This window comes from Dermacentor andersoni, chromosome 11, assembly GCF_023375885.2.
Source record: "Dermacentor andersoni chromosome 11, qqDerAnde1_hic_scaffold, whole genome shotgun sequence".
NCBI classification, from domain to species: domain Eukaryota; kingdom Metazoa; phylum Arthropoda; class Arachnida; order Ixodida; family Ixodidae; genus Dermacentor; species Dermacentor andersoni.
In genome coordinates this window covers 53,360,896-53,505,074 of record NC_092824.1, presented here as the reverse complement: position 1 = coordinate 53,505,074, position 144,179 = coordinate 53,360,896, and the positions used below count along the sequence as shown (strand labels likewise).

The window sequence follows — 144,179 nt, the reverse complement described above, 5'->3', positions numbered from 1 at the left end:
GAATTGGGAAAACAATGAGGTCATTACGAAAGAGATGCGAGCAAAAAAAATCATAACACGACACTGCAGCGTGAAAATGAATAATTGAAAAAGCAGTCTACGTAAGTAAGACACCAAGCACCGATAAGTAAAACTACACAACGGACGCGACTGAAGAAGAGATAATGGTTCACAGCGAAGCAGGTGGGCGGTAAAATAAAAAGTAAAACAAACTGAAACGAGTTCAAAATGTGGATGAAGAAGCCGTCCATATAACCGCTCCGTCAAACAAACGATAAGTGGGCTTTCGCCCAGTGCCGAAAGCAGGAAATTGGGGAAAAGAAGAAGCAGAAGAAACAAAACCACTGCTCACGCGGAGTGTTCAGGTGTTACCCGTTAGTAGAGCGTACCCTTAGGGTCAAAAAACTGCCGCGTTGAAGTTCCTCCCTGACCCAGCGCGCGAGGGTGTCCCTGGCGACGTTGTGCTATGTGGAAAGAGTTATCGGAAAAGGGGGTTTGCCGAGGCCAACCCTGATCGCGGAGCTCAGCGGGAGCTCCAGACTCCACTCTGAGAAATCGAACGTGCGTCAATATTTAAAGCGTGCGTTGCTACCTAACGGCACACACGCGAGCGATCGGCAGTATTTCTTTTCTTTCTCTTTCTTTTTTTTTTGTTCTCATTCTTCGAACGAACTATAAACGAATGTTCCCCCCTCTGTTTCTACCAAATGTACTCCCTGAGCTGGCTCTTCTACCTCTACGGTGCTTTGAAACAATACCGCTTCGCGAAGTTTATATAGAGTTTTAACCTTCTATAAAGAACGGGCTGATCTCGACAGCATTGTGGGCCTTTCGACCACAAACTAGAGTACTTAGAATCCTACGTGGCCGACAGCCAGACAAGATCTTGACGAGTGGAGTTTTCCTCGCAATTCCAAGTTGTTGTTGTTGTCGTTGTTGTTGGTGGTGGTGGTGGTGGTGTTCTTTTTTCTTTTGCTTTGCTTTTTTTATTCATTTAGCCCATGCACGCACTATAGTTAAGAATACTGTCTGCCGGTGGCAAACGGTTAGAGAAAGAATGTTGTTTATAAAGGGCGAAAGGTTAACCGGGTTGGCTAGCCTGCACGCGACGAAGGAGGTATGGGGATAACAGAAAAGGATAAAGAAAGGGTAAGGGGAGAGCAAGGGACACGACAACAACCTAAGCAAACCACCTTACTGCAGAGCGGTTGCAAGCAGCGTTCTTGACGTTTGTCTTCAAGGCTCGCTTACCTCAGGAATTTAGGAGCAGCTGTAAGGTAGAAGTTTCGGCTTGGTAAAACCTAACGCATCACGCTGCGTCCTGGTTTCAAAACCAGACGTACGAAAGCCGAGTGGCCTTAGACGTTACACGATGGTGCTACTTGCGCAAAAGGAAGTGTATGGCACCACGAACATTGTCGTAGTTTCCCGCAGTGAGTGTGTAGAGAGAGAAAGAGATAGAAAGAAAGAAACAGAGCACAAGCAAGAAGGTCAACAAGAAGAAATAAATATGGTTTACTAACCTATCACGTGATTGCGCATGCCTTGTGGAGCTAGACAACGCTCACGAGAATGCAGTGCGAGTTTTCGTTACACTATGCGATCGTTAAAGGTATTGATTATTTCTATTTTTTGTTTACCTCAATTGTTCCTGGTTAATGTGTTTTAAGCTCTAATTTTGGGATAGCAGGCTCTTCCTTAGGCGAACTTCGTATATGGTGAAAAATTGACCAACGTTAAAAGGTCGCGGACAGTCATAAGAACTACACAGGGCGTTAACTTCTAACTGTACATTTCGACAGGCGTACACACATTTTATGGACCTTATTGCGCAATGCAAATAGGCCACGACATCGTGTCAGAAAGTGTCATCGTGTCATCCTGTTTCACAACTGTACAGTCATGGGCAAAGCGAGAAAGAAACTACCACGTGTGTCATGCGAAGCGGCAAATATTCACTATTTAACCGACAAGTGTCTCAGCACTGCTTACTTTTCAATATATCTGTAAAGCAACTCGTTTTTTTTAACAGTCATGCCACGCGTCATTTTTCACGTGATGACGTGCTCTGCGTGGTTGCCATGCCCAGTGAGGTACACGTAAAAAATGCGTACGTCTCTCGAGGTAAGCGATATGTCTCCGTCATACTACAGCACCGTGAGCGACCAACTTCATTACTGCCTTAGTCAATTTCCCACACTGTCGCAGTTAATAAACAACTGCAAGGAAAAAAATGAACAGTCGCAAGTACGTGAACCGGGACCTTTCCAAACAACAAAGCCGCCATAAAGGGAGCTCTGAAGGTCAACTTTATATTAAATTGGGCGCGCGCTCCTTACGAGAGCAGATCCCTCGCGCATCGTTTCCAAGCGAGAGCGAAGAGCGCAAGTAATGGCGGCATTTACGTCAGACGCGACCCGCGCGAATCCTCCGCAGCCCACGCTCGTCTTCTGGTGGCGTCCGGCTCGGGAGGAAAAAGAAACAAGTCTTGCGAAATTTCCCTTGACGGAGCGAGCGTCCCACCGCGTAACGACGCCTGTCGCGCCTACGCGAGTGAGTCCGGGTCGTCGCACCGGGGACGCCGCCGACGCCCGCCACCGTTCCCGAAACCCGAGTACCGAACACGCGATGAACACGAACCGTACTCATCGAGCATACAAAAACAACGTGTAAGGGCGTAAGAGTATGAAACGTTCTAAAATTATGATAGATAGATAGATAGATAGATAGATAGATAGATAGATAGATAGATAGATAGATAGATAGATAGATAGATAGATAGATAGATAGATAGATAGATAGATAGATAGATAGATAGATAGATAGATAGATAGATAGATAGATAGATAGATAGATAGATAGATAGATAGATAGATAGATAGATAGATAGATAGATAGATAGATAGATAGATAGATAGATAGATAGATAGATAGATAGATAGATAGATAGATAGATAGATAGATAGATAGATAGATAGATAGATAGATAGATAGATAGATAGATAGATAGATAGATAGATAGATAGATAGATAGATAGATAGATAGATAGATAGATAGATAGATAGATAGATAGATAGATAGATAGATAGATAGATAGATAGATAGATAGATAGATAGATAGATAGATAGATAGATAGATAGATAGATAGATAGATAGATAGATAGATAGATAGATAGATAGATAGATAGATAGATAGATAGATAGATAGATAGATAGATAGATAGATAGATAGATAGATAGATAGATAGATAGATAGATAGATAGATAGATAGATAGATAGATAGATAGATAGATAGATAGATAGATAGATAGATAGATAGATAGATAGATAGATAGATAGATAGATAGATAGATAGATAGATAGATAGATAGATAGATAGATAGATAGATAGATAGATAGATAGATAGATAGATAGATAGATAGATAGATAGATAGATAGATAGATAGATAGATAGATAGATAGATAGATAGATAGATAGATAGATAGATAGATAGATAGATAGATAGATAGATAGATAGATAGATAGCAGGTACTACAACATGGAAAGGGGAAATGGAAAAAGTAAAGGCAGTAAAAACGCTGCTGATTACTTAAACTTCGCCACCAGCCCATCGTTCAACTCATGCACGTTGCAAAGTTCTGGTCGAGGCTCTCATCATTTAGAAATAAAGAGGGAAGCATGACAATTTACCCGCGAATGAGCGAAAGGTCAATGTGGGAGCCTAAGTGGAATTTCTCCAGCGATAGGAAAGACACAAATACCCCAAATGATACTTCAGTATCCACGACGTCGAGCAATGATGCCATTGGCTGCACCATTTGGCTGCGAAAGTGGAAACATTCAAGATTTGCACTTATCATATCTTGCGAGCAAGCAGAGCAAATGCACAGTAACTCCGACACCAGGATCTACCATCCCCTCGGTTAATGTCGCCTGCTAGAGCGTGTGCCCCCTCCTTTCTCCTTCGTTTCTCCCTCGTTTCCGCGTCCTCCCACCTCACACCCTCTCCCCTTTAGAAGAACCCCACCTATATATACTGTGGCGAGGAAAGCATATGTCGCCTTGAAGAAGACAAGTCCACTTGTCGAAACATTGGCTCCTGCATTCACCTTGTTCACGTTTTGCTCATCGTCTCCTTTCTCCTTGTTGTTCTAGGTGCTTGCCAGGCACGTCTTCTACGCGTAGACGTAGCCTACGCGCCTCACTCCACGTGTCGCATCAAAAAAACAACATGCCCACATTGTAGTTCCGGCGACAACTCCGACGCTTCAGTGGAGCGTGTTATCACAGAACGTCCTCAATATTACCGACAGCGGCTTCTTCTGCGTGATCGTTTGAACAGCCTTGACGGACGTTCTTCCGCACTGAGCAAAGGCTCCTGGACCATGTTCGTGCACTTATAAGCAGACGCTAGCCGTGAGTGCCCTTTCCTGATTTTTTTAGTAAACGCTTATATTATAGAGTACCTATAATTGACATTAGGTGCTTTGTCTTCTCTACATTATGCGTCTTTTTAATGGGCTTATATCGCGGGCACGTTGTCCTTATATCCGTATGTATTGAAAGGCTTGTGCGGACTCTCTCACTATTGCGTGATGGGTGACCGTACTATGGCTACTGGGATGTGCTTTCGGTGCTCGTGCCCGTGATGACACTATTTAATTGCTCGTGTTCGTGTGCGTATAGTCTTCGTAGATATCTTCTTCTTCTCTTCCCTTTTGATTTGCTGGAGTAACGACTTTGGGGTTTTTGGTTATCCGGCGCCGACGTCGCCTGCCTACTCATGTTTACATCTAAAATTAAAAAAAAATAATAAGTATTAGAAGCTTAGCCATTAAAGGCCCACCTATCACGAATATATATATACATATATATATATATATATATATATATTATTACGTGAAATTTTCGACTTCACATTTCTTATATTAAAGGAGTTGCGAGCTCTCTAAACCCCATAACTATAATGCTTGTCGCTGCGAATTAGTTTCGTATCCAGAAGGTGCATGCGTGATGACGTCACGACACACTACCTCGCTCCGTTTCCTGCATAGTCACCGCGGCTGTCACACGCGACCGCAGCGAGAAGAAGCACGCGGTATCGCTGTGCGTTTTTCTACGGGCAACGTCATCACACCTTGCCTTACTTCTGGACGAAGTCGGGAAATCTTGCTCCTTGTCGTGACGTCACGTCAGTGTCGGTGACGCAAGATCCGCAGCGGGAACCACCTCAAGTATAAAATGAAAACACTGTTACGGAACTATAAGAAATCACAGCTATGGACACTGCCCAGTCGTCTTCCGGTGTGTGGTCTAAGACTATACTGTTTTTTGGGAGGGGGGGGGGGGGATACTTTGCTAACATTTTAAGAAGTGCCGGGACGGTGCTTCAGCTGCCCCGGGGGGTGAGGGGTGGGGGGAGGGGTGAGGGTTAAGAGGACGCCCGCGCACGGAGGAGTGAGGGAGTTTAAATGTGCAATTTGCAGCAGGCAGCTTTCGTGCCCTATCCTGGGTATCTGCCGTTTGTATCAGTGTGCCTACGTGTAAATATTTTATACATTTCGGTCAGATTGTTCTTTCCCATAAATTTATATAAAGTGCTTTCCAACGTTCATGCATACTAAATGATATCCTTTCTGCGTGCAAAAAAGCGCGCGGCAGGGATTTTGCAACTTAGTGAATATTTTTCCGTACCCCTTTAACAGCAAATCAAAGAGGGAAAAAAGAACATGAAAGAAGGAACAGGAGATGGAAGGAAAATGGCAGATCACTCGTAAAGCGAGTCTGTACACAAAAGAATAAAGAACCTGAAAGGTGAGAATGCGATTGCTGGCTTAGACGTGCATGATGCAAGCAGAAATAACATGTTACAGATATACAAGTAAAATGAAGGTAACGCGATTGTGCTGAAAGGATGAAGGCATCACAAGAGCAGCGTCAACGTCCAGAACTTAGAGAGCGAAAAGTGAGAGGGAGGTACAGAGAACGACAGAAGTACTATTGTAAGAAAGCTATTCAAGAGTACAAAACGGAGAACTAAAACGCCGTTGAACGTATTCACTTGCTATCCACTGAAAGATCATTCAAGTCAATGCGCACAAAAAAATATCGTATAAAGCTTTTACAGGTAATCTGTTTCACTGGGACATGACTAGTGTCCAAGTTCTTTATTCACAGATGTATAAAACATCAATGAAAATCACTGAGTCCAGCGTTGCTAAAACAGCGAGCAAATGGATCAATTTCGCGAGCTTTCAGTCACCTATAGCTTAACGACAACTGTGCCTTTTTTTGGAGTCGCAGTGTGATTTAGTGTGTGACAGTGCCTTTTTTGTTGTTGTTGATAATTTCCACCTTTCTGACGTTTCTTTTTGGCCCGATCCTGTCGTGTGATCGACCGTTTCAAACGGCAGTGGCTTCATCATCATCATCACCATCATCATCATCGTCGTCGTCGTCGTCGTCGTCGTCGTCGTCGTCGTCATCATAGCCACTTTTTCGATGGCGTAAATAGCCGGTAGATTGCCCTGGCGGAATTTCTCAAGAAAGGTTGGCTGTTCAATTACCATTTATGTGCCTCCATTTGTAGGTACTTCGAACTACACAACCAAGAGCTTATTAGTGAGCCATCTAGGTGCATCAAACCTTCTTTTTCAGCAACGCGCATTCTTGAAAAGTGATATACATTTAGCAAATGAAGGGTTGTTTGCCCTTTTCACTTTCCAACAGCTAGAACCCCGCAGTGGAAGGCAATGCAAATCGATATAGTTCAAGAAAATCAAAAGTAAGAGGTCTAGGAAGATTTAAATATACATACAAAATGCCGACCAAGTCACCATCGTCATTATCTGTTTGTGACTTTTCCGTAAAATGGAGTGCTTTAGGCTACGAGTTGGCGGCATTGTTACAAAAAAAAGTTTGCCAACACTCCCTAAGAGAAGGGTCTTTACTGTCGTCAATACCTGCTGGCATCTCTGCATATAAGCTGAACGAGCCGCTAATTTTCTTGACTTTATCCGCGCATCACACACTTAATTCTGCAGCCCATAATCAGTCGACGGCAAAGGTGGCAAGAAAGTGCAGCGCTAAGCTGGTGAAATAACTCTTACGTCATTGCCGGTTTCGAGCAACGGAACTAGCACTCCTTATTGTGCTCAGAATTGCCTTTCGTAGCATGTTACAACATTCTACAATAGCGTTACCGTTCTGTCGTGACCGACACCACCTGCAGTGCCCTGCGCGTACGCAGTTACGCTGAGGCGGTTATACGGTAACGGTGTAGAACGATTGCGCTGTGGTGAAGTATGCGATCGAGCAATGCGCGTAAGTTCACTTCAAGATTTGGCATGGAACGTACATATCTGCCGAGACCGCCCATTTGTGCGTTATTGAACTCTATGCGTTCGGTTCGCAGTAAATGCGTACATATGGCATTTATATCTCCACTAATTTTACGTTAATTCATTACATTCTAGATCAGTTACACTCTAGATCAACAAACTTCTTCTGTGTGCGTGTATTAAGTTATTTTAAATTATGGGGTCTCACATGCCAAAACCACGGTCTGATTATGAGGCACGTCGTAGTGGGGGAACCCCCGAATAATCTCGACTACCTGGGGTTCTTTAGCGTGCACTTAATCTAAGTACACGTGTGTTTTTCTTCGCATTTCGCTCCCCATCGAAATGCGGCCGCCGTGGCCGGGATGCGATCCCGCGACCTCGTGCTTAGCAGCCCAACACCATAGCCACTAAGCAACCATGGCGTGTTGTGCGTTTATCTGCGTGTGTGTGTGTGTGTGGTATCGCGTAGTATTCGCGCTCCGTACTGATTTATATTTCCATTACTGCTGTCCAGCTCCCCGCCTCTCGGACCAGATCGTGTTGGTTGAGAGGGTGGTCGCAGCCAAGACGGAGCATGGATCCTCGTGAAGAAGGAACCACTTCTGCAAATCAAGGCATCTTTAGGCTCATTAAAGATGCTCTCTCTCTCTATCTCTCCATTGCCTCTTGGCCACTCGGGGAGCGCTCTAGTTAGTTATGTAGTAACCAAATGCCAGTCAACGCCTCATATAAAGGTCTGTCATCTGTTCAAGTCCTGGCCTGTTCCACTGGCGTGTTCACTTTGCTAACCTGGCAAAGAACCCCGAAGGACGGAGACCAGAGTAGCTGCCAACATCTCAACAGAATGACGAACCCACATAAACGTTATTTTACTCGCTTATTCTCGTAACTCAGATTTAGAAAGAAAAAAAAATTGTAAAGCCAAGTTAATATGCATTGGTAAGTTACCTTTCTGCAACGAACAAGTCACTCATACTGTGGAGGGACGCTCTCGAGCCAAAAAAGAAAGCCCAAGACAAACTAAAGGCTAGAGGCGACGGCCCCATTGAATTGAAATGCGAATACACTAGGCACGTAAGAATTAGACTCGCAAGGTCGAAGGCGCGAAACTCGTGTGCGCATTTGCTTGCAGTGTCTTTTTCCGTTTATTTAGAGGGACACTAAATGGAAATAATGTTTGGGATGCGCAAGTAAATTATTCATCCAGAACGCTGATAAAGCCTACCTTAACGTGAGAAGAGACTTAGGAAGCCATAAAAGACGCACGATCGAAGAGGAAAAAAAAAAGACGAAATAACTGTGGCGACGTCGCCTTGAAGCTCCCGCACCAGACAGCGGTGACGTCATAAAATTTGACAGCGCCTTTTCGGACCTAGTTAACTTTGTTTTCCTTATGGGTAAAGATTGTGTGTATTGTGTTTCAATACAGCCAAATATTGAACTAAGAAAGTTTGGAGATTATCTACTGAGCCACTACTATCCAAAATACTAAAGTACGCCTTGAAATCCGTGACGTCACAAAGATGCACCAGCGCTGAGGATTTTGACGCGAAATTCGAGAAGTGAGACTGTGACCTTCACTTACTTATTTCTCAGTAATCGACATATTACCGTGCAATTAACAAAAATGGTATTTTGAAGAATACCTTACCAACCTAATCTATTTAGGAGTTTATCTTTAGTGCCCTTCTGTGATATTTTTATTCTCGCGCATTGGCAACAAATCTCGTGGCTTCGCGCGATGCGCGCGCATAATTATTATTTTTTTGTTTAGGTCTATAGCATGCAAAGCGGAGAAGCGTCGAAATAACGCTTCGCAGCCGATAATTGATTGCGGTCGGCCCTTCGTTGTCGGTTTAACGCTAATTGCTCTCTCGGTTGCGTCCTAATCAGTGCGTCAAAGACTGCGGTAATGAGAGGCACACACAAAAAAAGCAACGAATAGAGGGGAGCAACAGAGAAGCGTCGAAAGTGAGCAAAATCTTATCGCGAAGTTAAAAAAACACAGAAGCACAAAGCACGTATCGGTCAGATCGTGTTCGACAAGCTCGTAAGGCCGGGTCGACATTATTCTTCTCTCCGCAACACCCTCCTCCCCCGCCCCCCCGGGCCAGCCCCTCCCTTCCCCACATCATCTCTCTCTTTTTACCTCTTCCTTATTTCATCCGCGCTCTGTCAACGCGAAAAGCGTGCGTTCAATGCTCGCCGTGCCGGTTCCGAGACACGCTTGGAAAGCCAAACGAAAGGGGCGTCGTACCTCACAGTTCTCGGACGATTTCTCGCGCCCACACAGTAAGGACTCGATATACTGGGCCGGTACGTAGTATAAGCGACGCTCCGAAAACCAGCTATCCACTATAGTTTTTTTTTTTTTTTCAGAGCACATGAAGGTATAAGCGCCACAGAGAGGGAGAAGGGTATGTAATCGAATGCAAATAATTCTGCCCGCATGTATGTGCTCTCCTACATGCGGCTACTCAGCGTGGGGAAAGGGATCGGGGACGGAGAGGACCGAGGAGGAGCGGGCGGGGGCAGGAATACGAAAATAAGGCGAGAGAAAATGTGTTATCACGGCATGTACAATTACGCGAGCAAAAGTCTGTGTATACCGCGGATGCGGCGAAATTTTCTTTCCGTTTATTTACTCGAGGCCTATAGGCATGCAGGCTGAAATCGAAGTCGTGGCCGCCTACGTGCGCCTCTCGAAGCAACGTGACTTACTGAAACAGTTTCACGTCACATGGCTGTGCTAGAACTTTATATTTCTTGCTGTTGCTGTTATCCGCAAGCTTTTTTTTTTTCTTGCGACCTTACGCAAGGGACAACGGCGATGGCGCTGAAATAAATACGCTAAAGCTTATAAATGAAGCCGATGTGTCCAAAGAATGCGAAAAGCAAGCTCAAAGGCCGACGCTGATTTCAAGAAAAAAGAATAGAGACTATAGTTGCAGTAGCTCTCAAGATGCAGACCCCATTTTCCTTGAAGTGGCGAGTCATTTCGTCTCTCCAAGCAGGACGTTCCGACGATGCGCGTTCGTCAGTTTCTGAAGCGTTGCGGTTATCACACTTAAGGAAAGCGCGGGAAAAATATGCGGAGCGATACCCTCAAGCATGCCGTAGGAGTTATAACGCTCGACGTTATACTGCTTGATAACGCCCACTCTCCGAAAGCGCTCCGTCCATCTTGCTGACCGCAGCACCGACGCAGCCTGCTCTGGATGGTGTGCCGTCGATTCGGACCAGCGTCGAGGCCCGAAGAAGCACGTAGGCACTCGGGCGGCTAGCCGTACAGAACCGGGAGGAAAAAGGTGCGCGCCAAAAAAAAAAAAAAAAAAAGGCGGGTACTCGAAAGCGCGCGCTCGCGCGCGCACGGCCCCTCCTATCGCGCGGTTTCGGGGTAGGCAGCATCCCAGGCCTTTCGGTAATCCACGCCTTTCCTGGCGAAGCGCACGAACGCACGCGCGCGTAGCGGAAACCCGCCCCCCTCCTGGTATCCCCGTCAAACCTGGGGCCCGGCACTTCGAACAAACCCTCTTCTCTCGCGCAGTGCCTGCCTTATTCCTTCCTATTTGGTTCTTTTTTCTCTTTTCCTTTCTTTCCTTCTCTCCCAGCTAGACTCTTGCGTGCCGTCGCAGGCGACGTCGAAACCGTCGTTTCAAGGGAGCCACGATATCCACCGCACTAATGGCTCGCCGGGTAGGAGAGGAAAAAAAGGAGCCTTTGCCCGCTTGCTTATTTTTTTTCTTCCCGATTCTCCCGCTGAACCGGCGCACGCAAGTTCGAAGAAGAGGGACCTACCTTGTTCCCGGTTCGGTGAAGGCGCACTCCCAGCCCAGCCCCATCGTCCGGTGTGGCTCCAAGCGCCGGGAACGCGCGAAAAATCCGCCGCGGTCCAGAGCGTCTAGCGTCTCGACGCCATGGCTGCCGGAACGGCCTTCCGCCTTCCGCGGAGCGCCAGGGCGCGTTCCCTTTGCGTCCCGCTTCTTCCCTACGGCTCGCCGGCTCCGCGCGGGGGCGCGGGTGAGGCACGCCGCGGTAGTGACGTCACGGGCGTTCAATCGCGCTCTTGAGCGACGCTGCGTCGTCTGCTCGGGAAGCGGGATACGCAGAAGCCCAATGACGTCACGAGCGTTCGATTGTTCCTTTCAACGGCGTCGCGTCGTCTGCTCGTCACTGGCCCGCGACGTCGTAGGTCAACAGGAACGCGTCTGTCGAAACTACTGCGTCGTCTGCTGGTGAGAGCGGAATTGCTTTGCGCGTTGGAGTTCTTCGACCAAACTATTAAAGGAACAAGGCCTCATTTTAAGAAGTTATGCTACGATGTAGCAAAATCTTTTTTTTTTTCGCCGCTCGTGTTACATGATTGAGGTAAGACGGTTCTTTAAATGGCAACGTTTATGCTGCAAATGTTCGTGTTGCTTGCTCACAAGGGGGCGTGAACGGCTGCGGTTTCTGCCGGTTTCCAAAAAAATGGTCTGGAATGATGCTCGGATTTCGAAGCGGAGCTTCGCTTTGCGACTTAATGCAGCTATCGTCAGGTGGATGGCAACTTCTCCTTTTATGGTAATGTTAAGAAATCCTGCGAGCTGACACATGGGTTATTCAGACGCACTGCCCACAGCCGTTGGGTCTCGGCATGCTGGGGCTATTTACTTCACTTCGGCTTACTTAAACCCACCTGTTCCCGTGAACGCATTCAACGTGTTGTCCTTTGATCGACTCGAGCAGTCCGTCGTACAGTAAGCCAGTTTTATTGGTTTATGTAAAATATAGTTACAGCCCCAAGAACTTTCGGCCAGTTGCAGTAGATTAAATTACCAAGGGGTTGCCGTACCACATCAAAGATGAAATTGAAGTGCAAATAACAAGCGTAGCCTACGCAACTCATCGAAAGGCAACGCCGCGAGAAACGCAGGCGTTAAAGTACCACGTCCACAAAGCTTTTCATTCGCGTAAGCTTTCTCGGCCGACCGCTTTCGTTATTAACATCCCAAGTGGCTGGCAGTTTCTCTTACGAGAAGTTCTGGCATAAGAACTTTTTCGTGAGTACGGACTTAAAAGTCAGTATTGACGAGGTCTCTACTAAACAGACTACACTCTCTTACTTTAAACTTTTCTTTTGTTCTTTTCTTTTGCGGTCACACTGCATATTTACACCAAAAAGATTATTTCTTCAAATAGGCCAAACCGAAATGTCATTCGAGTTCAGTGCATTTCATGCCAAAATTGAAACATGGTAGCCCGTGGAATATAAGAAGGATGACATGAGAAGAATCTGGTATTAAGAGCTTCACAGCGCATGTTTATGAAATGAGAAAGAAATTACATGCAAAATAATTTGTAATAATTGCTTAATCTATTTAAGTATATACCTTTACGGAGCAATCCAACATTACTGAACCTTCAAAAAGAAGTCCAGCTTTGCCACACAAAGACCCCTTATGTGGCAAAGCCAGCTTGCCGATCCTAAAACACGCGTTTCAGCGCGCAAGCCTCACACACTCAGTCACACACTTGCATTGGTATTATCGTATTTCTGCATACGGGGCACGTGTGTGTGTCTGTGTGAGTGCGCGTGTGTGCGCGCGTGTGTCTGTCTGTCTGCCTCTCTGTCTGTGCGTGCGTGCATGCGTATGCGTGTGTGCGTGCGTGCGTGCGTGTGTGCGCGTGTGTGCGTGCCCGCGTGCGTGCGCGCGCGCGCGCACGATCCCACGCCGATAGCATCTACAGCTTCAATTTTTAGCCCCAAGGCCGTCTTGTGCGGCATTCACGAAGCGTGCCACCGCTTTCGTACTACACATGCATCTGCTGCAATGAACGCATAACCGAAGGGCTGCGGTATAACCTTGACCACATGGGGTCGTCTTTTAAAACGATTTTTTTTTTCATCAATTCTATTCGCTTTAGAAGCGAAGCTTTCTTTGCAAACCTGTGGCGGCGCTGCTGCTGCCACCACTACTTGCTTTTTGTTCACTTCGATTAATTTCATAATTTTAGTATTTCATTTACTAATTAGTCAGCTTTACTATAACAGCCGAGTTGCAAAACTGTCCTTGCACGAATGTGTGCAAATGAAACTGGTGACTATGGCTCAAAGCAGGCTTCTCTGCAATAAGAGCTTTATTGAGGAGAAGCCGACTTCTTTAATTTCCTTTGTCTCGTAGGTAAAAAGCTACAGTTAACCGGTTACTTATAATCAGCTAGATTTAAAGCAAACCATTATTGATGACGCTTGCCCTGTCACAGTTTGCTGTCCACGGTCACTTCATATAGAGAAAGGCGAGGGTTTTGTGAGAGAAAAGACAGAGGGCCCGAAGAGCGTGTTGCTGGCATGCTATTGGTGCACTGGGGTTAAGTGGAAGAGGAAAAGAGGTATAGTGATGACAAATCTACAAAACGCTTCGTTCCTGAGAGCTGTTTGCCGTCGGTCGGCCGCCTTCTTTAGTAAGAATTCGGGCCGAACTGATCTGCAACGACTATCCAAGTATACGAACAGCCGGGATGCGTCATGTATGAGGCTTGTACTGCCGACGGGCTCCTCTCTCGCGCTTCCCTGTAGACATGTCGCGCCATCTAGTGGCACTCCTGCGAAGTCCGGAGGAGGCCTCCAAGATCCGTGGCTCGCCGGTGCGTGCGGCCGCTGAGAATAAATCTCTCCCTCACCGCAAGCATTTGTTATATGTACGTCACCGTCAAATGCATGTCACTGACGTTTGCAACACGTTGAGACACCGGTAACAAAGAAGAAAAAAGTATTCGTTGCGCAGCACTCGAGAGCGTCGGAATTCCGTGCTCGGGGAACCCGCGTGACGTAAGTTCGATTACGCCCACTATCAGATAAATATGGAATGATTTTTTTTTCAATGTAGAACGTCATGCACAAGGTTAGTCACGTATTTTTCACACTGCACTACATTTGGGATTGGGTCACATATTTAGAGTGCACTGTCTTATGGCGAATTCGGCAAGTCACGCCAGGGCGTCCCAATGCGCTCCGTTTCATCCAATCGTCGTCGCCCCAGGGCTGCGCGGTGCGATTTTCCGAATTCGCCATTAGTAATCGGCCCGTATATCTATATTTTTTTGTAGGATAGTTCACGTCACAATCGCCATGTTCCCTAGCACATGCTAATGAGAACAGTTCGAGCGTAAGAACTTTCTTTCTGAATACAGACCTACAAGTCTCTCTCACCCCCGTATTCAGAAACGCATCTCAACTTGAAGCCCATGCTCGAGTGAATCTAAATGACGCCTGTCGTGAACGCGCCGAAAAGAAACGCAACGAGGGTCTTTGACGCGTTCGCGCCAGGCGTCATTTAAATGAAGTCAGGCATGGGCTTCAAGTTAAGATGAATTTCTGAATACGGGCGTTAGCGAGGAGTGTACTAACCAAGCTGCCATTTATTTATTTATTTATTTATTTATTTATTTATTTATTTATTTCGTGTCACAACAAGTAGGCGCACGTAGGTGAACATTCAAAAGTAAGAACAGTGAGGATATGCACAAAGCAGGGCACACACACAGCGTAAGCCGGAGGAAAGTCACCATGGGACACCGTCGTGAACTTATTGATCACGCTATCTGCAAGTGTACTGAATGTCGTGTTTTTATTTGCATACATTTGTTGAAACACACTCAGGTGTGCTTTATGGTAGGAAAAGTAGGTCGAGAAAGACATGCATCGGGCCTATATGGGTACTTTGATGTTTGCAAATACAAATTCTAAACAAGAACCGGTCCGCGAAGAACTGTATTGTGTATTTGACACAAATTCCATGCCGAGGTCTTCTTGCACACACTGTACGAACCAGGCGTTGCGGGGATCCTTCGTATGTATGTCGAAATCGCCCGTAAAAGTTAGGGACACATCGTGTCGAGGAAGGAAGGTATGTGCCAAGAAGTCCGCAATGTATCCCCATGTTGAGCACCTGGTGACAGACACATTGAGGCAACCGCAATACCCTCGGAGTTACCCACTGCGCACACGTCGGCAAAGTCTACGTCCGGTGCTCCTACGAGTTTTAATGGCACACACTCACTTCTTCGTTCGTGTATTGCCACACCAGAGGCCCGGTGCGCAGTCCTATTTGCTGACACGACACACCTGTAGCCGTTGACGTCATGCGGACGACCCCAGGCCTCGGAGAAACAGAGTAGGGACACTCGGATTAAGAAGCACAGAGTCGCGCATGACGTCAAGCCCGTTTGCAGCCAGAGAACGTACGCGGAAAGAGCAGACGGCAAATCGGTGGGGCTGATCGAGCAGTGCGTAGCAACGTTGCATGAGTGCGTCAAGGCGACGTTATTTGAGTCTATGGAATTCGTCAGGCAGTGCTCGTTCCGGGGTTTTCGGCGGCGTGGTAAAACGTGAAGTCGTCTTCAGCGTTCTTGATGTAAAGGCCATCAAGTGAAGTGGCTCGACTCAGTTCCATGTACACAAGTTTCTGGGGGTGGCGTAATTGTTGTATTCGTAAACAACGCTACTACAGGGCGTTCAAAATTAAGCTGTATAGTTTTCTTAACATCAGGCAGTGGGAGGCACGCGAAGTCTACCTGTACAAATGAGTTATTAGGCCAGGGGGACACAAATTGAGATAATTATCGCTGTCAGCAGCCCAATGAACTAAAATTGAATAATTACCTTGTTTGATGACTGCAGTAAGTGGACACGTTTGAATTGAAAAGTTAGAGGCAGTCGTGTTTCTACGCAGAATCAGTTGGAAGAATTCTTCTAGCGTGCCTGTGCTCCGAGATATCCGACTCCAAATTTTAATTGTCGTTCGCATGATTACGCATGCAACAAAGTTAGGATCGGCGCAAAGCTCCTTCCTGATGTGACCCGGCTGTTGCGTGCGGCGTTTAGTCTGACAACGGGGCGGAGGCATTAAGATAACTGTTATAACTGATTATAACTCTTCCTCACTATATAAAAAGCCTAGCTAAAGAATGCTGTTAATGTTACATCAGATATTTCGAGTGTGTGTCGGTTAGAGATTTTGGTGAGTATGAGCGATCACTTGCTATACGTCATATGCTATGTATGTGCTATACAGATTATTTGTAGTTTTCAGTGATTATAAGCGACAAATTTTGCCTCGACGCTGTCAGCAGAGTACATCTACCATGAGAAAATGTGCGAGACCTCGAGGCATTCAATACCTCAGGCTCCTCACGTTCAGATGTTGACAAGCAACTGATTTGACTGTAAATATCGCCACTCCACCTGAGGGGGCAAGAGTTATCGCGGTCTTTTCGAAATACCATGAAATGTTTTAGAAAATTTGAGTGGCAGGGTCTTAAGTGAGTTTCCCGAACACAGAATTGGTTGCAATTCATATAAGAGTTCTCTTACATTGTCTAGATCGTCTAGATTACGAATAAGTCATCCTGTCATCCTGGTTAAGTCAGTTTTCTTGTCCTGGCGCGCTCTAACGAAGCACGCCGATCGTTCGGCGCTGTTGACGCTGAAAGGCCTGGGGTCACGTCTATTCACCTCCAGTCACCTTCATTCACCTCCGTCATCTCCTTTAACCTCCAGCCACCTCCAGTCACCTTCATTCATCTCCTTTAACCTCCAGCCACCTCAATTCGCCTCCAGTCGCCCCCAGTCGCCCCCAGTCGCCCCCAGTCGCCCCCAGTCGCCCCCAGTCGCCTCCAGTCGCCTCCAGTCGCCTCCAGTCGCCTCCATTCACCTCCATTCACCTCCATTCACCTCCATTCACCTCCATTCACCTCCATTCACCTCCATTCACCTCCATTCACCTCCATTCACCTCCATTCACCTCCATTCACCTCCATTCACCTCCATTCACCTCCATTCACCTCCATTCACCTCCATTCACCTCCATTCACCTCCATTCACCTCCATTCACCTCCATTCACCTCCATTCACTTCCGTCACGTCATGTGAGGCGCTGGACACCCGCACGGGCGGCAGTGGGTCACACGCCACAGGCCTTGACTCTCGAGGAGTTTTGGGAGTCACTGACTCAGCGGTAAGCTTCCCCTTTTTTAGGGTTAGTTGAGGCAGCGCTAGCTGCACTCGCCGACCCGAAAACTGCAACTGTGTGCAGAACTGCAAGCTTACAGCTAGTGATCCTAGCAGCCGCCTTTGCCAGAGGTGGCGCCGGCCCCTGACACACCACATCGGCATACGGTGTGTGCTGAACAAACGAAAAAACGAAAAAACCCTTACGTGCTTCTTTGAAAGAGATGTACTCTTTTACCTTAAGCGCTAGTATTTCTTTTTCTTGCTTCCATTTGGCACACGACCGCGAGTATGCGGCGTGCCCTCCATCACGGTTAGCGCAGTGACGTTCGCCTTGACAGTCATCTGCAGGGTGGTCATTCGCTCCCCATTCGCATACACTGCGCTGTCATAAAGAAATGGCCAGTTTTTTTTTTTTTTACGCAAATAGCTTTCTTTGGTTCTTTCGCTTGTTTTCGTGGGTGGGTCTTCCACAACCTATACAAGGGCGCCGATGCAAAAAGGCGCCTTTGCATTGTCGTCCTCTTGCCAGGGCGTGGTCTTCGACGATCATGAACTGCTTCGCTTTGCTTTGCCTAGTCGTGGTCAAGGTCGAACGCGAGGCCGTCCAAGGTCACAGAGCTTGTCGCCTAGGCGCGCGAACCCACATGCGCCCGCTCGCACGCCTATCGACACTTTTCACGACGATCCCGTGGGCGCTACCATGTTTGATCACGTGGTAACGCGTCCATTGCTTGCCTCCCTGTTTACAGTGGTATGACGCCGGTGCGGTTCAGCAAACCATTGTTTCGGGTGGTATCTGACTGGGCGGATGACACGAAGCTTTGGCCACAGCTTCAGATAAGATGCAAAAGCGCTTTGGAAGCTAAGCTATGCCCCAACAGCGCGAGCAGCCTATACGTTGCTTGTTCTACAAGCGAGGCTAAATATATGTATTCCAAGCTATCCAAACTTTCCTCTCGTGGATTGAATCAGCATTAGAGTGTTTTGCTATTCGTTCTTTATTTTGCAAATATTCTGAAGCAGCTGTTTGTCACGTTTGACTCATTAAATTTCCTCGGTGCGGTCACTATCCGATTATTTTTTGTCTAATCGCTCGCGGGTGTGCTCACTTCCGATAGATTTGTTACTGCTGTGCAGAAGGCTTGAAACGTAACCGCTTTGTACATTGTAAAACCTTGTAGCAAAGATGCACTATCGCTAGTAACTCGCTTATTCTTGAGGACCGCCACGAAGCATTCGGCTTCGACCATTCGCGCGCTATCGGTGTAGTCCGTCATTTATTGTGCGTGTATAGTGCGCATATATTCAAGTGTTCGCCCATTCACTCGTTGACACGTTGGCTATAGAGTGGGCGTATGTTTCCGTGCCAGTTGGGGTAAATGTGTACAGTTATTGAGCGCGAAACTTACTATGACAGGAAGCGGCGCCACTCCCTTTGTCATTGCTTAACGAGCGGTACTCTCTTGCCGACGATGCGGGGCTGCAGCACTTTCCTTGAAGGTTAGCGATACAACGCTGGCGGATGAGCGAATTTTCGTACCATCGAGGGAAGTCGTACATCTTGAAGTGTCGGTAACACGGACAGCCCTAGCAGCGGTCCGCGAACTCGGCCGCACAGATTCATCTCATTCCTCAATATGTCAGTCACTGTTTTCTTTCTTTCGCAGCAAACTACTGCACACGTCTTCAAGCCGCCCCTCCACAATTTGCAGCATGACTGGAGCACAGTGCGTCAGCGAAAACTCAGTTGCATTTCCAACAGCCGATCGCACAGAAGCAAGGCAGAAGGGATAACGGTTTCGCATTCGTGCGCTATCGCTGAGGCCGCGTGGGATGGATGGATGTTATGAGCGTCCCCTTTGGAACGGGGCGGTGGGTTGCGCCACCAAGCTCTTGCTATTATAGTGTCTGATGTCCTACCAAGGTTAAACAATAAAAAACGAAAAAGAAAGCAATATGAACTCTCACAACCAAGTTTTCTGATCCCCTATTGCGAACTGTGCTTTTGTACGCCTCCGGTTTTTTTTTTTTTTTGTCGTTTCCCTACTTTTCTTGCACCATCTCCAAGCGCCATCTCGTTTCTCTAGAACAAAGTGCTCCGCAGAAAGTACTCTTTTCTCGACTCGTGGCCTCCGTGATTGCGTGCGCTCGCAGGTTTTGCTCCAGCCCTTCCATTCGGCGCGCTCTCCGGACAAAAAATAAATGTAATGTGGCACGCGCCCAGCTGCCCTATAGTAGGATACAACTTCAAAAAACAGCAGTTGGCAACCAAGGCACACGCACCGCGCGGCGCTGTGTTACTCTGCTAGCCAATCGCACAAGCAAACTCGTAGTCATTCGACGTTTTCAAAATGGCGTCGTACTTGATACCTTCGGAGTGCCTGCTGTTCTTGAAGAGCGTTTTCATCGGCGGAAGCGATGATGTGTGCTTCAGACATGTACAAAGTGTATGGAGTCCAAGCATTTCACTCTTCAAAAGTCCGCGGTGCAATTCATTCCACTGCTGAGCCCGTTTTACTCGCGAAACTTCGCTGCCAACTGAAGTGAAACTTGACAGTAAATAATTGCAGCGAAGCAAGCGTTTCATTTCACTTCAATAAACAATTAGGCTTTCCCCGTTCCACCATAACAGACGAGTGAAAACGTATAAAATTACGCGCTTATAACTTTACTTTTGTGTTTCCCGCCTTATTTAGGTAACAAGGAAAGTTTGTAGTACGAACTATTTGCAGTCTCGCGGAGGAACAGTGGCTGGCGGTTATGAGTGCGTGGGCGGGGCTTCACTGCAGACTTGAGCTGCATCTAACTATAGAACAATCTAAGGCCTGTTCACTGTCCCCGCGTGTCGTCACAGACCTTTCCCGACGTCTCACTCGCGGAAACTTCGCCTGCAGTGTATGATCGACAATGTTTTTTTTTTTTTCTTATTCCGTACTTTCGCATTGTTTACAGACTAAAAAAAAAGGAGGTCGCTGACGACAGATATATGCAAGGTGGGCCTTTGGCCTGTGAATATGCCACACTGGCACTTTTATTATGAATGAGGTATCGTTTAACAACATTTACTGGGGAAAGATAAAGCACTTGTACTAGAGAGCATTCACGCATGACTAGACAAAAATTTAAATATAAGGCCTTGAATGTGCCCGACGTGACAGAATCATTTCTTTCAGCCAAAATTAAGGCAAGAGAGCGTGAGAATAAATACATTGCTTTCTTTATTGACGAGCTATTTTTCGGACGTATTGCTCAGTTCATTCAATACAACGCACTGCAAGTTTATTTTCACAACAAATACGTAGTTTTCAGGACGCAAAAGAAAACGGAGGAATGAAAAAGACGTACATTATGCAATATGCAACAGGGTGCAAGCTATAAAAACGTGTTTTACAGACACGTATTTCTTTATCAAACACGTTATTAAATAAACGAAATATAGCAAAACGAAGAAGCAATACTGGTCGTACAATAAAATGCACACATTCTAATATTTATATTACAATGCAAAAGAAAATGAAAAAAACTTGACATTGGCAAAAAACGGCTCCTACTATTATGCTCAAATATGGAAGGACAGAAGATATATGGCGATATCTTATTTTTTTAAATTGTGAATGGACATGTTATCAACCATCATCGTGATAATTATTGCATTATTGTAAAGGAAGTTCGGAACGGAAGTTGGGTAGGTCACTTTAGTGTATGTGCTGACGGTTTTGAGATATTCTACCTAGAAATGAAGCTCGCTCACCTGCAACGGTATATTAAGTATGGGAACAATTATGACCAGATAGCAGGCCGCTAGATATAGGTAATATAGATAATGCGATGTGCATGGTCACAGAATATGCCGGAATCAATGCTAACGTAAACTTACGAAGCTGTCAACATCCACGTGTTTTGTATGTTGCGGCCAAAGTGCAAACGTCATCGAAATGTGCAGTAGCTAAGCTGGGAGTAAAACATTTGCAGCCGTGGCACGTAAAAAAGCAGCTGAATCCTATTAATTCCTTTCTCACCAAGGAAAATTGAAGGCCAAGCTGCTGACGGCTGTACAGGCTGGTTCTGCGAGCGTCCATCGTCCCAATCGTATTTCACGATCCCACATCCTCAAATAGACCGCTATACTAGTAGCATCTAAACAATAATTTGAGAACGCAACAGAACCGCGATATCGACGTCGATAACGTCACGGCCCAGCTATACTGGAACGAACCGAGGTGCGCATCTTCTGAGAAAAATAATCGTGAATAGCGAAAAAAAAAACTGATGACAAACATTACGGATGTCTGTGTCATCTCGGCGGATCAGTCGCTCCCACTTGGCTCCATGGTCATCGTCGTTCGGGAAGGAACGAAATTCGCACTTTGGTCTCGCGGTTGCAGTCGCCACGACAGTTCGCCACGCAGCAGTGGCATATCCTGTGTTGCTGGCAGTTTCGCACATCAGCACATCAAGCAAACCAGAAAACACCGACACGTCGTGCGCGATATGTCAAAATATGCAAAAGCACGCGCGCGAGGCAGCTGCCTCCCCACTTCCTGTCCGGCATGGCACCCGCACACGGGATCAAACCAGCTCTAAAGAGGGTCGACCAAGCCAGTCCTAACCAAGCGCGGCCTGCTGATCAATGCCCTCTGAAAACTGTCAAAGTGAGGTCACGTAAGAGTCGGAAAGGAGGAAAGTGCATACGTCTTGAAAAGTTCTATAGGAAGCGCTGCCCTAGGTGACGCTGTCAGCCTATTCAATTCCGTAATCTCTCATTCCCCGCTTCCCCGGGCACCATTTCTCATTCCATCCAGCCTTGAAACTGCGGCACACAAACGCACGCAGCAGAGCGCTCGGACTTTCTTTAATCGGCGATGACACCTTTCTTAAAGCTTGCTGCGCTTTGACTGAAACAAACATTATGTGTCTTCACTTTCAGTGACACTTCACACTGAATATTTCCCTTTGAACTGGAACACTTCCTGCGTGTTAGGTTTGTTCGTTCGCTAACAAAGCTAACACCAGATACGTAGTTGCAAACGTAGATGAAAGGGGGCTAGTTCATAGCTGTTCGTACTTTCTACCCGCCCATGACGAACTCTCCCACAGATATACCCCTCATACCCGCACATATACCCACGTGAATGTAGTGGGAGTATATGAGTGCAGAACAAAAAACTGCCTCCAGCACGCGCTTTTCCCTTCGTACACCTTCACCCATCGGTTACTAATCGGTAACGGAGCATACAGCAGCGCAAAAATCCCGTTTTTGTCGCCTCATCCAAGTCGCAGAGGCAGTAACGGAGTGCGCGGAAACCTCTTCGACGCACGAAAAGCCTTCGGGGTACGACCTCCGTAGTGTGGAGAAGGAGCCGATCACGCCCAACCACTTGAAATTACGCTCTTTCCGTTGCGAATGGCACAGCCAGAGCAAAAACCTGCCAGCACGCGCAAATCTCGGAGGCCATGCTCCACTCGCCGGTACAAGTGTACACGCCAGGAATATGACTTGGCTCGGTTGCGCTAGCTACGCTATGTCGCGCATAGGCGTCCACTTGCAGATACCATGGGCGCTCGAAAGAACCAAGCGGAAAGCGCAAATGATCTGCAAGGGTATGCGGCGCGTACGTAATCGGCGAGGCAGGAGGCGTAGCGACGGGCCGACGAAGTATACGCGCGGTCGAAGAACAGCGTCACGCCAAGCGAACGGCCGCGCACCACCTGAGAACTCCGAGACCAGGCGACGCCGATTGGAGGACCGCCATTTGCAGGACGCAGACGCGTACACTTTCAAAAAAAAATTGGCTGAAGGCTTAGTTAGCTTGGTTAAGCCTGGAATACTGCGAAAGCAATACCATTGGCTGCGCCTTGCTTCGGCTGATGTTGTGGACATGGTTGCCCTTTGTTAAACTTATGGCTATACATCATCCGACATAGCGCAAGGCAACGCGCGGACCACTGCGAGGAGCCGAGCTGTAGCCCTATTTATCCTCCTAGCGTGACGTCACACCAGCGAGCGCCCTCACTCGGTAGCGCCGCAGTAGCGGCGCGCAAGGCTTCGCCTCCACCATCGATGCCGCGAGCTGGGGCCCTGTCTCTCGGTCTGGCGTGACGTCACATGGTCACATGACGCGCAGCTGTGTAAGGAGGCGCCACGACCACCGATGGGCCGAAAGTGCGAGCAGTATTGCTTTCGCAATAAAAATGCACCAAACGCAATTTGGTGCGACGACCGCCTCGGGTTCCCATCGCGCGTCGTCTGGATGTCGCGGGCCCGCGTATATGGCGGTCCTCGAGCGAGCGTTTCCCCGGGAGGACGTGAGGTCGTTCGGTCTTTGCCCCACGTGCAGGGCAGAAATGCTTCACATTCACTTGGATAATGTTCTAGTATTGTTTCTACAGTAAATTTTTAGACGCACTTCTGCCTAACTATACACAGATGAGCTTGTTAACAGCTCTTTTCTCTACGGAATAACCCAATGCAACTACGAAGGCTACCTATATTCTCACTACTACAAATATAAGCCGTCAAGGGCATCATTCCTTTAATAAAGCGAATAGGTTCCCGTCGAAGCGTTAGGCTGTTCGTTCACATTGAAAATCATCGCCGATGGTTTCTGGACACATTTCTTTTCCTTCGTTTGAGTGCGCAAGGAATCGTTGGTATGGTGGGCGCAACGTTTATCCGAGATAACACGAACTCAAGAAGACAATCTTAGGATGAAAATCAAACGGCAAGCAATACCATCAGGAAAGGATCGAGCATGGGACCCAAGATAAGCGCGACCGAAACCAGCAACCGCACCCCTCTACGTTCCACGCCGCGAATTCACGCACACAAAACAGGAAGGGGAAAAAAATTACGAACCCATCCCCTACCGGAAAAAGGGGGTAAGCGAAGCTTGTCCTACCTCGCATCGAATGCCGAACGTGGGACGAATTCTTTTCTTGATTGCTTGCTTCGTCACGGTTAAGTGACCCACAGGTAACGGTGCCGGATTGCTTCGGCCTCCTACTTCCTCAGCTCGGGGTCTTCTTCTCGTTGCTGTTGGATTGCCTGGGTTCGGGCGGAGGCGCGTTTATAGTCCGACGTTATCGTCGCGCGGGTGAGCGTCGTTAGACGTCGGAGCGCGTTGGTCGCGTCCGGTTACGTTGGCGGCGCCCGTGCGTCGATCCACCGGCCGAACTGTAGACGCTGTTGTTCTCGCCAACGTACGTGACGTAACGTGTGCTACGTGAACACGTGACGTAACGTGTTCACGCTACGTCGGACTACATTTTTTTACGGCGGCAAGTCTCGGTCCCCGACGGTGCGCATTCGACGCCCGGCGTCAAGAAAAAATTGGCAGTGGCTTAGCTCGGCTATGCCAGGATATACGTAGCGAAAGCTAAGGCATAGCATGGTTAGCCTTGGTCAATCTTGATTGCAAGTCCAGGTTAGTCTGGTTGTCTAGCTATGTTGCGGCGTTTAGCCAGTCGTTCGGCGCGCTGTGCGTCTGTTTTCTGGGCGATTCGTTTCCTCTTCATCTCGTTCCGATGTCGATTCCAGGCCTCCTCCTGCTTATAAGAATTGTCGCCGTCCATACTGCCGCCTCAACTGTGGTTGCGGCGCACCCGAGCTCTCCTTTTCAATCAATCCTCCGACATGTTATCAGGCATGCGACGCAGCTGGCGAAGCGAGCGGAGGCGAACGCAACGACGAGGAACGCGGTGTGACGCCATGTGCCTTCTCGGAGCACGGCCACGGCGAAATCGCAAGTTCGCGGCCAGTTATTTGACACCCGCTAGATATTTGACGCGCCTCGTCGGACGCTGCCGGAAGCGGCCAGCAAGGGCAGCCAATCATGGCTCGCTGGCTGACACCCACGTCACTTCCGTCTTCCTCGCCGGCACCTGCTTTTCGGGCGCGCGCTTCTCTGTTCGCGGGCTTGAAATTTTGTGTTAGCGACATGGCCTTGACTCCCAAAATAGCTCGCGTGAAATTTAACGATAAGGTCATCTGCGCGGTGCAGAAGCGTCCCATATTGTGGGATAGTGGAAGGGTCGATTATAGAGATTATAAAGACGGGTGCACGTCTGTACGTCAATCTTTTCCGATTACGCGCAGCGCGGTCATACCGCTCATTTCCAACGCACTCTCTCCGCTAAACAGGCACAAAATATACCGACACATTATTAAAAGCAACCGAAGGAGCTTTAGACAAAGTTTTAGGGTTTTTGTTTTGTACTTTGTTGTTGTAAAGAAAGAGCAAAAGTCTCTAAACTTTATTTGTGCATTTCATGTTGACTAAAGCAGTTTTGCCTTGTCTGGCCACACTGAGGCGGCACCCGCCGCTTTTTCCATGCTTTTTCGCTCCACGTATCCCCAGCCAGCGGAAGTTGAGCGTTACCCCGCCGCGGCGTTTTCTGCTGTGCGAAATTCGTCGAGAAAAACACTCCGTGTAAGCCGGCCTTCACGGACGAGTTCTCGCCGCCACTCGTCGAACGCTGCCAGTTCCTCGGGGAAACGCCTGGCCGTCTCATCCGTTTTCGGAGAATGAACGGAACGGAAACGAAGCAGGGTTGCCGGATGGCCACAATAAAAAATAGCCAAATTATCTCTAAATGTAGCCCACAAATAGCCAGACCCGAATTTTTCGTGAGCGAAAAGTAGCCAAGAACGTAGCCAAAATGTTTGATGATGTTATGCAGGTGCCTTATACATGGTGTCCAAATCTCACCGCGTATTTCCGGCTCCAAAATTACTTCCGGCGCGAGCCACGGCGTTCCATTGAGCGGCCGTGCGCGAGCAACCAGCACCAGCAACCAGTATCTGCGCAAATAATTCCAGTGAGAGCTGCCACTCAGACGTGGATTTGGACAACCCTTATTGTCACAATGAGCTGAAAGATTTCCGATTTACTTATCACGTTGTTGGTATTTACTGAGCCACGTTCTGAGCTAAATATAGTTCACGCCTCGCTTTACCCGAGGCATTTTCCGATAAGAGTCGGGCAAAATATTGCTAGTTCCAACCTCGAGGATCAGCTTCGGCTGGTCACGATCGAGTGCCCAAGAGGCGACCCTAACTCAAGGCATTTCGGAATAGGGATGCCTATCCTAAGCTTGGTTCATAAAATAAACATGTTATTTCTCTCCCGCTCTCAATTTTCACTGAGCACGTGCTGGTGGGCGAGTTGGCTATACATGATTACCACAAAGGCGCCAAATAAAACGACGGACGAAGGAAGACGACACGGGACACCCACGTATGGGCGCACTAACAACTGAGCGTTTTATTTCTTGACAGAGGAATAAATAGCTGTTAGTGCGCCTACGTGGTTGTCCCGTGTCATCTTCCTTCGTCCGTCTTTTTATTTGTCGCCTTCGTCGTAATCTCTCAATTTTGTATTTTTCACTCGACAGAGGAATAAATAGTTGTTAGTGCGCCTACGTGGTTGTCCCGAGTCATCTTCTTTCGTCCGTCTTTTTATTTGTCGCCTTCGTCGTAATCTCTCAATTTTGTATTTTTCACTCGAAAGCAGCTCGACGCTGAGTCAGCAAATGCTGCCGATTGGAGGCACATTGGATTCTGGAGAAAACTTGAAACCGTCTCGCATTTTCCTCGTGCGAAGAAGCGGCAGTTGTGACTGCAATTTGCCTTTGAGTGCAGACAAACAGGACGAACTGCTGACCCATAACAGAAGAGGTGAATTAAAGTTTGTAGTCGGTGGGGGCGAAATTCGAAAACACCCGTGTACTTAGATTTAGGTGCACGTTAAAGAACCACCCCAGGTGGTCAAAATTTCCGGAGTCCTCCACTACGGCGTGCCTTATAAGCAGAAAGTGGTTTTAGCACGCGACGAGCACGTAAAACCCCATAATTTAATTTTTAAAGTTTATAGTTTTGCTTACCACCTGGATTATGGCGCTGACAATAATCCGGGTGGTATTAGTATCGAAAAGAGTTGAAATGCGCAATATTTAATCGAGGATTTGCTGGAAAGATTCGTGCAATATGAAAACATGGGCGTTAAGTTTCTGTGAATGCAGGCACGAACGTGTGTGTTGCCAAATTTCCGAGGGGGGCTAATGTACGTTGCTTTCAGTGCGACTTGGAAAAAAATGAAGAAATATAATTTCACTAGGCAACGTACAGACAAAATCGATTTCATGGGTCGCGCACGGCAGTTAAGTACAAAGTAAACCCTTTTGTACAACAGATGCAAGCAATATACACAAGAATTGGAAGTCAGTAGATCACTATATACAGGGTGTTCAAAATTAAGCTCTATAGTTTTCTTAAAATTAGGCACAGGGAGGCACGCAAAGACCACCTGTGCAAATAAGTCATATGGCCAGGGGGACACAAAGTGAGATTATAATTATCGCTGTCAGCAGCCCAAATTAACTAAAATTGAATAATTAACTTTTTGTTGACTGCAGTAAATCGGTATGTTTGCACTGAGAAGTTGGAGGCAGTCGTATTTCTACACAGTAACAGTTGGAAGGATTCTTCTGCCGTGTCTGTGCTCCGAGATATCCAACTCCAAATTTTTATTGTCATTCACATCATTACGCATGCAAGAGAGTGAGGGTCGGCGTCCTGCTCTTCCCCGGTGTGACGCGGTTGTTGCGTGCGGCGTTTAGTCTGGCAACGGGGCGGAGGTATTGCAAAGATAACTGCCCCCCTTCCCCTCTCGACTGGCAAAATAAAAAATCGAGGAACCCGAAACCGTGGTCGTAACACGCGACCGCGCAGCCTGTAACGATGGCGGCAGCTGCCATGCCGAGAAAATGGCGCGAGCGGTGAAGCCGGAGGGCAGTGCGCGTGCGCAATGGTGACTAGACGAGCGGGCATGGCCTTTGCCTGGGCTACGCAAATGAAGTGAATGCTGATTTCCAAACATTGTAAGCTTTTTTTTTCTTTGAAATGAAGAGCAACAGCTGCACGGCACACCGCGCTGTCATGTCTTGATTTCGCCAACCGAGAGGGGGAGGGGAACAGTTAGCTGAAAGTTCCGTGACGGTCCATAACTTAAGCGAGTGACTAGCGATCATACGTCTTTGCTACAAGTTATTACAAAGTACAGGAAATATATTTTCCAACCCTTGTGCGCAGCAAGAACAAATCGATCGCAACTGAGCACACCCGCAAACGATTAGGCAATAAAACAATCAGATAGGAACTGCACCGAGGAGCCTTACCGAGTCGAAAACACGACAAGCCGCTGCTTCAAAGTAGTTGCCAAATAAAGAATGAAGTGAACACGCGGATTCCGATTTAATTCTTAAGCGGAAAGTTTGGACAGCTTGGAACACACTTCTAGCCCCGTTTCTAGTACAAGCACCGTAAACGCTGCTCGCGCCGTTTCGAAAAAGCGTATAATGAGCTCAGAAAGCACTTGCATGTCGTCTGAAGTTGCGGCCAAATCTTCGTGTCGTCGATCCAGTCACCGTCTACGATATATTTCCGCCGAAACAGAGGTTTGATGAGCAGCACCGGCTTCCTGCACATCCATTGTAAACAGGGAGGCGAACAACGGACGCGTCACCACGTGATCAAACATGGCGGCGCCCATGGGATCGCGGCAAAAAGGGTGTCCATACGGGCGCTCGCGCGGTGCCGCCGGAGCTTTAACAACACAGTTTCGCCACAGGCACACAACTTCGCTTCGGATGCACCTACGATGCCTGCTGGTATCCTCCGAGGAGCTGTCAACGCTATGCAGCAACACAAGGCTCGCATGCCTGCCATCGCTGTACTTGCTTTGTCCTTCGAGCGAAACTGTAATTTATTAAAGTTTGTGCACACTTATGGCCACGTATTTGTGAATGTGCAACAGAGCTGCCCCTGCTTCTTAGAATACGTGGTCCACTTTCGTGTTTTCGACCAATTTCCCCGAAATATATATCCTCTTTTTTTTCTCTCTCTTCATCGATGCTAAACTAGCATGCATACTTATCTCGTGTCAACTGCAACTCGTGCTTTGAAGTTATTGGCCAGTGCATCATAAACCGAGCGTGTGCGCCAGCTTCCATTCAGCCACGGATTTGCCATGGTCTTTCACGTGCGTCAGGTCACATACCATGCAGCCAGTCGTTTCTAAATGCTGGTGGCAGCTAGTGCTTCAAGACAGTGTCTGCACCGCCTTTGAGGTTTGCCCGCATTCCCCCACCTTTTTCTTCGCAGCAACTAATGCCACACAATCGCTGTGAGACGTTGTACCATTTTCAGGATTGGCCGAGGTTGTAACAGATTGTCACTTTGTTAAAAGCTCAGGGATCATGCCGTCTTAATACCGACACATTGCCATTTCGCTGCTCTCGTCACACAAGCGTTCGTGTCACACCCAGGGTTGCTCACCTCTTGCCACAAACACAATGGTATATCTGGTAACGCTTTGCAGAACCAGAAACTATTCTGGATAGCCAGCTAGATGCTAAATACTTCACATAGCACCGTGGTATCTGCATATTTTGTTGTTTCTTTGCCATATGGGGAGGGTAAAGCCGAATATGAAGCTGTTGCCGATATTGCACCGATGGTATAGTGAACCAGAATACTTTACCGATGATGACACCATTCAGAGCTTTTAATGGCTGCAGAGTAATATAATGCTTTTACTGCAATAGCAATTATACGCATACACAAGGTGCATTTCTGCCGTCGCAGTGATCTTCCGTATAAAGTCCAAGGGCGATAACATCGTCATCGCGTGCTGTGTGCTGTATGTGCGAGCCGACGACGTCGGCTCAATCTTGCACGCGCAAGGGAGGAAAGTGGGGAGGAAGCACACCCTCTTCTTTCATGTGCAAGACACCCGGGGGGAGGGCAAAAGATGAGTGGGTGGGTTCTTCTCCGGCGGCTGCTGCGTATGGCACGGCCACGCGAGCCCCGTCTTGGAAGCGATGTGCAACGAGTACTCATAGCTTCGTGTGCGCCGTGTTCTCACTACTTAGTTCACGTTGAAGTGAGAGGCAGCACGAAGTGCATTCACTCGTGGCTGCTGCCGCTCTTCTTCACGCCAGCGTTTTGACAGCGAGTGTTGTGCTCATCGAGTGAGATGTATATATGATTGCTATGTGCGCATGACAACATGCTAGTTAATTTAGTTAGTGAGCGAATGTTTATCATTTTATACAGCCAATAAAGCTATTATCCTCACTTCGTATAGTTATCCACTAATTTGCTACCGCAATTGCTGCTTTGCTTTTTGGGCAAAACTATGACTATCTAACTTCAATTTTAGAAGCTAACCTGTTAAAAAACATTCATAATCAACTCAGAGATCCTACTACTGAAACATCCCTAGTAAATAAACACCGCAAGCCACAACTAACTAGAGAAAACATGTTTTATTCACTTCACAGTGGCAAGAAACCGGTCTCCGATTGTTGTCACAACTTTCCAATGCATTGAAAAAAAGAACAAAAAAAAAGACTTGTGAGGTGAGAAGAATCTGCACGAACCTGTAAGGCAAAGAAAAAAAAAAGATGTGGGGAACATATTGAACAAAAGTATGGCGGGTTGATGAGGCAAGCTGCCTTTAGCTTTCATGGATCTTGCAGAAATGCCGCAACGGCTGCATAGTTATTTTGCCACTGCTGAATATTTTAACCACGCCTTCTCGCATGTCGATGCTGAGCAGCTCCCCGGTCTCCTCACGGTCCTCTCCCATCAGCACTTTCACCTGGGACGGAGAAGATGCAAAGCTTTCGAGACTGCATTCAAGGGTGCCAAAGTACAGATAGGGCTTAAAAGCACTTCTTGTTGGGCTAGTCGGTAGCTGTTCATTATAATATATAAAGGCGCCAAATAAACGGCCTGTCCTGTTCTCTTCTCTTGTGTGTGTCCGTTTATTTGGCGTCTTCATATTTTATAACGAACAGATAGGCCAGAGCAAGTTGGAGGGACATTAAAAAGAAACACTAAATAAGTCTAGACAGATTGAGTATCCTTTCAGAAATCTCCTTTTGTTAATTTTAGTTTATTTTGCAGCAAGAGGTCATAAAAGACACAATTAAGGTGGAGCTTCCATTTTTTGAATTTCACGTTGAAACCCCAGCGCATTTACAGTAGCAGGAAGTTCACTTAATAAGCTCTGTCTAAACAAGTACGCCTTCGGCATACAACTTGTGTTACCACAAGACAGCAATGCAGGTAACAACACAATTTCTTTTTCGCATGCCAATTTAGCAATCTTGCCTCGCCTCAACCCATTCAGAAGGTTTTCAAGAACCAAATTCATTTTTCAAAGTAAAACGACGCAATGTTCGTAAGATCGTACAATGAGCCAAAGTTTGTAAATTTTAGCAAATTTTTTGGGAAGTCAGCAGGTACGGAAGAAGCCCATGACAGAGTTTTTATCATAGAGTTTCCTACAATAATTACTAGAGAGAATTCTGGCACTGCAATTATTCAGCCACCATGGGAATGAAGGGTAGTAAATGATCTTGTCTGACATGCTTGTGGATTCGTACATTTTTGGAGCTTTGTTTGTTATGCTTTATCTGTTTTCACTGTGCTAAATTTTAGAGCAATCTATACTTCTTTAAGTGCAGAAGAGTCTGCGAACAACGCACACAACTGCTACTAACTACAACCATTAAGCCTGTCGAGGTGGATAGACCGAAATGCGCCAATGTTTCGATTCGTAAGGACGTTTTACGCTGCCTGTCGATGCGCGAGTCTCCGTCGTAGTGGTTTCAACGTCAGGCTTCGGTGCTAGAGGTCCTGCGTGCGAATCCGGCCATCGGACAATTGCAATAATGTTTATTCAATTATTTATTCCACAGTGCCTTGCTGAAAATGACGAGTTTACAAAGTCATGAAGCCATTAGAAGGCAGGACAAAGTTTAGGCGAATCCATGTACTACCCATCATTCACATGCTAGCTGAATGACTCGCAGCTCCCGTAGACACTAGCGGCACAGATCTCTCTAGTAATTACTGTACGAAGCTCTATGGTCTTTACAACTTGGAAAATATGCGTTGTTACTCCTCGAAGGATTTACCGTAAACACCGATCACAAACTGGTCAGAACCTCAGCGGGCTCCTCATCTCACCTTGTCTCCACGCAGAGATGGTGGCACAGGCTCGAGATGTTCGCTTGGAATGCTGACGACTCTGTCCTCTTTGAGCAGGAAAACTGAGCACATACCGCCCTACAGAAAAAAAAAAAAAGATATGAAATTTCACTCGGCAAAGCACCAACAAAAAGAATTTGCTGTGTAAAAATTATGGTTGTGCAAAGAGTTATTTCCAAGATCAAATTGAATGTGAATCAAGTAGTATCAAATTCGAATATCGAATATGTCTTGAATTTTTCAAATAATGAAAAGCTGTTTGCACCATTATTATATAAAACAATTTTCCCATTCTAATACAGTAGACTTCTGTTAATTCGATCCTGACCAAAGGTGCCGGCCAGCATTCATACTTATTTTTATGGGCCTAGGCTATCGTTATTTCGATCCTAAAATTGGCCTTTGCTGAATCATTTGAATTTGGCAGCTCATCACACACGTGGCCCGATGGCAACCGCGCAGTGGTTACTGCAATAGCGACAGCATTCATCTTGGCAGCGCTTTGGGTATGGGTATGCATTGAACACACATCATCTCTCGTCAAAAATGCCTGTTTTCAGTCTGACAGCTCTAGGAAAATTTTCAAGCAGTAACTGTAGCTCACAATCACTGACTGGACCGAATTGCAACGACAATGTCAGGTGTCCGCAACTAAAGTTACACTTCCGCAGCAAATCAGTGCAAACCTAGTCAAAGCAGTTGTATGACTTTCAGAAGGCTGATAAACTGCCTTGTCAATGAAAGCAAGTGTACAGAATGAGCGTTGAATTCACAGTCGGCATCTTTGTGGAACACTGTACAATGGCCCCTCTTTCCATAGGTGCACATTGGTCTCTTTCTATAGCCTCGAGCAACTCATCAAAATACTAGCTTTGGATTTACATGGTGGGCTCGAAAATGTCATGTGACTAGCACACCAACACATCTGGCTACAAACATTTACACGGACGGCAGATGGACGCGGACGAATAAAAAAAAGGGGGGGGGGAGGGGGGTGCATGAACTTGCAGTGGGCCCACCGATTTGAGAACACTTTACCATCGACACCTAACGTGGTTGTCCCGTGTAGCGCTGACGGCAATAAGGCACGTGATGCACATTCTCCACTTTTGTCTGTCACACAGGTTGGCCTTAACGAGCGATAACCCACAGTCACTACCTGCCATAAGGATGGAAAAACCCTCCTGCTCTCTGGAAGAAAACGGAAAGCAAAGCTTTCTAAGCAACAGAAGATTGCCATTAGGCACAGTATATGGCCCACTACTAAACTGAAAACCTCACTGGTATGTAGGACAACTTCGCTATCTCTTCTGCTTCAGAAGGGAAAGAAAGCTCTATTCGACAGACATTCTACCAGTAAAACATATTGACATGTGTACTTATATTTATCGGGCGACCACGTTTCGCCGCCTAACAAATCTTATCGCACAGCGCGGGACACGCTTGCATGTATCCGAAGTTTCTGGAAAGTTATCGATGCTTCTATCCACAGTCTGCTGTCGCCGAACCTTGTGTTATCTGATTTATTCGCCTGACGCGAATGGTGTAGAACTTTGTGGAAGGCACGCGGGTCCCAACGATTAGTCTGGAACATTCGACGATTCTGTATAAAAGCCGACGCGCTTGACCCGCTGATCAGATTTTCGACGATCGCCGACTGTGTTCGCCGCTTTCGTTGTGCTATAAGTGTAGCCTGTTTTGTGGGCACAGGTTCGCCCAATAAAATCTAGTTTTGCCTTTCACAGTATTGCTACTGTGTTCTTAGCGTCACCACCATGTGACAATATTTTCTAGTCCTTTGTGCACAAACTGAGTTGTTAGCAGCGCTGGGATACTAATTTGGTGTTCCCTTTAATAAGAGTAGAGCATACTGTGCATCTCTATTCCTAGGTACCAAAGTTACTGACAGCTACCAAGATTCTTGTTAAGCAATATGAGTAGCCTGCAAAGATCATGATGCACCGATCCCTTGCACAAAATTTGTAAGCATAATAGTTGGTGCTAAATTTCTGAATATTCAATATTCGATTTGAAATCTACTATTCAGTATTTGCACACTTCTATTTGTAACAATTTGGCATAAACGGCAAACTCATTCTTCTACTTTGTCTCATTCATCTATTTGTAACAATTTGGCATAAACGGCAAACTCATTCTTCTAGTTTGTCCATTTCATATGCTCTAACATATGCAGTTAGAACTGTGATAGGGATCTGTTTTTCGTGCAGAGTAGCAGATTTGTAAACTTCGTGCTTCCATTTGTCAGGATTGATGACACTGCTACACTCCCTTTTCCACACTTTATTATGAAGCTCTCTCCATCTGTGCTGCACGCCACGCTGTGCTCCTCCAGTACGAGTGCTGCCACCTCGTGCTCGAGTCCTGCAACTACAGACTCCAACCACCTACGCAACACTTAGGCCATCTCTCGGCGATCCCCCAAACTACTTGGAAGGTCGCAGGCACCACTACCGCCTTCTCAAAAATTTACTGATCTTGGTACATTTTTGTAAAAGGTAAGAAGTCCTACGTAAAAATTTTGATTCCTACGGTTGGTAGAACTCAGCTTTGTCTCTAATATTTGGCTGAAGCCAGTCCAGCATTTGTCTGAGCAGAGCATTTCTGTGTTTCACAAGTACTTGAAGAAGGAAGTTGGGGTTGCCCCAACCTAGAGCTTCCTCTCCCAACTTTCAAGTGGCAGTGAATGCAGCAGGACGAGAGCGACAGACAGCATACCGAGATACCCCGGATGACGCCCGTCTGGCCGATGAGCCCCTCGCCCTCGTGTGTGTCCTTGATGCGCACCTCCAGGTCCACGGACTGCCACTCCACGGAGAGCTGCTCTATGCCTGCAGATGTTTGTGGCATCGCTCAGACACAACTCAAGGGCTATTGTGCATCGCTGCAACGGACGACACTGCAGCAGCCTCGTCAGGAGACGAGAGATCAGAGCAGAAGCCTAGCTGTGGTGTAAACCAGACCCATAAAGTCACAAAAGTCCTTATACATAATATTTCATACACAGCAGATGATGCTACAAAGGCTAAACAGACTTCTCCCCCACTGATCACATTTTGGGTAAAAGAATGGTGATGTGCCACTAATGAAAGATGCAGGAATGTGTCATACAGTTCTATGTAACGTTAAGTCTCCTACTTTACTTTAGCCAAATGTGACCTAGTTATTACGTGGAAGGCATCAGAGATTCGAAACTATTTAATGCCGGATGAGTGGACTGACACATTTGTGCGACCAGAAGCCATGGCGAAATTCTCGTGCTCGTGACCAAACCAAGATATGTCGCACGCTTGAACCACAATAGCGTACAAATAATGCCAGATTTGACATTACAACGTACCCTATTAGTCATGACCAAAAGTTGTAATATGCGAAGTAATTATTTCGCAGAAAGCGCCACAGATCAAAAAACAGCACTGCAAAACACACAGAGCGAGACGTCTATGACTACACTACACTTGTGTAACTTCTTTAGCGTTTGCGTGCGAAGTATGAAACGGAGTACAGACATTTTTCGCGTGTCTGTACACGTATTACCATTTAGGAAATACTAGGCCATGAAAGATACAAATGCGAGTAGCCACATTGGTGGTGCCATCTCATGGCACTGAGTTTAACCATAATGAACAGAGCTATTACTAAAATGACCAAACGTATTCAGATTAGCAGCTGGTGTAAAGAGTTGCCAGCTACGTATTCGTTAAAATGCAGTTAATTTTCCAGCTGTGTGCCAGCCAAGTTGAGTCAGTGACCAAAACGTATGACTGCGTCCAGAATGTGCCATTACAAGTTGCTCTCAGAACGTAAGTTTTAGCCAAACCAGAATACATACTTTGAATTGTCCAGCAAGATAATATGCGCTTCGCTGTATTTTCTTGTATTTTCGGTTTAGCTTTAGCAGTAGCTTACTCAGTGAAATTAAAGCATGGCCACCAAAATTTTACATTTACTTGGCTATATACAAAAATTCACAACATACATGTTTATTATATACAGAGAGGTTCTGCTGGAAAGAAGTATAATCCACCAATCTAGACAGACATAACGAATAATATTTAGGAATAGTATTCAAGAAGCAGCTTAGGATACCTAGTAAGTAAGGACAGCACCACCGCATATGTGCAGAATGTAAGCTACACTTATCACATTGACTCGTGCAAGAGCTGCAGATATTTTTCGTCCTTTTTTTATCTTGGCAGGGTACTGCCCTTAAAAGAGTCGGGCACATAACTACCCACTAAATGTGTGGACAGCATTGTGCACGATGTACACAGAACAATGCGCACATGTGCACACTGACTACACATTCCACACACATTTATTTAAGATTCAGAATCACTGATCAAGTACCACGTCTCCCTCTTTGATATCGCTGCCAGCGTGCCGAAGCTTAGCTCTCGATAATGGTCATCCTCGGTGCCATCCATGTCGTTAGATATTCAAGCAACGTTCCAGAAACGTTCCAGAAACATTTAGCAATGGTATCAACTAATGTTGAACCCTTAGCATTCAAAATCCAAATTTAGAGCAAAGCTTTCTTTGCGAGCCCTCCGAGACGTCTGCTGACCGTGGCTTGCCGAATAAAGCATGTGCGTGCAAGAACAGCTGTGTGCAAAAGCACGCAGTCATGCGCGTCGGTTTAATGTTAGACCTAAGATGCCAGAATGAAATGACCGAATAATAGTCGACCACACCACTTTCGCGTCGTACTTGTATTGGCTGTACACCTCTTTTTACACCATTCTTCCTTCGACAAACATCAAACATCACCTTTGTCCTTAAGACATCCCTCCGCCGACGTCTCGGTGCATTAGCATGAACTGCTGTCGGCATTTCGGCATAGCTTGTGAGTTAGCGTGTAAACATAAACACTGCATGAGGTTACACATTGCATTGGATGACAATTAAGACAACTGTTTGGATCACATTTGATTTTACAGCGTTTCATTAAAATTTTCACAAAAGCTTTACACTACATGTATTACAACATGAACATTGGATCTACATTTATATACATATAAATATTTTTTTTTTAAACTTAAAAGTGGGGGGATGCAAATCTTCCACGAGTAAGCAGAATAGTTTTGTTGTATGCAGGGGCGTCTGGCTAACTTTAGTCTGCTCTAAGCTCCTTCGCTGCCGTCCTTGAATGTGTGCTAAAAAACTCTTGTTCAGCAACAACTGGCTCACTTACCAGCACCCGGTGTCTGGGGGTTGAACGGCGACGGTGCACCCGGTGTCGTGGGGCTGTAGCCACCGTACGTAGATGGGGAAGGCGTGCCCGCCTGGAATGTGACTGGACTAGGCGTGGTGACGTAACCGGTGGGGCTCGGAGATGCTGAAAGATGTGGCAGAAACAGCGTGGTATATACACTTCCGAACGCAGTGGTGCAGGCAATCTACAGCCACAGGAGCATGACACAAAAATAAACTAAAGTGCGCTAGTTGTAGACATGCTCCAGACATGCTCTTTCGGTGTTGGCGTCGCATAATATTTATAACGGTGCACGCCTACACAAGTGAGACAATTCGGAGAACTGCAGTATCTGTTTTAAGCGCAGAATTGTGGATTAATAAACTTTGCACTTCAATTTTTTAGACAACCTCAAGATTTTCAGCAATTTTTGCAGGAACTATTAGCCCTAAATAAAAGTTCTTGTCAAATGTAGCAGGTAGTCCATAAAATTGAGCTTTAATCTCACAAAGCACATGTCCTTTTATGTATACTAAATCTGATAGCTCAAAATTTCGATTTAGGTGCTGTGAACTTAATGTAAAGCCCATAATAGTGTTTTCAATATGCTGGAGCGAGCTTGTAGTAGTGGATTGTTCATCAAGCCAATTACTAATTAATTGCCATAATGAACATTCACTCAACTATAATTTATTTACTTTTTTCTTTTTTGTACTAATGCATTGTCCGTGGCCAGAAATCAGTGTGAACAAGTTTTAATTTTCTCTGATGTGGAATGGTGTTTCGACTTTGTGGGGTCCAATGCAACAAATTTCATTCAGACCCCCCCCCCCCCAATTCAGTGGTTGTTCAATAAGAACACTTCTGCATTTCCCATTTATTTGAATAGGGAAATCGGAGTTGGCCCTGAGCTAAAGCTTTTTCTTAAGACGAGCCTTTACACTCGTTCTGTGACTACTACTGCACATGTGAACACTACTTCATGTATCAGAGATAAACTGGCTCCACGAGATAAGCTCCCTAAGGATGTTGCTCTCCCCAAGTTGGCCATGACCACCAACACCTTCTCATCACCTTCGGGGTTGGTAGCAGTACACAGCCACACGCATTCTCAGAAGGCGTGGCTTGCTCAGATTTTTGTTTTGGTTCTGATAAATAAATATTTTGAGTAAATGCATAAACTAAAATAAACTGCTGAGGACAAGCAAGGAAACCTATAAAAGGGCTTGTCATAGGCTCCAGAGCACAAAATTACTATAGAGGGAACTTTGGAATTACTGTCTGACAGGAGCTGAGAGTAGGGCCCATATTCTGAAACGTTCGCCTTCCGCAAAACTATGGCCTTGGCATGCAATGTGAAGCGTTTGAGAGCGCATGTTGGTAGTGCACGCTGACGTCACAGGTAAGCAGTCGCTGGATTTATTGAACGCGACTATTGCGGCGTCAAAGCTATCGTGGAAGGCGAACATTTCAGAATAATGGCCCTAGGACAGTTCAGCTAGCACGGCAATGATGGGCGGCAAGAGTACATGATTCTGCCTAAGGGTTGTCCTTGTAGCGTCAAACGGCTTTTGCGACTTTGCAAAAATGATCATTTTTGACTAAATGTTAAGTCATAAATGCCACAGTTTTCAGTGACCTTCATCTTATTGCCTTCTGCGTCAAGAAAAAAAAAAAACTATGGTTGCTTAAAAACGTAAGCAATAAAGGCAGATAAAGCGCAGCAAACAAAGCCACAAGCACTAAAATCAGACAAATCCATGCATAGACCATCATTGCCATGGTAGCTGTCACAGAATCAGTCTTCTCTAGCAATTTTAGCAGAGGAGGAGGAGGAGAAACATTTATTAAAAAGAAAGGACAAGCAGGTGTCTTTCTGCTTGTGCGGGAGGCACCCTTACTTAGTCCAGGGCTCCTGCGGCTCAGAGCTCTATGGGCTGCGGTAGTACTCACATTGATAGGCTGTAGGCGAGGGTGAGTAGCTGTGGTCGGACCCATACATGCCAGGTGTCTGGGGCGTATACGGGCCCTGGGGGGTCTCGGGTGCCTGGTATCCGGGTGTTGCCGGCTGGTAAGAAGGGGACGGCGACCCTTCATCCAACGTGTAGTCATCAAGCTCCGTCCGCGCCGGCGTGTTGGACGCCGTCGGATCCCAGGCTCCGTGCACGGGCGTCCGGCTGCCGTCGTGCAGGGGCGTCTGGCCGCCGCCAAAGTGCGGGGTCCGGCTGCCCGCTGCACACGCAAAAATGCACGCAAACAGACGATGCGGCGACAACCAGTCCAACAAACAGCAGTACGAGGGGGGGGGGGTCACAGGTGTTACTTGTTGGGCACGTAGAGCGAAGGCAAGGGCCGCATCCGGTTCACTCATCACGTCTAACAATTGCACAAGCCAAGATGATGAACGCCTCAGAATCACAGGCAATAAACAACCAATTGAAGCCAACACACAATGAAGCCAAGGAAAGCAAAGGGGGAATCTACAGTATTCTTTCTTTATTGAAATCTAAATATAATAGGGAAACAGGAAATAAAAATTGATGATAAGGAAATCTGCTGAGGGTAGAAGCGAACCCAACATCGTTTCCATATTACGTGTGTTACTCAACCATTAAGCTACTGCAGTGACCGTCCTTCTGTCCGCTTTCTTCAGCCACTACGGTAGCTTGATGGTAAAGCATCAGATTCAACAAAAGAAACTTCGACTATGCCCGAGACCCTCTTAGACTAGGCACGTGCGAGAAACAAATAAGAAAATAAATCACGCAGGAAATAAGAAAAATCACAGACAGAAAAAAAGAAACGATAAGAAGAAGAAGGCGCCCCAACGTCAGTGCAGATGACGACGGCGAGTGAGCTTGCATAACGATGATCAAATTTTGACAAGACACGTGGCGACCATTTGAAACACTCGCTACCAGCATGGCAAGTAAAAATGAACAAAGACTTTCCTTGTGCCAAAATTTCTAGCGCTCTGCGAATGATGAGGTGGCATGCTTGCTTTTGGCTGATCTTGTACAACACTGCACAGTTTCTACAAATTGTTTTTTTGGAGAGAGACCGGAAACAGAAAAGGTTATCTACAGAATGTTTACAATACGACGTAGTCTGTACGAGCAATACCAATGCACCATGCCTTTGCAATTACTAAATGTCATTGACGCCTATGCAACGCCAAACAGTCACTGTGGTACTACATCATCCCCGCTATCATCCTCAGCCTATGTTATGGACATTGCAGGCTGAAGACGATCTCCCCAATTACCCATATCTTCCATCAGCCCACTCCATCCTACACGTATCCCCCTACTCAGTGGCAATGGCATTGCAATGCTCAGCACGAGGTTGCGGGTTCAATCCCTTGCCACAGCTGATGCACGCCAATGGGTACGGAATGCAAACATGCCTGTGTGCTTGGATTTAGGTGAACATTAAAGAACGTCAGGTGGTCAACATAAATCCATAGTCCCCCACTACAGCGTGCCTCATAATTAGATCGCGCTTCTTTCGGCATGTAAAACCACACAACTTATAGTTTCGACTAATTCTATACCTGCAGGTTTACTCTTTGTCACAACTTACCCTAACCCTCGGCTGTCCTCGACCATGTTTCCTTTCCCTCGGCATCCTTCTTTTTGTTACTTCTGACAGACTACCCGTCGTCTGCGCCACGCATCACATGGCCTGCCTCACCCTGTCTTTCTTTTTTTCTACTATTCTCCACTTCAATATCAGTTACCCCATTTCTTCTTTTGTCCCTACTGCCCTCTCACATCTCTTAAAGGAATGCCAGCCCATGTTTTCAAAGTTATAGCAGCTCTACCACTCTCTTCTTGCAAGTAAAAATATCGCAGTTGACAAGTATGAAGGTGTGGAAGCATAACCGTTCTAAGATATTTTCGTTTCATACTAAAGTTGATCTCGAAACCTGGCCCCATAGGCCTTAGCGAGGTGTCATGACACGCAGCATAATTAGCTGACGTCAAGTGACAATAAGGCTAGGCATGATGGTGCTGCTCATGAAGAAGTAAAGAAGTGCTGCATGCATTTCTTCTCGTTACATTAGCATGCGGCTGCTGCATCAATTGCAGGAACGGAGCGACGCAGTGTATCGTGGCGTCATGATGCTTTCCTTTCAAGTTTGCACTTTTCCCTCGGTTTGTCTTCTGCAATGACATTCATAGTAAAAACTGCGCACATACCTTCGTAAAGGGGCGTCTGCGAGCCGTACATGGGTGTCCGCGAACCACTCTGGTACATGGGGGTCTGGCTGCCACTGCCATACATGGGCGTCCGGTTGTACGTCGAAACTCCTCCGCCACCGCCTTTGCTCGCACTCCTACAGAAACGAAACGACGAAAGACCAGAGTTCATCGTACACACAGCAGCCAACGTGCAAAAGAGCCACCCCAGGACCACTGCCCATCATACAGAAAAAAAACAAAAACGAGAAGATGAAAAAGTTGCCCCGACGTCAGCGCAGATGACGGCGAGTTAGCTTGTGTAACGATGATAAACTTTTGACTAGACATGTGCGATCATTTGAAACACTCACTATTGGCATGTCATGTAAAAATGAACAAGGACTTTCCTAGTGCAAAATTTCGGTTGATTAGGACAACGGATTGTGTGTCTCAGAATCACAGAGGCTAAGCGCTAGAACTGACAGTTGACAAGAAAATTAATTTTTTTGTTGCTTTCTGAAGCAGCCATGCTTCAAAGAAGTAGTGCGTCACTGAACCAGAAAAAATAATTATAATAATGAAATCAATTCACATGACGACATATTAACCTGTTCAGCCCCGAATTATGATAAAGCTGTTGCACAGTTTTGTCCTAAGGTGCTGCAGGTCTCATTGTAAAAAAAGATAAACCTTTCTGCATTTTCTAACAAGTCTATATAATTCCATTCTAATTACATCTAAATTTACTGAACAGCCATTCATGTCATGTTAACGCATACAAAGAACTGGATCACTTTCTTTAAGCGCACACTGGCTGCATGCATTATAAGGAAGAAAAAAAAAACATTCTTTTGCCATTGCTGAGGAACGCAGCATGTCAAACATCCCGTGAACCATAACACAGTGAAACCTCATTAATTCGACCCTCATTAATTAGAAAAATCAGATAATTCAGACTCATCTTCTGGCCCGGCAGGCGTATGCATTCGTTAATGTAGTAATACTGTCGTTAATTCGGACATATTTGGCCACACACTGGTTACTTCCGACAATTCTCGGAGCTCAGTGAGCACAGAGTGCCACAAATGTGCGACGCAAAAGAGCAAAAGCAATGCACGAATCCAACTGAAATGAAGCAGTGGAGTTCACATCGCCATAGTCATCAGCGGAACTCATACAACAGCATGCACTTAAACACATCACTCCTTTATAGCATTTATTGCATTTACCGGCGCACATAACACCCTATTGGCTGCATGTCTTTATAACTGCTTAGTTGCCTTCCATGATTGCGTCAATAGTGACCACAGTTTTGTCCACAGTGGTTGCATCAAACAGTAGTATCGTTCAGACTAAGTGCAATGGCTGCACGCGCAATGTCACAAACATGGTGGAATCTGCCGAAGATGAAGAGCGCCAGCTACATCACGATGGACACACAACTTGTTAGCGACCAGCTAACAGGTTGTGAAAAAGTAATCGTGATGTGCGCGCGGTAGTGAAAAGTGTGTCCTGGACAAAGACGCACATTACGGCCACATCGCAAAGGATGTCGCGAGGCCTTCACCGATGCGAGCACTCATCAGTCACGAGATGATGAGAATCGCAGCTTCCGCACTGCTTTTGTGCAACATAGAAACAGGATCTAATGATTCATTGAGTAAATAAAAGCACGTCCATGCAGTGAGAATTTGTTTATTGTTTTCTTGATACCCCCTATAATTCGACATTTGGTCAATTCAGACATTCTCTTCGGTCCTGTGAAATCCAAATTAGCGAGGTTTTAATTAGCGCCTTCTGTAATGTGGCTGAGCGTAACACTACTCAGCACATTGATGTCTAGCGACGTTTAGTACGCAGCAAGCTTGATTTACTCAAACCTCTATGTCCATTGCCCTTTCTTGCTTCTACTGAACAGAACTGGCAAAAACAAGTTGCCTATGGAAATGCACACGCCATGACTGTGGGGGCTAAACACAGTAAATTTGACGCAGAGAGGCACTTCCCAGAACATCAAAGTACCACTGAGGTGTGCAAGCGCATGCAAAAACGTGAAACAATGGCTTCAACACTCACCCAACAACTGCAATACGAGACCGATCCACAGAAATGGTTTGGCACTTGGTGTGGAGCTCCACTCGGGCTGTCGTCTCTGTGGCATCTTTGACAATGCCAATGTGTCCTGGAGACCAAAGGCAACAGCTTTTTGCACTTTCCACAGCATAACTTGAAAATTGCAGTCTATAACAGTGTTCAAATTACTAAAATGTCAGTCCCAGTTACACCTCAACAGGGGTTAAAGTCTACCTCCAGTCGAAAAGAGGCCCTCATATGACAGCAACCAGTATAGCATGTGCACACGCACACACGCTCTTTATATATATATATATATATATATATATATATATATATATATATATATATATATATATATATATATATATATATATGTATTATATGCCACAGTGCTACACAACACTTAAACTTTCCACTCAATAACTTTGTATTCTCAAGCAAAAGCACGAGCAAGCTGTGGTTAATTCAATTCCTTGCTTAATTAGTTCCCAACCATAAGTGGCAGCTGGTGCCTACATAATTATACACACCCAAACTGTTGGTATTTCGATCCAGAAATTAACCTTTGCCGTACAATTCAAACTTCAGCGGTCAGCATGCGCATGCTTGACCCCAAGAATGACTTCAATAGTGGCAACATCTGTCTCGGCGGTGCTTAGGGGACAGTAATTTCATTGAATGCACGCCATATTCCACCCAAAGCACCTATGTTTGGCCTGCCCTAGGTAGATTTTCTAGCAAAAAACAATAGCTCACAATGATTGATTACAGTATCTACCCAATTCCAATGATCAGCTTTTTTCTTGAAAAAGCAGATTCGAAAATTGCCTGCACAGTGCAATCTGATACGAAGCCAAAACCGCGTATTTGGCATTCGCAACAGCCTACCCTCAGAGCCAGCCTAGCCAGCATAATCGCCAATGCTGTCACGAGATTCCAACAGGAAAAGTTCTGTCATAACACGACGACGACGTGTTGCTTTGATTACGGGAGCTCATAAAAAGGATAAGTTATTTTACATGCTTAAGCTAATGGCAACAAGTCATGCCACATATTTTGGCATTCCAGAGACTTGCATGCATCACGGGTTGAACTAACGAAGTTTTTGGTTTAGGCGTGGGCCATCATCCACATGCAATTATCGCGAGTCATTTGATAAATGCCGAATATGAAACAGCCAATGAACGTTTTCGGAAGAGGATATGTTGTGGTTCATAGACAGCATAAGAACTTACGCTGCTGCTACTGTTTTGCGTGAAAAATCCTGTAGTTTTTAATTGCACGACCTTACGTGTTGTTTGACACCAACATTCACGCCAGAAAATAGGCTTTATCTTGTAACAGTGTCCTTGAAGCGAACCAGACTCCAGCTGCTCCAGCTCTGAGGTTACGTCCTAGCAACGACAAATGGGGTAGCAAACAAAGCTAAAACACAGGCTTCCCAGGATCATTGCACAAGGTGGCAATCATGTTCACTTTCTAAAGTGGATACAAATTGATTTACTTTTTACTCGTGAATGGGCCACAACCAAAAAGTTCAGGTCCAAATTTACAAATATATATATATATATATGCAGCCCTTACACGGCAATATGCAATATATGGTGCTGTGCTCAAACATGCCAACTCACCCTTGTAGGGCCCCTGGGTGATCTTGATGGTCTGGCCAATGAGCTCGCTGTCTCGGCGGCCTCCGCGACCCCTGCCGCCACCGCCACCAAAGCCCCCGCCGCGACCGCCACCCCCGCCACCCGAGGGGTGCATGGGACTTGAGATGCGGGGGGAGAGGGGCGTGTAGCCACCCATAGTGGGGCCAGTCGATTGCTGCAGGGTTCGAAAAGCATGGTGTATAGCCAAGTGTACACAGCTATGCTAAAATAATGGGTCATAACCTCCCGAGACCCAGTATCTATCCCCGTAGACATTGGCTTTTATCCTTTTCAGAAGTGAACCGTAAGCGCTAATGGGGAAAAAAAAAAGTTTCACCTTTAACTTGGAGGCAGATGTATATTCCACCATAATCAACAACTTTATTACGTTGTTGCCATCGGCTTTTGAGAACTTTGTGTGAGACCACTGCATCCTCACCGACGAGAAAAAGTGCCCCTTCAAGTACACGTCTAAAGACACGAGATTGTACAGGAGGATGAATAATTAACACAATAGCAATTCAGTTACTTTTATCCGTGTGCTTAAGTAAACTAAACTGTATTTACCTCAACAAACATGAGAGATGGTCACTCTGTCCACGTACATTGACATGCCGCTGTTTACATATACCCGTGCCATTTGATCAAACAACGGGTCTTCCAGGTTTGTGAGATACTGCTTTGAAACAGGAATTGACCCCAAAAGGCATTCTGTCGCTAGTCTTTTCATGGGTCTCTGGAGGATAGGGCCATGTATATGAAGGTGAAATATCTGCTAAATTCTGAACAACCTGAAATCGCATGGTCTCATTACTGTCACGGTGCAGCACCCTTGAAGAAGTAGAAACACTAGCAGAAAGAGAAAGAATAAACAAAGAATCAGACTTTGCCGAGCAAGCTTGCGCTCATAAAGCAAAAAACAGCAGTAAGGCGACAATAGAGGTAAGCACGATTGGCAGTAGTTGAATCTAATCACACACTGGCTATCAGTCCAACACCCTAAGATGCCACCACACGGCCCCAGTGCAATCACTGGCGCCAACGTATATCCGAAAGCACTCTACACCGTTCACAGAGTTTTCTAATTTGCAACGCAAGCATGGTACATGTGTGTCTTAGAGCGCAAAGGGGGGATGAAAGATGCGAGGAGGAGGGTATGGCGAAAGCATGTGAAGAAAAGCGCAGAGCAGCGACGATGGCTAAGAGATGGCGCCAGAGTAGCGTGTGTCATCTGGGAAGCCTGTCTGCGGCGGCTGCTGTGAATCGCGCCAGCACGTCACCCACACGCTGCCTCTCGCATTCCCTCGATTAGCGAGGCAGTGGCACCACACGTCGCTCTGTTTACAACGTGCCGCACGACACAGATTGACCGTGCCAGCCAATGCACCGGTGCGTGAAATCAAAACACATATAGAGTTGCACTTCAATTTCGTGTTGGGGATTATTGTAATTGTTGATGAATTTTTTTGCATTCATTCTTTATCGAAATGCAACTACCGCATGGAAAGGGAAACTACCCATGGAATGGGACACAGACTGTGCAGCATGTGTCCCTCTCTAGTAGCTGTGCCTGCACTCTTTGCATCTAAAGATGTTCTACCAATGAGCCCAAATGTTACCGCTCTGGCCAGAAGAGACAAAGCCATTGAGCTGTAGCCAACTATATGGGAGGTTTAACCTAGATGGCTTCCTGTTGCACCCACGCCATTCGTAAACTGCGAAGAACAAGACACGCTGTTGTCCTCACCCTCTGGAGCGCTACTCTACTGACGCTAAACCGTCAGTACAGTCGAACAATACAGTTGAACCCACTTATATCGACCCCATATAAGGTGAACATTTCGGTGCGAACACCTAAAGAATTCTACAAGGATGCTATGAGAGAGGCCGTCCACTTGTTATATAACGACTCGCTGCCCTGCTCAGTTCGGTCACTACGAACAGATCTGAATGAACCGTGGTGCATCTACCGATGAGCTGGGGAAGCACGACTCATGCAACACGACACAGCCAATCAGCACAATGCCTCACTCTTATCGACAGCTTTTCTTTCTGGCGCTGCCGTTGCAGTTACGTCACACAGGCAATCAGGACTGTGCAGCGCATAGCAAATTCAAGGATCTCCACCATTCTGAAGGAGGAATAGAATACAATAAGTGAAAACAATGAGCGCAAACTTAAGAAGTGGTTGACGTCTGCCACAGAATGCCATCTTCAATGGCCTGTGAGCACCAGCACGTTGCACGGTCCTATCAGTGGTCCTCTAAAGATTGCTAAAGCCAAAGACATTTGTCTTCCTTACGGAAGCCTGCAAGAATAAGCTGCTTTCAGAAAGATGGTACTGTTCGTTCTGCTCAATATGTATGAAAACATAGTGCAGGACTTCAGTTCAGCTTTGCGGACACAGGTGGCTGTTTGAGGTTTTGCCGATTGCGGGTAGTGCTAACATGGTAAGACAGTTGTAGCTTAGTACCGCACAGATGTCTCAGAACATCTCCAATGAAGCAATTTTGGAGAGATGCCACAACTTCCGCATATGGGGTGCTCCAGTGACAACGAATATGACAAGGAAACTACAGATCCCACAAATGTCCTCTCCCCACAACTCCAGTGGTCTCGATAACGACTGCTTTTTCTTTGTCTTTGCATCTATCTTGATCATCATTTAGCATCTATCTTTACCTTTATCTTGGCATCTATCTTTATCTTTATCTTAGCATCTTGTATATGCAAGAGGCTTGACTTACAACGTCAACAGCTTGACAAACTTATAAGCGCCATTATCGGGTCAATGCTACTCAGATAGAGCTCAATCAAAGATTCATACCAATAACTGTAGGGCGCATCATTTTGGGGTTTAATGTGTCCCTTCTGCACCTTGAGTTCTCTATCATTGGTAACAAACTGCTGATAGAGTTAACACATTTTATGCAACGAAGGTATTCCGTGTATCTAGGCTCAATTGTATAACAAACACGAATAACATTATGAATTTTCAGATATAACGAAGTACAGTCGCAAAAGTTAATTTGGAATCGGCAAGGACTGGCTAAAAGCCTCAATAAACGGTAGTTTGAAATATAGCATTGGCTAAAAAACAGGGGTCTTTACAGATGCCGACTGCTAAACGAAACCGATAATCCGGACATGCTCAGTAATTCGGACAGCTTCGCGGCACCAATGGTGGCCTCGTAGACTTAATGTGTAAAGACGACCGATATTTCGGACAGCTGCCAGCGCTACATCCAATTATCCGGACTCTGTCTGTGGCTGTAGCATATGCCAACTCTGCCATCATTATCTCCTCTGGCAACTTTGACGAGACATCAAGTGTGGCCTCAGAGATTACCATCCAGGGATTACACGCTAGACTGCAATCTCTGAAGCCTTGTCTTGGTCGCCACTCTACACCTCTAAGATTTAACTGCAACTGCCGATCTTGGAGGCTTTGCCTGAACTGCAAGGTCACATCAACATCGCAATCATCACATCCTTTTCCACATGCTTTTCCACCACCCCCTCACATGACCCGCTATTGCCATTCTGTTTGTCGAGTTTGCCTTGTGGACAGCGTTCTGCCATGCTGTGCTTGTTTGTTTAGTTTGCATTCCAGACAGCACTCTGCTGGCTCCAAGAAATCTTTCTCGTGAAGTTATAGATAGGCCGCGTCAAATGGCACCAACAGTGCCCTCACTGTCCGACTCCATATGAGTCCCAAGTCACAGCCCGAATGAGCCAGACTCCGCAACATAAAGAGGTTGAATCACCGCCTACCACAACAAGCTCAAATGCGGACATCATTGATGACCTGCTAGGCTGTGGTGTGCCGATTCCTGCCACCATTAGACGTGAAGACTTCGCAGACGTCGACAGCACGGTTTCGTCATGTGCCGAACTGAACGATGACGAAATAATTGAGCAAGTTCTCCCACCATCAAACGGAGACGCTGACTTGGATGATGATGTGCCGTGCGCTCCGGAGCCTTCCCCACGCGGATCTGACTCAAGCCTTTGCAGTCCTTGCATCAGCGTACAGGAGAACTCAAAACTGGCAGAAATACAGGCAGACTTGGCTGCATGTAAACGAAAGTGCTGGCAGCGACCTCTTCTGCACAGGCAATGATTGCTTTTAGTACTTTTTCTTCGTAGGACAGTATTAGGGTCTCCCATGTCGTTTGTGAGGGAGGTGGTAGAAGCTCTCTGGGTAGGGGAAGGCCCTCACATTCCCAGAGGATGTGGCTTTGGTTTGCTATGGTGTGATCTCATCACTTTTCTTTTTTCGCTGATATCAGCATGCATGCGTATAACAATTATTGAATATAATGAAGGTAATATTATTTTGGAGGTGACTTTGTTATAGGCTGCTTATCCTTCGTTTCTTTCAACACAGGCCGTTACCTCCAGTGCATTTCGTCAACACCAACCCCAAGAAGAAACACTCACCCGGGTGCTGCCAGCAAGCAGGAGATGCCTTGTCTTGCAGACGAAGATGCCGCCGTTCTCGAGCATCATCCGAGAGTGGAGGAAGGCGAAGTTGCGGAAGATGTGCTTCACGTCTCCCTGTCGGCCCTGAGCAGAAAAAGATGAAGGCCGGATCACTCAACCTGCCACCAGAGAATTTCTCAGAAAGAGTGTTGCCGCTGTAGCGATTTTGTCGCCAGATTAACAACATTTCTGTCTGTTTAGGGGCAAATTTTCTGTTCAGCAAATGGCGGCATTTTTTGAAAATTGGTTGACAGAACAATTTGGCGACTCTTTAGCTACAATGAAATTGGGAAGGTGCTTCGGAAATGGCTTTCTAGAATGCGCTTTAATATTCAGAACCTACAAGCAGGTGGCTAACATTGACTGTACGGTGCATGGGCTCTGTGATCTTGATGAAACAGCCATTGTCGCCAATCACGAAGGCCACATATTGCAGTTAATTCAACTAACCGAAACAAGGATCACAGCCTCTTACAAACTACGGCCGCTGGTCACATGAACATGTCACTATGCCTGCTCGGTGGTATGCAGGTTCAAATCTGCATTACATCATGTTCTGCAACATAAAGGTATGAGACTTAAATGCCACATCAAATTACGTGATGCACGGCTCACTATTCTTTAGTTTACGAATGTGAGCATTGACAGAAGTGTCGCTGGCCTTGACAGCACTGTTTGGTATGCATGATATGAGTTTGCATTGATTTCACATTGCTCCTTTAGTACCTCTTTAAGGAAAGCGCAAAATAGGAAAAGAAATGGCACAATGTCTCACCGAGTGTGGCCCGTCGATAACCTTGACGATGTCTCGAACCTGAATCTGATTCTGGTCGGAGTCCAATGCGACCGCCTTGCGCGCGTCGCACTTCTTGGTCACCGACTGGTGCTTCACCTGAACAAGCTGCAGAGCAATGCGGTGGCAAAATAATCAGCATGTGATCAAAAGGACACTGCACGTTGGAAATGGCACATGCACAGCAGCAATAAGGGTGCGCTAGTAGTGAATTCAAAGGAAAAATAATAATATGCATAGCAATGCAAGACGGCAGCATCTACTAGGGACCAAAATTGAGCAGGCGACATTCTAGTTGAGATTAAGAGGGAGTTGTGAAGGCTTACTGATTGATTGATTGATTGATTGATTGATTGATTGATTGATTGATTGATTGATTGATTGATTGATTGATTGATTGATTGATTGATTGATTGAAAAATCTGTCACAGGGACTTGTGTGGGTAGGTGGGGCTCACCTTTCCGTGCATGTTGAGGACCTGGAAGTTCTCCTTTTCCAGCCTCACGATGACTCCCACAGTCTGGGGACTGCAGAGAGCAGTGCCCATGTTTAGTAAAACAACTTTGCACTCAGTTTCTTCACGTGTACAATGTCATTCCTTGTCACAAAAAAAGAACATAAAGCCATTGACAGAAATCTCATTCCGTCGAGTTCATTGAGCAAAACAAATTTACATTTGTATATGTAACATGCTTCACCCATTTCACGCTTCAGGGCAAACTTTCAATATAAAGAAAGCATGTTCCCAAGATTGAAAGTTCTAGCACATTTCACAACTTTGTTGATAGCGGTTATGAATTATGTGACCAGTAAATGGCTACTAAATGAGTAATCAAATTTGTGTCATTGCATTAGAAAACTACCCAAATTTGGGCACCACAGACTGTGTAAATAACAAATAACTACAGAGAAGCCTTTGATAAAGAAAAAAAATCAACTGAGAATTAACTACATGCAACAACGTTGAGAAATTTCGTAATATGCAACTCGGCACAATCGTTGGCCACTGCACAAAACTCCAGGAACAGTGTTGTTTTCCTTCCAGTCTTGCCGTCCCTATTTGCTTACTCACATGTAAGGTGCTTAGTGTAGGTAATCCCAGGGACAGAACCAGCCAATCATTTTTGTAGATACAATTATGCAAATTTTCGGACATACAGCTAACCCTTGATATAATGAAGTCGGCAAAATCGCTAATTTGCTTCGTTATATCGAAATTTCATTGCACTGAAATTCGACCTTTCATGCAAAAAAGCACAGTCGCCAATGCATTTTTCTTGCACAGAAGGGGCCTCAAAATTTTCAAAATTATCGGGCAGTCGGAAAAAGCAAATTTCAATGGAAAAAAATTCACTTTGTTGAATTTGAGAGTTGGCGATGAAAGACACAGTTTCACGCCCTGTCAACGATGTCTTCACATCAACAGTACGAAGCGAAGCCGGCCACGCTTTCGTGTATACTCCGCCCCCGCGGCTGACAGAGTCGTCCGCAGTGGGACGACAGTATCATGACAAGCACCGGCCGCTGGAAGTGAGTGCTTCATCTGCCCCTCGCTTCAACGTGTCTCCAAAACTCGAGATTACGCACCTCCAGTACTAAACAAGCGGGAAGACAGCACACATGATGCCACGCCATATTGGCACGCTCACTTTTTGCACACGGCACTAATTACCTCTAGAAGAGTGCATGGGCTGTGTATGTGCTCAGAACCGCTGGAACAGACGTGTGCAAACCTGCCCCCTCCACTTTCTCCCCCCATCCTCTCGCGCACGCTGATCCCGTTACCACGAGCTTGCTCCCCTCTGACCCTTTCCCTTTTGCTCACACAGGAAAACAGAAGACGGTGCCCAGCAAGCCATCATACTTCTCCGCTAACCCTCACATGCTTTCACTCGTACCCAAAGCATACAGCGTGTGGGGCACGATAGGATCTTATCGCACTTGGACTTTATACGGAACATGAAGCTGCTCCATTTCAGCACTTCCTCTTGGTCGTAGGCGCGCTTTGAGAGGTGCGTTTGCAATGAGCCGCTTGTAATTCAGCCATTTGACCATCTGCATCCACGATGTTTCCATTTAGTGTCTCGGTATTCCTTCGCAGTGACAGTGAAATTTCGTTGTATTGAAATTGTGTATAAACACACTTCGTTATACTGAGGTTCTAAATACATGGTGTTAATGGACAAGTAATAAAAGGTTAAGTACTTTGTTATATCGGGTACTTTGTTATATCGGGCATTTTGTTATATCGAAGTTCATTATGTTGAGGTTTAACAAAGAAGCAGTCGCGGTCGGTGCCCCGATGGTGCCCTTGCATCAGTGAGTTTTTGAGCGCTGCGTACTTCCATGTGCCGCTACTAGGTGGCGAGAGCCGCACATCGACCTCTGATGCAACGGTACATCCGGGGACCCGGAGTGTGCAGTAGTCGCCGGTTGCGCCGGCACCATTTTGACCAAAAGGTTCGGTCCCATGTAACAGCTGCACCTCATCATATTGCGAAAAAAAAGCGAGGCCCTCACACCGAGCCTACACGGTACAGCCAGGCAATATCTCGTAAATGTGGCCGTAACTGCATGCAATACTATTTTGCATCAGCGCAGAATACTGGCCCTGGTATCATATCGACAGAGCTGGACTTCCAATCCTGCTAACACCAAGAGCAGACACTCACTCCAACTGCACGAGATCTCCCCACTGGAACTGTCCCAGGGAATCCACTCCGGTTGCCATGTCTGCACACAGCTGCAGATCTCGGGGCAGGACTTTCAGCTGCAACAGAGAGCGCACACAACACCGTGAAGCACGGCCGGGCAAAAAAAGGGCCGCCGGTAGCTGAGGTGAATGGGTGGCGCTGGCTAAGCCTCCTAAGGCCAGCACAACAAACACAGATGAAAGTGGACAAGGTGATGGCTGCTGCCGTGGCTCAATTGGTAGAGCACTGCACGTGTAATGCAGAAGACGTGGGTTTGCTTCCCACGGGTGGCGATTTGTCTTTTCGTTAATTTCCCGTTTAACTATTCCTCATCATTTCTACATTACAATTAAAACAACATTTCACCTTCTATTCATTCAAGTACAGACGGAATCCCACTTCTCTAGAGTGGTCGAGTGGCCAGATGCAGGCTGCGCCAGCGTCCGTAGCTGGTACCTCACGACAGCTGGTAGGTTCCACCAATATTTCTCCTACAGCCCATGGACCCAGCTTGCAGCATGAACCATGTGTGACCTCATTGTGGCAGGGGCCTATGCTTCTCTCTTTTGCGAGAGATGGCAGCAAACTCGGCCAGTACAACGGAAGGCTTTTCAGATTCAAACTGAGCCGGAAGTACATCTGCCAATTGACTTTTCAGACTTCCAGAGAGCTGCAAAAGTGTCCACATATGATCAGGCAGTTTGCAAAAACTAGTGATTAAATTAATTTTGTTGCTTTTTACAATGCCAGCAGCATGAAGAATTTGCTTCCCCAGTTTTGCTTTGTGTTGTGTTTAATTGAGATGAGATATAGTTGAAGCACCACAACAGTCAAGGCTGCAGAGGCACTTTCGTTCAACACATTGCGTGTTAGTAGCATGAAGTGCAGATATGCGCCATGACTGCATGACGTGCCCATGCCACGTCGGAACCAAACGTCACATGCCATGCCAGGCCGAAGTCCGATACAACTGGTGACGATCAGAATGTTTGATTTCTCGCGAACTTTTGTGACTTGTTTAGTCGAAAAGAGGAACAATATACAGCCGAGGGTTAGTTTGTTTTTGATTAATATAGCTATGTAGCTTTATGGATTTTTCTCGTGTGTGTATAGGATTTATGGTGTGTCAGTTTACTTTGCTGTTTATTTATTTTGGGTTAGAAGTGTTGGAGGTCACGTGATGTGCTGAGTTCTAGAGGTGCCAAACAGTTGAAATTGTAAAGGGAGTGGCAGCAAGCAACATTCACTTTGAGACAAGCAAACACACTCCCTGCTGCTGGTACTCACACCAGCGTTGTTGTTACCACGAGTGCTTGCAGTCATTGAGTGAACTCAGCTCATGTGTGTCCTTTGGCGCATGATACCACACTTTAGTTTACTGCAATTTAAACTGCCCATGAAACTATGAGCCACACTTCATGTAATTGTCTAACACTCCGCTATCGCTATCAATGCTTTGCATTTAAAGCAAAGCCACAATTTGTTTGTAGGAAGTGCCATACTTCCGATGAACCTACCTCATGCATGGTGAGGTCGGAGAAGAGGACCACCATGTTGTCTTCCACTCGAACGATCAGGCCAGTGTCACCTTCAAACCGTCCAGAAATTACCTTCACGTGGTCGCCCATCTTGAAGTACTTTTTCAGCTCGTGAGCTTGAAAGTCGAGAGGGTCCTGTGGGAAATCAGGCTCAATGAAATTGGTGTCTGTCGAGACACTAAGGGCAAGTGAGACTGCAAATGTTAGGCATCAGAGTCAATTTCGAATTACGGGATTTAACGTCCCAAAGCAACTCATGGGTTACGAAGCGTGCCACCAGTGTGGAACTCCAAATTATCTTCAACTTCCGAGGCTCTTTACAACGAACTTAATTATAAGCCCACAAAAGTTCTTGCATTTCAGCCTGAACAGAATGTGGCTGCAATGGCGGGTACTCAACCCCACAATCCCGTGCTCAGCAACAAAAGGCTTAACTACGTAGTAGTCGGGAATTTTGAAAAAATATTTCAATGTTTATCATGGTTCATAACTATGGTGCAAAACAATTTCGGTTAATTTTACACTACTAGGGCTCTGACAAAACAAGGCTTTCATTAGGCAAGGGAAATAACTTGGACTGATGATCCCATCACATCGACCGTCCCTTTTTGAAGACCTAGTTGAACATTTATTCGCTATAATGTTTGCCAGGTTTTAAAAAAAAATGCCATCATCAGCAACAGGCACAGTTATTTAATTATTACATATGCAAAAAGAAAATGGTACAGGAAATAATAGCCTAGTAAACAGACCACCAGACTCGATATCAGCCACCATAAAGTTGCTAACTGGACTGGATTGGCTCTGATCAATTAAACTAACCTGCTGGCTAAGCGTCGAAAACAAATAAGTGGTGTTAAAGAAATGGCCACAGTATGGCAAAAGCATGGCATTCAAGACTGGTTTCTATTACTCTGAAGGAATGGTTACAGAGAAAGGGGAAGACGGTGCAGACCCTGCCTAGATTTGCTAAGCATTGTTCAAAATGACATTCAAGAATGTTCAAGTGCATTGTGAAATTCAACAATTTTCAACCTCTCAAACGCGTCTCTTTGGTATTTGAGTGCATCAAGGGCTGCCACATATTGTACTCTATCAGGTGTCATTACATCAGTGTATTCAACATTACTGTTAATCTTAATTGGCATGATGACTTCACAATGCAGAATAACTGAGGAACTGCTTTAAACATTGCGTAGCTTCAAAACTACATGTCAGAGCCTTACATTTGGCCACCATCACAAACAAATGCACACCTGGAAAAGCAACAATACAATCGTGGGTGATAAAATAAAGCGTTCTTGTCTTTAAAATGGCTTGGCCTAAAACATAATCATCGCTGCACAAATAGAGCTTTTTTATAGTGATATATTGTAAAAAACGCACGTCTATCTACTATACATTTAATTAATAGTTATTGACATACAGTACAAGTAAGCGAGAAAATAAATGATGCATGTGTAAAACTGGCATACATTTAGCATAAACCTTGTCATCTTTTTTTCTTTTTTCTTTATCTTCACAAAGTACATATACATGTAAACACACTGCCCAAGTTATATCTTAACATAAACTGTACATAATACAGAAAAGGAAGCATTCTGCACACACATTTTTTTGGAATGGACTCAACCATTGTGACAGGTGGAACACCAATCGCTAAGATGCATACTTACAGTATCCTGTCTTTTTGAGAATGACATCAGTGCAAAGCCCCGATTTTCCAGCATTACCGTGCATACCATAAAGTTTCCCACAAAAATTACTAGAATTAGGTTCTGTGGTTCAGCCAGCATGAGAGCGATAATCATTACATGAATTCCCCTAAAATTTGTCCCCCTGGCTTCAAACAGCTTTGCGACTGTGCGAGTTCACCATTTTTGAACAAAAGTTTACATTAAAGGTCCAACTATTCTAGATGACTATGCATGTGTGCAGAGACTTATTGCCTTTCTGCGTTTAGAAAATTCTGACCGCCAGGAAATTTAGAAAGCTAAAGCATGATAAATGGCGCTGAAAGAACGTCTGAAGCCACAATCGCGAACATTAGGCAAATCCACGTGCTATCCATAATTCTCGTGGTAGCTGAACGGTATAATGAAGGAAGCTTCATGATACATAAAACGGCATATTGTGAGAAACAGGGTGAAGACAGGGCACCGAAAGCAACAAACAATGAAGCTCTGACACTACGATGGTGCAGCAATGCACACAACAACAGTACAGCATCACTTTTTCCCTTAACGTGATTTTCCGAAACCCTATGGCTAGCCCCAGCACTGAGTCGTCACCAAAGACAATGCGATGCGGCACACTCACCGTGAGATCCTCGTGCTTGGGCAGCATGGTGATCTTGTTGCCGTCAATGCTGATGATCTTGCCCTGCAGGTGAACTAACTCACCCTCGGCGACCTCGACATTATCGCCAGGCGCGAACGAATGGCCCTGTTCCTCCTTCCGGGTCTCACCCACTGGCCGCCGCAGTCGTTTTGGAAAGTCAGGAACCATACGCCAGAGTGCAAGGTGTATCCTCTTTCATTTGCTCCTTTGCGCGCATATCCCCTTCAGGAAGAGATTAAAGGGGCCCACTTCTTTAACGCTACTATTTCCGTTCTGGACTTCAGCATGTCAAAGAACTAAGAACAAAAGAAATTATAATAAATTAGTAATAATGCACAGAAACTCAAGTTTTCAGATGCAGAAACTTCAAAATACAAGAAAGATTATAGTAACCCTTGACTCAAATTTTCGTGGCTCTGGGTGCCACATCTCGCTCTCCCATGATGCATTAGTGCAGTGCCCTATAGTCACAAAACATTGAGGTTATACATGGTTGCCAAGCCTTCTCAGCTTGTTGATGGCATCACCATGGCCTCTGCAATCTGGAAGCGCACGGTTAAATTTCGAAGGCCAATGCCTCACTTCTATGGTTACGAAAGCTCTCGGGAGGCAGCCATTGGCAGGCACACCACGTGCTCGGCATGCAAATGTATCGTTCCCATAGTTGGAACACCTTGTTCATGGCTGTGAGTTAATTAGTCGATAATTAGGATAGTGATAATATATCATGCCATAGCGTTTTGTTCCCAGTAGTTTTTCCCAATACTGTGCAAAATCAAATCGCACATAGTATTTTTTTAACCAATGATCATAGTGCTGCACATCGACGTCACGTCCGTTGCATAAACTGCACAACATTGTCACACTGTGATGCTGCCGTCTGTGCCACTCGACGAACTTTCTCAGGAACATTGCAGGGCCCCCTTTTAACTTTATCCACTGACAGCTTGATTTTGTCACATTTCTTGCATCGCCAGAATCATGAAAAGTATACAGCTGCGGGATGACTTCAAAGATTTTGATTGTTCAGCTAGTTTTGTCAAGTTTACACAATGTGGACTCCACGCAAAGGACTATAGTAGTTAACTATAACAATAGTAGTTCGGATGTAAAATACGGTGTGCAGATTGCTCCAAAAATTAATTGCAGGTGGCCTTTAGCTGGCACCCGTACTAGAGTACGACGGCTCACTGAAAAACCAAAAGGATACACTCCAGTTCCAGGCCCTCAGGTTGCTCTTCAAACTTTTCCAGTTCGGACAATGTGGGCTTCACGCCATCGGCAATCTAGAATGACAGAGGAGGAATGGGGGGGGGCACTGAAACACCAACACAACACACGCGACAAGCATCAGCTGCCGTTACACCAGTCGGAATGGAAGCAAAGAAGACCATGCCAAAGCAGGACAGCAAGAGACATGTGGTCTGCATGCGGCGTGATGTACGGCCTATCACAGCCCTCACATCACAGCACTCCAGCAACCTCGCCAAACAAGTTTCCAACATGTACTATCAAGATCCAACAGGTTCCATCAGGACTTAGCCGGTTCTTACAGTCAGAGCAACCATCTTTTAGACACGTCACACATTACGTCGCATGTCATGTTGTACGATATCTCCCACTTAAACAGGGCACCAGAGAAATACTAAATTGATTGAGACTGGTAAAGCGTGTTTCAAAGCTCTATTCTCACGAATTCCACAGTAATAGGTTAATAAGAGAGAACATGAAGGTCAAAGTTCAACTTCTTATTTTTGCGTTGAAACCTCAGAGATGGCAGGTCAGTGTGACGTTTTCTCGTATTTGGGTAGTTGTGGTCAGTAAAATAAATGTCCTTGGAACTTGCCAAGTTCAGTCTCTGGCTACATTCATTAAAATTACCTGCCCCAGAAAGGTGGTGGTGTCGGGTTCGAGTCCCAGACCAGGATGAATTTTTCTTCGACTGCGAGGCTTTTCTTTTGAGGAACCCGTACGGGTTTCCTTCGAAGCAATTACTACAATTGGGTAGATGTCTCATTTTACCTTTATTAATTACTTCTCTGCACCATGCAGGTTTCTGCAAAACTATTACCTTAAAAAGAAAAAAAATGGAGGAAGAAGACATGCCTTGAGTTGTTACTTACAATAGCAGATGTTGCGAACGCCTTGTAGAGGAAGCCCTTGCGACTGTAGCGGTTGCCCTCAAATATAAGGAAGTCACCATCCGTGGTCACTTCACCACCCACCGCCCTGCAAGCAGAAGACCGTGCACAATGACATGTACTAAGTGTTGCATAAATAAGAATGCCAGGTATACACGACTCTTTCTGCTAAACCGCAGGTTGCTCGCTGCTCAAATTTCACATAGAGGTACCATCTGCGAACATTACTTACCGGTGTTGTCCACGATAAACTTGACATGGGTGTTGTTTGCGCGACACCGCTCAAAACATGTTGATTACTCTGCAACAGAATGGTGGCGCCATCTGGCACGGCTACAGAAAACTATCTGTCAGAGCTATAGCAACTGTCGTGTTTTTACTGTAGCCGTGGCAGAAGGCGCCACCGTTCAGTTGCAGCGGGCTCGAAGTCTATGCGAAATTCCATGGAGTCAAGAAGGGGAACTGAAAGGCCTGATCGTTGTTAACTACAACCATAAGAAGCCAATGGATGACGAAGCCTAGGAAGGCAAAGGGAGTTATTTGTATTTTTTTTTTTATTATAGTGTAGAAATAATAAGCAAAAGAAAAATGAAAGTGGGCAAAAAGACAAACTGCTGCTGGTGATAACCAAACCCACAACTTCCGCATAACGTGCGATGAGTAGCACTACCAATTGCACAACGGCAGCGACTGTTCCTCTGTCCCCATTCTTTGGCACTTATTAAGGGTGTACCAATACCGGACAGTACATTTCAAATCAAATATGGAATCAAATGAAGAAAGAAAATCCAAATATTGAATTAAATATTGAATATAAAAAAATTTAATAAAAAGCTTTATGCTGCACATGCTCAGGAGTCTACTTGCATTATGTAACAAGAATGCTGCTAGCTATAAGTAACTTAGGTACCTAGAAATCAAGATGTATAGTATGCTCTACTCTTTTGAAGGTAACTAGTATGCCAGCACTAATAACTCAGTTTTCACACAAAGGTCCGGAAAATATTTTTTATCGATAGAATGTCTGTCGAATTGAATGCTTTTTTTTCCCCTTTCAAGCTGAAAAAATAGAGAATTTATGTCATCCTGCATATCAATGAGGTTTTCATCTTAATAGTGGGCCATACTGCGCTTATAATAGCAATCTTCTATTGCTTAGAAATCTTGGCTTTCCAGCTTTCTTGCAGAAGACAGAAAGGATTTTCCACCTTTATGGCAGGTGGTTTCAGTGGGTTATCGTCAGCTCAGTAAGGCAAATCTGCGCAACCGACAAAAGGGAGGACCGCACATGACGTTACTTAGCACCGCTCTTCGCAGTAATCGACGATGCAAGGGTCAACCGTGCTTGGTACTGACAGTAAAGAACGGGCGCCTTTTCAATTTCACGTTCGGCGTTGTTTGCTGTTTGTCATAGGTTCTCAAATCAGGAAAGTCAGGGCACTGATCACGGCTGGGTTCTTCTCTGAACACATTGAATATTCAAAAAATCAAATAGTAGATATTAAATTTGCGAATTGAATTATTCGAACATTCACAATTCGAGATTCGTAATTGAATATTCAAGTTTTTGCACACATCTGGTATTTACCGTATTTACTCCAATATAGGCCAGCCCCGATTCTAAGCCAACCCCCGAATGTCCGAAGCCAGAAATAATTTTTAAAAAAAACTTACCTCGAATGTAGGCCGAACAAAAAAGTGAAGACAGCACTCACAAAATGAAAACGGCATTTATTTAATATGAACATGCCGAGCTCACTCTACGTTATCATCTATTCTAGCCTTGTCGCTATAGCCCAGACTACATACACTCTTGTAGACGCACGCCCATGCATGCGCAGACAGTGCGGCACAGCTCACGCGCATCGAAATGTGGCGTGATCTCGGTGAACAGCTCCTCGCTGTTATAATTTGCTCATTTTCCTTATCGACGTCATCTCCTCGTTGCGGCACATGAAAAGAGCGTCCGCCGTTGCCCCCTTCTATGACGGACGTTTTGCTCATCGGTGCTGAAGTCCCGCCCGGCTGGAACGTTTGACGATGCCTCTGCGGCTAGCAGAACTTCTTGTTTGAAAGCGGCACTATAGTGGCACCGCCTGTTTTGTGCCATTTCGATAATGCCACACTATGGGCCACGCCGCACGCAGATGCGACACCGCCGAAAGAACAGCACATACGAACCTACCGGCACTGAGGACTGAGCGGGCACACTCTGTATACATCACAGATCACTTTCAAGATATGGTGCCCACGCGTGCGTGCACTTTGTCCACATCACAGATCGCTTTCAAGATACAGCGCCAGCGCAGACGAGCACTTTGTCCCCATCCCAGATCGCTTTCAAGATACGGCAGCCGCGCCGTAAGCAGCAACCGCTGGAGTAGAACCCCCCGCTCTCTCTCACCTCCCCTCGTGCCTCGTGCATGAAAGAAGACGGCACATTTCCGCCCTGCTTTCCTGTCACGTGCGCGATATTGGACCGCGATCGTCACTGACCCTCGCAAGTCAGTTGTCAGCTCGTGTCGACACTGCAAAAGTAAGTTTTATACACCCCATTTTGAAATAAATTGCCGCTAATTTCGTCCGCTGGACCCCATAGTCCATCGTAGTGTGGTCTGCTAAAAGCGAAATTCGTTGCATTAATAAAATAGGTAGAACAAACTAAGGCTGAAGTATGGTCCATTATATCCGAAAGTCCGTTGTACACAGGTCCATTGTAATGAGCATAGACTGTACTTGTAGTGTGACACCGTAGCCCAAAGTAACCTGCAAGCTGCATTCATTTCCGATTTGATATGTGCTGCCAGTTTGAATAATATGTCTGAAGTGTTTCGGTACAACGAGCTGGAAGGTAGACATATGAGTGCTTGCTCTCGGTGTCCAGATGTTGTTATGCAGCAGGTTAACTTCCTTCACTGTTTTCCACTGTCACATCAAGCAAACTTCTATAGTGGCTAGATAGGTGCTTTTCAAGTACGCTAGACATGATAAAACAGTTGACGTTTTCATATTTGACATTCCTGGAGAGAACTCTCACATGGAACCCACATTCTGTAAAGTTGGGAAAGCTCCCAGAAGAATTCAAAATCTTCTAATCCACTCTGCGGCTGAACGCTTTTCGCGATTCTGAAGATGCAAGAAATACTGTAAAACTAAATTTTCAATGGGCCGAATTAACTGGCACCTGAATTGTACATACATGCTACTCTCTAGACAATATGTCTTCTCGCGCCTATGAAAAGGTCTATAGGAAAATTTTGAGCAGCAGCGTAGCGGCACTAGGCATTCAATCTTCTTTCAAAGCAGCTTGAATGAAAACACAAATCACAGGACCAGGGTCAGCAACTAACTTGTGCACGAGAACAGTACGCGTACAAACTGCCTGCCTCACCTGATGGCATCAACGTCAAACAGCTTGGCCGCAGGCCGCTTCGACTTCTTGCGCTTTTCGGGTTCCTGGAGGCAATGCAACGAGAAATTTCATTCACGAGACCGTCTCGTATGGATGGAAGCCCAGAAAGCCTCGTAATGCGTACTGCAAGGTGTTGAACATTCAGAAGCAGCTTTGCTCGGCGTTTACCTACACTCTGTAGAGTAGAATGTGTTCTAAGACGGCATTTGAAAAAATTAAGTCTGACATCACACTGTGCCTCAAATTACTACAAATCATGCAAAGATGCAGCTGACTTGAACATTGCAGTGAATGAATCTGGGTGGCTCCCTGATTTTCCCATTGTTACTTCCATTAGTGCCAGCAGGATGAAGCTGCGGTTTCCCTGAGCCCTAGTTAACATTTGAAGGAGTGCGACTTACAGCGGAATCTCGTATACGATTCTGCATAAAACGTTTTTACAGCCAAGTCCAATAGGAGTAATGTATTTTCATGCGGTTATTGCGATCACATTTTCATCTTAAATTGTATAATACGACTGCAGAAGTGGGCTTTTACTGGTATTTCTAAAGCTCATAGCTTAATATTCCAGTGTACTAGCTTATGAGGAAGCTTTAGCTCGGGGCCTCCTATTTAAATACACGGGAAAGGAGAAATAATTTTTCTCGGCAACCACTGCACCAAATTTGATGAGGTGTCTTGCATTAAAAAGAATAAGTTAAAATCTAGTAACTGTTGGTTCCAAATTTTTTATTTAGGTCGTCAATTTTTTAATAAAAATCTACAAAAATAGCTAGCTTTCAGAAAGTGAAACTATCAAGTTTATAACGCTGTAACTTAGCAATAAAAAAATACAGTAAATTCCACAATTTGACAATTCTGTAAATTGCACCAAATATTCAATTTAAAGTGGACAAAATTGACGCATTATACATGGCTCTCAAAAAGTACCACTACGTTGTGAGTAGAAGTTTTGCACAACTCTAGTAAACAACGTGACAAATTCATAAACGCATAAATACCCAAGTAAGTATCTGAGGAAATGGCACCGCAATAGCTCAATTGGTTAGAGCATCGCACGCGTAATGCGAAGATGTGGGATCGTTCCCCATTTGCAGCAAGTTGTTTTTTCATCCACTTTCATCTTCATTAATTTATCGTTTCTTTAATTCATTTAGTAAGTACAAGTAATTTCCCCTATGTTGTCCTTGGCGTCAATGTTTGTTGGTTTCTTAGGATGTGACTAATTCAAGTAAGATATAAATAGACATATAAGATTTGTCCGCATGGGATGCTCTAATAGATGCAGTTTACAGAACTGTGATATCTGCTCTAGGCGCAGAGCTATAAATTTGTAAAATTCCGTCCTTCTATTTCTTTTTTCAAGCTTACCAATTTTTGAACATCTCATTAAAAAATTTGAAGCCCTCAATCGAAATTCTGCTTCCGACAGACACAAGAATTTAACTTTCTCCCTCAAATGAAACAAATTTCACGAAAGTCGGCCCAGCAGTTATCTCAGAAAAGTGCTTCTGTGTTTTATGTGTATTGGAATAGATGGCATCGGAGTTGGGCCCGAGATAAAGCTTTGTCTTAAGTAACATTCCAACGACCCCTGAACAATGCGCTAAGCCCCAGGCACATTGGAGGAAAAACGCACTTGGCGCGCCACCAGCCATAAAATGAAGCTGAGGCAGTGCGGCCACATCGACTGACGGTGCGCTGCTGCTCGGTTGAGTGAGGTAACGGCAGCTTCTACTTTTTAACCTCCAGAAGAACTTTCTTACGTATATAGGAAAGAAGAAAGTTCAGCACAAACTCACGAGCTATTTCAATGTTGCTAAATAAGAGTGCGTTGGCCGCGGTTCGCCTGGCGTCGAGCGATGCTGCTCTGTATAACGTCTTATGTGGAGCTGTATCACTTAGCTCCACACGAACGTTTGCTACTGAGTTTGTCACAGAGTACACCTATTCTCATAAATTTTTTGTGCTTGCTTTGGATCATATGATTTTCGAATGATACGTGTTATTTTTCAGTTCCCGTGAAGATCGTATCAACGAGACTCCCCTGTAATGTAAGAGACGGCGAAGAATCCAGCACTACCTTTACTGCAAGTTAAAAACGAAACTCTTAGAACTCTTTATCAGGTGAACTTTTTCCAGGTATCTTAAAAGGCTATTGACCATTGCCCACAAAATCATTTTATTGGAACCTTTATGTAAAAAAGCAGTAAAAAAAACAAAGTTAATGAAACAAGAAAACTCACATTTGAGGTGGAGCGCAAGGCCCCCCGGGGGCGGGTGTAGTCGACGCGTGGCAGCAGCTTGAGGTTGACCTGTCCCTGGGCCGTGTCGACGTAGTCCACTTGGGCGAGGTCGTCGCGGTAGATGCCCCGCTTGAGGCGGACCCACTGCTTGGGCCGCAGCTGCGCCTGCTCACGGGTCACCCGCAACACGTCCGTCATCTCCTTGATCGGCACCATCTGCAGCAGCGGAAGGACCGACCCAGCCACCAGTCAGGTTCCCTTCTATTTTTTGTTAGGTTCCCTCGTACAGCCAGGTACAGGACAGGCACATGAAGGAGGAACAGATCACAAAGCAAACGAGCTGAGAGAAAAAAAAAGTAAGTAAAAGTAACAAGATATCCACCAGAGACGACTAGTAGGAATGCACTTGAGCAGTCGCTGTCTCCGTGATACACATAATGTGGAACGTTTGAACTAAGACTCAAAACTTACATCAACGAAGTTACGGGATTGCAAGAAAAAAAAAAACTACTTACAAAGCAGCACTATGAAAAGTAGGCTACAAAGAACATCTTTCCAGACTACAACTCAACTAAGGAGGCAATCCATGCTATGACAACAGTTAGGATAATGTTTAAGGGGGGGCACACTAGTATGGAGTAAATGTTGTTTTATTTTTTTTTAGTTCAAAACCTCACTAATTTGACACTAGGCACAATAGGCCCTAAGCATTACAGGATTCACGTAGGAGCTCCGCTGATGATTATGGCGATGCGGACTCCTCCGTTTCGTTTTGGTTGGACGACAGCATCGTTTTCGCTATATTGCGGCATTCCAAGCTAGCCGAGCTCCGAGAGTTGTCTGAATTGACTAACGTGTGGCCAAATATGTCCAAATTAATGAGAGTTTGATTCCATTAAGAAATGCCTACACCTGCCGTGACCAGAGGACGAATCCAAGTTATCCGATTTTCCGAATTAACGAGGATAGAATCAATGAGGCTTTACTGTTTTTTAATAAAACTTGGTAATCTGGTCGAGTTTCTCATGCTGATTTTATAAAATGCCATCACCTTTTCTTTAGCTGTACGATTTCCCAAGATAACATCCCTTAATTAACTGTTGTTTACATGTACAATCATACAAAAGCAACATCTCAGAGGGTTACAACTGGCACATATCCAGATACCACAAGGCCCAAGGCACACAATGGTAGGAGCACTTACATGACATGACAATTTTAGTACGACATGACAATTTTAGTTACTCTATAGCAGTTCAAAATTCTTGGTGAAAACATGGCCACACTTGATGCTCCAGTTTATTCCAAGAAAACGGTTACCTAGCCTATATGGTAACCAAGCCTTTGTGCTGCGTGGAGTTGATTATAGCGCGAGGCAGAGGCGCTCGTGAAGAAAAATGTCCTCCGAACAAAAGCAGCCAAGGCCGAGAAGGCGAGAGTCTTAACGGGAGAAGCATTACACGCTGCTGTGAGGCACACAATGCTGAAAGCTCACAGAAAAAGGCCAGGCGCGCCGAAAATTACGCACCGTCTGCTGGTAGAGGCCAATGCGCAGGTTGCCGATACCCTGGATGCAATTCTTGACGTGGGTGTGCTTGTAGCCCTCGATGTAGATGTAGCCCTTGACGCCTTCCGGAGCCACCACGCTGCGAATTTGCAGTGGCTGAAAGAGAGATGAAAAAAAAAGAAAGAAAAAAGGCCAGTTTCACATTTACAGCAACAGCAAATTATTAGAACAGAGTCAAAGCCGGATATGTCGAAATTGAAGGAAATCACAAGAAAGTTCCGATATATAGGTAATTTGATATACAGTCGCCGACCGATTTTCCGGACTCCGAAAATTCGGACATGCCCGATTATTCGGTCAGCTTCGCGGCACCGCCATTCTCCCCATAGACAATAATGTATAACAACTGCCGAAAGTTCGGACACGTTGCAACCTCTCGTCTGATTTTTCGGACACTCCTTGAGCCAACTCGATCGAGAGCATCATGCACCGACTCTGACCGGCGCATAGTTCGACTTGCTGAACACCATTTTCGTTTTGAACAGAGCCTCCTTGCTGCCCCACGAGGTGGCGCTACTGGAAATCCCCGCTCATCATCATCGTTTCTGCCTGGTTCGATAGAGTGGCTCTACAGCAGTTCCGGTTTCAGCTTAGTAAGCCATGTCAAGACAATCCGGCAGCTGATTTGTTTCTTCGCGCACGACGCTGCGAGCAGGCCACGTTTTTCGTTTGTGCGACTGGTGTCGGCATGGTGGTGTTTGCTTTGTGTGCTGTGTCGAGGTTTCGATGATCCAACGCGGCGCACGGAAACATCGCGTCAAGTGTCTAATGGCGCCGACAGTGCCCGCGCAGACTTCGCTGGGGAATGCCGTCAAGCGGGTGCCAGGAGGCCTAAGATTTGTCGCCTTCCGATGTGGTCCCTACTGACGCGGAAAATGTTCTGCCGAGACCTGCGCAGTGGTTGCATTGCGATTCCGGACACCGTCTCATTTCACAGTTTCACAGGCGCTGACACTGCTGTACTGACATGCGCAGAACTCGACGACGGCGAGATCATTCGTCAGGTTTCTGCTGCACCGCCGGGCGATGACTCCGAGTCGGAAGATGACGCACCATGTGCTATGCTGCCGTCGCATGCGGAGCGTGCACAAGCAGTGACTGTGCTAGCCGCCTATAGTGACCGTACGACCCTCTCCGAGATTCAGGCTTATCTGATTACGCGTAAACGGAACAGCGTGCAACGGCGCATTCACGATTTCTTCAAGCCTACTGCTGAGCGCGAATAAGCGCGTGGAAATAAAGGATTTCATTTTTTTTTCTTAATCTGCTTTTTCGGACACCTGTTTATTCGGACATTTCCGCAGTCCCCGTGAGGTCCGAATAAACGGTCGGCGACTGTACAAGATAAAAATTTTATACAAAAATTTTCAAGGAAATTTTATAGCTGTTGGTTCTACGCAATAATTCGTTATATGTGGGTTCGATATACATATCATAACACAGGGCAGGCTAATATGAACATAAAATTTGCCCTTATCTCTGGAGGTGCTGCGGGCAACCTGCAGCACCATGCTCCGTTCACACATGCTAACCAACATCATCGTGGTCACCAGCTTAATTTATGCCCATTGGAGGATGAAGGCTTCCCCCAGCAATTAAACCCCCTCAAAGATGGGAAATTTCCTAAGCTCATCATGCCACCTATACTCCAACTCACACATAGCAGGCAATGCTGGAGGAGCTACAAAAGTAGCACACGTAGTGCTGGTCACAGAAATGTATCAATCTGTGCATTTCGCAGTGATTCAGCCTTTAATCGACAACATTTTGAACAGAATAACTTCTTGACATTGGCAAGAGAAAACACTAAGGACGACCAAGCAGACTGATCGCGCGGCTCTAAGTCAACGTCTTGTACGCCGCTCAACCACTGTAAATAACCTGCAAATATATTTGTGTCCCTTTTCTCCTCATAACATTTTGCCTTGTTGCAATATATTAGAACTAGGATTCATGGAGTTAATGTTGAAATACATTTCAATCCTTGATGTCACAATGAAGCAACAGAGTTGGGGTTTCGGTGCAAACTAACAGTAATAAAAAAAAAAAAAACACGTAGCCTTCGTTTTGTTTTCTACAAATCAACTTCTTGTCACAAGATTACAGTCGAACCTTGTTATAACAAATTCATATCATATCTTTTCTACAGTATAATATATCAACTGTGTTCATTTTCTCTGCAATCGCTAAGCATTCCATTTTCCCTTTTCATTTTCCATTTCACAGCTTGTTGCGCAATACTTTGACCTCTGATAAAGTTTCTGAAATAGTATTCCAAGTTTCAGCCCCCCAGGCTATTACGAGCCAATGGGGGGCACGCAAACTGCAGGAGGCCGCTACCACGTCATGCATTCACCCTTCACTCTAAGGAAAGTTTACACCCTTTGGAGTGCCCCTTCTGCCACACAACAATAATCGTCATCTGCCTTGATGCGTTTCCTTTCTTGAAAACGCCGCGCCCGCTACTTTCCTGTCGGGAATGCTATCATGCTGATAACGCGCATGCCGTTCGTTACTGGAAAGTACTGGGCTCGCAGCGTTAAAGAAAGGAAACGCATCAAGGCAGATGAAGATTATTGTTGTGTGGCAGAAGGGGCACTCCAAAGGGTGTAAACTTTTCTTACAGTGTTTATCCGCAAGACGCGACAAGCAGGAGAACACTGCTCCTTACCTCTTCTGTGAACTGGTAGGCAATGAACTTTCGCATCATCTGCAGCACTGTGGCCTTCTCCTCGCCAATCTTGCACTTGACCATCCACAGGTTGGGATCCCTGGATTAGAAACCGACGACACAGACACCATTGCTGAACAAGAGCCTTTTTTTTTTTCAGAAGAGAGCCTAACAGTACAACTGTCAAGTTAATGACCATTAGGCTATCCGGCACAATATTTTGAAGCCTGATTTTTAGCATTCATTTCTCGCTGTCGCAATGGAGGGTAAGAAGCAAGCGTGAATTCAGATCGAAACAGGTGGCGTGGGTTAGAAAACTTGCATATGTGGTGGCATCAAATCTTTCTCTAAGAAACGTTGCTGAAACGCAGAAAGTGTATGTGGCCTTGACTGCCATCGGCAACATCGGTCAGCACCTCAGTGCAGCCAAATCCATTTATAATGAATGTAATTAGTTCAACGAAAAGTGGCCATTATACCAGCAGTTCATTGTATGTGAATTTTCCCTTTGAAAAGTGCTAAACTTAACATCCCTGAAGCTCGCATAAGCAGTTATATTTAGAGACCACTTTGGATCGAAAATTTTATTTCCGGTATTTGCATTTCGGTTCCTGGCACCTTTTCCATACCTAGCTGCAAATCTCTGTTAATAGCCCGCTTGATCTGAGTGCAGCGTCAACCTACATATTGAAATCCGGTGTCGCAGCTTTTTCAAAATGCCACCCACTTCTGACCATTTGCCACTTCGACAAGCGCAACTGCTGCCTTTCGTTTTCTTCAATCGCTTGTGACATATTTTACTACCAGTGGGACTTGAGTGGGTTCTGGATATGAAAGTGAAGCTTTCTGGTTGATTCGTAAGCACAAAATACTACGGCATGCCGCCATTTCACAAAGGCCTCGTCGTTACAACTGTGCATCACTCAAGCGAGGCTCAGCATGCTGAAAGATGTGAAGTTATGCATTCTGTCGCTTCGTCAGAAAAAAGTCAAAAGTTTGAGAAGTAGAGCGTCATCGCAACCCATTATCACTGATCAGCACTCAGCAAAAACATAAGTGAAGTGACATTGAACAGTGATCTCCTGATAATTACAAAGTACTCGCCAACATTTTGCACTGTACTGCCCTAAGAATGTGCCTGGAAAGCAACATAACTTCTTTGCAGCTTCTGAAATCTGCATGCAGCCGTTGCATGCTAATCCCAAAGGTCAGAGCTTCATCGCAGTTGAACTAAAGTGGGGAGCAAACTCCTTCAGGGCCAGTTCTGTTGCCCTTTTGTACTTCGGAAGGCTTACTTACACATTTTATTCACTACGGACGCACCTTCTTTTTTTCTGCGACCAAAACTGAAGCGTTTGTTGTAACAGTATGGGAATTTAGAAAATCATTGTTGCATACCGATGTACTTTCAATACATAGGGTGTGGAAATCATAACTGCACTGAAACGTGGTCGTTATAGCCGTTAAGATTGTTATAACTGAGATCGCTATAAGTACTGTACTGCTACAGGTTTTCACAGATCGCCTTTAATACTGTGCACCAGGGCATGGCTGCGTTTCCAGAGGAAATGGAAACAGGCCTGTTGTACTCACTTGACGCCAGGAAGCAAAGTCTGCTGGGCAATCTCGTCGGAGAGCTCGACGTCGGCCTCCCGGTAGCCGCCCTCTGCTGCCGTGGTGTCGGCATACTTGCGTCTATAGTAGTCTTCAATTTCATCTTCCTTCTGAGACCTTTGCAAAGAAAAAAGAACAAACATTATAGCCGGCAAGATCACAAGATATCAAATACAATGGAGAAACTGCAACAAGGGGCGTGCACAACTCCTTCTGGGTTAGGTAAGTTTTGTGAGAAACAAGAAAGAATCACACTTGCATAAACTTGAACTTGAAACTTAAAAACAATAAGGTCACCTGTGAAAGCTAGCGAAGAAAAGGGAGGCCACCATATGTGCGGCTTGCTATAAAAGCCACAGAGGGTGCACACTGGCGGAGTTTCGTAATTACTCAGCACATCGTAATGGAATTCCAAGGTATTCATCCAGCCAGGATCGTGGGGGATGTATCCTTTACAGAAGCACTGTGGGGAACAAAGCTGGTGGGTGGTCAAGATAAGCACAAGACATTTAGAGCACGTCTTGCCCCCTCATGCTAACACTCGCATCCGCTCCCACTGAATGGGAACACACTCACGTACATACTTGTGTCTACACCTACTGTACTTGCTGACAGTCACTCATGTTCATGCTCACTCACACTCAAACTCTAACTCAAACACCACTCATCTTTCGTTCATGCTAACATTAACCGGTGCTAACTCCCATTCACACTCACGTATACTCACACCCTTTGCCGTCAACATGTGATCTCATTCCTGTGAAATGAGTCAACGCGGTGATCTGGGCGAGCTGGTTATGCATTTCTAAATGGTTTTTGCACTAGAAAATGTGGACAAGGAAAGGGGGTACAGGACACATGAAAGGGGGATACGTGTCCTGTACAGCCCCTTTCTCTGCCGTCTTCTAGCACAAAGGCCATTTCGAAATGTGAAACAAGTTTAGAGCGAGTCCGAGTCAGTGTACTCGCGAGTAAGGACACCTACCTATGTAAATAGAGGCACACAGAATGCTAGCCTGAAATAGATGTATAGCACAATCGGACTAGATCAAGCAGGCTAGGCAACTATTTGTCGCCACGCTGTGTCAAAGAGAATGCCATTAGAAGTAATAATCATCGTCACCTAATGTGAGGACTGTTTCCTTACGTGAGCATCATCTGCAGGCGTCGGTGGGAGTTGAGCTCCTTGGACGACGTCTCCTCAGTGGCCCGGTGGGGGTCGATCATGTCCTCGGCCCCTTCCTCCCAGTCTTCCTCATCCTCAACTTCGTCATCCACCTCGGCCTCGTCCAGGATGAAGCCACCGAAGCGTGCCTTCTTGCGCCGCTTCCTCCTCGCTTCATCTTCCTCGTCCTCTTCTTCCTCCTCATCATATTCCTCCTCGTCCTCTTCATTCAGGTCCTCGCCCTCTGGCTCTTCCTCAGGCTCGGGCTCCTCCTGTTCAGCAAAGATTTTGAAGCATTCTACAAACCGTTTCGGGTCTCTAAACTACTCACTAACTCACCCAGAGGCGAGATTGAGAGATAGTGCAACTTACTGTATTTACTTGAATCTAGCACGCTCTTTTACAGGAATCACCGAGTAAAAGTGACGTTTGCTAGATTACAGTGCGAAACTAAACATGCTATAATGAATACCTACCATCATAGGATTTTGTAATCATTGTGCATTTTTGTGATCTAATACAACCTACACATCGCTGCGACTGTACAATCTCCTATATGTTTGTGCCAGCTCCAGAAATCATTTGGTTGTATAGTGTATTCTAAAACATTACAGTTAGGCTGCGACGGTCTGCAAGGTTTTTAAGAAAATGTGGTATCGCGAATGTCATAGACAGCACCAAAGATGTGAAGTTCTGGCCAGACGATAGTGATATTGAGGCCTGCAACGGCAATGATAAGTAATACCTGCTCTACTGTAGCCAAGTGAGAAAATGTTGTTACTCTCTCCCTATATTCATAAAAATTTAGTTAGTGAACAATCAAGAGCATTGTATTTATAATTTCTTGAAGTGTGAACATCAGGGCACATGTTACAACTGAGGGTGCATTAGAATCAAGTACATAAATACGGTAAGTACTGTGCAACAAGCAGCCAATGTTCGTGCTACAGCAAAAGCTGGATTTTTATTTTTCAATGTTGTGTATTAATGACACATAGCTTTCTGCCTGCGAACATTAAAATTCTAAGGAATCCCACATTCGCAACAAAAGGGTGGAAACAGTATGCTTTTACTTTTAGTTTGCGCTGAGTGCTTGTTTCCTTTAGGGATGCATATGTACTTCATTAACGATGATTTGACAAGCAGTAGAAAACTTTAAACATCAGAGACCGACGAGCAGCACACAGTTTCTAGATTGCATTGACTTGTTCAGCAACTTTGCTGTTGATTTCGCCAGCTTCAGAAACTTTTCTCAATGAAGTTGCTCGAAATAAGCACCTCTCTGGTACAGTCAACTTCCATTAATTCTGTCCTGACGGGACCGACGAAACTGGTCAAACTATCCGACGGGTCGAATTACACAAAAGGCAGGAAAAACACTGAAACACGATGTTGAGACACTTGGCCTATTGCCTTTAAAGTTAGTTTCGCCACAATACAGCCCTGTTATGTAGTGATGCATACCAAGCAGCGTAAGATGCTGCTGTTACGGATCATAGAAGGTGTTCCTTAACTTAAACATGCACATGTGCCATCTACGTCATAGTGTAAGCACCAAGACGCCTAATAAGTTTAATGGCAGGGCTTCAGACATTTAGATAGATCTCTACTCTTTTGTTGGCTTTGATTAAACACCCCCTCAACTTTCGGGCCTTTTTCATCTTACCACCTTCCTTCTTGCAAGCTTTCCCAAAACACAGATGGTTTTTCTCCGCTTCTTGGTGCATGGCGCATCCACGCACGCATAATTGAGAAACGCATACGAGGCTCTGTGAACGGTCTCCGATACAAGACACACAAGGCAGGAGAAACAAGGGCTCAGATCGTCACAGCAATGTCAGAAATCGCTCTGAATGGCTGCCAGTATGCTAATTAGGCATCTGGGTGCTCGTACTGTGACCGAACAAGGCACGTGTGCACCTGTATAATTAGGAAATGCGCACTATGTGCCATGACAGTGGTCCCTTTCCATTCTTGGTATGCCTCACTGCAACAAATTGCGTACGCTTCATGGCATAACATGGCTGTGTGGCGGCGAAGCTGACTAGTCATTCGAAGTATTCGGCGACGACCAATTTTTTTTGCTGGAAATAACGGAAGTTTGGGCCCTGTTAAGAACGGCCAGCTGCAGTACAAGTTTGCCATCCAGTTGCAACTGTGGAAGAAACATCTCGGGAGCATCGCCGCCAACCTCTAGCCACGGCGTGGCAAAGTCGACTTTGTGTCGATATCAATACGCGCATCCTCCACTCTCCGTCGGTTCAGCTAGGAGCCGTTGTGACGGAATGAGTTCGGCGGGCCAACTATTGTTACCAAACTCCCCAACGCGGACCTGATCTGCTACGGGTGCGCGAGTTGCCGCGGTAACGCCGTTTTGCGCTCATTCCCACGCACCCGACCAAGACGCAAGACAACGCGCTACCCGGAACGGCTCCGAGTTCTATGAAATTCGCGTGGTGTCGGTTTCGGGCCGTAAACACGTGTGTGTGTGCATGTGTGTGTGTAAACCGTCCTGCGGAGAGGCGGATAGTTTGCGATGACTAAACGAACGTTCGCATCACCTTGTATCGCGGGAGGACCGAGTGTTTAAAAACTGCTGTTGTGCGGATGCTCGACACACTTCTCTTAAGCAGTCATGTTGGACTGAGACTCTCTCTCAAGCAGTCATGTTAGACTGATGGACTTTCTCAAACAGTCATGTTAGACTGATTTAATTACTGTAAATAAACCCATATTCCTCGTTTTCGATGAGAAGCAGTGCTTCCCTTCATCAACGTCCTCAGCGTGGATAAGTTGGACGACAGCATGGGCCAGCTACCTTCTAATTCATGCCCGACTCCAATCTTGACAACGGATCAGGAGCGATGGGATTGAGCCCCAATCCTGACAGCCCATAGAAATGTATGGGCGCTGGCCGGGACCTTCGGTCGTGTTCATATTAAACTATAAATGAAATTAACTGGAGCCGAATTAAAGGAAGTCTACTGTATATACGGTGTCTTGTGCTACTCCAAGAGAAAGCACAGGGGCCCTATAACATAGTCTATTCCAATCTCCTGACGTCAAGTTTTACCTAACCATAATGCGCAGCATTGTTTTGAAATGGCCAATTAAACGTGCTTTTCGTTCATAGGAGGTCACTGTTTTTTGCTTTCAAAGTGAGTGGCATTGCCTACATTGAGCAGTTTTTCTATCTAATTGGCTGACACGAGGCAAGGAGCATGCTCAAGTGGAGAGGGTTTCGATGGGGCCGAGCCAGCACAGTGAAAGTAGATAACTGGATGAGAAGGGTGGCGCCATCGTCTGCGATTGGTCCGCTTTCCCTTAGCTTGCGGTGGCCGGTCGAAAATCACGGCAGTGTGTAACGAAAGGTTAAAAATGCCGCTCAAACGGATCTTCAGCAAAGAAAACTTGGAATAGCAATGTCATATATGTGCCCAAAAGGCTCGATAATGTTATACTTCCACGCAAAAATGTTTATTATACGCAAATAAATCCATGCTCTCCAGCAGCCTTGAGGTGCCAGTGCCAGAGCGATCGGCCGGCAGCCATCTTTTATTCCTTCCCGAATGGGGCAGCACCCGGCTATTCAGATAAAAATTCAGTTTTGTTTGGCATATTAAGGCGTCTTCAACGCATACACGTCCCTTCGATGCATTGCGTTTTCATGGTTTTACGACATCGCATGACAGACAGGAGACGTGGGCGCAGCACGAAAATGCTTGACCTATAGCAGAGGGCTAATGACGAAAAGGGCGTAGAATCAGAAATAATTACTTTTCTTTCGTTTGGTGTAATCATGCATAATCAGTGTGAAAATATCATATCAGGTAGGGTGGTGTTGCAGTTTTCGTGACGTCAAGTGACAGACAAGTGAAGTGAGGTGGCTAGAAAATTTTTTGGACCAATCCTGGAGGGCCGATTGTAGAAATGGAATAGAAAAAAAAAGTTCAGAATAGCTTTATGTTATAGCACTCCAGGTCGAATCACAATTTCTTTCCTCGCATTCAATTCTTGCAATCTTTCAGTACTCTTAACAATTTGGTAACAAAATTTATTTCTCGTAAAGTTTGCCGCAACATTTGTAAAATTGCAGACCCAGCCCAGATCAGTAAACATTAAGAAACATTTGTGAGGGGTGGCAGGTATGATGATGACAGGAAAGTGTGGTGGCAGGAATGTTCCTCCTCAAACTTGCAAGTTAATGGCAGCAAGTATGTTTGTCACAGTCCATTAAATGGTTAAACAGGAAATGCGCCAACTTGCACTGGCAGGCACCATACCCAACATATAACAATTTTGGTTTGAATCATCACATTAAGTATGCTTCTCATATTACACTTGGGTACTGAATTGTTTGGGGTTTTCTACTTCCCGTTTCTTTGTCCTACATCAAGAACCCATATTCTCAAAACTTCTCTTTCACAGGAGTTTTTTCTTACTGACTGGCGCTGAGCTGCCTGCCACTCACAATAATGATTGGCATGGTAATGGCCAATGCCCCATATGTAACAGAAGTTTTATGAATCTGAACCAGGCGTTCTTCAGTTTCATCGCATACAAATCAACTCCTAAAGTTACCTTTAACCCTCTAATGACGGCACATGTAAATTCCGGTAAAATGTTTTCATTTTCTATATAAATGTGCAAAACACATCAAGAATAAGTATAATCAATGAAAACAAAGATATTGTGTGCCAACTATTTCAGCGATAGGGGGGGAACTCAAGGCAGAAAACTGAAAGTGGACTTCACACCAAGCCGCTTATGGCTTCGTTTGGAATTCGTGGAGGCAGCTCTCGTCATATGCGAGCCATAGGTGTACATTTCATTTGCTTTACACCATGTGTGTGAAACCACTGCAGCCGGAAATCTTTCATCGGTCTGTTGCCACTGACCGTGCTTTCGAAAGAAAGCGAGTCACGTGCCAAACTTCTCCCTCGCCCTGCCTTCCTGCTCTAAACCAACAAATAATGCTTGCTGCCTCTCATTCAGTGTTGGCCGAAGACATTTAGCCAGAAACCATACTCAATGCCAAAACTCTGTAAGAAAAAAAAATTCTGGGCTGTAGGCAACACTCATCAATAAAGGGTTAATATTATGCTTGCGTTCACACAGCAAGCGGAATTTTACCCAACTGCAGCCCTAGCAGCAGAGAACGAAGGGTCAACAGAGGCACAATGTTGACCTACACTGGCCCTGCTTTCAGAGCAACCTCCTCGGTGGTGTTAGGTATGCTATCTTACAAGTATAACTCCTTTCCTTGTTTACATTGCACATCATCATCCCTTTCAAAGGGTCATAAGGATTCCCACATGCAAGTGAGACCAAATGCAGCCCCCATTTGCAGAAAAAAATCAGAGTACTGTGCGACAAGTGGTACAAGATGCCACTTACTTCAGCGCCTTCGGGCACTTCTTCGGCTTCGGCAATGCCTACACCGCTTCCGGCTTCGCTGCGGGCTTCCTCATCTTCCTCCTCCTCTTCTTCCTCTTCCTCAGCATGCTCGCTGCCCTGGAAGCTGCGCTCACTCTCATTGTCGGAGTAGTTGCTTGCCTCGCTGTCCGACATGGCTGCAGATGCGCCTTCACCGAGCCTCACCAGCAGTGGGCTTCCCTAGGGAAGGGGTCCCGTCACACCTGCCCTGAAAGGGGAAGAGACAGCTTTAGAACAATTTACAGGTACTTGCATATATAGACATGCATTTTTCTCTGCCCATAATAAAGGTTTTGCATTTACTACTGCTATAATCTCGCACAAATTATCTTGGGACAAATTGCTATGATCTTGCACAAGTATAAAGTATCTCTTTCTGTGCCATTTTGTGACCAATTGGTTAATGGACACATTTTCTTTGTGATATGTTAGTGTAATGTGCAAGTTTGCAAGTAATTAGTGGGCAACCTAGCATGAATTACATGGCAGTGCCTTTACAGGGGGCTAGCAGTCTGTGATGATGCAGGGCCAACCTTCTGAGCAGTTTAGTCGGCTTAGTTCCAACTCAAAATGTGAAACATATCTTTTTGTCCACTACCACACATCAGAGTGCAGAATCCGGAGTAAACAAGAAAGCCACCACAATTCGCAGTGTGCTATAGCGGCATTACAAGACAGATAAAATTACTTAGGCATCTCCAACCTCTCAGCCAGCCGCCTGGTAGTCGATTGCAAGCAAGAGCTATCAAATCAGCGCGCATTGCGAGCATTCTGTCGCAGCACCAAACATGTCCGGTTCTCTGGTAACCCCAGGCAAGCTGGGCGTCTTGACATATGGGTGGAGACGTAAGCTAAAGCCTCTTTATACTACTATTCCCGACCTACTAAACTCCGAACCTGCATAGATCGCCCTGCTCCAGCATGGCTGGCCTAGTTCACCCTTTTTGCCACTAGGGACATAATGTACGAGCAGAGTGGCGTTAGTTATAACCTACTGTCTGCTTTCGCAATCTGTTCCAGCACTCGTGCCGCTGTTTCGGCACTTCTTTAACCGTCTGTTTAGGTAATCCATCGAAGGGGAAAAACGCTGTTTATCACATCGTACGTAGATAATTATGCAGACCCTTGACCACGAAGCAAAAAGCCCTCGGCAGTTATGTCAGTGGCCTTATCAGTACGTTTGTTACGATATGCTAATATTTAGAGGCTAAATGTAGCTGGCAGTGCGTACCAGATTATCAGATTCTCGTATTATGATGTACGGATAATTGCAACAAGTTTTATGAGTGGAAGAGTCAGTTACCCACAACGACAGCAACTATGGTGAGTGTGTTTGTTCCTGCTGTCCTTATCTCTTCCGCTTCTGCTCTGTAGTTGCTTTATTTATCAAGAATTGCTACTTTGCTTATGATCACGATCATAGTCGAGATGTTGCCTGTCAGGAAGTTTGCTAATAGAAGTGTTGGGCCTCTTTGATCATACAGTCCCAGACTGTCCGCAAATCATCTGCGGCTTCTGGTCTGACTAGCCCTGACAGAAGAGCGCATCAAGTCACGTGATTCAGCTGTCAGGGACTGCCCGTGGTTTCGTTCGAAAGCACCGTGACCAGAAGTCACTCTCCTGGCTGCCGTTGTCTGCTTAGCTACGCAGATAGCCCCCTGCCCAGCAAATTCATTAGCGTGGCCACCGAAGTGGTGCAGTCTCAGAGGCCCCGTCCCCGACACAGCCATAAAGCGTGCATAGTGAAATCAAAAGCCTGAGCGCACAGTACGTATTCACAAAGCACGGTTTACGTCGCACTCCCACTCTTCGTGCCCTTTAACCGGTGTATTTAGGCCAGCTCGTTGCCAGCGAAATTTAAGCGGAATTCCTAGACAAACATAAGCAAAATAGCAGTTGTGCCGAATTGTTGTTCATGCATAAAGCACCCGCCTATATCTCCAAAGATCGTGAGACCGTGTAGTAAGTAAAGGTCCAACACATGTCTAGGAAAGAGCACATGTACACCGTCTACTAATACTGCATGTTGAAAAGCAAACGCTCAAGCTTGGCAACAGAAGGGATCAACATATACGTCAACAGCAATCGGCGAAGCTCCGACTGTATACCACCCCAGCTACTGGCGTGAAATAGCCGCGTGCAATATGATACGCTTCATGGCACACCAGTTTCACTCACCTGAAAAGTGAAATCTAACTGTTTACTGCGCATATAGCAATGAGCATGACAGATTTCGCGAAACACATCAAGAAAAACAAACATGTTCATCTGATCGCTGTGCTTGTCTCTCAAAAGACATGAAGACTGAAGCTGCAGAAATTAAATCGCTCGTGAAAAACTCGCATAACGGCACACAAAGCAGTGATGTAACAAACCATCTGAAATGTACAAAGCATACACAGAAGCACACGGCATCTTTCACAACATGGCATCAAATGCCCCGTGCATCTATTTAAGACAGCTGTCATCTGCTAACTGCTTGCGCTTATGCAAGCAAAAAATCTTCTGACAGCTCCGAGTCCGTGGACAGTCAACGACTTCCCGTCCGTGAAAAACAAACACGATTCTGGCAGCTCTCAGACTGGTGGGCAGAGCTTCCGAAACTCTTAAGAGAAAATCAAATGGGACTGTCTGGAACTGATAATAAAAGAGATCCATTAATTCTAAGTGACACATCAAACACCATGTTATACCGGTGTCACAGGAGACACTTTCGTTCGTGATCGAGCCCATCTCTCTATCGCAACTGGTTCATTTGTGCGGGTAGGCAAGGGGAGCCAATAGTAATAGTGAAATTCGATCCGGGTCGGGCCCGATCGCAATCGAAAGTGGCCTGTGTGACACCGGTATTAAACAGCTTAGACTCAGTTTCATAAAAGCTGCACAATGCATATCTGACATGCCAAACAAACACGTAAACGATCACTTTATCAGTTAATTCATTCTTTTTCTTGCGTAAAGCGGTGCAAAATTTCTGTATAATTTGTGTACTGTTTTACACATTACTACATAGCATTACATAGAGTACAAATCAACAGTTTTGACACACTAGATGTTGTCTTGGCAAGAAATTGTCACATATGCTAGCAGTGCGCATCAGCACAAGAGCTTGTGCACACATTCAAGCACCACCCAGCCGCCCACCAAGTAGCAGATGAACAGGTTACAAAATCACCCCCTAAAGTCATCGGTTGAAGGCATAGAGTTTTATATTAGTATACCTAGAGGCAAATCTGGCGCTGCGATCCTTCAACCATCATGGGAATGATGGGAAGTACAGGCTTCGGATTGGCATTCTATTGACTGGCAAACTAGTCTACAAGAAATTTTTTGGCAGTTTTGGTTTCGCTCCAAGCGCAATTGCTATAACCTGCAGTGGGACAGTGCAACGCAAAGCTCTCTGCCTTTGTTATGTTGCTCGGAGTGGTGATAGCGCGCTGGGCCAGCGACTGGAACGATGCTTGTGTCGCAGTGTGGCGTCGAAGCCGTGACGAGAAAGCGGCGGCATCGTAAACGTTGAAAGAACATGTTTTGAGCGTTTGGACCTTGGTTTGTTAAGTGCGTTAGGTTGGCACTGTAGCGTTACGTGCTTCATGAAACTTCAGAATAGGACAAAGAAGGCGCTACTGATACAAGATATATACAGTTGTACTTCTAGTGGCTTGACAATCAAATTTTATTGAGGGCTTCATTATGTGCTCGTTTATGTGCTCATTGAAATGCGTGTTTTAGGACTTTGAGAACACAAACTTACTTGTGGTAGGAAAGATAGCTGCTTCCTAGCTCTAGTCTAGTGTCGCACAATGTGTACCCGCAAAGCCACGCTGTAACGCTTCGGAAGCGGTACGCCAATATAAAATATGATGAAGCATATTGGTAGGAGGCCACTAGCGTCCTAGGTAGCACTGCAGCAGATGTGCTTAAAAGTATGTGAAGACGTTCAGCAATCGTGACAGCCGACGCAGCCTTTCGAAAGAGCGAGAGAGAGTTAGCAAGTGCCTGTCGTCTGCGAGAAAAGTCTCGCGTTTGCAGCGAGCAGGCGTCGTAGCAGACGACACTTGTAGCATTCCGCTCAAGGGCGCAACGCTTTGTCACAATACAACATTTTTATTTCTAGAAATACTTGATGAGTATTTTTATATAAGTACATGCACGGTTGTTTTGCTGTTGCAAAAATCAATAAATAATTATTCTTTGGCGTTAAATTGAGAACAGAATCGCACAAGTATGCATACCCTGGTGTGTTCTGGTGACAAACCATAGTAAACCGTGCTTCCATCTCAAAGTCATACAAAGTTTATGTAGCGTCTTGTACATTATATAACATACTGCAAAAATAGAATTAGATTTTACGAGATAATATTTGAGTATAGCTTTGTTTACTGCGCCAGAAGCAAACGTCACTAGTCTGAAGACCGAAGTCAATCCGAAGCCTGTACTTCCCATCATTCCCATGTAGGTTGAGGCAACGCTCATGAGAACCCCCGTAGACACTAGCGCCACATTTCCCTCTAGGGTTTATTTAGAAACTCTATGGTTGAAGGAGAGTGGGCACAAGCGGCTCCCATAGAAGCCAGACATCTGTGCAGGTCTGAAGTTTAAGTAGGTCATGCTACTATTGCTGTGATGAAGGAGCTTTAGCACAGACGTACGTGAGCAGCCTGATCAGTCTGCACGGTCCAGACACTTAGTGACGCAGAGCTTAACTAACCAGCCCAACGAAGAGCTAATGCTGCTGTAACCAAGTGCAAAAGATTTTAAACATTTAGAAAACTATGTGTTCATGATTACGGTCCTGCCAAAAATTTATGCCAGCCCCAAAGTGGAATGCAGTTCCTAATGCTATGTTAGTTCTGTGTTTGGATAAGCTCTGCGCCACCAGGTGGCCGCACAGTGCAGGCGGTTCATGTTTGCGCCTCCCCTCATCCCGTAACATGGCCTGGCCCAGTCCACTAACGCTTGCGTTTACCCAAGTACCAGATATGCAAAACACTATTGTGGTATAATCCTTCAACATGAAGTGACAGCTGCAAACGCGTAGATGCTGGTGCCGATTGGATACTGACAGCCAGTGCTATGGCCACTCGGCTCGCATGTTTGCCTTGCAGATCAACATTATGTTGCAGCCTGACAAGTCGCCTATCACGACGTTTGCAGCCCACAATGCAAGGGCGAACCATGGTGCTTACGAGAAGACAAATTGATACCAACACAGACTGCGCAGCTCGCGTCAACACGGAGCGACACTTGCTGTGTGCCAAAAGTGCTTGAGTGTAGTGATAAATTGTCCTTGTGCTTTTTCTTTCTGTTTCTATCGTCTTTAAAGAAACAAATTAACTAACATTCCAACTATTATGAACAACATTTGTTCACCACAAAGTTAGAAAAATTATTGATAGCGCAGCCTGGGTAGCCAATTGAGTGGCTCACCCTACAGGCGTCATAGACTACCTCGCGTCACTTAGTCAGGGGCGGCTGAAAATTCAGGGAAGTGGCGTGCTGCGATCGGTAGCGATGTACATTTTTTAAACCTTATAATAAATTACACGCTTTACGCGGAGCACTTGGATGCGTCAATGATCAGAGGACCTAACCAAACAACTCAGTATGTTTGTACAAAATCACCAAAATCATTTAACGGTCCCTTTAACATATTAAAACTATGAAATCCAAGGTGATGCTTCGAAGTTGGTTATAAAGCACCCGTTACAAAGAGCACAGTTATTTTGTAAAGGCAGTACGCTCAAAGTTAACAACAGCTCTAGCTGCCCAGGAATGGTAGCACCAACGTCTGCTTTCTTCCGGCTGGTGGCTGGTCGAGGCAGTGAAAGTGCGACACCGCGTCGTTTGTTACTGTGAGCATCTGATCACTTGAGCATTACTGTGATCAGGAGAAGAAAATGCTGGAGCGCGCGTATTCAGGCAACATTACAGCAAAACTGTTATGAGCGCAACAAAACGGAACATGCTAAGGTTGAAGACTGGGCGTGTTGGTATAGCATATAAGAGGTTCGAGTGCGCAACATTTTGACGACAGACACAGAAGAGAAACACACACTACAGAGCGCTACTTGCAACTATCGGAACAGATAGAAAACGGAACAGACGGATTTCAAGACTTACTGCGCGTGATAAAGTAACTTACAAATCTTTTTTTTTTTTTTTTTTTAACGGCATGAAACCTGGTCACATTGACAGCCACACGCGGCAGCGTTCGACTGTTGTTTCGCTTCACGCAGCACAAGCCGCCAGCGAACATTTTTGCGCTTATTTTTTTCTGACGCGCGAAGTCCGTCGTGAAAGTTGGCTCCCACGTACTCCGGCCTTTAAATTCCACAAACGCTGCCCGCAATCCGTAAACAGCACCTTCGGGTGCTTTCGCAAACTAAGCAAGCGTACCCACGACGCAACGAATAGGAGATCCGCGCAGTAACGCGATCGTTGTACTTTGCACTGATGCTCAGGTTGAATGCACGAGGACAGCTAAACATTTCTGCTGCATGCGCTACTCGTCGTAAGCTACACATCAGGCATATTCCCGACGCATGGCCGACAAGCTCCCTCCAGCTGGCTGCACGGCCGCGGCCAGTCATCGGTGATCGCGACATACAGCACGTCGTAAGCATAACGAAAACGTCTAGGTAAAGGAAACATGTCCTCGAAATTATAAAGGATGCTCACCCACAGTAAGACAAACTCCAGAAATGAGCGCAGTGCTTTGAAACGGTTCACTACCGCGGGACCTTCACCTAGGAGCGAGCACTGCGCCAACTTCGCGTTAGTGCTAGTAAAAGACGACTTGCAATTGGCCTTTCATTGACTCACCTGTCTCGTGAAGCCGAACTGTGATGATTTTTCGCACAGTCAAGATAGTTTTACGGGTAAAAACTGCAGTAAAACGTCGACCACAATTTAACAGCCTGACAAGGCGGACCCAATGTTGCCTTGTTAGAATTCACGAAAGGCATGAACCTGCTAAATAAAGCGGACCGCGAGCACTTTCTTCTATATATCTATTTTTTTTTCAAGATTGCATTCAGCTGAGGAATAGCAGCATCATGCAACAATTTATTCTGTTCATAAGATTGCTAAGAAGTGGAAGTATTGTTGTTATTAGCCACTGGAGATAAATGGCGCCAAAATGCAAATGGCGCGCAGTGAGAAATGGTATGAACAAAATAGTCCACAGGCGCAAAACACTCGTCAAAGCAGTTCCCGGTCAAGCAGTAAGATGTTAACAGTAGCAGAGCTTGAATTGTGAAGTACTATTTGTTGCGGTATACGCCGTTGTTTAAGAAATTCATCATTCACGACGTTCTTGTTGGTAACAATTTGTAATGCCCGAGCGATAATTTGCTAAATGGTGCGCCCGCTTTTTGGAGACCCGCGACGCTGAAAATGTGCATAGTGGGAGTCTACCTATGTCGGGTACTTGTAGGATTCCTTTTAAGGTGTAGGATTCCGTACACGGAATAGAAATATTTGCACTTCATTTAGAGAGACAGAGAAAAGAAAGAAATGGCTGTCAGGACGCATCAGGTCGACATCTGTGCTTTGAGAAACTGTCCGTACGCCTTCCTGCCATAATTAATTGTATGTGGTTGCCAAATACTAAATGTGTATTCCCTTTAAACCGTACTGTAGGCTAAGTACGTACCTGCTAACCTGGGAACATTAAACTTCAGAGATAAAGATAACAGGCCGTGACAAAGGGAGAAATTGAGAAATAGCCTGCACATGGTTTTTTTTTTTTTTTTAGTTTGCCTTGAGATGCAAACGCAATATATATGCTGACCACAGAGCCAACCCTTCTGCAAATAAAGGTTCTGTTCATTAATTAATTAATTAAGATTACTTGCCTTTAAATTCAGCAGCAGAGACAGCTTTTAAATAATTTCAGTGAGTTTGCTCTTGGCGACTTCGCCTCGAAAGTAGGAAGACAAAACAAAATTTACAGAACACAAGACGAAAAAGGGACGAATACGGCACTGACTTAATCCTTTCTTCGTCTTCAGTTAACTTCTTCGAAGCAAGTACTCCTCTGGCATACGGTGTCTTGTGTTACAAGGAAGGGACGGCGTAGGATACCATCCCAGCTTATTTTTACTATGCATATTTCGCAGTCATGCTCCGAATTCATCTTTCAAAACCGTTAAAGCTTTTTTTTCGCGAACAGAAGTTGTTTTTGCGTTACACTTGACACAGCAACACTAAAATCATAGAACGATAAGTTCGCAAACGTTATGAAGAATTTGGGAGAGTTGGCACTACGACCTTTGCGTAGTAGAAATCCTCGTCACCTTTGCTGGAAGCACTGCAACCAACCATTCATTGAAGTTTATTTTAGTTTGGTAACGCCGTGCGGTTGTTTAATGAGTAGGTATGTTATCCGTCAATAACATAAAACGCGGCCATGTTCTGATGCGGGCGGAGTAGGAAAATACTCATCTACTCAGCTTTGACAGCATGTTTAAAACCCTTTAAGTGGTTGGAATTAATCCGTAGGCTTTACTACAGTCTCTCGCGTGTATGGCACATTATAAACTATGTAATGTAACAATAGCTCGCGTTCGCGTACACAATATGATGAGCCCAGTAGAACTCGACAGGGTCAAGTCCTCATGGGGAAATGTAAAAAGCAAGGCACATATATATGCTACGAGAATAGCACATTTATTCAAGAAAAATACAGCTGTTTGTTAGTATATACATATGTACAAGCACTATACAGTTTAAATAAAGAGTCTACTACATGCACAGACCGATCGAGTGCGCACAGCGCGCTTGATCGCCGAAGTTCATTAAAAACAGTTTCTAAGCGTGCACAGCATGCTTAGTCGACTTCTTCGATGGTGGGCCCAGACTGCTGCGTCGAGGAACTGCCCTGCTTGTTGCCGCCCTGGTGCATCCTGGACATGTAAGGCGAGCAGAACTGCTGCAGCTCCTTGAGCTTGTCCTCGTACTCGTCCTTCTCGGCGAGGCTGTTGCAATCGATCCACGAGATGGCCTGCCTGCACTTCTCCAGGACACTCTCCCGGTCGCTCGACGACATCTTGCTTCCGGCTTCCTCAGCTGCCTGCTTGACGCTGTACACGTAGGACTCCAACGCGTTCCTGGACGCCACGCGGTCTCGTTGGGCCTCGTCTTCTTGCTTGAACCTCTCGGCCTCCGCAAGCATCTTGTCGATCTCTTCCTTGCTGAGGCGGCCCTTGTCGTTGGTGATGCGAATGCTCTCCTGCCTGCCCGTGCTCTGGTCCTTGGCCGATACGTGCAGGATCCCGTTGGCATCCATGTCGAAGGTCACTTCGATCTTGGGCACGCCGCGAGGAGCCGGCGGAATGCCGTTCAGGTTGAACGTGCCGAGCAGGTGGTTGTCCTTGGTCATGGCGCGCTCGCCTTCGAACACCTGGATGGTGACTGCGGGCTGGTTGTCCGAGTAGGTGGTAAACGTCTGGGACGTCTTGCACGGGATTCGGGTGTTGCGCTCGACGATGCGCGTCATCACGCCGCCGGCGGTCTCAATGCCGAGCGACAGGGGCGCGACGTCCACAAGCAGGACGTCCCGGATGCTTTCGCTGTTGTCCCCGCTCAGCACGGCTGCCTGAACCGCTGCTCCGTAGGCGACAGCTTCGTCCGGGTTGATGCCCATCGACAGTTCTTTGCCGTTAAAGAAGTCTCGGAGCAGCTTCTGCACCTTGGGTATGCGCGTCGAGCCTCCGACCAGAACGACGTCGTGGATCTGGCTCTTGTCCATCTTGGCGTCCTGGAGGGCGCGCTCCACGGGTCCCAGCGTGCTGCGGAAGAGATCGATGCAGAGCTCTTCGAAGCGCGCCCGGGTGATCTTGGTGTAGAAGTCGACGCCTTCGTGGAGGGCGTCGATCTCGATGCTGGCCTCCGCCGAGCTGGACAGCGTCCTCTTGGCGCGCTCACAGGCCGTACGCAGCCTTCGGACGGCCCGAATGTTCTTGCTTAAGTCTTTGCGGTGCTTACGCTTGAACTCTTCGACAAAGTGCGTCACCATCCGGTTGTCGAAATCCTCGCCACCCAAATGCGTGTCACCGGCGGTCGAGCGCACCTCGAACATGGAACCTTGGTCGATGGTCAGAACGGAGACGTCGAAGGTGCCGCCTCCGAGATCGAAAATAAGGACGTTCTTCTCACCTCGAAGGTTCTTGTCGAGACCGTACGCCAGCGCCGCAGCGGTCGGTTCGTTGATGATCCGCAGCACGTTAAGCCCGGCAATGGCACCTGCGTCCTTCGTTGCCTGCCTCTGAGAATCGTTGAAGTAGGCCGGCACAGTGACGACGGCATCCTTCACTTTCTGTCCCAAGTAAGCCTCGGCTGTTTCTTTCATCTTCGTCAGTACCATGGCGCTGATCTCCTCCGGGTTGAACCGCTTCTTCTCACCCTTGAACTCGACGCAGATCTTGGGCTTGCCGCACTCGTTGACAACCTTGAAGGGCCAGTGCTTCAGGTCCTCCTGAATCTTGGGGTCGTCGTACTTGCGGCCGATGAGTCGTTTTGCGTCGAATACCGTGTTCTCGGGGTTCATTGCCGTCTGCGCCTTGGCGGCGTCCCCGATGAGGCGCTCCGTGTCTGTGAAGGCGACATAACTCGGCGTCGTGCGGTTCCCCTGATCGTTGGCGATGATCTCGACACGACCGTGCTGGAAGACGCCGACGCAGGAGTACGTCGTGCCCAGGTCGATGCCGATCGCGGGCGCTCCTGAACTGTTACGAGTTGGCATTGCGAAAAGTTCGCTTTGCAGCGATGATTGAGAAAAAGTGTGTCGCACTTTCAGCTGGAATCGTTCTGTCGAAACTGCACCGCAGCAGACGACGCCGCACTTTTATAATAACCTCGCGTTGTTCGAGAAATTTCGAGACTCTTTCGGGACGCTCCCAACCAATCGTGTGCTTCAGCGCTGTGTGACGTAAACGCTGCGCGCTCCCATTGGCCAGCCGTTTGCAGAGGTCTCGCGAAAGTTCTAGCGTCGTCTGCTGCCGTTTTCGTCTACTGAAAACACAAATAAAGGGCTGGTTTTATTTATGGGTTCGTTGATCTGGCAATGATTAAGCTTGCCGTGCAGTTCGCGGCGGAAAGAAAGAGGAATAGCGCATTTTCAGGTCAAGCCGCAACCTTTGTTATTGTTCTAGCCCGAGTTTCGAAATGAAAACGCCCTGAAATGCGCCTGCTTAGTTTTGTCAGTCTAGTGCAGATGGCGCGACGTGTCCACGTCTTGGCGGTCTTGGAACACCATTTTGGCAAATTGCGTCATCTGCTCATCTGCTCTTGATATTTTATTCCATATATTTTCGTAGCCTCTAATAGCGTTCGCCCGGTGCCCGAAGATTGCACAGCGTGACTAGTTTGGCTTGTATATTATGCAGCATTGTTCGTGACTCAAAAACTTATTCAAACAGCCACAGCTTCTTTCGTTACCGCAGCCATGAATAAGCGTCACCTGGAAGCCTCTGGGAAACGCAGGCGACTGACTTTTTTCGGCTGTCTTCAATACTGCGTAACGTGGGCCGCGGCTGACTCACGCGGGCGTATACGATACCCGTACCGTGGCGTGGGTCGAGACACGCAAAGAGCAGTTATCGACGTACTACGTCACGTGGCGACTACCAACCAATGAGAGCACTGCGCGCGGCGCGGCGTTTTCCACGCGCCCAGAGCTTTCTCGAAACTTCGCGTTTTTTCTAGCAGACGACGTTCTTTCGGCGAGGGTCGATTTAAAACTGCAGGCCATGGCGCGCGCTCTGGCACGACGGTGACATATACGAGAGAACGTTCTTCATTTCAAATTCATACAACCTGCCTCTTCTTTTTCCCCGAGCAAGCGCGTGCCTTTTTTCGCATTTCAACAAAGAAAGCTATAACACCGGCCGGCTTAAACTTTTCGAGTTGTCGTTCTTAGTTCTTCCTTTGTTTGTTTGCTTGCTTGCTCGCTTGTTCTTTCTTTCTTTCTTTTTTGAGAAGCTACATGGTGTACGTACGGTACATCGTGTATCGGCATTATTTCCTTGGAGAGACTATATGTTGTACGATTCATGCCGAATTTCTTTCAGTTAGATATTCAAATATTCTTAAATTTTTCGTTACCGCTAGAAATCTGCTCGTTTTCGGTACTTTTATGTTTCAACGTTATATTATAAGACCGAGTAGTCATAACGTATACCGCGATACATAACATTATTGCCAGATCACTGGTGTTTTGAATGTATGTAAATCAGTAATAAATGCTCAGAAATACTTTGACAGTTCTTATGTGAAACTTCAAAGAAGCACCTCAAGCGACACGAATGAAAGTAAACAGACACACACACACACACACACGTGTGTGTGTGTGTGTGTGTGTGTGTGTGTGTGTGTGTGTGTGTGTGTGTGTGTGTGTGTGCGCGCGTGAGTGTGTGTTACCTGGACTCCTTGTACCTTACTTTTGTTTGTAAGGCAGATCGCGGAAAACACCAATTATTATTGAGATTTGTTGGCGTTAACACTAGCCATGGATAGTGATGCCAAACTACGCGGCCGAGTGGTAGCTTCACAAATGTGAAGACGGGTGAGTTCATGTTGTACAAAAAGCATTTGTTTTGCTCATTGCAGCAGACAGACAGCTGGTTCGTTTCTTTCTTTTTTTTGTCTTTTTTTGCGTTCGTTAGGCTCCCGAAGCAATGGTTGTCAGGTCAGGGAGCATGCAGAAGCTTCCTCGTTCTCGATTATTTCGTTTGTTCATCTTTTACGTGCAATAAAGGTGGTCTAGTGGGCGCCCAACTGTTGCTAGAGCCTCTGCATGCATCGCTCAGTTCCTGCATAGTGCTGTACAGTAATGTGGGGTGTTGTACAATATCGTGCAGTAATTAACGAGGGCGCTTGAACAGGCGGTGTTCAACAAGCAAGGGATTACACTGCTAGTTGGGATTCTGTCGAAGGTCTGTCTGGAATCGACTGCATGCTCTTCTGTGAGTTAAAAAAAGAAGCCGCACGATGAGAAGGATTACTCGTAAAAGTTGTACATTTATGCACTCTTGAAACGCAGATTGATAAAAGCAACCCAAGGTGGGACAAATAAAGTTGCACTTCATGTTAGTCGAACACAACTATGTAAATAACACCCACTCATGGACATCTGCCGTTGTTTGAGACATCGTTAAAGAAGCCTATAGATATCGGATCGGAAAAATCAGAACACCGGAGAGATGATTGTGCATGTTCCCTGCTGCTCTCATTTAAAGATTATGATGCCCATTCGACCAAAGCGCAAATATTGCGTCGTTTTATTGCGGAAGTGCAAGAAGCGCTGAAGGCTGTAGTTTCGACGATACCACCCAGTCGAAGTTTTTTTTTTTTTTTTCAGACTTCTCGGTCTACCAAACAACGTCAAATCTAACAAACAGTTAAAGTCCAGTCGTCATTTCAGACGGTGCAGGACATTGCTGGTAGATGAAATCCAAAGGAAATGTTTAACAACGCGCAGGAAAACTGTCGATCGAACTGATCGATTTCTACATAGGCACGGTAACGAGAGTTAACCAATATGCTGTTTACTCAACGCATGCTGTAGAACACTACGGGCGGGAAAGTTGAAATCAGCGCCTTAATATAATCACGCGCAGTGGCTGTAGTCGACTCGTGGTGTTTGCGGTGCGTGAAAGGTACTAATTGAAACCGGCGTGCGCAGATTATCTTACGGTTTGATTGTTTAGAGCTCATCCATATGGGCAGAAAATGTTGACGAAGCTACAGAAAAAAAAAAAAGAAACAGAAAACAGAAAGGGTATGGTGATAAACTTTAGAAGAGTTAACTGCTGGCGCAACGACAGTGGTCACAAAAATCCCCTTCTTGACGCAGGTTCTCGTCCTGTGGTTCGTATTGTCGCTTCGGCTGAGCTTCCACGGCAGCAACACGTTTCTGGCTTATCACCAAAGCGCACCCGCCCAAATGCTACCCATGGCCCTGAACGATTCTTCGCAAGTCACCTCACACAGGCCGTTCCTTGCCACAGTCCGGTTTTTCGTCTGGCAACATCGAGCAACTATGCACGAGGGACAGCCGCATCGACTACATATTGCACCACCGGACTGGGGCCAGTTGGGGCACGCCACCACAACGACAGTGGTCACAAAAATCCCCTTCTTGACGCAGGTCAGTTACCTTCCGAACGCGGCTTGTGTCCGCTCTGGAAATCGCTGTTTTCTTGCGGTGTCGTGCCCCCCTTGTGTTATTGGAACTTGTTGTGGGCTGTTGTGTGAAATGTTATCTCTATATATCAATGCTAACACAATTAGTCTGCTCCTGTTGCTGTCGGGCGACGTAGAATTAAACCCAGGACCAACTGACGTTTCACCGCCGTCCATTGAAACTATTGCAAAGGCCATATCTCGCATAGAAACATCACAAAGCTCTGTTCTGTCCGAACTTTCTCTAATCCGAGCATCACAGAATAGCATCGAGACCCTCGTGACCAGCCTTTCGGCTCGCGTTGATGCCCTGGAGAAGATTGTCCAGTCGACTCAGTCAAACGAAATAGGTTTAAAGGCGGACGTGAATGGTAGCCTTGCAAAACTTTCCACTGAAATCAAAGTTCTTACCGAAAAATGCGATGATGCAGAAAATCGCCTGCGTCGTTCAAACTTACTTTTCTGTGGAATTCAAGACACAAAGGGTGAGACCTGGCTTGAGTCTCAGACCAAAATAGTATCATTCTGCTCCGAGCAACTCGGCTTATCCGTTAGTACAGACGACTTGGAGCGTGCACACCGACTTGGTCGTTACCAGCAAGACAAAACTAGGCCTATTATTGTAAAATATGCAAGATTTAAAGATAAATCAAGAATTCTTGCAGTGGCTTCTAAGCTCAAGGGCACGAATTTTTCGATTCGCGAGGACTACTCAGCCAGAGTTCGACAGGCGCGAAGGAAACTTTATCTTCATGGACAACAGAGCGGCAGATCATTTAAACTTCGCTTTGACAAGCTGCTGCTTGATGGCAAACAATTCACGTACAATGCTGAATCTGATTGTATAGTTGAACTGAGGGCATAGCGGTCACTGCGTCTCTCCAGGCATGCGCGCCCCTCCTCTCCCCCCCAGACCTGCCGCGCCTCGGTTACTGTCCCTGTTTATCAAAGTATGTCGGTCTTGCTTGCAAACATGCGTAGTTACCTGCCTAAGAAAGACGCTCTAGAATCTCTCTTGAAAGACAACAATACTGACCTTGCTATACTTACGGAATCTTGGCTGCATCCAAATATTGCTGACCACGAGCTACTAAATGATAGCCACACATACGCTGTTCACAGGCTTGACAGGTTGGGGCGCAGGGGAGGCGGCATTTTGATTTTTGTGAAAGAAAGTGTTCCTTCATATGTCACCAAATTGAACTGTCAACATGAAATTTTGTGTGTAAATATATCACTTCGGTCAAGTATGACTGTGATTATAGCTTGTTATCGCGCTCCTGACTGTGATGTTTCTTTCAACCATGAACTAAATTCTGTACTAGCGAATCTTTACTCACGCTTCCCGTCTGCGAACTTTATGCTCTGTGGCGATTTTAATTTTCCGGACATTAACTGGGCAAATCTAGACGCACATTACCAGCAATCCAAAGATTTTCTTGACACAATCCTTACATTCAACTTTACTCAGATGGTTAATATGGCAACCCGTGGGGAGAACATTCTAGACCTTGTCCTTGTCTCTAACCCCAAAATAATAAAATCGCTATCATCCGTAGCTGGTCTAAGCGACCACAAATTACTGCTATTTAATCTCTGCATCCCAGTTCCTTTCAGACAGCCCTCGACCAAATACATTAGGGACTACAACAAAGCAGATTTTACTAAAATTAACACTGAACTGAACACTTTCTCACATTTTTTTCGTGAGACTGCTCCTTCTCGTACAGTAGATGAAAACTGGTTGTTATTTAAGAATAAATTATTACGGCTTGTTGAGAGACATGTACCTCTTGTTCGCATTCGCGGTGATTTAGGAAAACCCTGGTTTTCCAACACACTTCGGAGGCTGTCGGGAAGGAAAAAACGTCTGTTTCGTGATGCGAAACGCTCTAAATCTTGTTCAAAGTGGGACAAGTACTTCAAATGCCTACGCAAATACACTAGCACTTTGAGACAATCCAAAAAGAAGTTCTTCCACCACGATTTGCCTAACATCATACGTGTCAAACCCAAGAAATTTTGGAATATTTTGAAACCAAACAATAGCTCCAATAACATTTCCTTGACTTATCCTGACGGTTCAAACGTGCCGCTTGATCAGCGGTCAGACGTAATGAACTCATATTTTTCTTCTGTTTTCACTCGTGAGCCTGCACTGAAGGACTTTGATTTGCCCATCCACAGTTTTCCCCTCATGTTTCCCATTACAATTACTTCTCAAGGCATTATGAAACTTATTGATAACCTAAAGATTTCTAGTGCCCCCGGGCCAGATAACATCACTGCTAAGGTACTAAAAGGTACGAAAGAAATTTCCAGTCATATATTACAAATAATTTTTACCCAGTCCATTACTGACAGTTCACTTCCAAATGACTGGAAGATTAGTAAAGTGGTACCGGTATATAAGTCAGGCAGCCGCTCTGATCCTTCCAACTATCGCCCCATTTCCCTAACGAGTATTCCCTGTAAACTACTAGAACATATAATATATTCGCAAATAGCATGTCATCTCGGTGATCATTCCTTCTTTTTTCACAATCAGCATGGTTTCCGGCCTGGTTTGTCATGCGATACACAGCTTTTTGAATTTATTACTGAACTTCACCTGAATTTAGACTCATCACTTCAAACTGACGTCATATATCTAGACTTCGCCAAAGCATTTGACTGTGTTCCCCATCAGCGGCTTTTGGCCAAACTTTCATGCCTCGGTCTCGACCCTCTCGCACTGTCATGGATCCGTTGCTTTCTTACTAATCGATTCCAGTACACAGCTATCGGAAATCATTGCTCAACCACTGCTAGCGCCATCTCCGGAGTACCACAGGGGTCCGTCCTCGGTCCCCTTCTCTTTCTCATCTTCATAAACGACCTTCCCAACGGCATATCATCCAATATCCGACTTTTTGCAGATGACTGCGTAATCTACCGTCGCATTACAGACCCAGCCGACCATGCAACGCTCCAAAAAGACTTACATTCATTAGAAACCTGGTGTTCCAACTCTTTAATGAAACTTAACATCTCCAAATGTAAAGTTATGCAGGTATCCCGTAAACACTCTAACAAGAATCACTCGTACTTTTTAAACTCGACAGCCCTATCCACCGTTGAGTCGTATCGTTATCTCGGTATTACTATTAATAGCAAGTTGACCTGGTCCGACCATATAACAAAATTGGCTACCGACACTAATAAATCACTTGGTTACGTCAGACGTACCCTTGCGCTGTGCTCCTCATCCACAAGAAAACTAGCTTATGAAACTTTTATTCGAAGTAAACTTGACTACGCCTCAGCTATTTGGAGCCCGCACCAAGCTTACTTAATTAATATGTTAGAATCAATACAAAATCGTGCCGCTAGATTCATCACTTCCAGATACAGCCGTGAAGAAAGTGTCAGTGCGATTAAATCATCTCTAGGACTCGAACCATTGGTGTTGCGTCGGAAAATTGCGAAACTGTGCCTTTTCCAGCGACTTTATTATAACTTCCCCGAACTGCATGGAAGGCTTCTAATCCCACCAACCCGTACATCTCGTCGCCTTTTTAACTCTTGCAGCATCCAGCGCTTGCATGGTTCAACAGCTTCCTTTAATCAATCGTTTTTGCCTAGCGCCATTATAGAGTGGAACAATTTACCAGATAGAGTTGTCAATGAGCGCAACCCCATTATCTTCAAGCAGCTGCTTACTGATCACCTTAAACCCTAACCTTACAATGACCGTACTGTGCCTTCATTCTTTTGCGATTGCTGTCTCACATTGTGACTGTTCTGCTGATTTGCTTTTGCATTCTATTCAGTGTGCCTCTTGTTGTTGTTGTTGTTTTATTTTTTTTTTTTAATGCGAATCCACAGGCTGAGTCTTGTAAGAAATTGTAACCATATCTTTGTTTCTATCCTTATCTTCTGTAACCCCCCCTTATGTAATACCCCGACAGGGGTCCTTAAGGAAAAAAAAATAAATGATGATAAAAAGATTTTGCGCCAAAGCAACACACACAAGAAAGATGCCCGTGGTGTCGTGGTCTTTCTTGTGTGTGTTGTTTTGGCGCAAAATCATTTTAGTATGGTGATAAAGTTGTTGTTTTTTTAACAGTGAATTCGTGTATGCCAGGAGGAAGCAAATTTTTTCAACTGAACCTAAGCAGTCCGCAGATTACGCTATCTTTGCTGGTTTTGAGTGCTTGGGCTTGGTTGCGGGGTTGGAATATCAGGAGACACGCGGTACAGTCAAATATGACAGTGCTTAGTGATAGTCGTTCAAAATTACGAGCTCGGATAGTGACTTGAGAACCTATAAACAATCAAGCCTTTTTTTTTTCGCGCCTTAATTTCCAGTGTCATAGAATGCCAAGGAATTTTTATAGACACATTCAGGGAAGAGATGTCGAAAATGGGCGAACTTGAAAGCAATGACGTATAGTATATAGACACAAGCTGCAAAGTTGCCAATATATTTTTATATTTTACTGCAGTGTGCACATCTTTTTGTCTGTACAATTCATTGCATGACTGGGATGAATGAAAGCGTCTGTTCGTTCGTTCAAAATCGCGCAAGTAAACGGCAATGCACAACAGCCAAGCACACGGGCCACTTGACTCGCGACCGGAAATTCGAGCAGACGACATGAATAATGTGCAAGGTCACAGGACAAAAAAAAATCTCTCCACCCCCCCACACACACACGCGCACGCACGCACATGCATGGATACGGATAAACAACGCACAAAGTCACAAGAAACAAAGAAAGGAAAACACACACATGCATGGACGCGCAATGAAGGTGCCAGAACATTTCTCTTTATACAATTGTCTCTTCGAACAAACAAGTGTTGTCTTGCTTCTCCATTCTTTTTTTTCTGTATATATCTTCTGTGTCGTTTCGCGCATTGTGCCACGTCCTGCCCCCCTCTGATTAAATGCACCGGTGCTTGACGAATGTATAATTGCGAGCTCGCGCTCTTCCCACTCCTCTTCCACGCGTCGTGCGATCTGCTATGCGCGCGCGACAGAGGGCTGCGTTTCATTTTTTGGCGCGATAAAAACACAGAAACAAGAAAGGTGGAAGAGGACAAGCGCTTGTCCTTGTCCACCTTTCTTGTTTTCGTGTTTTTATCGCGCCAAGTTGATACTTTAATTATGGACGACCAACTATAGCCCAAAAATCAATTCTTCATGCGGCATCAGATGGCCGTCAAGCGAAAGGAGCCGTGAGAACGACGGACAAAGCAAGGGAGACGATCGAGACGATCACACAAGGGGCCCCGTGGCCCGTCTTTATCGTCTCCTGGCTTCTTTCGCCGTGTTCTCCTCCGGCCGCAGTTTGTGAGCCGCGAAGGACCAATTGCAGCTCAACAAGAATGCGTTTTGACCACGCAGTTTCCATTTGGAGTGTTTGTGTTTTTTTAACCGCCCCGGTAACGCGCAGTGGCAATGTCGTTCCGTGGTCGAGTTCGAGGTCGAGGGTTCGATCCCGACCGCATTCTGACGGGGAACGGAATCTAAAAAAAAGAAAAAGAAAATAAGAACGCGCTCATAATCAGATCGTGGTTCTCACTCGTAAATCTCTAGAATTTAATTATTTATTTGTTTAGCACGAGTTAGGTGGAGGGGGCAGGGCATTTGGTTCCACATACTAAGGCAGCAGCGCAGGAAAGACAAAAGAAAAAGAATAAAGAAAAAAGAAACCTAAAGACTAACGCCACGAGTGGTGATTGCTAACAACTGAGTTTTTACTGCTGCCAAACCGAGGTACAGAACATCAGTGTGGTGAGAAAGGAAAAGAACAGCATTAAAAATACAAAAAAAAATGTTACCTTCACTTGCGCTTTTGGATAAATAACATTTAAACAGAAAAAGAAAATTCTAGGATTTTGACCACCTGATAAGTGCACCCAATACACAGTACACACGGGCATTTTTGTATGAAGAACTTCAATTCTAGCGCAGTTATAAATTAGTCAAATCTGGCAGTGGGCTGACGAGTGCTGAGAAATGCCATGGCAAATACAGTGACCTCTCACTTGAGTGAACTTCAAGGGATCGAACGAAATAGTTCACTTAACTGAAAGTTCACTAAACTGAATATTCACTAGACCAACATAAGACATGGCATACAGAGTCAAAAGTTTGAAGTGAAATTCATGGACCAAAAGACATGGTCTCCATAGTGTTAGAAATGTGTGAAATGGAATTTGTACATATCAATGAAAAACACACCACGTGGGTCGTTTGTGTGCACACGCGGAACCGACGAGACTGGAAAGAAAGAGACGACGACCATGCCATGACTAGCCGGTCGGAAAAAAACACTCACCACGTGGTTTGTGGTGTGACAGATCGCCGCTTTGCTCTGGTGGCTTTGTAAGCGCCAGCGATGTTACTTTGTTCATGGCCTCCTAGATTACATGCTTGCTTGTTTTGTGCGGGGAATCTCGGAGGCCGTGCCTCGTTGCCGTTTGTTTTCCGCGCCGCCGCTTTGCCCCAGGGGCGCTGTAGCGCTAGCGACGTTACATTGCCGCTTGAGCGGCAGTTTGATGAGGGCGGGCATCGATTGCGCCTGCAGTGCAGTGCAGTGCAAGCCTTGGTCCTCCGAGCGAGTTTGTTAAACTGAAATATTGACTGTTCCGAAATTCGTTTAAGTGAAACATTTTTGCATAGAATCTATAAGAAAACTGCCGGGGATTTTTAAAAAGTTCGTTATTCTGAAATATTCGATAAACTGACGTTCGTACAACTAACAGTTTACTGTATTTATTTGTGTTTCTGATGCTGTCCCTACTCCTCGTTCATCACAACGATATTCTGTAACGACAGAGGTCCGTTCGCCAGCAATGAAACTCGCTTGTTATAGTTCGGTGCCGGTGGCGTCAGTTTTGCGTATCTCGTGTCATTGTCTCTCATGCGCTGATGCCCTGGTATTTCTGTGTATTTCTGTTCTTGATTTTCTTTTTACTTTCATGAAGGAGTGTACTTCCACTTCTTTTTCTACATTCTTTTGACTCATGGTGATTATTCTTATTCCTCTTCTTTTCGTTCTTTTTTGTTCTCTTCTGTTTACCGTTATATTATCTTTCGCCCTCATCGTCCGGAACAACGTGTCGGCCATTTTGCTAGGCTAATATCCACCGCCCTAATTAAGAGGAAGCCTGTAGCTTTACCCTAGAAGCTCCTATCTAAATGCTAACTAAATGAAAAAACGCTTTATTTTTAAAATTTTTGGCAACCGCTGTACACATTTCGATTATACTTAGCGAAATTAAGAAAGAAAGGTTAAATTATGCGAACTAGCAGGCAGTCAATTCCTGATTTAGGTCATATATTTATATTCCATAAAAAGCTTTTTTGAAAAAATCGCAAAGAAAAGGAGATGAAAAAAAACTTCATCGCAGTTCTGTAGCTCTGAAATAAAGAGACAATATCTCAATTCTGTATTCTCAAACTGCACCTGTCGGGGCATCTAAATTAGAAGATACAAGTTACATGGTACTCGGCGGGCCGTCTTGACGCTTTAGCGTGGGTGGGCTAACCTCGACAACGGCGGTCGAAACTTCTGTGGTTTCCAGGAAGAAGCGTGGGTGCGACGCGACAAAAGAACTCGAAGGAAAAAAAAAAGAAAACAATAATAATAAACACAAGGACGCTGCTGGTTGCGCCGGCCGTAGCCAAGGTCGCGGCACAACCCTAGAACGCGCACGATCGCGTGCCGCTAACAGGCTGGTTTTAGAAATAAGCGTACAAGAAGCCACGCGTACATAAGCGTATTCGCTAACCACGGCGACTCCATTCAGAGAAACCAAGGCCGGATGTGGGTTCTGCCGTTGGTTCCGCGCGTTCACAGTGTTGCTAATCCTATACTTAAAAAAAAAAAGAGTGCTTTAGCGTGTAGCCATGGAAAAGGATTGCTATGCTGTTCATAAGAGCTTTGGCGTAACGAGCTTTTCACTCGCTGCAATGCGTTTTGATACGAGCCTGAAGAAATATAACTCACACTGCAATATGACATCTATCTATCTATCTATCTATCTATCTATCTATCTATCTATCTATCTATCTATCTATCTATCTATCTATCTATCTATCTATCTATCTATCTATCTATCTATCTATCTATCTATCTATCTATCTATCTATCTATCTATCTATCTATCTATCTATCTATCTATCTATCTATCTATCTATCTATCTATCTATCTATCTATCTATCTATCTATCTATCTATCTATCTATCTATCTATCTATCTATCTATCTATCTATCTATCTATCTATCTATCTATCTATCTATCTATCTATCTATCTATCTATCTATCTATCTATCTATCTATCTATCTATCTATCTATCTATCTATCTATCTATCTATCTATCTATCTATCTATCTATCTATCTATCTATCTATCTATCTATCTATCTATCTATCTATCTATCTATCTATCTATCTATCTATCTATCTATCTATCTATCTATCTTTTCATTCATGTGGGTTAACACATGAACCACGCACGTTAGTTAGCGTTTTTTTTTTTTCGCTAAGAACTGCCGGATTAGATATCCCTAGATGGCGCAGTTGATTACGGTAGACGCCGCGGCATGACGGAATAATTTTGACCTGAGGAGAGTTTGCTGTTGGGGATAGTTGGGACACGATGTCAAGAACGAAACCAGCCCAGAAACCTGGCAAGAAAGAGATGCGCCTCTGTTCGAGATACATCTCTCTTAACTGTCCAGTTTATTGCGCTGTCTTTATTATTAATCTCAACCGCCTGTGGTTATTTAAGGGGGCACTAAAGAGGTACTGATAAAGTATGCTTTCAAAGTTTTATTCCCGTTGATTTTGCGATAAGGAGTTGATTACCAGGGAAGACAAAATCAAGGTCAAAGTTTCTTTCCTTCCTTTTTTTTTTTAAATAAGGCGCCGGAACCACAGTGGTGTTACCTCTGTGTGATGTCACGAATTTTTAAAATTTATTTTTTTTTCGTATTGGGGCCTCCGTGCGTAAAAGCCCTTGAAACTTGCCAAGCTTGGTTTTGTATAATACAATGTAGCCAATCGTAACCGATGAAAAATAATCTACAGCCCTGAGTAGATGGCATCAAAATAATTGACGTCACGGCAGAACTGGGGAGGAAACGTCAAGGCGGCGTAGTCACGAGTTCTTTTTTCTTTTTCGTTTTCGCGCCTTCTCTGGCTAATCAAGACAATTTTACGGACCCGCCGTGGTTGCTCAGTGGCTGTGGTGTTGGGCTGCTGAGCACGAGGTCGCGGGATCGAATCCCGGCCACGGCGGCCGGATTTCGATGGGGGCGAAATGCGAAAACACCCGTGTGCTTAGATTTAGGCGCACGTTAAAGAACCCCAGGTGGTCAAAATTTCCGGAGTCCTCCGCTACGGCGTGCCTCATAATCAAAAAGTGGTTTTGGCACGTAAAACCCCAAATATTATATATTGTACGAATGTGCGCATATTCGAAACTTTCGAGCAGCACGATGGAATATAGTGTTCCGTACAAGTCGGTAGTCGAACCGCGAATAGGCACTATTAGTAAAAAAGAAAACAGTATTTCTCGCGTGGTTTTCGAATATTTCGTAACGGCAACTGTGCGCAAGGAGACATCAAATTAAAACAAAGGTAGGACAAATCTGGCACCCGCGGACATCGCAGATACGCACAAAAGCTTGTGTGTTGAAGCAGGTCGCGTTGCTCAGGGCGCCAGAGTTTATCGGTCATAGAACGACCATTCGCGCTCTGCGAGCAGTCCTGCTTACTTCGTCTCGCAAACCGCTCGTTCGGTCGTAATGCTCCATTTGCGCTTTTTTAATAAACAACGCTTCATGGCGTGCAATGTAATGACAGAAACTTGCCAATGTTGTGAATATCATGGCGTGAACATCGTCTTATAACAACTGCGGAGGCGACCGTTTGGTATTCTAAAACTATTGGAATATTCTAAACTATTCCGAAGTATTCGATATGATCGATTCGTTTTTTTTTTTTGCGTTATTCAGTTCGTATTCGATTCGGCCACGATAATTATTACTCGGACACTTTTTTTGTTTAGCGTTCGGTTAAATGTGCACCTAAATCAATGTAAACCAATGTTTTTGGATAACGCCAGCATCGAAATGGTGCCGACACACCAGGGGATGAGACGAAAGACCTCAATGGTACATTCTTCTTCTTCTTCTGATTATTATTATTATTATTATTATTATTATTATTATTATGATTATTATTGTTGTTGTTGTTGTTACGTAAACACAAACAAGCGTGACAAAGAGATAGAAAAGCGAGCTGGCAAATTGTCTCCTAAAGGGGGGAGACCATGCGCACTCGCTCGTAGAGGAGAGAGAAAAAAAATCCAAAGTACAAAGACGTAGCCGTAGCCACCCAGCCACTGCTGCGCGTGGCTCACGGAGGAAGGAAACTAAGGAGGCCCTGACGTCACTCTTTGTGAAGCTAAAGTGAAGCCGGAAGTTGGCGTTGCTCATGGCGTTGCTCCGCCTATCGGGCCAGCTCTCCTCTCTCGTTTACATTTCTCGCGAAACCACGCCGCGCTGCGCGCAACCGTGCTGCTCGGACGCGCGCGCTCCGCAGCAACACTAAGCAATCGTTAGCACGATAGCATGATTCCGCGAAAGAAGGCAACATTTCCCGCGGATATTCCTTCGTCCGTAGCCACTGCCGTGGCGCGGTACATTGCGTACAGCGTTGCATGCGCGTTCATTTCACGAACTTTAGTTCCTCCTGCCCCACCTGGCCTCAGCAACATACGGGAGAGCACGGTCCAGATAACGCAGCGCAACAAAACACGGAGACCAACGCAAACCTGCCCGCACGGCGCCTTTTCCACGGTACGAAACCTACGGAGCAACACGTGTGAGCGCACAGAACCAAAACAAAGCCGCCATTGTGGCTCGAAAGGCGTGGCCGCTACGACACAGAAATAAAAAATCAGCAAAAAAAGAGAACGTACTACGTCACTTCCTCCACACTTTTTTCCTAGCGCGCGGAGGGGGTGGGGCCTCTCCTCAGTTTCCTTCCTCCATGGCGAGGCTCAAGTTCCCGCGTGGCCAGTGTGTTTTGTTTGAGGGGGGGTGGGGGATTCTTCTTTGTCGCCGTCACTTGGCAACCGACATTCCGGGGCCGACTTAATTCTGGATCGCCGTTAGTCATCACTGTTTCCTTGTGGTGACGTCGCACGCCTGTAGGTCAAGGAAGCACACCTCGTTGACGAGACGCTTGAGTTTCTCTCTCTCGCTCTCTCTCTCTCTCTTATTTTACGGTGTCTTAATTAGTTTTAGTGCCCGTATATTTCGTGTATACTATTTTAATCATTTAATTAGCCCTAATACCAGCCGCCTGTTGGCAGCCAAAGCAGTCTACAAGTGCCTCAGCAAATAGAAGGATCGATTTATTTGTAATGTCCTTACCTTAAAGAAATGAAAGAAAGAAAGAAAGAAAGAAAGAAAGAAAGAAAGAAAGAAAGAAAGAAGATCAAGGATTAATGACGCGATATATTCGAACATTCATTTTTTTTTTTGCGTTATATGAAGGTCCGGGAGCTCTAAACAGCAGAAACAACAATACGACAAGCCGCAGAGTAATTCCAGGAGTAATTCTAGGTCTAATGCTTAAAGGGTTATACTGACATGACGTTTACGACTGGTCATTCCTAGCCTTAAGTGAAAGTCCTCTACCTCTAATTTCTATAGAAAAGATCGTGACAAGCCTCAGAGCGCCGCCAGTAATGTAACACAGAACAGCTCTTTCTACAGCCAGTTTCGGTTTCGCTTCCCAGGAGGATACTGTATCGTGACGTCACGACACAGAATGTGGGAGCAGGACATTGCGACCGTTTCGACACTCGCTACCGTTCTCTTGGTCGACCAGCTGTGGTCGCTCAGTACGAGGTCGCGGGATCGAATCTCGGCCGCGGCGGCCGCATTTCGATGGGGGCTAAAACACCCGTGTACGTTAAAGGTGCACGTTAAAGAACCCCAGGTGGTCGAAATTTCCGGAGTCCTACACTACGGCGTGCCTCATAATCAGAAAGTGGTTTTGGCCCGTAAAACCCCATAATCAATTTTTTTTTTATTCTTTGTCGTCCGCAATGCTGCTACATTGGCCCTCACAATGAGAAACAACAAACCAGGCGACCCGGAGCGATCGTCCAAACATCGCATTGTACTGCTCCCTCCCACATACTGTGTCTTCACGTCACGACACAGTATCCTCCTGGGAAGCGAAACCGGAATTGGCTGTAGAAAAAGCTGTGATGTGTTACACTACTAACGACGCTCTGAGGCTTCTCACGATCTTTTCTATAGAAATTAGAGGTAGAGGACTTTCATTTAACGCTGGAAATAAATAGTCGAAAATATCACGACAGTTTACCCATTTAAGCATTAAGAGGTTAGAGGTCCTCCCTAAAGGGAGCCTATATAGTAACTTTAATTAGAAGCGTGCATTGATGCCCCCTGCGGGGTGGGGGGGGGGGCTTGGTTGTTCGTGCCCTCGTGGGCAGTTCCCAATGAGTCCATGGCCTGGCCCTTATTCACTGTAGACGAAGGCAAGCTTCCCACATGCACAAATGGGAAACGTCTTCCTGATTAGTGTGGCGATGTGGAATCTAATCATGCATGGAACGAGAGCAAATACATATATATATCAAGCCATACCAACAAGTATTGTAAAAACAACATGACACAAAGGCTACCTATCTTCTGAAAACAGGCCAAGTGTCGTATTTTCCGCGGCAAATCTCAACAACGAGTACGCAATATAAAGGAAACGCAGAAAAAAAAAGAAGACGACAGAAGACGAGATGACAATTCGAAGAACGGTAACAGAGCGTCGCAGGATTAAATGCACGGACAGGCAATCAATTCAAGCTAGACGAACTAGCAACTTCAGGCGAAAAAAAAATAATGAAACAATTTAACGTATACTATATAACACGTACTTCAAAGAACGGCGGCGGGTCGTAGGAGCTAAGACACGCATATATTAACTCCTGCGATTCGCTGGACTATAATAGCTAGCAGCTTCAGGTGGGAGGGAATTCCCCTTTGATTGATTAATTTGCCCGCTACGGTAGTCCATTGGCTATGACGTTGCGTTGATCAGCTCGAGGTTGCGTGTTCGATCCCGTACGCGGCAGCCGCATTCTGATCGCCAAAGAATGCAATAAAAAAAAAGCGCTATTGTGTATCATGCGTCGGGTGCGCGTTAAAGAACCCCAGGCGCTCAAAATTAATCAAGAGTGCCGTCACCACGGCGTGCCCCGTAATCAGATCGCGGTTCTTGGTTCGTAAAAACCACAAATTTTAATTTAACTGAAATGTTTAGGTTATTCCTCTCGCTGGATATTGATGCCTCGCGTTCTGTAACCTCTACGACGCAGACATATCATTACGGATCTTTTTTTTTTCCTGCTTGCAATGTGGGTCATATAGCCGAGTTTATCGCGCACCTACTGAAGGAATGATACTACGCGAAAAGTATCGCGAGACTGCTGCCCTATATACTGGCTGAATAAACGTACACTTGCCAAATGAAAAAAAAAAAAATCAAAACAGAGATTGACGTTTCGGCGCCCAACACGGGTGCCTTGGTCACAATGAACGAATGCATGGTGGTCTTTATTATATACCTCCATGCATTCGTTCATTGTGAACAAGGCACCCGTATTGGACGCCGAAACGTCAATCTCTGTTTCGAATTTTTTCAGTTGGCGAGTGTACATTTATTCAGCCATGTTCTGTCCTCGCTAGACGAGTTTTCGTCAAACCCTAGGCTTCAGCACTATATACTATTCACAAGCGAGAGCAGGCAAACGCATCTCTCTCTTTCTCTCAGACACGTACACATGCACGCGTGCAGACACACACACATCATACAGCACACGCATAGGAAGCACAGGCGTTACAAATAAAATCACTCGCGCGCGCAGGCTGTGCCGCACGTAACTTTTCGATACGAAGGTTATGGGGGTAGCCACGTGACGTATTTTCGCAGGCTGCAGCCTCGACATACGCGGTTCACTCTGTCGCTCAGTAGATCGCGGCGAACGCAATCGAAAAAAAAAAATTTTAATTTATGTTGGTCAGCAAGGTCTTCTTTCGGTTCTTTCTTTCTCTCTTTCTTTCGTTTTCTTTTTTTATTTTTGTCCACTTCCATGCATAGTTCGCTCCTGTATACAGACGTGGGAGCGTTAAACATTGCAGTGGCTTCGCTTTCCACTTGTGTAATACACCGTGTGTCCCGGATTACGACAGCCCAGCTGTTCAAGAAATAAAATAAAAGAGATTAAGAAAACACTGTGCAAGGTACAATTATAAGACATATCCGGTATTCGGTCGTCAGATGTGTGACGACCCAATACCGTACATCTTATAATTGTATCTTGCACCGCATTTTTTTATCTTTTTCTTTCTTTCAACAGCTTGGCAACGTTAACCGGGAATCCTATACACGTAATTTTTGTATGTAATATTTGTATTTAATGATAATCTTAATACAATGTAGCGCTGTGTGTGGGTGCCTTCGTTTTTGTGTTACGTTTCGTCGCCCTGTTTCCATCAGGTTTATTATTATTTGTATGTAATTTTCTATCGCTTTTGACTTACGTCAACTTCGTCCCGAGTAGTGCGCGTTCAGAGAGCTCGCTGCTTCGTGCTCTCTTCATTATGCCAGATCTGGCTGCTATGAAACGTCACGTGGTTACATGAGAATTAATTTCGCTTGCACTAATCCTGCCTACGCTTCAACTGAACCACAGCTTTTAATGCGAAGCGTTCTTGTCGAGTTCAACCCGGTTTTATATAACGGGAATCGCTGGTATTGGCGTTTCTTTCATGGGCCTATCCCGAAGATTACGCAGTCTTAAAAAAAAAAAAAAAAAAAAAAAAAAAAAGAGCTTTACGTAGACGTCAACTGGAGTTGACGCTTAGAATTTTTTTCTTCCGTAATTCCTCCAATGTGACTGTTTCAACCCATCCGAATGAGAGAGATGGGAAAAAATTTTAATGAGAGGAAAACCGGAGAGAACTCATCTAACGCGTAACGCCGTGCCGCGACTTGTCTTGTTGACTTGTTGACTTGTTGTCGTGAGTGTGCGCTGCACCTAGCCCGGTTCGGGGAACGCCGTCCGTACGAGCGACCTATGTCTTTTTTCCTTATTTCTTTTTTTTTTAATGTAGTCTACACAACGCTCCATGGGAGCATTCTTATCCGTGGCATTCTCTCTCTCTCTCTTCGACTCTGTCCTTTCAGGGCCTCCGAGATCGACGCTCGATTATGGAGGCCATACTTCCTTGCCTTGGCTTCTCCTGAGCAAAACCAGATGGCGCATCAAGTCAAGGAAAGGTAGGTTTGCCTACACTGAAAAAATTGCACCCTTTGGAGTTCATCTTGTTCTACAACGATAATCCTCATCTGCCTTGCCTGCGTTTCCTTACTTGAAATCTCTGCGCTCGCTTCTTTCCTGTCGAGAATGCTGTGTCACGCTGATAACGCGCAAGCCATTCGTCAATTAAAGGAAGGAAATGCGGGCAAGACAGATGATTATCGTGGGACAAGACACGCCCCAAAACACGAAAATACCCGCGCACTTAGATTCAGGTGCACGTTAAAGAACGCCAGGTGGTCCAAATTTCCGGAGTCCCTCACTACACAGCGTGCCTCATAATCAGGTCGTGGTTTTGGCACGTAAAACCGCATAATTTAATTAATTAATTTTAATCGTTCTTCACAACGTGTTTAAACCGTTCATTTTCCCATGATAAGCCTTTTTTTTTCTCACCTCTAATTATTGATCCCTTGTTTCCTGCGGTGGATTCCATAATCATCGACTGGGTTAAAATAACAAAGGTCATAGAGAATCTCAACATATCTGCACCCGGTACTGATGGAATAACTGCCCAGTTTTTGAAACGTACTGTAACTAATACCCCTGTCAAGCGGGCAAGTTAAGTGCACTTACGGGGAGTGCACTTCGGTACCTTGAGCCACACTTTAGGCAACGCGCTTCTTAACGGAAAAACAGAGTGCACTCGCAGTAAAAAAAAAATGGCGACAGACTAAGAGCGCGTTCTTAAAGATGTAAATTAACAAGAGAAAGCTGCTAAAAAGCGATTGTTTTAAGTAGAATTATATATAAAAACAAACTTCATCTATTTGTCTCAACAAAAAACGAAGATGTTTTATTATAAGTGTGTTGCAAGTCAATGCTGGCCAAGACGAATGCCTAGCCAATCCAAAACAACACGGCGGCGTGCGGCAGTTGATCCTGCTCATGATCCTGCTAGAACAGAATATGAGCGAGTATATATGAGCAAAGACGGCGAGTTCGATATTTAGCTACACTGCAAAATGCCACGCACACGGCTCAAAGCACGGCTAGCGTGGTCAGCACGCTTTCACACCAAAATAAACACGAACTGAATGAACATGGCGGCGCCGCAGTGCCGCATCATTCTGGCGCCGTTAGTTGCGTACATGATAAATTCGTTTCTTTATTGTGCTGTTTCGCTTCCCGCTAAACACAAGTTATATTGTTAAAAGCTGTTCAATAACTGAAATGAACTTTTGTGTCCTTTTTCTATGCATTACATTTTGCGTCGTTGAAAGCGTTGGTGGCGAGGCTAGGCACTCCTTCAAACCGTTGGCGGCGAGGCTACGCACTCGGCCAGCAAAGTGCGTTCCGTGAACGTACTCCGACTTGAGTGCACTCATCTGAGAGTACACTCCGCTGCGACGTTAAGATTTGGGAAAGTACACTTAAAAACCGAGTGCACTCGCCGTAAGTGCACTTAACTTGCCCGCTTGACAGGGGTATTACTCATCTGTCATTTTGTCCAAACGTTTTGAGCAGCCTTTAGAACCAGCGACTGGAAGGCAGGGACGATGGTGCCTATTCAAAAACAAGATAACCCTTCGTGCCCTATGAACTACAGACCCATTACACTTACCAGCATTCCCTGCAAGATTCAAGAGCACATCATTTACTCCAATCTAGTGCTATTTCTTGAATCTAACAACTTCTTCAATAAATATCCATACGGTTTCCGAAAGCACTTCTCGTGTGAAACACAACTAATTACCTTTACTAATGCATTGTTCTATATTTTAACCCGAGGTTCTTACATCGATTGTACCTTTTTAAATTTCGAAAAAGTACTTGGTACAGTATGCTACCGTCTCCTTCACCCGAAGTTTAGACTTAATACTGACCCCTATTTACTTACCTGGATTGAATGCTTTCTCCGTGATCTAACTCAGTACGCATATGTTAAAACCGTTTCACCAGCCTGTTTTGTATCTTCTGGTGCACCGCAAAGCTCAGTCCTAGGGCCTTTGTTGTTTCTTAATGATATTAACTATCTACAGAACAGTTGTTAACATCTAACTTTTTGCCTTTTGCTGATGACGGTGTTACTTATCGTGAAATAACCAACACAAGCTATTCCCTCTAACTTCAATCGCACCTTGACAACATTTCTTCGTGGTGTAATCAAAGGTTAGTGAAAATAAACGTCAATAAATGTTAAATGATGACATTTTCTCGCCATAGTGCTGTTTCTACGTTTTCCTACAACATTCCTCTATCGCGTCCTACAAATATTTGGTTGTTCACACTACTGATAATCTGTAATCACAAACTCGCATCGTATAGGTGACTAATTCTGTTAACCTAATACTTGGCTTTTTACGTCGCAATTTTTCTCGCGCTCCCACTTCTTTCAAACTCACCCAGCGTATAAAACCCTTGGACGTCAAAAACTACAGTACGCTTCATCAATTTGGGATCCATATACAACACAGCGAACACACTTACTCGAAGCCATTCAAAACTGGTCCGCACGTTTTATTGATGTAATTATTCCCCCAGTGCAACCACATCCACCATCGAAACTTGCCTTTGTCTGCCAGACCTGTCATCAAGAAAGAAGCTCGCCCGGTTATCTCTATTTCATAAAATTTATTTCACTAATCCAGAATTATAACATGACACTCTTTTACCCCCTCTTTACGTATCGCCTCGAGTCGGCCACAACGTTAAGGTACAAGCGCCAAGTTGCCGTACAAACCTTTTCTACCATTCATTCCTGCCGAAGACAGGATCATGAACGGAACCACCTCCCCGCGCCGGTGGTCGGCAATCCTGATAATTAATACTTTCAAGCTGCTTTATCTAGAATTGTGTAACATGCGCATAAACCACTCCTCTCTGTAACGCCGTCAGGGAATGAGTACTTTAAATAAATAAATAAATCGGTGTGACTGCACCAACAAAATAAAACACTGATCCACTCTTAAGACCTGATAAAGCAGAGGTTGAAATAATATGTATTTTGTATTCATTTGGATAACTTAATATAGCAGCATGGGTCTATTCGACAGTTTTGCGCCCTATTTCAAAAGAAATGCTAAAAGCAAAGGTGTGTCAACGGCGTTTTGTACGGCAATAGATCCATAAGGATGGGAAGTCTACTAATGCGTAAACTTATTATTCCTTTTTGGTTTCTCTTTACCCTCAGCCGGCGTAATCAACTCGAAAAAGGAATATTTAAATTATGGGGTTTTACGTGGTCGCGTCTCGCGGGAAGCGGCCCGCATACTCCAAATTTGTGACGACGGTGACTCGTCGTCGCCCTCGCAACCCCGAAATTCTACGGTATTCCTCCTCTGGACCCCGGCACACATCGATGTCCCGCTCGCGGGCAACGAGGCGGCCCACGCCACGGCTCGGGGTCTCACACGCCGAGCCGCTTAGCTTGTACGCTCGGGGCATCGGATCTACCGGATCAGGACAGACGTGCAGCAACAAGAGTCACCATGGACGTGAGGCGATAGCCTGACCACGTTCAGAGAACTTACGCAACACTACAGACTCGAAAGACGCACATTCCCGCCACCGCAGGATAAATTAAACATGAACGAGGCCGTAACTTTACGCTTGCTGCAGACACACACCTATTCTAGCCCCGCCGTCTTACATCACTGCTACCCGGGTTTGTATCCAACAGATGCGAGTCAAGCTTGCGGGCAGAGAGCAACGCTGCGACACATGCTCTGGGAATGTGCCGGCAGCAACGGTAATGACACCACCTCCATTCGCGACGCGTCCACAATCGCGGGCGTTGCCAGAGTACGGGAAGCCTCGAGCTCGCTTCTTCCCGACGCCGCCCCGGCTGCCGTAGCCGCCGTCGCTGGGAGGCGGCTTTCAAAAGTTCAGAAATGGCAGACCAGCTCTGGGCCGTCCGGCAAGCCGGAGATGTCGCTCGAGCACGAGTCCAAGGACTTCGAGCCGCCACCTGAGGCCACCACAACAAAACCTGCCGGACCATTCGAAGTTTCTTCTTCTTTTTTCACGTGCCAAAACCGCGATCTGATTATGAGGCACGCCGTAGTGGGGGACTTCGGAAATTTGGACCACCTGGGCTTCTTTAACGTGCAGCTTAATCTAAGTACACGGTTGTTTTCGCATTTCGCCCCCATCGAAATCCCGCCGCCGTGGCTAGGATTCGTTCGCGTGACCTCGTGCTTAGCAGCCCAACACCATGGCCGAATTATGAATATTTCCTGATGTTCAAGAAAGGAGAACACGTCCATTCGGCGATGGTAACCTCGTGAGGTTCACCTAGGAGACAAAACTGTATGTCATTCGCATAAACTGAAGCAAGAAATCCGCAGGAAGCATGCGGTAGAAATGAAGACTTGCATGTGTGTGTGTGTGTATGCGTGTGTGTCGTCACAAAAAGTCATCAAACAATGACACAAAGTGATGCATATATGAAATCGGTTGCTCTGGTCGAAATTGTAATCTAGAAAGGATCTAGAACAACCTTAGGGCACTATAATACATTTTGTAGTTTCACATCTACTTACCTGCAAAAGGGGACAGTATGCATACGTCTCTACTATGGTATAACGCAGCCCTGATAATGCACAACTAAGCGAATCAAAATTAACTGGTAACTTAAAGAAACCAACGTGAACCTTCACTAATTCACGAGCAGGTAGCTTCACGTTCAGGTGACTAATTAAACAGCGTGTTGGCTGTGCCAAGAAATCTTAGTCGAACAAACGTGGTAACCTTCACGTGCAGTGCCTCGGGAAAAGTGCATGCGACAGTGCGACGAGTTCTTGCTCGTGCCACATCAACCGATTGAATCGCGATTAAATCATTAATCGAAAAACTGGAGAGTTACAGTTTCCCCGCAGAAATCACTACTGGTAATAAAATAACCTCCAGCGCTTGTCGAATGGGTGCTGCAGTGCTACAGGTTACCTGCCGAGGGGTGAGAGAAGGGGGGGGGGGAGTGGCGGCGAACCACTCCTTAAAAAAATGGAGGGGGCCGCTATGCGCTGCTATGTAGTTTAGTGGATGCAGGGCAGGGACCTTCAGAGAATTGTTCAGCAATAGTAGGACGCGACTGTCCCGTTTAGATCCTGTAAGCGGTGAGCTTCAACCTTTTACAGCAACAGCTGGGTTTCTCTATCTGGTTTAGTTGCTTTAGGACAATGACTATCAGTGTTTTATAGAAACGCCACTCTTTGGTTTAGATGACGTAGGCCAATGACCTTTGGAATGTTGCAACAATAACTGGACCTTTCTGCTTCGCTTAGGTGCTCTAGGGATAGGACCTAAATGACCTTACAGCAATAGTTGGGCTCTTCGGTCTGGTTTGCACACTGCAGGGCGATAGCACCAAGATTTTTTACCGCGACAGAATGGTCTCTTCACGCTCTAGATCATTCACGAGCTCAGGTATTTCTCTTTATCTAGGTGACGTAGTTGGCGTAGCACTCGTGCAAATAATGTTGGAAAGATCAATTGAATTTGTAATGGCATATTAGGGTGGTCGTTTCAGGACACCCTTCCAACGCTTCAATGTTCTTGTGAAAGAGCGACTATAAGCGTAACTGCTGGCTTAAGTAAGCTAAATTGACGACAAGCAAGCCGGATCATCATTCTCATACATAGTTGTCCTCGTAAAACAGCTGTAACGCCGTTTTTCACCACCTTTGTAGTTGTGCCACACCGGCCTCGAACATGCCATAATTAAAGGGACGGGCAAACAATTTTTGTAGTACCTATTCCTTTTAGTGAAATAGAAAGCTTACCGGTCAGAGTGTCGAAACATGCAGTGGTACGCGGCAAACGCCGTGGAAGTTTTTCTAACAGAATTTTTTTTAAACCTGCAGTGAGGATGCAGTCGTTCAGTGAACGCACGCTGGAAGCAATGATTGATAGGTGAGCTCGATAGCGATTATGCGCCAACATTGGTGGAAGACAGACGACAAGTGCGGTCGTAACTGCGAGAAAGTATTATTATTTTATTTTTATCAAGCCGATGTTGCTCCTGCGACATGTTTTCCGTAGAGTTAAATTATTCATACAATAATAGCGACGCGTTTTCGTGGTTATTCCTGTCCAACAGCTTGGGTCATTCACAAGTCAACGGTGTACTTTTAGCTAAGCCAAGTTCTCTAAAGTGAGACGATGCTTTTACACGTGACTACGCAGTTCAGTATGTTGAGGCGTAAGCACGCGCGTGTGCTTTTGATTCCCGAAGCATGTCGTCTTGGGAAGACCTGAGCCAGATGGAATAAAAGATTTCAGCGCGCATGCGCGGTGCGAATTTCGCGCGCGTACAACAGCAATCATGTGCGCGGCCATGCATTGAGGGGCGCAAGCGCCACTCGTTGGCGTGGACTTAAAAAAAATTATTTCCCAATAGGCATAGAATAAAGCGCAAAAAATCCTAATAATATACTAACTGTAATTTCACGCAGTAAGTACGCGGTACTTAATAACCAGCCGACTTAGCTACAGTAATTTCACTTACTACATCCGAAGTACCGAGGCTTCACCGCCAGTTGGCGCCATTTACTGGTTTTTTTTAGATTTTCTTTGCCAATTTAAAATTGTCATTCCTACTTGAATCGCGAAGAGCCTGCTGCAGATCCTATCACTATGAATCATGGCCATTTCATTACAATCAACGTCTCGCAACGCAGTCCAATCAAGTATTCGGGCAGATGTCCCTGGGATTGCGAGTTCCAACTTAGAGCCTGTTGCAACTGCAGGATAGGACAGGGTAGGGTCGGGTAGGGCAGGGCAGGGCAGGGCAGGTATACGACTGTTTTGTATTGTTTCGGGCCTCTACATACAGAAAGTGTGTCCGACGGTGAGGTCGAACTAGGGTAACCAAGCACAAAAGCCTGATGTGCTACCCAGTTCATTTCTCTATATTTCCATTAAACACCTCCGACTTCGAAGACATATTACATAAAAAGCAGGGTAGATGAGAAATTTGAGATTAAACAAAAATCAATTCAAATTGACGCACAACTTATTTGAGGTTGCGGGGTTAGCGGCGGTCATCTCCAAATATCTATATTGTCTTATTTTCGCGCGTGAATCAAGCACATGGCTGACATATAATTAGAGGTGCGCTTTCAAAATTAGTTTTACTTTGACAAGAAAATACCTTTTTCTTGAGCAGCCGAAATTGAAATCCGTGTTCAGGCAAGGAATAAAAGTTTGGGTTATAGGGCATAATGTATGTTTGCATTTTGGTTAAACGTATCTGCTATATAAAAGTTGCGGCCAGCTTTTCTGGAAGTGAGTTGTGTGGAGCAGTATATCGGAGCAGTGATTTATTTCGGAGCGGGGATGGGGAGGGGGTCAGAACCCCCTAACGCCTTCCCCCCTCTTTTACTCCTCCGATTACGGCCCCTGTGGAACACTGTACTCTCGTTTCCTCGCAGCTGACAGCGATGCAGTGTCATGAGGGGCAGGACGCGGCACGCAATGCATTCCGTGAGAAGAAAAAAAGAAATCGCACGGTTTCAGTGCCCAAACACACATGGCGAGCAGGCCGCCAGCAATGTCTCTTCGCAGGGCCCCGGAACTGCGCCACCTTCCTTCTTCCCACGGGTGACGCATTTCGTCAAGACGGGCAGACGAGGCCTCAACCAGATGAAGCCAACGAGCGACCATCCCCGGACGACCAATACAACGCGCTCGTCGCACGAGGAAAAAGAAAATAGAAAAGCGCACGCGCGCGCGCGTACAAATCGTCGTCCTCGCGTGAGAAACGGTCCAAGTGGCGACTCGCAGCAGTGCTTTCTCTGCCGCCAGATGCCGCCACAAAGGCTGGTGGTGGAGCGGGCGCGGCAGCTTTGCACTCGGCTCCACCGGCTCTGCTAGGGGCCCCGTGGCTCCCTGCTAGGGATTTTGTAGAATGCGGTGCTTCGAACGAGCAACTGCGGAAGCAGGCACCGCCGCGCCCTCCGAAGTCTCGTGACGGGGGCGGCGAGGTCGGATCTTGTTTCGGCCGGCGGAGCGGAATGCGCTCGCACGCGCGGTTGGTGGGAAGAAACATTGTTTCAGCCTTGTCTCGCAGTTTCCCACACATCTCCAGTTGTGAGTGTCGGCGAGCGACGCTCTGAGGGGATAAGGCGGAGGATAGGTAGGATCGCGCTCCTGGCGGCGTGCGCTTTCCCACAATTTGTTCGCGGAACATCACGATATGTCATTCATTCATTCATTCATTCATTCATTCATTCATTGTTAGACGACGTCCAATTCATAGAGCTACGCAATTTCTTTATGCAGGAATAACCCGCTATGACGTTCTGCTGTTGAGCACGAGGTCGCGGGTCCGTTTTCCAGCCGCGACGACCGCATTTTGACAAACAATTAATCCTACGCCCTTAATAGACAGCTATAGTATAGCATACGCTAACGCGCCGTGCACGCCGACGGACGCGCCACTGGTGGCGGCCTTGCGCAGAACACGCGGAAGAGGAGCCTGGCGCGCGCCGTAGTCTGTTGTGTCGTTGATCGTGCTTCTCTGCCTTATTCACGTTTTCAGAGCAAGATAGGCAACACCATTCGCACGTGTGGGGTGGCCAAAACTTCAGGGAATGTCGAAGAAGAATTGTTTCAGGGTGGGGGGCTCAAATACCGGTGAAAACGTGCCGGCGATACGATTCTAGTCATTCGCGGCAAAGCCTCATCAGCGGGAGCAACGGTAGCAAAAGTGGATCGTCGCTTCGAAGGGAAATTTCTTGTTCTCATCCTTTCCTTTGTCTCGTCGGTGTTTTTTTTGCACTCGATCATAGTTAGACGCGTGAGCAACGAAGTTCGTCTGCAGTGCAGCATGAGGTTTAAAGGAATTTCGCTAAAGTTCGGAATGCTGTTTGCCGCTTATATTGTTTTCCGCTTCTTTACCGCGTTGCGCTAGCTAGGCAGCATGACTGCACAAGCGCATTGCGTTGTGTGTTAAAGCTACTGAGGTTTGCAAGAACTGAAATTGTTCGTTTCATGTGGCGAGGTAAATCCTCGCGCCAGCTGTCGCGCACTTCATATTTTTACATTTATTTTATGCGTGTTCGCACATGTTTAACTGTTGCTAGTTGCTCCATGCATAACTCTTGTCGATTCTTTTGAGCTGCGAAGTTTTCACCCTGCCTCGTTTGTAAAGGGTATAAATCACGCTGTGTCTTAACGGAATGATACCAAGGAAGTGCTTCTTTAACAGCTTTATTCTTTTCGCCCAAGGGCATCTTAGATATTGTTTGCGTTTTTGGAAATGTGTTTAGAAAATAGGTAGTTCAGGGCGAGAATTGCTAATAGCTGCTGTATATGGTATTTTTGTTCCACTTCTCGCTGAAAAGTTCGCGTCCCGTTTGGGCAGTCATCACACCTCGATGCCGCCTGAGCAAACTTAACACGCCGAGTGATTTGTTTGTTTCACAACGTAGTCCCTTCTTGCATGTGAGTTTTGTACTCAACTGAATTCTTTCTTATACTTACGCTGCAGACGACTAAACCGGGCCTTGCCGCCAGCGCTCATCTACTTTGACTGGCGCTGCTCTGGCTTTAAATATATCATGTGGCACCTCTCTCTAGTAATATAAAAAAGTACTGAAAAGTTAGTCAGTCTTTAGCTTTGTACGTTTCCAAGCAGCTCCCTTGGGGAACTTAAAATTGCACAAACTGAAGCGGGAACGGTAGTCCATCGGCGTATGCAGAAGAATTGCATCGGCCGTACAGCACTAACACGCGCTTTTATTAACCCGTGTGTTTGGTGACTTTGTTGGCTAGTGTACGCGTTTCTATCAATAAATTGGCAATTACTCTTCTTGAGGCGACTTCGACTGCATTTATTCGGTGATGTCACATGTATTCATCGGCAGAAAAATCACAACGGCATATGCAGAGATTGCACCGTGCGGATTTGTTTGATATAAGTCTGCACTAACGACGGGTGCTTATTAGTCAGGTACAGAAGCAGCATTGCGGCAAGGGTAGAATAAAAAAAAAACATCGAGAGATCGTATCACTCAACAAAATTTATCGGCTAGTGAACATGAGGTCCACGTCATGTAAATGGGGTTCATGGCGTTTGTCTGCGGGACACACCTTGCACGTATTTGGACCATGTTGTCCCAAACACCGGTAACATCGTGTTCATACCCGCTCGCACAGAGGTCAGCATCTTCCCTACAGCTGTCACCGCAGAAGAAGCAGCCTGGCACCCGAACAAAGGAGAAATCGCAGCCGCGAACTTCAGCCATCCTTGCTGCAAAGGGTTGTCGTCTGCTACTGCTCCCGCGTGTACCGTTGGAAGCGTCCGCTAGGTGGCTTTCAGTGGCGCCTTTATAGGCGGTGCACGAGGCGTATACGCGCTTACCAGTACCTGTATACGGCCGCGGTGCACATCAAAACCGCCACGACATCTTCCTCTTCAATCAGGTCGTTGTGGTACATCGCGAACAGCGAGGGACTAGGGCACATAGAGCTCGAATGCTGGACACGCGGTCACTGCAGACGAAACGCCCGCGAGCGCGTGAGCAGCGTCCTTCCCGAGAGAGCTCGTTTCAAACGAGAAGGCGCTGAGGTGGCCCTTGCAAGTGTGAACGCCGGTGCTGTAGAGCCGCTGCCTGGTAGCAGGGGACTAACGCTTGCGCGACCTCTGCGACTCGCAAGTGTGAATGCACCATAACGCTATCGCGTTCAAAACGGGCGAAAGAGCCAAAGAAAGCTATTCGTTTAAAAGCTTTAGGAATACGTTGTCCTCAAGAACTGTGAGAATTTAGCCTGATGTCGACCCACATCCGCAGATGGGACGTTATAATAATGGCAGTGGTAGCGCAAAAATTGTTTTACTTCGTTAGCATTCTCAAGGTATACCTCACGCAGTTTTACACTGGAACTGTTAGAACTTCGCTGGGTTTCTCTTGACGTTCGCAGCTTCTCCGAGCTGGGGGAGAGACATCTGAGAGAGAGTGAAAGCAGATTATAAATATAGCATCGCGCAGCATAGCGACGCGGCGAGGGTGGGTGGAGCCTAGCGGGGAAGAAGGAGCGGCGTGCACGCGAGCGAAACGCGGCCAGGACGTGCCCTCTCCTGAGGCACGCGAGGCGGGGGGGGGGGTCAGGCGAGGGAGGAGGGGCGTTCTCCTCCGGCGTCTGCTAGGGTGCCTCGAAGTCCTCCTCGTCCGCCGCTCCGTACAGAGTGGACACAACCGCGGCGTAGGCGTGGCGACGGCGTAGACGCCTATGGCGGACGCCGTAGGGACGCGTTGCCGGTGCTCCTGTGTCTTGTGTGCGTTTTGGCACTGCTTTACTGGCCTTCCCCTAGCTCCGCTGGTCTCTGGTGTTTGCGATAGCATAGCTACGCATAATTTTTTTAGTGGTGCGAGCATCGAGTGACACCCTTGCTACTTGCGCGGCACTTTCAGTTCACCTCTTTCGACGACCGGGGAAGGAAATTCAATATAAGTAAGAAAAATATAGAAAGGAAATGGTAGAGTACGAAATTCATGGATTTATTTATAGACATGATATCAGAGCATAAGCGTAGTTACAAGTTGAGCTACTGATGTGCCTGGAATAATTGGAATTAATTAGAAATAACTGAGACAATCGGCAACAAAATTCAATATAAATCAGAGAATATAGAAAACAATATAGTACAGTACCAAATTCATGGGTTTCATTACACATATGATATTGGAGCATAAATTTAGTGACAAGTTGAGTTACTGAAGCGTCAGGAATAATTAGAACTAATTAGAAGTCACTGACTACCGCACACTAAAGCACAGAATCGTAGACTTTAGAGCGCCGCCACGTGAGCATGACTTTGGCGTAATTCCTGGGAACGCGGAAGTAGATAGCGAAAGTAGTGACGTCACACACACAAGAAGGTGGCATGATATTTAACCGGCTAATTAGTGGAAAACAGTTGCCTCCGAGTTCGGTTCGCGCGTTGCGTTCGCCTAAAGTTAACGTAAAGAACACCAACGCCGAGGGGCGAGGGCCACTGAGAGACACCTAAGTGAAAGATTAGGGTCGCCTACCATTTGTTGTTATTATTTTATACAGGGTGCCCCAGCTAATGTTAGCCAAGCTGCTATCCTGTTATAATAAAGAAAAAGACGGTGCAAGATACAGTTATAAGACCTACGGTTTTCGATCATCTGATCTGCGACGAAATAACGCCGCAGGTTTTGTAATTGTACCTTGCACCACGTTTCTTTATTCATTTTTTTCTTTTAACAGCTTGGCTAGCGTTAACTGGGACGCATTGTATATACGAAATTTACAATAAATGGGCTCGACCATGGCAAACGTCAGTGGTCAAATCAGGCCATGGCAGACAGTTCAGCTTGTGTCGGCTTAAGCACACACGTACGCACACAGTTTCTGGAAAGTGGCGTGCCACCGCAGCCTTCAGTTTCCACCAAGTTGTCGGGGCTGGTCACGTGACGCATCACCCGCCATGCTACGCCTCCGGAACCGCGCTGTCGGCCACCGAGCGAAGACAGCGATGCATCCAGTGTCGTCCCCAGAGGGCACTGCACGTGGTGGGCGATCAGTTACGCAACACGTTGCGGTTCCCGAACGGCGTTCATCGTATCCATGCCTAGGAAAAGCAACGTGCGGAATTATGCCTACACAGTGGCCCTGAAGACGCCCCATCCCCCCACCCTTCTTTTTCTATTGGTATTCTGATATAAAAATATGCAACTGTTTGCCACATCGTTTAACTTACTTGATATATACATACGCGGTTCGCTGTCTGTTAAAACGTAATCCTGTCTCGAAGACGTGCTTAAAGTCATGTGCGTGGGCTTCACACGGTTGCTGCTAAATATCGTGGTTGGTTGGTAATACCTTTATTGAAATGTTCGCCTGGTATCTGGCGACCCGGGCTCAGGTCTCCCACGACGGGACGTCGAGATCTTGTCGTGATAGCGGGCCTGCTGGATGGCCCAGGGTTGGTAGCCGATGTCGGAGCTGCCCATAGCTAGTGTTCGAGTGAAGCTGTGTCCTGTTTGCATACCTTACATGCATCTTCTTTGCGTACTTCAGGGAATGTCCGTTTGAGGTGAAATGGGTACGGTAAGGTATTTGTATTGCAGTTGGCGTAGGGCCACTGCTTGTGCCCTGTTTAGGTTTTTGTGTGGTGGTGGGAATGCTCTCGTGGCTTGTTGGTACATTTTTGTGATGTCGTTGTATCTGGTCAGTCTGTCTCGTTCGGTTCGGCCGAGAGGCCGGCCGGGCGTGGCCTGTCAGCTCTCGCGTTCTGCGGTGGGCTACCTCGTTGAGGTTCGGAGATGCCTGGTCGCCCGTGTTTGCGTGGGCGGGGTGCCATACGATCAGACTCGGGTGGTCCTTGGAGGTGCGTCATCTCTTAAGGATGCCGTTGGCTTTAGGCGAAATGCGTCTTTTGGCAAAGTTCCTCACCGCCACCTGGGAGTCGCTCAGGACGGTGTTGCAGTCCGGATTCGAGAGGGCCAGGGCGATGGCTACCTCTTCGGCTTCCTCTGTATGTTGGGCGTCGACGCTACACGCTTTGTCGGTTTAGGAGTTGGCGTCTATTACTGCTAGATTGAAGCGTCGACCATCGGGGTGTTCCACGGCGTAGACGAAGCACGCGTTGGTTTCCCTGCCGTACCATCGGAGGAAGTCTTTGACTCTTGCTAGTCTGCGACCTTTGTTGAAGTCGGATGGACGTTCTGGGGTTTGGCTGCAACGTGTATGGCATCTCGGATTTCTTTGGGTATTTGCGCCTTGCGTCCGTGTTGGTTGTGGCACGTGAAACCCCGTCGGTAGAGGATGTATCGGTGCCTGTCGGTCTCTGCGAGTCTTTCGAACTGAGATGTATACTAGCTGTGCTTCGGTGATCTCTTCGAGCCTGTTGTGCAGTCCTAGCTCGATGAGATGCTCCGTACTGGCACAGTCCGGGGAGGCCGGAGGGTAATCTTGAACGTTCTTCTGAAGAGGACGTTAATCTTGTTTCTCTCGCTAGTTGACCGGTTGTGGAAGGTCGCCACGTAGGCGAAATGGCTGATGGCGAAAGAGGGGATGAGTGTGATCGTGCTTTTCTCTCCGATGCCTTTTCTTCTTCTTGTGATCCGCGTTTTTGTGCACTTTCTCCCTTCCGCCATCGGATATGTCATTCTGGGCGGATATAGTCAGTGGTACGCGAATATGTTCGTAACTTTCGAATAAAACGAACCGAATATTGCCCTATTTGATTCGGCCAATGTTTTAGCTCGGGGCATCCTATATAAATAAACGTGAAAACAGAAATAATCTTTCTCGGCATCCACGTGTTGCAGCGAATTTGCATATGTTCGATGCATTTAAAAGAAAACGTTAAAGCTCTAGAGATTATTGGAAGCGAATTTTTATTTAGGCCGTCGATTATTTTTAATAAATGTTGTCGAAGATTGAAAAATCTGGAAAAACGAAACTATCAAGCTTACGCACAATTCTGTAACTCAGCAACGAAAAACGATATCACAATTCCAAAAACGGCCTTTCATAATACACCTAAAGCAGATAAAATTGATATAGTATGCACCTCGGTGAAATTATTACGAACTTGTAAATAGGACTTTTGGAAAACTCTTGTAAACATTGTAACGAATCCACGTAAGCTGTAAATCAATATAGCAAGTTTTTCCGCTTTAGAGGCTTTAACAACTGCAGTTTGCAGAATTGCGGTATCTGTTCGCGGTGTAGAGCTACGACTTTGTAAACTTCGTGCTTCTGTTATATTTTCAAGTGTTACTGATATCTTGGCAACTTTTGCAAAAGCTTCAGGCTTTAAATCGAAATTCGGCTTTCAACAGTCACCATAATTTACCTTTCTCGCTCAAACGCAACATTTTCATCAAAATCGTACCCATGGCTTATCTAATAATTAAAAGCTCATTATAAAATATAAAGACGCCAACTAAACGGACACACACAAGAGAAGAAAACGGGACAGGGTGCCCTGTTCCGTCCTCTTCTCTTGTGTGTGTCCGTTTATTTGGCGTCTTTATATTTTATAATTAACAGCTACCAACTAGCCCAACAGGAAGTGCTTCTAAAAAAGCATTTCTGTGTTTTACATGTGTTTGAGCAGGTGGCGTCGGTGTTGGGCCCGAGCTAAAGCTTCCTCTTAGGGGTGTTTTGTGTATATAACTCACACACTTACGGGTGTAAGGGCGTGAGTTATAGATTGATCTGCATTCCCAAGGGCCCTTAAGGTGTAAATCGGTTTGCAGCGTCTCACAGTAAATTATTTAGGGGGCTCCGACGCTTGTAAGTATGTATATTTTCTAAGGTTTAAGGAGTTTGGACTCTGTGTTGCAGCACAAACAAAAATGCGAATCCCATGTCAGTATCCGTTTAACGGTAGAAAACGGTGCTGTTCTTCTTTTTCTTTTCTTGCTTCAGTTTCTTCAAACCAGCCAGACGTTTGCGAGAGCAGTCACGGTGCAGACATGACACCTGCCACTGCACTGCTGCTCGACCGTTGCGTGTCGTTCTGTGACAAGGCAATGCAGCAAAGACAGGTGGCGGTGGTGGCGACCGCCAGGGGGCTCTGGGGATGCAGGGGCGGCGAAAGCGCCCACCCACTCGTGACGTCACGCACCCCGCTTCCGGGACAAGGCGCGGTCACGCCACGGGTCTCCCACGAAATAGCGGGCTTCGGTACGCAACCGCCCGAAGTGTGGTCGTTGAAGAAGACGTATTTTTTTCGGTGGCAAAGTGGGCAGGCGAAAAAGAAAGAGACATAAAACGAACCGGAAGTGAAGTTCGTTACGAGTCGCTAGACCACGTAAACGTTTTTTCTGCGCAGTTGCGTGAATTCGGGTCAACGTAATCTCGCGCTTGGACGCGGGCGCGGCCAAATAAAGGTTTGTCTGTCGATATTAGGTGCGCGATAATAATCGTCGTCTCCGTAATCCCCGTTTTCGTTCTCGTCATTCTGAACCATGTTTAAGAGAAATCAGTATTTCGGGACCATCTCTTGCATCCCTACTCGGCTACAGTCGGCCACAAAAGACTGCAGTACACGGCATTGCGAAGTGGCTGCATTTCTGTGGATCCTGGGCACATAACCCCGAATTAAAGGTCGCAATATGCATAGTAGGTTATGCGTCCCACAGTTGGACGCGTTGTGCCTTAAACAGAGCAGAAATTAACATTTCTCGCGGAAACAGTGTCCGCTTAACTTTCGTGCTTGACTGTACATATACATACATACATATATATATATATATATATATATATATATATATATATATATATATGCATGCAACGGAGATACGAGACAAGTTGATTTGGATGAAATTTGTTGCGTTTTAGGAGAAAACTATACGTGCTACGGAAATTGGGAAGCTGAATTATTGTCTAAGGTGCCACTTATTTCACAGAAATTTCCGAACATGGCTAAATTTAAAGAAAGAGTAAGGGAAATGACGCACCAGTTTTTTTTACAGTTCTGCAACTCTGCTCCAAAATTGGACTTCACGAGGCCAAGCGGAGCAGACGAACATGGCATGCTAGTTGAGAGCTCACATCAAATTGTGACATCGTTTGCGGGGATTTCGCAGAAGGCCCATTCACAAATCGGCGGCATATACCTCAAAGCGGCGCATAATACAGCACTTTTATCCTCTTTGAATGCCTCAATTCATGCAGATTGGTTAACTGGAACAGTTGCAGTGCCGTAAATTTGATTCTTTGATCTTGTTTAATTTGCTTGTTTTTTACTATCGCCAATTTTGTAGAAAGGGACTAAATAAAATATCTGCCCCTGTGTGATCGGTGTACTTGAACTTATTTATTTAAATGCAAGAAAAAGGGAAACAAAAAGACGAAGAAATAACAAATATATGACGTCGCAGCCGTGTTAGGGAGACGAGAGATGGCGTTTTGGCTCCCTGCAAGCTTACACTAGAATATGCTCGCGCATAGGAAGGAGTAGAAAAGGGTCCCAAGGGGGCGGAGTGAAGCCCACCAATTCCTACGTAGACTGCAGCGTTGGGGTATAGTATATCAGATTCATCTATCATGCGGCAAAGTCTGCGTAGGCCAAAACAGGAAGGTGTGTGAATGTAGGCTCGCGTGAGCGTGAAGTGTCAATCGGGAATGAAGCGAGTGGCCACCTTTTTACCCACTGCTTGGCGTGTCCGTGTAAGCCGATCCTGAAAGAAGTAAAGATTTCGTGTCAGTGTGTAGTTACGCGAGGCCGCACCGGGACAAGAAAGAAGGGACACGACTGTGTCAGCGACACTTCAGTTCATCTGCACAACAGTGAGACGAGTTTAAGGCAGAAAGCTGGGCTAGTTGGTATGTTATTCGTATAAGGGGACATTGCACTAGCGCGTAAAAAAGAACATAAAACGGAACATGAAAAAGACACATGGAACGATAGACATCAATTGGCTTTATTCTCACGAGGACACAAACATATAGGCAAAAAGACGCGTGCTACATGATCATTGCAATCCCTGAAGCGTATGCACAATGGCACCCTACTGTGCAAGAATTTTGTTTCCTTTGCTGTCAAAGGTAAGTTTGGTTTGCTGGCGCAGGCCTGTTTGTCCCGATGATGAATAAGGAAGGCCTCGAGTATTCCACGCTGTTTCTGATTTGTGCTAGAAGTATTTTCTTGGATTATTTTCTTGAATAAAGAGCTTCAGAGATTGATCATGTAGCACGCGTCTTTTTGCCTCTATATTTGTGTCCTCCTGAGAATAAAGCCAGTTGATGTCCAGCGTTCGGTGTGTCTTCTTGATGTTCCTGCTCGTGTCCTTCTTTACGCGATAGTCCAATGTCCCCTTATACGAGTAAGATGAGGTTTACTGATGAACGTAGTTAGGCTGCCTATATTGCATGAACGGAAAGTATTTTTCTTTTTGGAATCTCTTTTTAACGCGCATGCGCAGGGGTGTATATCTGGGATGTACTTATAACGGGGTTCTTGTGGAATAAAAATTAGTTTGCAAGTCAGCGCCTGTCGTTGTTTGATCTCTCTCGGTGATCGTTTGTTCTCGCAGTTAAAAAAAAAAAAAATGTTTGCTAATACGCACCAACTCGACCAACAACAAGTTCTTCTAAACTTCGTCGTGGCTGGAGCCGCTGAGGTGCAGATGCGGACGAGGTGTCGTCACCGGGACCCGAGCCATGGTGCAAAGCTGCACGGTGCGGGCCACCATGGAGCCCCGTGGCGAGGGAGGGGATCGCGAACCTCCACCGAAAATGTAACGCGGACGAGGGACGAAACAACTGAAGAACATTTACGAAATATATTTTACAAAATAACTGCAGCACTGGCCAGTTCGGCCGACAGCTCTAGACGCAGGAGCAGCTCGCCGTATGCATCGAGGCGCCCTCTCGCGCATCGTCCAAAAGACGCACGCAGTGCGCGCGCATGTAGCCGTACTATCGAATCCCGTTGACTGGATGCCGAGCAGACGGTTCACCTGTTCCGGTATATTTAGATGGAAGCTCGCGAGGTAACTGTTACCGCTAAACCAGTCCTTTCGACGTGACTCAGACGGCAAATTACTACGCGTCATGTGAGTGAGTGTTTGTATATGCCTGCAAGTCCGATACCAAAAGAATTGCGAATATTGGCACGAGCAAAGTGATAGTTGCTCAGCCTCGAAAGTCAAAAAAAGACAAGCAGATGAAAAGCGTTCTCTTTGGCATCTCACTTGCCCAGGAACGTGATATCAGGGTGGACATCAGGGCCACCCTAGAGACATGCTGCTTCACACGAGATCAGCGTGCTTTCGTGAAATTGTACCGCAAGTTCGCCCATCAAGGTGTCCTTTTCGCAGTGGTCGCTGTGCGCGCTCTTTTAAGGCATCGGTGAAGTTTGTTCTTTCTAGTTGAGGCGGATCAAGTCCCTCCAATGTGATAATCGACGTTGATGAAGCAGGAGGCTGGTTGGAGGTAACAAACGTGCATGGAGACCTATTGCAGCGAAACTATATTTGCACAGTCAAATGCAGAGTTTGCGGAAGAATACTGATGATAAACACCGAAGTATAAGCAGCGCCTTAATCTTCCACTATTCGCAAGTCAGATGCCTAGGACAACTCCGTTTCTACGTACAAACAACTGAGTCTCATTGTTCGACAGCCAAGTGGTTACGGCCCATATAAGGAAGAATAGTGTCAGTGGGAGATGACGGTTCTCGACCATGTAGTAGAAAGAAGGGAGAAAAGCCCGTCGTTGCCTGGGGCGCTGTATTGCAGGCGTATGTGACGTAGGGAAGGACGAGGTCCCAGTTGGTGTGGTTGGAGGCGACATACGTCGAAAGCATGTCGCCAAGAGTTCGGTTGAAGCGCTCTGTCAAGCCGTTTGTTTGCGGGCGAAATGCATTTGGGCAGCGATGAATAACGTGGCATTCAGTGACAATTTCTGGAATGACATCGGCGAGAAAGACGCGGCCTCGGTTGCTCAGGAGTTCGAGTGCAGCGCCGTGACGTAGAACGAAGTGCTGAAGCTGGCTGGAGGCTACGTGACGAGCCCTCGCGGCTGGCAGAGCGCCCGTTTCTGCATACCTCGTGAGGTGGTCTATAGCCACGACGACCTAGCGATTGTCAGCAGCTGTGTATGTCAGAGGCCTGTATAGGTATATCCCAAACCGGTCAAAGGGTCGGGCATTGCAAAGGTTGCATTGTTCCAGAGGAGCGACAAGGATAATGCTTGCGGCGTTGACAGTCCATGCAAGAGCGAATGTACCTTTGCACAGTGGTGTATACATACCGCGCCAATAAGATCTATAGCACATAGCCTGGCACGATGGTTTACGCGACAGTAATCGACGCAAAAGCAGATCGGGCCATCCTACTTTCAAACTAAAACAGCTGGCGGTTCAATGATGCCACGCTTTAGCATTTCACCTACTTGTTCATCAATGACGTGGCGCTCTGCCGACGATACGTGGTATGGTCGCTGCCGTAGCGGCGAGTGAGCATCGGTGGCAATCCCGTCATACAGTTTCCGTTCGGCCCAGGGAAGCGCTATGGCAGTCAAAAGCAGAGCGAAATTTGTCGAGGAGAGGCAGAAGCTCATGACGTTGCTCGGAGTTTAAGGCGTTGTCGATGACGTAGCCTAAAGCGTCTTAAAGGGAAGTGGTGGTGTTGGTGGTGGAAAACTTGATTGAAAGAGGAAGGGGAAAGGGGCAGGTGGCTGAGAGATCGGGCTCAAAAGGAGTACTGACACAAAAAAAATCCACGTGGTTTTTTCTGCTTTAATAAGTAGTTAATGACCCAATAATCATGGCACGAAACCTCATTTACTTCAGAGCGCGACAGGCAATTATTTGCAGTCTTTTTTGTAGCGACCAGTCGAAGTTTCGGTTCCAGAGAGCAACGAGACGGGACCAACGGGAATGTAAACAAAGTGGTCACGTGTTCGCAAAAAGCCATGACGTATGCTCTGACGCGCAGCCAGCGTGCGCGACCAACTTGCTGAATATTGTCGTGCGACTGCCGCATCGGTCGGACGACCGCAGCCAATGACAGCGCCGGTAGCGTGAACGTCATGGCCACGTGGTAGACCCGGCGGGGTGGGGCCGGCGAGCGGGCACCTCGCCGCTCCGATCATGTCTGGTTTTTTTTCTCTCCCAGGCCAGTTATGCTTGAAACTCGCTTCCCAACTTTCTCATCAGCAAAACCTTGGCGTCTAGACATCCGTGTTCTACATGACGCGCGCTCACGCTCTTGTTTGTCAAGAGTCTTGCACGCCTCTATTTCTAGATCTGACCCAGAGTCATGGGACGCGCTCAAGGTGCAGTGGCATCTACATTGTTCAGTTGAAGGACCTGCACTCAGACGACGTACGCCAGAAGAACTGGCGGATACTGCCACGAAGCTCCGTATTGCCCTCCGGGTCAATCAACCGACTCAGTTGATGCGGTCATGTCAGCGTGAGCTATAGAGGCGTTTATAACGCCTCATCGCAGCGTCGTCTCTGTCAGGTGCTGCTTGGTGGATGCAGACCTAATCCATGCGCACACCCTCAAGTTCTGCGCTTTGCGAGAAAGTAGCTTTTTCAGACAATCGAATCCGTTCCGTTCTGCGGCCCAAAGAGCACTTCCTGATACGTCGCCTCCCACGCGTGATTATTTGCTCTTTGTAACGCATTTTGAAAACATGGCGCGTACGACTATGCAAATAGATCCTGGCTATCGAGGATTTCGTACAATGCTTAGTGGGCTGCCTCAGGTTCCACCTGAGGTAGCTGACCATCTTTGCGCACGATCATCGCCTGATGAAGCGAAGGCAGCATTATCTTCCATGAAGCGTGGCTCGGCCCCAGGGCCGGACGGGTTACCCGTTCAGTTTTATCTAACGTTCTGGGAAGCTATTGGTGCCACTTTCGTTTTGTTAGCAGCCGCTGCTTTGAGAACTCGTGATTCACGTCTAGTTTTCGCGAGGGTCCTGTTGTGGTGATACCTAAGCGCGATCCATCATATGTTCGTCCAGAGGAATAGAGGCCAATCACGCTTCTCAACGTTGACTACAAAATTGTCACAGCTGTAGTCACCCAGCGCTTGAAAAGCCTGATGACTTTCCTTTTAGGACACAACCAGGCATGCTCAGTCCCTAACAGAGAGATGCTCACACCAGGGCTTACATTCTTGACAAAATTATTCCTCAGAATTTTGGGAATGGCAGCCCACATACAAATGTCATGAAACAAAATAACGACAGCGCATGCATAATTCCTTCGAGACTTAAATTTTACAAGTGCGAAACAATAACAGAGATGAAACCTGAAAATGATGCTAATTTTATTAGCCCGGATTTGCACTATCTCCGAGATCGGCCCTGATAAGAGATTTGAAACATAACGGATACGGAAAAGTGGCGTTCGCCAAGAAAGACATTGGCTATCATTTTTATATTGTTTTTCGTATTGTTGTCACCTGTTACATGCTACCTTTAACGGAGGGTCTTTAGTGTATACTGAAATGCAATTTAAAAAAAAAACAAATGAAATGAGATTGTCCGATGGTAGGATTGAAACAGAGGTGGTCTAACGAAACAGCTCGTTTTAACATAGGCTGCTTACGTTTACTCCAATCGGTACTGCCACTACAGCTACGAACATTGCACTTCGTGTAATCATGACTACTGCATTCAGTGCTTGGCGCTCACTTTGAAACGATATTTTTCTTACGAATTATGAAAGTCACTCCTTCGCCTCAACAGAGCCCCCAAAAGATTTAAAATGACGATTTCAAGGCACTGGCAACAAATCTCTATGGTACCCGTTGTTTTAGTGCAAGGGGAAGCTTACTGGACTGAGTGTCCAATAACACAGTGGTAATGCGCAAAATGCAGTGGCACATTTCTTAGTGAAAATTTTTCGATATGCCTTGACGATCTTGTTGCGCTCATTAAACATGCTGGAAAGAGGGATAGGAGAGTGCGATATCGATGATACGCTGGCATTGGTGGGAAGCCGATGACAAGTGCGGCTCTAGCTTACGAAGGCAGTGGCGTGGCGAGAAACCATTTCGGGGGGGTTCCTTGCCGAAAACTACCACTCCGCCATCTCCTTCACGTGTCTCTCTCTCTCTCTCTCTCTCTCCACATATATATATATATAACCGAGGGGCCCCATTTTTGTTGACTCTATCATAAGGCAACAAACAAGGACACCAAGAGCAACATAGGTGAAATTACACACCTAATTAAAGAAATGAGAAACTAATGGAAATGAAAGTGTATGAGGAAGAACTGGCCGCAGGTGCTATACAAACCCACGTGCTCGCATCAAGCGTGCGATGCTCTTGCCAATTGAGCTACTGCGGCAGCCCCGGTTTGCCATTCACTCTCTGCGGTTCACTGCTAGAACTAACCCTGGGAGCGTTAGCCAGAGCCACCACTCACGAACCTAGGCGTCGGATGTGGAACACCCGTTTTGTCGCAGGCGACACGAGTGCATGATCTATTTAGGTGACGACAACCGGCCTATAAACGCACACAATCTACCTAAAGGCATCAATGTCGCCGGATTCGAGACCCTCGTAATCTAATGATCGAGAAGAAAAGGAACCGAGAGGCCCGATTTTTATTAACCATATCATAAGAAGCCAACAAGGAAAACATAGGGTAAATCACTTGTACTCACTAATTGAATTGAAGAACTGCTAAATTAATGGACATGAAAGTGGATAAAGCGATAGTCTTTCTAGTTGGGCTACTGCGGCGCCGTTCTGCCATCCACCTTCCGGGGTATTTATGCTTTGCTACTAAACTAACCCTGGGAGTGTTAAATTTCTGCATTTCTTGTATACACAGCATGCACTGTATTCAATAAAAGGCCACAAACAGTCTTTTTGCCATAACACGCTCATTTATTGCAACTTTTACTTACAGGCAACAAAAAACACAAATCAGTCGACAACGAACTTGTCCCCCAGTTTATAGACGTGTAAATGTGGCTATGACATTCTGCTGCAAACGCAAGGTCAGTGGTTCGTGCGTGAATGAAACTCACCTTATGGAGGCAAAATTACTAGAAATTCTCACTGCGCCTAGTCCTTCACTGCCCTCCGCCCCCCATTTACATGCCGTCAACATCTACTGTGTCAATATGTCATCGTAATAGAGTTAGGCAATCTATATACATGGCTAATCTTAACATCACTACTGTTTTCGGTCTGGGAAGCTAATTGTGTCCGTTGAGTTCCACCATAGTAGTGTCAACGCGTGGTTAAGATCAGGTTTATACATACTGTTATATTTCTAGTTCAAGAGTGAAACGCCTTTTGATTGTCGCTGTAGCATTACATACCAAGGTAATGGGGCGATAATATAACTATCCCTGAGAGTTTATGTCGAGTACGTGGTACTGTGTACTTGACATTTCCACTGTGTCAAAAGAAACTTAAATACAATGCTTTAAAAGGGAATGAGAATCCGTTGAGGGAATTAAACGAAATTGCGTCACGTTCAATTCAAATACGTTCGAGTTCTCGTCTCTAGTCTCTCACATTCAATGCTTGTAGCGAACCGATTCCAGCTCCAAATGCTAGCTCGGGCTCGACTGCAGAAACACGCATGGATTCTTTCTTACTTTCGTCAGGCATGACGCGATTACAATGCGCAGTACAACACTGACAGTTGACACTTTACGGAGATAGTAATACAAAAGTACAAGAATGGTCTCGGCACTCGAACACATGGTCTTAGACACGCTGGAAGACGCACGTCCGCTTTATTGAATGTTACTAATTACTTCAATAAAACCATGGACATTACGTTACAGAACACTAGGGCCTCAAATCACGCACTCCGATGTGCACAATGCAAATTAAAATAACAGCTGCACATAGTATCGGGTGAGAGAGAGATGTGTCTAAGCCTTGTTTGAGGACTGAAATCAGGGTCAATGGAGAAAGACGGGCCCGCTGCTATGGTTCCAAAATTAGCACGTGTCAAGTGAACTCCAATTGCCATTCATGTCGCGTGAAGTAATGCGAGGAAAACGACACGACCTCCACTGCTTAAACACCACCACCTCAAAACAGATTGAATAGACGCTGAAAAACTTCCACATCGGCGATGGCAAACGGTGTTCAGTGGCTTCCGAACAGCTTCCTGTGCCGACGGTGTAAGGACTGAGAAAAGTCAAGATCTGTACACCCAATCCCTACTAGTTGAAACGTAACAGTCCCTATTTAGGAGCGGTACTTCGACACCAGCAGGAGTAGCCACCTTGGTTTCGTCTCCCCTCAGGCTGCCAGGCTCTGCTGCCGAAGGCTGCAGAATGAAGCAGGTATTGGTAAAATTTATTGATTAGCAATAACAACACAACGAGGAAGCGATTATGATACAAATGTGCGAATAACTTTAGTCGTCTCAGTGTCACACTGCAGGTTGTGTAGAAAATAACTCATTCGAAATAAAAGGTCGTGATATTTCATCACTTCCTAGCTTACAAAAGCTGTTTTAGCTACGAATGAAATAAGCATTGCAGAATTTTAATCTTTCAGTTGAACTTTATATGTTCCTTTCTTGTCTGTGCGTCATGACAGTATTGATGGTTGTTTATGTTTGCGCATTATAATTATCTTCATCTCTTGCGGTCTCTTTCTGTTGTACTATATATACATAGAGCAAGAAGAAAGTATGAACGACCACCAACTCGCACTTTTCACTGCCATTTTTTCCCTCTGACTTGTGGTAATTTGTGTGCCTTGAATATAAAGGCGTTACGAAAAGGAGAATGCCATTAGCAAGTTAATTAATTAAACATTAATTACCTGAAATAACATGCTTAGTTATGTCTTACACAGCTACTCACTGGGCGGCCCTGTGTGGTCTCACGGGAGAGCACCGAGAGACAGAACACGTGACGCAACCGTCCCGACGTTCGCAACCCCTGTGCCAATTTTCCGCATTATGACGTCATGGTACACAGATCTCGCGAGAAATGAAACCAAATGTATTCTGTAGACCAGCTAGTGTGAAACATGTTCTAGGTTCGTTTAGCGCTGTTGGTATTTTTTTTTTATATGGTACATGCCGAAGACATTCGGTATGTACTCTTCGGTATCTTGAACCAATATGGTTGTCAGTGATGTCATTAGAAGTTAGATTACTGTGTATGAAAAAAGTAAAGGTATAAATGGGACGCTAATGTTTTTTTGATCTCCCATGTGACTGAAATACTATCCAAGAGGATATTGAACATTTACGATATATGCGCCTTCTGAGCTTGTGCGTCTTATGCTATCAAAGCAAATATGTGCCACATAGAAAAATCAACCTGAGCTTTATAATTAAGTCATAAGAAGGCTAGCGAAGCCCGTAGCAGGAATCTGACAAACTTAACATCTTCATTCCAAGTTGCTGTCGAATTCCTTTTCAGAAATCTACGACATATTCGTGTTATTTTAAATTTTTTGTTTATAGATAGCCACATTCGCTTTAGTCATGCTGTGTTAAACGAACTATTCCGTCAAGCCCCGACCCCATGCAAACGGTGAAACAAAAAAAAGCCGCTAGATTGTTTTCACTGACCTGGACTGGCTCAACGTGACACGACGTCCGCTATCTTCAGGAAACTTCGAATGTGGAGCCAGCAGTCGTGGCCAATGTCGGCTAGCTGACGTCTCCTGGCACCGGGTTGACTGAGGCACTGCACCGCCTCCTTGACGACGCCAGTCATTGTCATAAATTCGTTAATGCTACTGTTGCGGACGCGAACCAGGGCGCTGCGGATCCTCTCCTTGGCTTCGGCCTTAGTGACGTCAGCACCTTCCATCACCCTTTCGAGGAGACGCGGGTGGTCACGCATCAGCTCGATGGCGCGGGCACCCTCAACGCCATCTTGTTCGCCCAGCACGAAGTCTGCAGCGTCCAAGACCGCGGACGCATTCTTCCTGGCCACTTCCTGCGTGTACAGAGACGAGCCATGGTTGGTAAATTCAAAGAAGTGTAAGCCTGCGAAAGTAAAACGTTCCAAGCACTTCTGTAGTGTACGCGAAAACGGAACTGAAGTGGCTAGCGCGTGGAATCGATAAGGAAATTGGAGGTAGCCGTGCATATACTATAAAAACATAACGCGACGTCTCAATCGTAGCATCGCTTGCTTCGTCGCAGAATTAATCTCGTAGATTGCCGATATGAAGTCTACACAACGTGATCATGAGCATTTTGACGTTAAGCGCCATGCAGTGCAACCACATGATTTCACATAGATCAAACAAACATTACAAGCGAACGCCAATGTGGGTGCAGAAAGAGCACCTTCATCATCATCCACCACCACCACCACCACCACCACCACCACCACCACCACCACCACCACCACCACCACCACCACCACCACCACCACCACCACCATCATCATCATCATCATCATCATCATCATCATCATCATCATCATCATCATCATCATCAGTCTGTTGTTACGTGATCTGCAGGACGAAGGTCTCTCCCAGCGATCTCCAATCACCGCTGTGCGAGCTGATTGCAAGTGTAGCTTGCAAATTTTCCGATTTATTCACCCCACCAAAGTACGTAATATACTCGTTCACAAAGTTTTGGCATACGTGTAGTTGACGCAAGCGACCGACGTCGTTGACGAGCGTGCTGCCACATCGTGATGGCCGTAGTGCGTTAGACATGCCTCCTCGGAAATGCAATGGGCCGTGAGACTTGGCATCTGCTGACACGATAGCTTGCTATTGTGATTAAACATTAAGCAGTTGCAACACCGGTCAGCGCCAACGTAATTGGAAGCATTCACCGTTAAGTAGAAAATATTTGTCACGAATCGTGTCTGCAACGAACTGTTACTGCTCTTGCCTATTGTGTGTCCCGTTTTGCTCTCCACGGACACACACGCATATTATATATATGCGTGTGTGTCTGTCGTATATATATATATATATATATATATATATATATATATATGTATATACATATATATATATATATATATAGAGAGAGAGAGAGAGAGAGAAATGTACAACAGACAACGAAGCCAAGGAAAGCTTTGGGTACATTAGCTGTAGTTGAAATGTAGAAAATAAACAAGAAAAAGGGAAATGAAAGCGGACGAAAAGGTAACTTGTCGCAGGACCCACAACGCCAGCATTACGCGTGCGTTGGGCTAGCAATTGTGCTACAGCCACGGTTATCAATCCAGCCACTAACTTGGGTAACCATATTTACAAGATCTAGGGCTGTTGGAGTGTTAGCCAGCACCCCTCGTGGTGGCCGGATGTGTAACATAACCCCTTTTTTTCGCCCGATGGCGAGGGTCCCGAATCTGGCAGACTTGATGTCATTAGGTAGCGAAGGTTTATTAGTCACGTGCCTACTCACCTTGGATCACGTGTTACGTGACGCTGAACATGTTATTAAATTCGAACTATCTTCACTCAAAGACTTTAGCATTCTCAGACTCCCCTTGTCGAAGTAGCCTACGTTTATTTAGAAAACTGCATGGCTTTCGAGAGCTTTATATTCGCAGTTATTATTCCAAAGGCTAACGGTAATCTTTTCTTTTGTTCGCGAGCATTCAACGTTTTAGTATTTAAATATACTTCAGGTAAATTTGGTGAATCATTTTTTTGCTCATTTGTTTTGTGTAAAAGAGACACCGTTCGTATTTCCTTCGTTCGTTAGCAGAAAGTCTTAGTGCAACGTCAAGTTACCCCAGCGTGGCTTTTGAAACGTCTTACCAATTTTAAATCTGCTTCCATCGCTTCATTAATTTGGCTTTTGTGTCAGCATGTAGTACGGCGGTGAGGGAATCGTTGTGTTATGAAAACGCTTCATGATTTTAAGGCTCGGTGACTCGTTTCGAAGGTCCCGCCTGAGACTTTCAAGTAAAGTTTGGAGCCAACATCTTTCACTGCAACTGATGCGAGGAGTTAAATAACGGAGTGCCGCTCCACGAGATATGCGTGCGACGTTTGACGCTTAGACGTCGCTGTTGAGCATCGACGTTGGCGATGCGTATTCAGGTTGTTTTCCACCAACTTTAAATTTCGGCGGATATTCTGTCGTGGTGACGTACCTTGTTTGAGGCTTATCATCATCATTTTCACTTAGGGCCTCTTTTGCACCGCCGACGCTGTTTTCACGAGCACGACAACTAGGAACATCGCGAAAAGGACACCACCGCCATCTTGTCAAGAACACATTGTTTTCCAGCGCCCACGTAATGTTCTCCTCGCGCACTCCAATGCTGCTCCTTCTCGCCTACGAAATGCATGAGCATTTTGCACTCCTTCGAGAATCAGCCTGGAGCGTGAAGCCTTGCAATAATTACCCATCACCGATTTTGCGCGATTACTTAGTGGTTAGCACGTTCGGGTCTGCAATGTACATTGCTCCAGTGGCACGGTGTTCAGATTCCAGTGTGGTCAGCTGTGGAGATCCGTAGTAATTTTTTTTTCTTCGCGCTTAGGCAAATGGTGAAGCTGGGGATAACGACGTGGCTTGGGACGTCGAAAGAAAAAAATAATCGTTGTACCACACCGAGCTTCCAGTATTCCAGCTTCCTTCTCGCATACCTCGAACAAGCGCCCTTACGTGAACGTAAGGGGAAAATCTAGGTCAGTTTCATGAAGTGCCGGAAGGAATATGTTACATATGGGAGACTTAACGATGCGCTTCATTACCTTAAAAGGTGCAGGCAAAGAGACGCGCAGTGGGCTGCAGTCTATGCGGCAACGACCAAGCAAAGCTGACGGTCCGATTAGTCGGCACCAAGATAAATTCCGTTTATTCGCACGGAGTCTCCCACTGGGAACTCCGGCGAGTTCATCATTCAGCTAACATGTGAATCATAGATAATAGGTACATTTGTCTACGCCTTTTTGTAGCCTTGAGGATTCTTGTGACGTCTTTTATGACAGCATTTACCTTTCTAAATTTGTAAGTACTCACAGTGTTCGAAGCAATGTTGTCAGTTTCTGTACATATGCGCAAACCATCGAGGATGCTGGCATTTATGACGCGCTGTTAGTGAAAATCAAGATTTCCGCCTCGTAACTTTCCTAGAATTATGCATGTGGACAGTCCTCTGCTTGCGCTGCCTAGTAGGTTATCGCTTTCCTTGTTATGGCGAACAGACAAAAAAAATTAGTTAAGACAGAGTCATACCATGATGTCCGCCAGGGCACCTTCGTTGTCGTCGGCTGCTTCGAGGAACGCTTCGGCGACGTCTACAGAACAGTTGCGCCCCAGGACTTGAAACCACTCGTCAACGATGCAATCAGGACTCACGGTGAATTCGGTCAGGCTGAGGCTCCTGCTAGCGCCTCGCGCGAGCACGTTCAAGTCGTCGTAGGACAGCTGCAAACCCTCGAGGCTGACTCTGACTAGCTTGGTGTTAGAAGCGAGAGCTGACACCAGTTCTCTAATGGCTTCCCGAAGCTCCGGGCTTGTCCTCAGGTCACCCGTGGGAATCAGCTCTATGTCTACCTCAGTGAGTGCGGTAGAGCCCCTTATATATGCTGCCAAGGTGGAATATTCATTGCGTTCGCTGCTATGGCATTCAACGCGCAGCGAAGTTATGTGATTGCAACCACTGACAACGCGTAAAGATGGGATAATCAAATGCGGGATGTTGGCAGTTCCGATGGTTGCATTGCAGATTTGTGGGCATTGCTGCAGCTGCCTTGTGTTGTCGTGCGCGCATTGTCCCTTGATGACAACGCGGTCATCGAGTCCCCGCTCCCGGATAGTTCTGGAGACGCTGTCGAGTCCGTCGATGCAGGGCAAGGTGTCGACGACCACCGTCTTCAGTGCCTTGTTGTCCGCGACTGCTTCGAAGAAGGCGTGGCACTCTGCTTCTCCGAAAGTCCGCATGTCGATGCAGAGCCGGCTGAGCGTCGAGTTCGGTTTCTGCAGGGCTTGGCACAAGGACTCCATGCACTTCTCGGCTTGGGGATCCGGAAGCTGGATATATAGACCCAATTTATGCGCAAGACATTCGCAATACGTTGAAGGTAGTCTCAGGCGCCGTAGTGTCGCACTCCGTGTGATGACTTCGGCGAAGAGGGTGACCGTAGTCATGCTGGAAGCACATAAGGAGAAAAATATATTTGTTGAAAAATTAGGCCACTAGTAAAAAGCTATTTAGAGATACAATACATTCTAGTGCAAGAAACAGAAATCGACATTTCTGAAGGTGTAGTAGAGAACTTATGTTTCAACAAATGAGGACCACACTATATTCCAAAAGATCCACAAGGTGTCGATAACTATCGCGTCAATAAAACAGCGTAAATGAAAAAAAAAAAAGCAATTTGATATCCATGAGGTCATATCGAAATGAGAGGCTGAGGTTCCGGCACAAAATTCAACCAGAAACAAGTTTGGCCTTTTCTCTAACGGTGCTCATCATTTCCTTTCGCGATTACTAGCAGTCATTTCAAAACGATAGTTAGATACGCAATCATACTTAAAAAGGGCATTTTCGTGTCCCTTTAAGAGCAAACTAAATTTTGGCTAACGACCGTTCACTGCTGTCGTCTAGAAAGACGAATAAAACAGGAGCTTGAATACACGACACGAATGGCTATCTTAAGAAATGACACTACAAAATCCAAGAAAATGACTAAACTCGCAGTGACGTAAATCGCGTTCATAGGCACGTAATTTCCAATCGTAATTTCCAAGATACGTAATCATACTCACTTAAAAAGGGCGTTTTCGTGTCCCTTTAAGAGCAAACTAAATTTTGTCTAATGACCGTTCACTGCTGTCGTCTAATGACAAAACAAATTCCCAGAAAGCAGCTAACTCGCAGTGACGTAAGTCGCGTTCGTAGGCACGTAATTTCCAATCGTATTTCGACATCAAGGAGATGCAGGATGTTTCACGCGAACGCTTTCAAAAATATTTAAATGTTGCCTTTGGAAGATATCACAATTTTAGTTCATGAGTTGGTCTACTCGAAACGGCGGACAATAATTGCACAAGAAATTGAGGTGCAAGACCGAGTAATTAATACGAATTCACTAATTAAGTTTTTACCTAATTACATTATGGCCCCTAGTGCAATTTACAAATTCTAGCCGTGGAGTTCGCAAGGCGGAAACACTTGGAACAAATTTTCAAGATGACACCAGTTTCGAGATATAAATTCCCGAACTGTGCGAGGAAACGCATTGGCATTCCAGTTAAATTCCTAACGAAACGTCGTTTCTTGCACTGAAGCACACAAGTAACTGCAACGCCAAATGCATTTCTCCATTTCTCCGATTTCTATATCGAAACTGGTGTCGTCCTGAGAATTCGTTCCAAGTGGACCCGCCTTGCGAAGTCCACTGCTAGAATTTGTAAATTGCAATATGGGTCATAAGATAATAGGCTAGAAAGATAATAAGTGAATTCTTAATAAGGCGATTTTGGATTTCAATCTTTTGTACAAGTAGTTCCCGCCGCTTCGAGTAGACCGGCTGATAAACTAGAATTGAGTTATCTGCTACAGGCAACCTTTAAAAATTTTGTAAGTGTTCGCTGAAGCACCCATGTGCGCTTTCATTGCAAGCCATGAGGAGTGATATTGTTGAAAAAATCACTGTTATCTTAAATAAACTCTATCTGTGGGCCAAATATACAAATAATGATTTGTTCGCTGGACTCCCCACAATTCAAAAGCTCGCTACAGCGCATGAAATACAATAACATAGGCATTACGTTAGGTTGTGCCCATTAGATTACAGTTGACACTAAGTATGATACTTCTAATGTTCCTAATGACATTTTGGGCATTACAGGGCGAATACGTGCTTCGAGATGCCCTGTTGGTGTACCATCTGTTCGTGGAGCAATTATAAGCAATACTTACAATCTTACGGGCGCCAAGACGATGTCTGCGTTTAGTTCCTCCAAAGTATTCATCTTGCAGAGTGCATCGACGATTTCTCGCAGGGCCAGGTCCAACCCTCTGCGGTAAAGGATCGTCGATTTGAGAGTCAGTTTTCGCAGCGCGCAGTCTTCTTTGGCGAGGTATCTGGCGAACAGCGCGTTGGAGGCTTCGTCGCGATAGCGGAACACGCAGTGTGAGACACCGAGTTCAGTGATGCTCTTGTTTTCAGTGAGATCCCGGATCAGCCAACACGCATGGGTATCGGTCATGTGAACATCTGACATGTCGAGTGTTGTGAGATGATCCATGCCTAAGCCGAGTGACCTTCCAGGCATGGCCACGTCGACTCCCGCTTCCTCGTCAAACTCGTTGACCTTGAGGGCCACATTTCCACGCTGTGGAACAGGATTGAGCATGTCGAGGAAGATACCGTCGTCGCGAGGTGATGATATAATTGTTGGGCAGATGGTAATGCTTGTCAAAAAGCGATTGCGATTTATTGCTGAAAGCATCGAGGCACGACGCATCCAAATGGGCTCGAATTTTATCGCTGTGATGCAGCGATGCTCGGCAAGTAGACGCTCGGCGAGATCCAGTGCCCTTGCTTCGCGCGAGACTTGCTCCGGGCCGCATGCAGCGTACCGGCAAGCGCGTGTCTGGCTACACTCGATTAGGACGTCACCTCTGCTCTCTCCTCGCCCATCTTCAGCAAGCTCAAGGCGAGCATCTCGAAGGACCTTATTTAAATCATGACGGTGTTTCATTAGGCTGCAGCTGGCACCATCCTTCTTAGTGCATGGGATGTTCAGCGAGTCCCAGTCGATGCTGACCTGGGTGGGTGCACGTTTGCTGAAGAGAGCTTGCGAGGATTCAGACATGCTGAACAGGTCACTTGTTTGGCGAAACGCTGTGCTGCCCACTGAACGCTGTCCTTCAGTTGTCGCACGTGGAACCTGGGCGTAGAAGATAAAAAAATGAGCGAAAGATTTAGCGACTAAACAGTTGCTTCACTATTAAAGATGACTAGCGCGTTTCGCTCGAGGGATGTTAGTTCTGATGTATAGCATGTTTTGACCACAAAGAGAAAGAATATCGCCAACCATTGGCCATTTATGTAAAAGGCAAGAAACGCTGCGAAGATTGGGCGATGTTACTACTCGCCTATGTGATGAACAATTCGTATCACGCCGCCAAAGCCACGGCGACTGCCCTGAAGTTCGCAGTACGCCAAGCCGCCCACAACGGTTGAAAAAATGTCGCAGTTTCGCCGGAAAGGCGAAGCACCGATTGCGATAGCAAATTAGTGGATAGCTGTACGAAGTGAGGATAGTAGTTTTAGCAACCGTATATAAACCTTGAACATTCACTTACTAAAGAAAATAACAATGATAAAATATGTAAGCCTGACTCAACGAGGACATAGAAGAAGCAGACATCCACAGGCTGCTGTGTCTTTGTGTGTCGACTGCTTTCTGCGTCGTTGTTCAGTCGCGCTTACACATTCTATCATGGATTGAAACCAACAAGCCCGCCAGCGTGATTTATCTAAATTAACAAGCACAGTGTCAGGCGCGCACAGGTGAAGATGAACACACCTCGCTCGATGAGCGCGGAAACTCGCTGTCAAAATGCTGGAGTGGGGAATCGCGGGAGCAGCAAACGAATTTGTCTTCGTGCATATATCGCTTCAGTGTGAGCAAAACGTGGAAAGCACAGCGCATACGAAGCTACCCTATATAGTACGCGCACTCTACAAACATCAAAGATCGCTTTAAAGACGAGGCCCGTGCACGCGCCCAATTGCGCCACGTCGCAGATCGCTTTCAAGACACACGAGCACCGGCAACGCGTCCCTACGGCTTCCATCAAGGGCGTCTACTATGGCACTCCCCATTCGCATGAGTAGCGCCGTAGTAGACGCCGCGGTTGTCTCCACTCTCTGGAGCGGCGAGCGAGGACATCGAGGCACCCTAGCAGCCGCCGGAGAACAGTCACCCCTCCCTCGCCTCACCCCTATTGCATCGCGCGCATCGGGAGAGGGCACGCTTCCGGCTCGCGTAACTTAAAACCCCTGAATGTCGCAAAGTAGCGCCATTCACTTCCCTCCTCCTCCGCTCGGCGCGGCCTCGACGGTGGCGCCGCCGGCGGGTGGGCCTGCCGTAGCGGACGACGGCTAACACGCTACGGGAATAAATCCGCGGAAAAGTTCGTTCGAGCCCTGCGGAGCAGTTTTTTCAATCGAGATCTTTCTTCATCAGTCGGTAACTGGCCTATAGAATTTCGTGTTGGAATTGCGGCAGAAATAGAGAAAAGGACCATTATTCAAGGCGTATTTAAGGCGTAAAGCGCGCGACGTTGAGAGTTCGTGTTGCTGAAACACTACGCAAGCACGCGGTGTACTCAAACGCGCGCGTAATTACCATAGTTTCAGGTGTTGACAGCGTGAAAGTATGTGTACGTGGTTTCGTAGGTTCATTTACGTACCTGCAGGATACTTTTGTTCGGCCGGCGCGTAAGAGATTGCTGACCGCATACAGCCGTAATGGATGTGTGCGGTCAGCAATGCCTGGCAACAGGGCCGTTTTTTTTATTGCGGGGTGCTTTGGTAATCGTGACGATATATTGTTTTTTTTTTACAAGTACTGCTCTAAGAGGGCACATGTAACGGCTAACGGAGGCCTCTAAAGAGCACGTGACATTACAATAATGCAGGCGTCGCAGGGAGTGTTCGCATACAAAATTGGCTGTCCGCGATCTTATACCCCCTTGGCATGCACAGGCTTCGGCGAGCCCCATCCAGCCCTAGTCCTAGCTTTCGTGTTCCCGTTGCCGCTTTGTTGCCCTGGAGGCGCCGTCAATAATACGAAATAATGACAAGGTGTTACAACTAGTAAATAAAATTTATTGAAGAAATACAATCGCGCCGAGGCGCCAACTTCTAAGCAGCGCTAGCGCGCCCGCGCGAGTATTATGAAACGCCAACGAGGAATTTACCGGCCCACGTACGACTCTACGATCAAAGTGCACGTTAAACATCCCCAGGCAAGCTAGATAAAGTTATCCGGAGCCATCCACTACGACCTGCATCCTAGCTTTAGTCGCTTCGGAACGTTAAAAACGGTAATTAGCACAAACCAAATCAATACACGCGAACGCACATTGGACGCTAAAAGACTGCATCGTAAGTCATATTGAGCCTTGCAAAAGCGTTGAGAATGTGCTAACGTCTGGTGGAGCTTAAAACACACCCTGAATAAAGTCGCTTTTATGTCACAGGCCAGCTGCAGATGCGTGCATTTCACCGCAAGACGAAACTACATGAAACAAAGAGAGCACATTCGAAAAAAAAAAAAAAGTCAAACAAAGCGCTAAAAACCACGCAGAGCATGAACACACTTTTTCGAAGCGGAAGGCGTGAACTATATAGGCTCGAAGTAAGAGGTTGTGAGCAGCCGTGGCCCTTTCTTCACTAAGCCGTGTGTTCTTTGCCACTTTCTTGAAGTCAGCCCGCCCGATCCTGCGAATCCACACTTATTTTTGTGTTGCGCCCGCCGGACGGCAAAGCAAAAAGCTTTTTGCCCTCGCTGTGTCTGTTGCGGCAACCGAAGGCGCAGCAGCATAGCATCGCAATAAGTTCTTGGCCCTACACATTCTATTCCGCTAACGCACTCCGTCAGTCCGCCTGCCATACTTTCGTCGCGCAGGCCCAACAATGGAGGTCGGCGCGCGCTGGAAAGAAAAAAATATACAAAAGCTTGTCGCCTGCTCCGCGCTGGAAAGAAAAAAATATACAAAAGCGCACCGCCTGCTTCCACGTGACACAGATTGGCCAATGGGGGAGCGGAGCAGGCTGGGGCGACAGGAGGCGTGGAGGAGGACGCGCCAGGGTGAGCGGGGTGGCGGAAAGAACTAAGAATGGCGCTACTTTTGAAAAATTGAGGGGTTTTAGCGTAACTCGCTGGCGCACGCGAGGTGCTGGATATAATTAAGCTGGAACCGCAGGGCGCGCTTTTCGCGAGCGAAATACGCGACTCGCGGCAAACGCCCGCGTTGCCGCCGACGCGCGAGCACCCGCACGAAAAAAGGAGCGACGCTTTCGCGTCGCGTTTTCCGGGTTGCCAGACAACACAACTCCCAACGACATGAATTGTCTCTGTTACCGCATAGATAATATGCCCTTAAACTTACAGAACACTACAATAAAAATAATCTTAGTGTAATTAGACAGCCAAATTTTTGTCCAAAGTGTATTTATCAAGCTTAGTTTCAAGCAGCAAGATTGTGTGCGAAACTGCGGCTATCTACCTTCCGCATGCTGAGAGGCCGCTGCTTGCTTACAACTTCACATAGAAAATAGCGTCGGTCGCTTACTACCGAGCAGAAGAGGCGATTGCTACTATTAAGGGGGATGCTAAGGGCATCTGATATACCGTCTATGCTGAGGGTATCTGCTATACCTCGCCAAGCCTGGTCACGTTTGATGTCGTTCTTGTAATTGCGGTCGCGTACGTCCCACAGGACGCCACGCTTCTCCACTTCAGTTATTACGACCTCGTTGAAGGTTGCTTTGTCCATTTTAGGTGAACACGATGCGCGAACGAAATCACGGTAGCACGTGCTTTCTTTAACGCACGCGCCAATTCTGCCGAGAAAAAAGAAAATTGTGCCAAAGA

General features: G+C 46.1%; 3 protein-coding genes across 4 annotated transcripts in view; all 3 read right to left on the bottom strand.

Moving 5' to 3' along the window:
• Window positions 1-11,319, bottom strand: part of RhoGAP100F (Rho GTPase activating protein at 100F) — a 131,489-nt gene extending 120,170 nt beyond the window's left edge. The window contains exon 1 of the mRNA XM_050167816.3: window positions 11,147-11,319. The gene's annotated coding sequence lies outside the window, so the exon portion shown is untranslated. The remainder of the gene's footprint in view (window positions 1-11,146) is intronic.
• Window positions 11,320-30,649: 19,330 nt separating this feature from the next.
• Spt5 (Transcription elongation factor subunit Spt5) lies at window positions 30,650-84,577 on the bottom strand. Of its 2 annotated transcripts, none has more exons than XM_050167819.3 (24): window positions 84,449-84,577; window positions 77,585-77,831; window positions 72,170-72,459; window positions 71,002-71,139; window positions 69,409-69,508; window positions 66,699-66,833; window positions 65,171-65,386; window positions 62,904-62,968; window positions 59,495-59,600; window positions 58,582-58,657; window positions 57,351-57,502; window positions 55,011-55,166; window positions 53,473-53,570; window positions 51,258-51,327; window positions 50,782-50,907; window positions 49,965-50,090; window positions 45,504-45,696; window positions 43,873-43,978; window positions 41,815-41,951; window positions 39,566-39,844; window positions 37,613-37,756; window positions 35,137-35,249; window positions 32,380-32,478; window positions 30,650-31,003 (listed from the first exon to the last, which is right to left on the bottom strand). In XM_050167819.3, the coding sequence occupies exons 2-24, from the start codon at window positions 77,756-77,758 to the stop codon at window positions 30,860-30,862; spliced, it is 3,243 nt and encodes a 1,080-aa protein (XP_050023776.1). In that variant the 5' UTR covers window positions 77,759-77,831; window positions 84,449-84,577; the 3' UTR covers window positions 30,650-30,859. The 2 variants fall into 2 exon arrangements, with proteins under 2 accessions (XP_050023776.1, XP_050023777.1); XM_050167820.3 differs by lacking the exon at window positions 84,449-84,577 and adding an exon at window positions 84,305-84,409.
• Window positions 84,578-86,275: 1,698 nt separating this feature from the next.
• On the bottom strand, window positions 86,276-88,457 carry LOC126517983 (heat shock protein 68-like). Its single transcript, XM_050167825.2, has one exon. It carries the CDS (start codon window positions 88,368-88,370, stop codon window positions 86,457-86,459), a length of 1,914 nt encoding a protein of 637 aa, XP_050023782.1. The 5' UTR covers window positions 88,371-88,457; the 3' UTR covers window positions 86,276-86,456.
• Window positions 88,458-144,179: the final 55,722 nt, after the last annotated feature.

Coding starts and splice junctions, on each gene's coding strand:
- LOC126517983 (XM_050167825.2), bottom strand. CDS start 88,370: ATGCCAACTCGTAACAGTTCAGGAGCGCCCGCGATCGGCATCGACCTG.
- Spt5 (XM_050167819.3), bottom strand. CDS start 77,758: ATGTCGGACAGCGAGGCAAGCAACTACTCCGACAATGAGAGTGAGCGC. Junction 50,091..50,781: donor TTATCGACGGGCCACACTCG/GTGAGACATTGT, acceptor TTTTCTGCTCAG/GGCCGACAGGGAGACGTGAA. Junction 37,757..39,565: donor CTCGCCTACAGCCTATCAAT/GTGAGTACTACC, acceptor CACATCTTTCAG/CATCTCCGAGCCCCACCGGT.